Below are 144,179 nucleotides of genomic sequence, written 5' to 3' on the forward strand. Positions count from 1 at the left end.
CTGTCCCAGCGTAGCTCCACTGACGGTAAACTCCATCCCTGTGCCTTCTACTCTTGTCGTATTTCACCAGCTGAGAGAAACTACGATGTGGGTAACCGGGAGCTTCTCGCTGTGAAGCTTGCCTTGGAGGAGTGGCGTCACTGGTTGGAGGGAGTGGAGCAACCGTTTGTGGTCTAGACTGACCACAAGAATCTGTCTTACGTGCAAACGGCTAAACGTCTCAACTCCCGTCAGGCCAGGTGGGCTTTGTTTTTTGGACGCTTCAATTTTTCCCTGACGTTCCGACCTGGATCGAAGAACGGCAAAGCGGACGCGTTGTCCCGGATGTTCTCCAAGACGGATGAGAGTGGGGCCAAGACTGAGACGATTCTTCCCCAGAACCTTGTCGTGGCAGCCGTTACATGGAGGATTGAGGAGGAGGTGATGGCGGCCCTTCGGACGCAGCCCGGCCCCGGTAACGGTCCACCCGGTCGGTTGTTCGTGCCTGAGTCGGTCCGTTCTGCTGTTCTTCAGTGGTCCCACGCCAGCAAGATAGCTTGTCACCCTGGCGCTGCTCGGACTATGGCGCTACTGCGCAGACGATTTTGGTGGCCTGCCATGGGAAAAGATACCCGGAGGTTTGTTGCCGCATGTCCTGTTTGTGCTCAGAACAAAAGTACCAATCGGCCCAGCTCTGGGCTTCTTCACCCCCTCACCTTTCCTCTGCGACCTTGGTCGCATCTGGCCCTGGATTTTGTCACGGGATTGCCCCCTTCTGTTGGGAACACAGTCAACCTGACCATTGTGGACAGATTCAGCAAGTTTGCTCATTTTGTCCCTCTCTCCAAGCTTCCATCTGCCACGGAGACGTCCGAGATCCTGGTTAGGGAGGTTTCAGGGTCCACGGATTGCCCAGTGACATTGTTTCTGACCATGGTCCTCAGTTTACCTCTGCTGTCTGGAGATCCTCCTGTTTGGCCATTGGAGCTACAGTCAGTCTCACTTCTGGATTTCACCCATAATCTAATGGTCCAGCGGTATTGAGCCAACCAGAAGATGGAGTCCACGCTGCGTTGTCTTGTCTCCTCTGATCCCACCTCTTGGTCATCTCAATTACCCTGGGTCGAGTATGCCCATAATACCCTTCCTTCATCTGCCACTGGGATGTCCCCCTTCCAATGCCTGTACGGATACCAACCTCCCTTGTTTCCTTCTCAGGAGAGGGATCTTTCGGTTCCTTCTGTCCAGGCCCACATTCGTCGTTGCCACCGGACCTGGCATCGGGCCAGGAAGGTCCTCCTTAGAGTTTCTGACCGGTATCAGATCCAGGCGAATCGTCGCCGTATTCCTGCTCCCGCTTATACCATCGGAGATAAGGTTTGGTTGGCTACACGGGATCTTCCTCTACGGACTGAGTCGAGGAAACTGTCACCAAGGTTCATTGGTCCGTTTGTGGTGGAGAAAATCATTAACCCTGTTGTGGTCCGACTCAAATTGCCGGCAACGCTTCGAGTACACCCCACCTTTCATGTCTCCTGCCTCAAGCCGGTTCTCCTCAGTCCTCTGTTGCCTCCTCGTCCTCCTCCTCCTCGGATGATTGGAGGTGGTCCTGCCTACACGGTGCGCCGCATAATGGATTCCAGACGGCGGGGTCGAGGTTTCCAATATCTAGTGGATTGGGAAGGATATGGTCCAGAGGAGAGGAGTTGGATTCCTCGGCGTTAGATCCTTGATGACGACCTGCTTCGTGACTTCTACCGCCTCCACCCTGACGCTCCAGGTAGTCCGCCCGGTGGCGTTCGTCGGAGTGGGTGTACTGTCACGAATCCCGCTTCCTGAGTCTGTGTTTGCCTGTGTTTCTGTCCTGGAGTGTGTTTCCGGTGTCCTGGAACGCACCATGTCTGGTTGCCGGGCAAATTAGCTTGTTGGGAGATCGATGTTCACCCGCACCTGTATCCCATCAGTAATCTGCACACCTGTCCTGATCATCACCTCTCCCCTTCAAAAGCTCTGACCTGACATCCATTCCCTGCCGGATCGTTAGCCATGAACAGTATGTTGTGCCCACGAACCAGCCTCCAGTTTATAGAGTTTGTTTTGTTTTATTGTTTTATTGTTTTGTACGTCTTGCTTGACTTTAACTTACCGCCGTTTGTTTTGTCTACAGCCATTCACCCGGAACCCATACCCCATCCCTGTCTGCTCGTCACCAGTGAGTTGTTATCCATTGGATCTGCCTATCCACTCCCATCAACCCACCTCCGCTGCCCGCTCCTCCACCCGGAACTATCTACCTCCACGTTCTCATTGATTAATAAATACTCACCATCTTTATACTCACCTTGTCCTGGTCTGCTTCTGGGTCCAATTCTGGTAAACCCTGACACTATGATGGGAAATGAATTACAATATAGCAATTAAACACTGGAATGGTAGGATGTGCAGAAGATGAATGTGCAAGTTGAGATACTGGGGTGCAAAGGAGCAAGATAAATAAATAAATACAGTATGGGGATGAGGTAGATTGGATGAGCTATTTACAGATGAGCTATGTACAGGTGCAGTGATCTGTGAGCTGCTCTGACAGCTGGTGCTTAAAGCTATTGAGGGAGGTAAGAGTCTCCGGCTTCAGAGGTTTTTGCAGTTCGTTCCAGTCATTGGCAGCAGAGAACAGGAAGGAGAGGCGGCCAGAGGATGAATTGGCTTTGGGGGTGACCAGGGAGATATACCTGCTGGAGCGCGTGCTGTTTGGTGCTAACTGCACATTGTTTTTCTGTTAGGGAATGGTTTTATACATTTCTTTATTTAACCAGGTAGGCCAGTTTCAAACAAGTTCTCATTTACAACTGCGACCTGGACAACATAAAGCAGTGTGACAAAAACAACACAGAGTTACATATAAACAAACGTACAGTAAATAACACAATAGAAAAATCTATGTACAGTGTGTGCAAATGTAGAAGAGTAGGGAGGTAGGCGAAATAATTACAACTTAGCATTAACACTGGAGTGATGTGCAGATGACAGTGTGCAAGTAGAGATACTGGGGTGCAAAAGAGCAAGAGGATAAATAACAATATGTGGATGAGGTAGTTGAGTGTGCTATTTTCAGATTGGCTGTGTACTGGTACAGCTACTCAGACTGCGGATGCTTAAAGTTAGAGAGGGAGGTATAAGACTCCAGCTTCAGTCATTTTTGCAATTTGTTCCAGTCATTGGGAGCAGAGAACTGGACGGAAAGGCTGGCCAAAGGAAGTGTTGGCTTTGGGGTTGACCAGTAAAATATACCTGCTGGAGCGTGTGCTATGGGTGGGTGTTGCTGTAGTGAGCTGAGATAAGGCGGGGCTTTACCTAGCAAGAACTTATAGATGTCCTGGAGCTAGTGGGTTTGTCAAATAATATGTAGTGAGGGCCAGCCAACAAGAGCATACAGGTCGCAGTGGTGGGTAGTATATGGGGCTTTGGTGACAAAACGGATGGCACTGTGATAGACTGCATCCAATTTGTTGAGTAGAGTGTTGGAGGCTATTTTGTAAATGACATCGCCGAAGTCGAGGATCGGTAGGATGGTCAGTTTTACGAGGGTATGTTTGGCAGCATGAGTGAAGGAGGCTTTGTTGTGAAATAGGAAGCCAATTCTAGATTTAATCTTGGGATTGGAGATTTTTTATGTGAGTCTGGAAGGAGAGTTTACAGTCTAACCAGACACCTAGGTATTTGTAGTTGTCCTCATATTCAAGTCAGAACCGTGCAGAGTAGTGATGCTGGACGGGCGGGCAGGTACGGACAGTGATCGGTTGAAGAGCATGCATTTAGTTTTACTAGCATTTAAGAGCAGTTGGAGGCCACTGAAGGAGAGTTGTATGGCATTGAAGCTCATCTGGTGGTTAGTTAACACAGTGTCCAACGAAGGGCCAGAAGTATACAGAATGATGTCGTCTGCGTAGAGGTGGATCACAGAATCACCAGCAGCAAGAGCGACATCATTGATGTATACAGAGAAGAGAGTAGGCCCGAGAATTGAACCCTGTGGCACCCCCATAGAGACTTCCAGAGGACCGGACAACAGGCCCTCCGATTTAACACACTGAACTGTATCTGAGAGGTAGTTGGTGAACCAAACGAGGCAATCGTTTGAGAAACCAAGGCTGTTGAGTCTGCCAATAAGAATGTTGTGTTTGATAGAGTTGAAAGCCTTAGCCAGGTCAATGAATATGGCTGCACAGTAATGTCTCTTATCGATGGCGGTTATGATTTTGTTTAGGACCTTGAGCGTGGCTGAGGTGCACCCATGACCAGCTCTGAAACCAGATTGCATAGCGAAGAAGGTACGGTGGTATTCAAAATGGTTGGTAATCTATTTGTTAACTCTGCTTTCAAAGACCTTAAAAAGGCAGGGTAGAATAGATATAGGTCTGTAGCAGTTTGGGTCTAGAGTGTCTCCCCCTTTGAAGAGGGGGATGACTGCTGCAGCTTTCCAATCTATGGGAATCTCAGACAATACAAAAGAAAGGTTGAACAGGCTAGTAATAGGGGTTGCAAACATTTTGACAGATAATTTTAGAAAGAGAGGGTCCAGATTGTCTAGCCCGGCTGATTTGTAGGGGTTCAGATTTTGCAGCTCTTTCAGAACATCAGCTATCTGGATTTGGATGAAGGAGAAGTGGGGGAGGTTTAGGTGAGTTACTGTGGGGAGTGCAGGGCTGTTGACCAGGGTAGGGTTAGCCAGGTGGAAAGCATGGCCAGCCGTAGAAAAATGCTTCTTGAAATTCTCAATTATTGTGGATTTATTGGTAGTGACAGTGTTTCCTAGCCTCAGTGCAGTTGGGAGGAGTTGCTCTTATTCTCCATGGACTTTACTTACTAAACTTGATTACACACAGGTGGATTGTATTTATCATCATTAGTCATTTAGGTCAACATTGGATCATTCAGAGATCCTCACTGAACTTCTGGAGAGAGTTTGCTGCACTGAAAGTAAAGGGGCTGAATAATTTTGCACGCCCAATTTTTCAGTTTTTGATTTGTTAAAAAAGTTTGAAAAATCCAATAAATGTCGTTCCACTTCATGATTGTGTCCCACTTGTTGATTCTTCACAAAAAAATACAGTTTTATATCTTTATGTTTGAAGCCTGAAATGTGGCAAAAGTTCGCAAAGTTCAAGGGGGCCGAATACTTTCGCAAGGCACTGTATATTCCCCCACAAGCAGACACATAGATGGCTCTGAACAAACTTTATTTGACTCTTTGCAAACTGGAATCCATACATCCTGAGGCTGCATTCATTGTAGCTGGGGATTTTAACAAGGCTAATCTGAAAACAAGACTCCCTAAATTGTATCAGCATATCGATTGCGCAACCAGGGCTGGCAAAACCTTGGATCATTGCTATTCTAACTTCTGCGACGCATATAAGGCCCTGCCCCGCCCTCCTTTCAGAAAAGCTGACCACGACTCCATTTTGTTGATCCCTGCCTGCAGACAGAAACTAAAACAAGAAGCTCCCACACTGAGGTCTGTCCAATGCTGGTGTGACCAATCTGATTCCACACTCCAAGACTGCTTCCATCACGTGGACTGGGATATGTTTCGTATTGCCTCAGACAACAACATTGACGATTACGCTGATTCGGTGTGCGAGTTCATTAGAACATGTGTTGAAGATGTCGTTCCCATAGCAACGATTAAAACATTCCCAAACCAGAAACTGTGGATTGATGGCAGCATTCGCGTGAAACTGAAAGCGCGAACCACTGCTTTTCATCAGGGCAAGGTGACCGGAAACATGACCGAATACAAACATTGCAGCTATTCCCTCCGCAAGGCAATCAAACAAGCTAAGTGTCAGTATAGAGACAAAGTAGAATCTCAATTCAACGGCTCAGACACAAGAGGTATGTGGCAGGGTCTACAGTCCATCACGGATTACAAAAAGAAAACCAGCCCAGTCACGGACCAGGATGTCTTGCTCCCAGGCAGACTAAAAAACTTTTTTGCCCGCTTTGAGGACAATACAGTGCCACTGACACGGCCTGCAACGAAAACATGCGGACTCTCCTTCACTGCAGCCAAGGTGAGTAAAACATTTAAACGTGTTAACCCTCACAAGGCTGCAGGCCCAGACGGCATCCCCAGTCGCGCCCTCAGAGCATGCGCAGACCAGCTGGCTGGTGTGTTTACGGACATATTCAATCAATCCCTATACCAGTCTGCTGTTCCCACATGCTTCAAGGGGGCCACCATTGTTCCTGTTCCCAAGAAAGCTAAGGTAACTGAGCTAAACGACTACCGCCCCGTAGCACTCACTTCCTTCATCATGAAGTGCTTTGAGAGACTAGTCAAGGACCATATCACCTCTACCCTACCTGACACCCTAGACCCACTCCAATTTGCTTACCGCCCAAATAGGTCCACAGACGATTCAATCTCAACCACACTGCACACTGCCCTAACCCATCTGGACAAGAGGAATACCTATGTGAGAATGCTGTTCATCGACTACAGTTCGGCATTTAACACCATAGTACCCTCCAAGCTCGTCATCAAGCTCGAGACCTTGGGTCTCGACCCCGCCCTGTGCAACTGGGTACTGGACTTCCTGACGGGCCGCCCCCAGGTGGTGAGGGTAGGCAACAACATCTCCACCCCGCTGATCCTCAACACTGGGGCCCCACAAGTGTGCGTTCTGAGCCCTCTCCTGTACTCCCTGTTCACCCACAACTGCGTGGCCACGCATGCCTCCAACTCAATCATCAAGTTTGCGGACGACACTACAGTGGTAGGCTTGATTACCAACAACGACGAGACGGCCTACAGGGAGGAGGTGAGGGCCCTCAGAGTGTGGTGTCAGGAAAATAACCTCACAATCAACGTCAACAAAACTAAGGAGATGATTGTGGACATCAGGAAACAGCAGAGGGAACACCCCCCTATCCACATCGTAGTGGAGAGGGTAGTAAGTTTTAAGTTCCTCGGCATACACATCACAGACAAACTGAATTGGTCCACCCACACAGACAACATCGTGAAGAAGGCGCAGCAGCGCCTCTTCAACCTCAGGAGGCTGAAGAAATTCAGCTTGTCACCAAAAGCACTCACAAACTTCTACAGATGCACAATCGAGAGCATCCTGGCGGGCTGTATCACCGCCTGGTACGGCAACTGCTCCGCCCACAACTGTAAGGCTCTCCAGAGGGTAGTGAGGTCTGCACAACGCATCACCGGGGACAAACTACCTGCCCTCCAGGACACCTACACCACCCGATGTTACAGGAAGGCCATAAAGATCATCAAGGACAACAATCACCCGAGCCACTGCCTGTTTACCCCACTATCATGGGGAGACTGAAAAACAGCTTCTATCTCAAGGCCATCAGACTGTTAAACAGCCACCACTAACATTGAGTGGCTGCTGCCAACACACTGACACTGACTCAACTCCAGCCACTTTAATAATGGGAATTGATGGGAAATTATGTAAAATATATCACTAGCCAGTTTATGTTGAAGCATTTCACTTGTTTCAAGCTTTTTGTCCTTAATTATCTTAATAAGATAATATGACTTGTTACTGAGATTGTATTGCTGGTTCTGAGTAACTTTATGCTCGAAACTAGAATTACCAGAATTATACAGCTGTTTGATCAACACTGACAAGTACAAAACTGCTTTGTCAAAGGGAGCATTTCTTATTTCAAGCATCTTATCCTTTTCAGCTCTTCACATAGTAAATGGAATCCACTGTATTATCTTACACACAGCACAGCAATCATGTAGACGAAATACAGGTCGGAACAAAGACAGTACACTTTTCATATCTGGGGAACACTCTGAGTCATTTGAACTGTTGTACAATTCTATTACATCCCCAAGATGGTATTTTACTTGGACATAAGTTTGGCACTTGTGGCTAATTATATAATAAGAGGTAAAAATCAACCAGCTTTTCAGCATCCACGAGCTTGGAAGCCCATTGTTTAAAGAAACAATGTTTAGACTACACACTGACTCAACTCCAGCCACTTCAATAATGGGAATTGATGGGAAATGATGTAAATATATCACTAGCCACTTTAAACAATGCTACCTAATATAATGTTTTCATACCCTACATTATTCATCTCATATGTATACGTATATACTGTACTCTATATCATCTACCACATCTTTATGTAATACATGTATCACTAGCCACTTTAACTATGCCACTTTGTTTAATACTCATCTCATATGTATATACTGTACTCGAGACCATCTACTGTATCTTGCCTATGCTGCTCTGTACCATCACTCATACATATATCTTTATGTACATATTCTTTATCCCCTTACACTGTGTATAAGACAGTAGTTTAGGAATTGTTAGTTAGATTACTTGTTGGTTATTACTGCATTGTCGGAACTAGAAGCACAAGCATTTCGCTACACTCGCATTAACATCTGCTAACCATGTGTATGTGACAAATACAATTTGATTTGATTTGATTTGTTTGACAGTGATGAGGGGTGGTCGTTTGACCGCAGACCCATTACGGATGCAGGCAATGAGGCAGTGATTGCTGAGATCTTGGTTGAAAACAGTAGAGGTGTATTTGGAGGGCGAGTTATTTAGGATGATATCTATTACAGATTTGGGGTTGTACCTGGTAGGTTCATTGATCATTTGTGTGAGATAGAGGGCATCAAGCTTGAATTGTAGAATGGCCGGTGTGTTAAGCATGTCCCAGTTTAGATCACCTAGCAGCATGAGTTCAGAAGATAGATGGGGGCAATCAATTCACATATGGTGTCCAGGGCACAGCTGAGGGCAGAGGGTGGTCTATAGCAAGCGGCGATGGTGAGAGACTTGTTTCTGGAAAGGTGAATTTTTCGAAGTAGAAGCTCGAATTGTTTTGGTACGGACCTGGATAGTAAGACAGAACTCTGCAGGCTATCTCTGCAGTAGATTGCAACACCGCCCTCTTTGGCAGTTCTATCTTGGTGGAAAATGTTAGGGATGGAAATTTCATGGTTTTTGGTGGTTTCCCTAAGCCAGGATTCAGACACGGCTAAGACATCCGGGTTGGCAGAATGTGCTAAAGCAGTGAATAAAGCAAACTTAGGGAGTAGACTTCTAATGTTAACATGCATGAAACCAAGGCTTTTACGGTTACAGAAGTCAACACTGCAGGTCCTGGATTAACCTCTACATCACCAGAGGAACAGAGGAGAAGTAGGATAAGGGTACGGCTAAAGGCTATAAGAACTGGCCGTCTAGCACGTTAGGAACAGAGAGTAAAGGGAGCTGGTTTCTGGGCACGATAGCATAGATTCAAGGCTTAATGTACAGACAAAGGTATGGTAGGAAGAGAGTACATTGGAGGTAAACCTAGGCATTGAGTAATGAAGAGAGATATAGTGTCTAGAAACGTTTAAACCAGGTGATGTCATTGCATATGTGGGAGGTGGAACAACATGGTTGGTTAAGGCATATTGAGCAGGGCTAGAGGCTCTACAGTGAAATAAGACAATAATCACTAACCAGGACAGTAATGGACAAGGCATATTGATATTAGGGAGAGGCATGTGTAGCCAAGTGATCATATGGGTCCAGTGAGTGGTTTGGCTGGCTGGGGACACGGCGATTCAGACAGTTAGCAGGCTAACAAGCTAACAGCTCCCTCGCTCCCTCCCTCCCAGAACAGCGTTTTGTGATCTCTCCCTCCCTCCCTCCCTCCCTCCCTGGGGACACGGCGATTCAGACAGTTAGCAGGCCGGGATAGCAAGCTAGCAGTTAGCAGGCTGGTTCTAGCAAGCTAACATAAGGGCCTTAGTGGGACGTCACGATGGGGGAAAATATGTTTTTGCCTCCTCGTGCGGTGACGTCGATAGACCAGTCGTGGAATTAGTAGGGATCCAAGTAGCAGAGGGGTCCAAGTCCAATTGGCAAAATAGGTATAGTGGTCCAAGAAACTGGCCGATGGATCAGCTAACAGTCCAATATGCTCTAGATAGCTATAGATATTACATGTCAAGACTCAGAAGTTACTGCGCTCTCACAAATACACCACATCTCCACATAGATTTCTCCTCACACACCAAAAAAACTTAATCTCGCAAACTTCAATCTACAACTATAATTTTATTAAAGGTGAAAATTCGAGCCAACGAATATGGTCGTCAGTAGTTAACACAGCCACAAAGTCATAATTATTATGTCTAAACCCTGTCTATTTCTACCATTTATCTGATTAAAATCAGATTTTAAACCTCACCCTAACCTTAACCACACTGCTGACCTTATGCCTAACCCTAACCTTAAATCATGTTTTCATTCATTTTTATGATACAACCGATTTTGACTGGATGTGGATGTTATCTAGTGGAAAACAGATTTTAACGGTGAAGTAGGGACGATGGCCAGGGATAAAAAGGTAAGCTCTATAGTTTTTCAGGAAGAACCTAACCTACCAACTAATCAACTATGATTTCAAAACTGAAATTGAAGTAGGTAGTTATTTGGTATTCTGTTATTAGAGCTGGCCATTGATTAGCCATTAACCACATATAAAAGTTACCAGTATCTTTGGTTTAACCAAGAGCATTGTAGCTAGCTAGCTAAGTTAACGACCTACTGTGCACACTGGTTGAAACAATGTTGTTTCCAAATCAAACCAACGTGGAATAGATGTTGAATTGATGTCTGTGCCCAGTGGGGGAGGGTTAGTAGAGAAGGAGGAGTTGAAAGACCAGCATGACTGGGAGGGAATGAAGGAGGAGGGAGAGTAGCAGGGTAGCCTAGTGGTTAGAGCATTGGACTAGTAACCGGAAGGTTGCGAGTTCAAACCCCCGAGCTGACAAGGTACAAATCTGTCGTTCTGCCCCTGAACAGGCAGTTACCCCACTGTTCCTGCCTGGTTAAATAAAGGTAAAATTAAAAGAGAAGGCCCTCACTGGGGAAGAGGCCCTTGATTAGATGAGGGGGGCCAAGAGAGATTAAACTCAGAACTAAATAGACAATATTGTAAACCTCTAACTGCATGCCTTTAGATACAGTCTATTTGAAATACATATTTGATTACTTTAACTCTGGCAGTTTTTGTGCAGTTACAATAACAGAGAATGACCTCTAACCGTTTCTCTCTCTCTGTCCCTCTCTTCATGCAGGCCGACTTTCACTATGTGGTAGGGAAGTTGTTCTCTGCTTAGCTGACAGAGATAGGAGATACAGGAGTCCACTCTGTTCCAAGTACCTTGGTCCTCCTCTATTCAAAGCACTCTGGGAACTTCCTGCAGGTAACCATGACTTTTGTCAAACACCCCAGTGGTACTGAGAGCTCCTCTAATTGCTTTGACACTGTATCGAAGCGTTGTTATTAGGACATTTGTCACGTAGAGAGGATGACTTGTTATTGACTGTGACTAACTGCTATTTATTTGGTTAGAAAGGTGCTTCTATGTAGAGGATGGTTCTATACAGAATGTGTAGGTTAGGTAAGGGATGAAGTGAAAACCTATAGGAGGATAGCTCTCTCTAAAACCAATTTCCTGACATCCTATATTTACTCTGCAGTTGTTCTCATGAGACGGGTGAAGGGAACATATGTCTGACAAAGTCAGGCTTCCACTTCATCATCCTGGACCACTACACCTACGAGGCTGAGGACACTGAGTTTGGACCTGTGAGTCACCTTTGACCTTGACATAACTCTCTTCTAAGCCTTTTGGAGTCATGGGTGTTCCCTAACTTATCTTGTGCCTTACACAACTCAGCACATTCACTGAGTGTACAAAACATTAAGAACACTGACACTAATACTAATATTGAGTTGGACCCCCTTTTTCCCTCAGAACAGCCTCAAAAGGTGTCAAAAACGTTCCACAGAGATGCTGGCCCATGTTGACTCCAATACTTCCCAAAGTTGTGTCAAGTTAGCTGGACGTTGCATGGTGGATCATTCTTGATACACAAACCAGTGTGTCTGGCACCTACTACCATACCTCGTTCACAGGCACTTAAATCTTTTGTCTTGCCCATTCACCCTCTGAATGGCACAAATACTCAATCCATGTCTCAAGGCTTAAAACTCCTTCTTTAACCTGTTTCATCCCATTCATCCACACTGATTGAAGTGGATTTAACAAGTGACAACAATAAGGGATCATAGCTTTCACCTGGATTCACCTGGTCAGTCTATGTCATGGAAAGAGAAGGTGACCTTAATGTTTTGTACACTCAGTATACATATCCCTCCACCTTCCTCAGTGGAGTTCTGGCGAGGTTATCAAACTCCAATGTATGTTGTGTTGGTAAAGTTACTGGACCAGTGGGAGGTGTTGATGACAGTGATGCATCCCAGTGTGATCTAAACAAACAACTGTTGTGTCAACACTATTCCTGATGACGACAACCAGATGACATTCTTCCACCCCGGTAAATACACACTTAGTCAACCTCCTGGTGTATGTTTGCTCTGCTTGAGAGGGTGAGTAATGAGTCTACATATGCAAGTGTGTGTGTTGTGTAGGATATGCGTTTTGTGTATATGTAATCGACCACCTTGATTGGGTCTTATGTAGCAAAATTTGAAAATGTGTTTTTTTACTTTGGATAAAAGTAGAGACTCAGGGCTAGACAATGGTATATCATACACTTCAGTTAAGATACAATTTTTAAAGTAATTCTGCTTTGAAAGTTGATACACTTTTGAGGAAATGGGCCATGCATGTTTTGAGAAACTTACTGGAGAGCTATTCTTTGTCTACAACCATTCAGCATGGTTCACACTCTCTTAAGCCTTAGCCACACCCATCTCTTTTAAGGATTCACATGTGAGGCCATGTGCTAAGCAGTGAGTATGGTAGTGTACAACCAAAGATTGGGTCATACTACTTCTATCGACATGTCTATATACAGTTATCGCAGTGACAATTGTATACAGACGTTCTCGTTATGAAAAAGTATAAACACAAAAATGACAGGCTGAATGATATCATCAGCCTGGGTATCCAAAATAGCATAACTGGTGCATTTTAATACCAATAAATCCATCAGTTTAAACATTTATTTAGTGTTTGTCAATCTAGCAAACAAGCCAACTAAAAGCAACTTTCTAAACAATGTTTTTGGTTCATTTCTAGCTTATTAGGTGTAAACGGTAGTGTGAAATTGTTACTTGCATAGTGGAGTCTTTTGTTTAGACATACACGTAACGTTAGCTAGCCAGTTTGTGTTTGTATACAGAGGCTCCTCAGAGGAGGAATGGGAGGACCATGAATTTCATAAAAATTAAATAGTGAAACATTAAAAAAGTGATCCTTTAAGGATAAAACTATAGGATAAAACTATATTAAATATATTCACGTCACATTATAACTGATTAAAACACACTGTTTTCCAATGTAGGGTAGCACCTTGGTGTATCCTGGGCACAGATAGTTTCCGTCCTCCTCTGGGTACATTGACTTCAATTCAAAACCTGGGATTCTTATGGTTCTCACCCCTTTTCATTGACTTACACAGTAAAAGTCCATGTCCTCCAACCTATCAGAACTCTTGCAGCGTGAACTGACATTTTATCCACCCAATCAGAAGATCAGAGAATGAATCTAGTACTGAAAGCATAAGCTTCAGCTAGCTAGCACTGCAATGTATAAAATGTGGCGAGTAGTTGACTCAAAGAGAGAGAAAGACAACGATTGAACAGTTTTTAACAAATGTATTTCTAAAAAAATGAAGGAGAAGCAAGAGATAGAGAGGTATAGTTGTATTTCCTTTACTTTCACGTAGCTAGTGAATGCAGCATGCTAGTTTAGCCTACTCAAACACCCAGCTCAAACAGAGAGGGATGCTATGTTAGCTAGCTGTCTATGGCTGTCCAACACTGGAACTCTTCCAAGTCATTGGTTTTACTAATGTATTGCCACCAGGGCCTGCCGGTGTAACTGCTAAACTGCTTGTGATTGTACACTGCACTGCATGACTGTAGCTGATTTACTTGTGCGTTAGTTCTAGTATCTATGTTGACTATGAAGTTACTAACGTCTTAAGCTAATATGGGGACAGCAATGTAGGCTGTGTGTAGCGGTTAGCAGTTATAATATGAAGGTTTGACTTGGAAAAGTTTTTTCGCCTGGTCACAGACAGCTGATGTGTTGTGCTGAAGTCCACAAGTGAAGGGAAAAGGTGAGAGGGGAAAGCAGATAGCTAAAGGTAGATGTGAGAAGACATTATACAACAAGCAAAATGTTCATGCTGTTTGTATGTGGCTGCTATGAAAGCGAACTATGTTTATGTGTCATGTATTCATTCTGATGATTCTGTTGAAAAAAAAAAGTTTCTTAAAACGGAAGCAAATGGAATGAAACGAGGATAAACATACCTGAATTTTTACAATAGAAACACTCGTTTGCAACAGTTGGACTAAATGATTAAATCCCTAGATCAGCTAGATGCAGGCAAGAGTGTGAAAGAAGGTATCGTCACTGTCTGTCACCTTGAATATAAAAAATTGTCTCTCGACCTGTGCACCTACTTTGTAAACTTTCATTCATAGGCCAGGTTGTAGCAACCTTATGTTGGTTAGAGGGAAAATGTTTGCATCATGTAGTAGCCTAAACCTATCGATGTTACATTGAGCTGGGTGAATGGAATATGAATGACAGTCATCCATTATGCTGTAATAGAAATAAGGCCAAGCTCATAATAAAAGAAAATAAATCCTCCCTCATCTTAAACATCACTGACTGCCACTGGTATACACCCTGTATGACATGCCTGTGCTTTGTTTGCACTCACTTTTCTTGTCTTCTTTATTGCAGTGTTTGGTTTTGTGATCCCTCCCTCCCTCCCTCCCTCCCTCCCTCCCTCCCTCCCTCCCTCCCCCTCCCTCCCTCCCTCCCTCCCTCCCTCCCTCCCTCCCTCCCTCCCTCCCTCCCTCCCTCCCCCCCCCAGAACAGTGTTTTGTGATCTCCCTCCCTCCCTCCATCCCCCAGAACAGTGTTTTGTTTTGTGATCTCTCTCCCCCTCCCTACCTCCCAATAAAACATGTTTTTCTCAGTTAAATGTTTGGTGGATGCATGGTGTTGCTTTGTCCTCAGTCCTCCTTTGAATGCTGTGTGTAACATGATGGCATGTTAACCTGAGTTTAGCTGGTTAATCATATTAATGTCAGATTACATTCTATTATTTGGCACTGGCTATGTACTGTTAGTGTAGCAGGTTCTTCCTTTCATGTGTCCCTCCTGTTCACCCATGACTGCGTGGCCAAGCACATTAACTATCCGAGCCACTGCCTGTTCACCCCGTTATCATCCACTAGATGTTCAGGAGTCATATGGCTTGGGGGTGGAAGCTGTTTAGAAGCCTTTTGGACCTAGACTTGGAGCTCCGGTACTGCTTGCCATGTGGTAGGAGGGAGAACAGTCTATGACTAGGGTGGCTGGAGTCTTTGACAATTTTATAGAGGTCGTGGATGGCAGGAAGTTTGGCCCCAGTGATGTACTGGGCCGTTCGCACTACCCTCTATAGTGCCTTGCGGTCGGAGGCCTAGAAGTTGCCATAACAGACAGTGATGCAACCAGTCAAGATGCTCTCGATGGTACAGCTGTAGAACCTTTTTGAGGATCTGAGGACCCATGCCAAATCTTTTCAGTCTCCTGAGGGGGAATAGGTTTTGTCCGCTTCACGACTGTCATAGTGTGCCTGGACCATGTTAGTTTGTTGGTGATGTGGACACCAAGGAACTTGAAACTCTCAACCTGCTCCACTGCAGCACCGTCGATGAGAATGGGGGAGTGCTTGGTCCTCTTTTTCCTGTAGTCCACAATCATCTATTTTGTTTTGATCATGTTGAGGGAGAGGTTGTTGTCCTGGCACCACACGGCCAGGTCTCTGACCTCCTACCTGTAGGCTGTCTTGTTGTTGTCGGTGATCAGGCCTACCTGTCACGCCCTGACTTAGAGAGCTTTTTATGTCTCTATTTTGGTTTGGTCAGGGTGTGATTTTGGTGGGCATTCTATGTTCAGTTTTCTATGTTTTGTATTTCTTTGTTTTGGCTGGGTATGGTTCTCAATCAGGAATAGCTGTCTATCATTGTCTCTGATTGGGAACCATACTTAGACAGCCTTTTCCCCACCTGTGTTTTGTATTTTTTGGGTAATTGTTTTCTGTTTAGTGTTCTGCACCTGACAGGACTGTTTCGGTTTTGTTTCTCACTTTGTTCTAGTGTTCAGTGTTAATAAAAATCTGCTGCTTTGGTCCGATCCTTCATGCAACGACGAACGTTACACTGTTGTGTCATCGGCAAATTTAATTATGGTTTTGGAGTCGTGCCTGGCTGTGCAGTCATGAGTGAACAGGGAGTACAGGAGGAGGCTGAGCACATACCCCTAAGGGGCCTCTGTGTTGAGGATCAGCGTGGCGGATGTGTTACCTACAGTTGAAGTCAGAAGTTTACATTCTGTCACGGCCGTCAAAAGAAGTGGACCAAAGTGCGGCGTGGTGAAGTTGGTGAATATTCCTTTTATTTTAGAAAATGACGCCAACAAAACAACAAACGAAGAAAACAACCGTGAAGCTTACAGGACTAAGTGCCACTAACAAAGATAACTTCCCACAAATGACAAAAGGGGAAAAGGCTGAACCATACCATGCCAAAACATAGAAATACAACAGAACATAGAATGCCAACCCAAATCACACCCTGACCAAACCAAATAGAGACAATAAAAGGCTCACTAAAGGTCAGGGCGTGACACATACACCTTAGCCAAATACATTTAAACTCAGTTTTTCACAATTCCTGACATTAAATCCTAGTAAAACATTCCCTGTCTTAGGTCAGTTAGGATCACCACTTTATTTTAAGAGTGTGAAATGTCAGAATAATAGTAGAGAGAATGATTTATTTAATATTTTATTTCTTTCATCACATTCCCAGTGGATCAGAAGTTTACATACACTCAATTAGTATTTGGTAGCATTGCCTTTAAATTGTTTAACTTGGGTCAAACGTTTTTCGGGTAGCATTCCACAAGCTTCCCACAATAAATTGGGTGAATTTTGGCCCATTCCTCCTGACAGAGCTGGTGTAACTGAGTCAGGTTTGTAGTCCTCCCTGCTCGAAAACGCTTTTTCAGTTCGCCCCAAACATTTTCTATAGGTTTGAGGTCAGGGCTTTGTGATGGCCACTCCAATACCTTTGTTGTCCTTAAGCCATTTTGTCACAACTTTGGAAGTATGCTTGGAAGACCCATTTGCGACCAAGCTTTAACTTCCTGACTGATGTCTTGAGATGTTGTGTCAATACATTCACATAATTTTCCCTTCTCATGATGCCATCTATTTTGTGAATTGCACCAATCCCTCTTGCAGCAAAGCACCCCACAACATGATGCTGCCACCCCCGTGCTTCACGGTTGGGATGGGTGATCTTCGGCTTGCAAGCCTCCCCCTTTTTCCTTCATACCTCCCCCTTTTTCCTTCATACCTCCCCCTTTTTCCTTCATACCTCCCCCTTTTCCCTCCAGATGGTTGTTATGGCCAAACAGTTCTATTTTTGTTTCATCAGACCAGAGGATATTTCTCCAAAAAGTATGATCTTTGTCCTCATGTGTAGTTGCAAACTGTAGTCTGGCTTTTTTATGGCATTTTTTTAATGGTATCTTCTTTCTTGCGGAGTGGCCTATCAGGTTATGTCGATATAGGACTCGTTTTACTGTGGATATAGATACTTTGCACCTGTTTCCTCCAGCATCTTCACAAGGTCCTTTGCTGTTGTTCTGGGATTGATTTGCACTTTTCGCATCAAAGTACGTTCAACTCTAGGAGACAGAACGCGTTTCCTTCCTGAGCAGTAGGATGGCTGCGTGGTACCATGGTGTTTATACTTGCGTAATATTGTTTGTACAGATGAACGTGGTACCTTCAGGCATTTGGAAATTGCTCCCAAGGATGAACCAGACTTGTGGAGGTCTACAATTAATTTTCTGAGGTCTTGGCTGATTTCTTTTGATTTTCCCATGATGTCAAGCAAAGAGGCACTGAGTTTGAAGGTAGGCCTTGAAATACATCCACAGGTACACCTCCAATTGACTCAAATTATGTAAATTAGCCTATCAGAAGCTTCTAAAGCCATGACATCATTTTCTGGAATTTCCAAGCTGTTTATAGTCACAGTCAACATAGTGCATGTAAGCTTCTGACCCACTAGAATTGTGATACAGTGAATTAAGTGAAATAATCTGTCTGTAAACAATTGTTGGAAAAATGACTTGTCATGCACAAAGTAGATGTCCTAACCGACTTGCCAAAACTATAGTTTGTTAACAAGAAATTTGTGGAGTGGTTGAAAAACAAGTTTTAATGACTCCAACCTAAGTGTATGTAAACTTCCGACCTCAACCGTACCCTTACATACACTTACCACCTCGGGGCGGCCCGTCAGGATGTCCAGGATCCAGTTGCAGAGGGAGGCGTTTAGTCCCAGGGTCCTTAGCTTATTGATGAGCTTTGAGGGCACTATGGTGATGAACGCTGAGCTGTAGTCAATGAACAGTATTCTCACATAGGTGTTCATTTTGTCCATGTGGGAAAGGGCAGTGTGGAGTGCAAGAGATTGCATCATCTGTGGATCTGTTGGGGCGGTATGGAAATTGAAGTGGGTCTAGGGTTTCTGAGATAATGGTGTTGATTAGCATTTGTTAATTCGTCCATCACTCCAGTGAATGTGACCAATCTAAGGTTTCTAGACACACATCTGCCTCTGCAGCGATGATGTTCTGCTCGCCCAACGTCACAATTGCAAGCTCTCAAGTTTGGCCTGTCTGCTCGCGGGACCCATCCTATGCGCTCTCAACTCAGTGTTTGCTTTCTCAATTATGTTTCATCTTGCTGACCAGACCACTCGCGAGCATTTGTCCGTGTGCCCCACCTGTTGATTTTTGTCCCCCCATACCAGACATGATCAGGACACCCAATTTGAAGTATCAAAACAAACTCTGAACCAACTATATTAATTTGGGGACAGATCAAAAAGCAATACACATCTATGGAAATTTAGCTAGCTAGCTTGCTGTTGCTAGCTAATTTGTCCTATTTAACTAGCTATCTAGCTAATTTGTCCTGGGATATAAACGTTGTGTTATTTTACCTGAAAAGCAAAAGGTCCTCTACTCTGACAATTAATCCACAGAAAAAAGTGTAAATGTAGTTCATTTTTAGTAATCTCTCCTCCTTCAGGCTTCTTCTTTGGACTTTATATGGCGGTTGGCAACCAACTTTAAGGCGCATTATTACCACCAACTGGACTGGAGTACGGACTGGACTGGAGTACGGAATCAACTGGACTGGAGTATGGAATCACCCACGTGGGTAAATTCTCCTAAAAACCAATGAGGAGATGGGAAAGGCGGGACTTGCAGCGCATCAAGCGTCACAAATAGAACACGAGTGGTGTGGTTACCCTCTCTGTTGAGGGATGACAGTGCAGTAAAACAGGACATTTAATTCCTATTGATGCATTCCAAACCATGACACATTAAAAAACATTTCCATTTTATTTTTTGGGGACAAAAATTGCCTATGAAGTCCTACATGCAGAAGATCAACGACATGTCAAACACATTCTAGTCACATTTATAGTCACGGCTGAGATGGTAAAGAACAAGTAGAAACACTTCGCTCAAAGACCTACGACCAGATGTAGGCAGACTAAAGACATTTACATAAAGGCCCCAGTGATTAAATAAATAACTACTTAAACTGGCGGTTAAGCATTACACTTTGGACCTCGGAAGTGTTCTTTTTCATTCGTCCATTCAACATTTTCTCTGTATTTGGAATGTCTTGCTGAGGAGCAAATGTAAGTAACGTTTTTGTGGAGAAACAACAATAGCATTACATCCTCACATTCAAAGAAAACCCTTGATTACATCCATTTCGGCAACCAATACGTTTTTAATTACATGAAAGTATCCTAAAGGGATGATAGTTGTATCTCAATGTGTAGTCCTTCATTTTGTATCATTAAATTAAATAACACTGCTCCCCCAAAGTCAACAGCTCTTTCATTACAATCCTGTGATTGTAAGACAGTTAAACCCCCCCCCCCCCAAAATGCTGCCCCAGCACATTACAATCCACTTTCATGTCTCCACCATCAAAGTCAAACTCCAGTCATAGATCATTTGATGTAACCCAGTATGTTTGAGACTGACAGGAGACTTATTGTAAAGATGACACATTCCTTTTTTCCCCCCACTGACAAATCAATCAATCTACCATCCGAATTCTATTTTACATGGAGGCTCATCATAATGTGCTGGCATAATCGGACTGGTAGAGCTGCTGAGATGAAAGCTTTGAGGACTTGTCATCTTTTCTTTAAGTTAAAACTACACCACAGAACACAGTTTCACAAGTCATGCAATATACCGTACAGTAACTAGAATTAGAAAAAGAAACCTCGCAACAATAATGTAAACGTAAAAAAATGTCACCATGAATAAAATGACAAAATAAATGATTAGCTGGTTAAAAACACAGTGTATTCTTTAAAATTGTAATTACATATCAAAGAATAAGTGTAAACATATTATCCACCTTGCTGGCTGACCCCTCACCCAATAAATAAAAACGTCATTTTGGTGATCAGCTGCACATCATTTGTAAAAAGACATAGAAAGAGAGAGAGAGAGAGTCTTGGAGATAATCGTTTCCAATACGTAGCACATTCCATATAGGCAGACGCTGTATATGTTTCCTTGGGATTCATTTTCCAGTTCGCCGAAGGTGCCGTATTTTCGAAAAAAGCAAAAAGTAAACAAACGGGAATAAAAAAACAACTAAACAAAAATGCTGATATAAGGTTAAGCGACGAGCGGCATGGTCGACGGTTCCTCATACCAGTATGTGGCTGGAAAATGTAAAAAATAGCGCTGCAATATACGCTACATATCCACCAGAGAAACAGAAAAGTAAGGTCCCTGAAATAAATATCCTCATTCTTCTATATTTTTGGAAGAATAAAATAATAAAATGACAAATCTTTACATAAAAAAAATTGCGTTCCACGTTGTAAGAAAAAAATATTTAAAAACACGAGCTATACCATCCTGGAGTTAGTGTCTGATGAGAAGTGTCCGAGGTTTTGCTTTTGTCGGCGGCCCCTGTTGTTTTTCGGGCATTTCCTGTAAGTACAAAAAAGGAAATTAGTTTTGAGCCTCAGATTCTAAGTCGGTGCTTAAAACTAAGCTATGAGAGATTTATGTGGTTTTGTTAAATGATGGATGGTTTGTTTAACTGTCGGCTCGGGAAGATTAACTTTCCCCACACACATTAATATTGTATTCTCTTCTAAGCACTGAATAACTTAATAAAACTGGACAGAAAGTTAATTGATTGCTTTTGATCCAGATGTTATTTCTTAGCATCCATACGCCTACTCCACGGAATTCCTATCATGTGATGAGTAACCTTGCCTAAGATTGGAACAGCTAGGCTTTAGCTCAGCGGACTAACAGTCCTGTGCCACACCGGAGACCTAGGTTTAAACCCTCGTCAGTCACACATACGGTTGGCTTCCTTGGCTGTAAGCCGTACACACCTCACGCCGAGGGTTATTTTCAATCCTCTCAGTCACTGAACTTGACGACAACGTGGAAGACCGAAACGTCACACCCTCCGTGAGAGTTGTGACACCTAGCCGCTTACCTCATGATGCACATCACCACGGCAACGATGACGGCGATCTGTACGGCGCCAATGATGGCGGCGATGAGGACGTAGTGGAGCTTCTGGCCGCTGGGGACAACATACAGGACGTTGAAGTCCTGGGGCTCCTCGCATTGTGCCCCCTTGTAGCCCGAGTCACACCTGTTGGCGCCATCGCAAGGAGACAGAGCCACGATGGAGAAAAAAAAATGACATTAAGATCAGCTGTACAATGTCACAATGCTCCATTTCTATTATGAACAAAATGTTCCGACCCTTCCATTTATGACAGACACATGACATACAGATTATCAGACCGCTTCATGCTCTATCCAAACAGTGGGGCGTCTGTCAGTGATCGGGACGGAAGAAAGGAAAGGAGGAGCCGCGACAGATGTGAGACAGACCTGCAGGTGGCCATGTTGTACTTGATCTCGCATTTCCCGTGCGCACAGAAGCCAGCGTAGCTCTCCGCACAGGGGATGTGCATCCCGGCGTAGAAGCCATCCCCTGGGGCTGCGGTGTCTGAGAAATGGAATTTTAGAAGAAAAGACATAACCCAAGCAACTTTCGCAAACTATTCCTAACAATCGCCAGATCCCTAATTATTTATAGACTTCTTTTGAGCACAACTGTTTATTTATTTCGAGCCACGTGAACTACTGTGTCTACAGCAATATAGCTGTCAGCTGCGAATGTGTACATCAAAATCAAATAAACTGCTAAATCGTAAAAATGAAAACAAACATTCCCAACAAATAAGGAGAGATTTGCGGTAATGATATGTGACGACATCACATGTCCGTTTTGATTTGATTCCCTCTCGTTAGGAACAGTTGCATGTCATGTGTATGGCATTGTTATGGTAACCTTTTGTCAGTAACATTTGATTGCACAGTATAATGATTGCACAGTATAATGAATGATTAATTAATTAATGAATGAATGAAAGTATCGGCACTGAAGCCATTGATTCAAAATGCTCAGACGTGTGTGGGAATGACGAGAGATTGAGTTGATTGTAATAGCAATGAAAAGATGGAAAATACTGCCCTCTGTTCTTCTTTTGATCTGCTTCTATGCTACAGTACTTTATGGTGGGATTATGACTTCAATGCCATTACATAAATCAACAATTGCAACGCAACGACAGGTAGATTAAATAGAGTCAAGTGAAAAAATGCTTGCCTAAAAGATTGTAGGAACTGCCATCCTCTTTCTTCCCCATTTTCTCTTTATCTGCTGGTAGAAATAAGAGAAGATGAGTTGAAGCTCTCTCTCACACACACACATTCATATATGCATATAATACACATGTGTATATAGTATGTGTGTGAAATAGGACAGACATAAGCACCCACCAAATGATAATGAATAATATGATCACACACACACACACACACACACACACACACACACACACACACACACACACACACACACACACACACACACACACACACACACACACACACACACACACACACACACACACGTAGGCTTTAGATACACATTCCTCCTGAGGTCTTTGTAAGAGTTGGTAAATGTAGCCTATGGTAAATGTAGCCTATGGTAAATGTAGCCTATGCTGCTGTTCGGTCTGTGCTGGTGCCTACCTCCTGATCTGATCAGGATTGGTATGCTGGATGGCCTCTGTCTGTTTAGTCCTCTCAGATCCACGAGGGGGGACTAATGGCTTTGGGATTGGGCCCTATGTCTGCCTGTGAGGACTTGGAGTTCTGTCTGTCTTTTCTGTGTCTGCCCGTCAGTCAGCCTGCCTGTCTCTGCCTGCCTGTTCATCTTGTCTGCATGTCTGTCAGTCTGTCTACACGAGAGACCGCTGGACGCAGGTCCTGTCCATCTGTCTGGCTACAGATCGGTCTCAAACAAACAAACTGGCTGAGAATGTTTCTCTTCATGGATGTTTGGAGGATAACTATTTCCCAGGGTTTGGAAGGAAGTGGGGGATGTTTGCTCTCTGTCTGAAGAGGGATATCTATCTGTCAGAGCGGAGGCGTAAAGAGGTCTATCTATGTGTTTACGGGCCTTTCGATGTGAGGTGAGTCCGGTATGTAACAAGTGCAGGGAGTTGTGCCAGTGCCTGTTGCTGTGACAGTGTGCGTGATTGTGGTGTGTCTGTGTGTCAATCTGTGTTTGTAGTCTCCCTATCATACAAAACAGTCGACAGCTAACGCTGGCTTGACACAACGCCGCTCTCGTCTTGTTGCGACGGCTCGTGGACGAGAGCGGTTGGTGGGGTGCATGTTAAACAGGAAGATGAGAGGAAAAGAGGAATAGAGTGAGGCTGTGAATAAGTAAACACAGCAGCACATACTCATCCATTTTTTAGATTCTATCCTTCCTCTAGAAATATTGACAGTGCTTCTTTCCTTTGTGTTTGTTTTTTATGTTGCACTATGTAGTGGCTCACAATGCAGCCACAGTAGGAAGTCAGTGATTGTAGACAATTCTAGAGGAATAATCCTGGTTGTTTTAACCTAAAAAAGTGTGCCTGATTATGAGAGAATTGCTGCGAGATGTAGGATTACTGAGATAGCTACAGATTTACCTTGCTGTTGCTTTGATGTGCAAAAATCACGCAACAGTGGTTAAATATGTAGTGCCACCTGCAAACAAATGCTTGGGCTTTATTTTGAAGCTGTCGAGTTTACTAACCCTTGAGTTAGTGCACAACCTAAAGGAATTTAAATATGATCAAATATGTATCGACTCTAATCAATGACACTGTGGTTGAACGAATGAATCTGCTCAAATAAAATCATGGGGAAAGTATTCATTGAAACTGCGATAACATTTGGCATATGGGCTTTCGAGCGTCACAAAACATCTTAATCCCGGTTTGTGTCAAGGAAACCGGTGCGATCCGGCCAGTTGGTCTGCTGCTCTACATACTGAGGCAGGTGCTCCTCCTCCCAGATCCTGCAAGGCACAATGTCGCTTAGACTTCTCTCCCACAGAGGCAGTCAATAGCTTTGTCATAGCCGCTCCTGGCAAACCAGGTTCCAAATAATATTATGCTTTCATTCAAATAAGTGACCTGGGATTGATTGAGCATATCTGGCACAAAAGAACCAATGGAATGCAAACCCCTCCCACCTGGCAATACAGACAGGCTCAATCAGATGCTCAAAGTATTTGAAAGAAAACAAATATTACTTGATCCCAAGTCTGGACATTTGCCTGCCGTAAACAACCAACAAGAAATCCATAAGAGGTCCTGCATTTCTTCTATTTGGACCTGTGGGAACACTCGTTTTAGGCTATCGGCCAAGTTTTGTGTAAAAAATCAGTAGGGGAGGGGGGTTATTGAGTAAATCAAGTCTAAGAAGATATACTCTGAGGATGGTTTTCTGAAATAGCTTGGGGTGTTGGCACTGTCAACTCCAGAGTCTGGAAACATCAGACAACAACACAGGACTACAAATGAGCCCCTCTCCACTACTCCCCCCCCCCAAAAGTCATCCAGCATTGGCTAGATCAAAACTTCTCGTACTGTGACCTGGGATAACAGAACTAATTTGAGCTTTTTCCCTCAAAAGATGCCTCTGAAACACATAAGGCGTAGCGAGCTTCAATCACGGCTGAGTAAATTGAATTCTGGGAAGGTTTCGACGTGACAGGGGTTTGGAATGGTGGCGGGGGAGTATAAATAAATGTTATTCCTTTTGAGGCGCTGGTCAGGGCTTGTGTGCTTGTTTACAGACTTCTGAGGCTTTGATACGCTTGCCTAGTGCTCATTGATTTTAGTGACTGATCGATCGGCTCAGTGCTGACGACAGGTGTCTGCTTGGTGAGGCTTATCTGGCTGCGAGCAGCTTCAGTCAGAAGGACTCTACGAGTGGAAACGGGGCCTAGCATTACCACAGCTTTGTGTCAAGTGTGACTTTGTATAACTTGTGCGATGAGGCTACAATGGGACGATAGCTTTTGGGGTAAGATAGCATATGGTTAGCTAGCATTTGTAGTAGCATAGGGTTGGCGTAAGAAAGTATCCAGGTGAGATGAGTGAAGCTAACAGTATTGTTCCTGTAATTACACTTCCGAGAGACTCAAAACGGTTGACTAAAATGTGAACATACTGCTTAAAGTGAGGCATTGGCCTAGCCTTAATATGGCTAGCTTCCTATGGCATCTACCATAATTATGGAGGCTAGCTGTATACTGTAGGTTTGGCCCAAATAGACTGGGGCCAGTTCCCAGTTTGTTTCCAGTGTAAGTAAGACACTGACACTAGAATAATGCTAACCCCCCCCCCCCCGCCAATCCAATTAGTGACAACAATTAAAAACAAGTTCAAAAGGGACACGTTTCAGTAGATGACTACGTCAAAATGGGAAAATCCCACAATCTGGTCTTGCTGGGCTTTGAAAAGCTGCGCCATAACCTTTGCGAATTACAAAAGTACACCAATTCAACCCAGTTGTTTACAGTAGGTTGTGAGTTTGTGTGCCCAAATGAGAAAAAAATGCAATAAAAAAACAAACATTTTACAAGCAGTAAATCAGTTTTACTAGTTGCAGAGAGCGTAGTGCTCAGTCTCACCTGGGCATCTCCCAAGATGCTTGACGTCGATCTGCTCCTGCTTCATGCACGAGGCCTCTCGGACCAGACAGGGGTTGTTGTAGGAGTTTCCGTCCGTGGCGCACACAGGGTTCTCATTGTGTCCACTGCAGTCAATGTTACATATGCACCTGACAGAAAAAGAGGAACTTGTTTAACCCTTACTGTTTCACTCCAAACTCCTGGTCTACTTCCATCAGCGTCGAGTATATTAGGAAGATCTCTTGGACGTGTACGTTATGTAGGATTATACTCCGTGATACTAATACTGTATATTGATGCAGTATGATATAGTATTGAAATGTAAAATGTATTTTAGATTCTAATGACAATGTGTTTAATATTGTTGGTCCTACAATGAGGCCAGAGACAACTCATCAACGCTTCAGTTCAATATTCTATGACCCTTTTTTATGATATGAAAAAGATAGTTACTATTTTACAGACACTCACCAGACGTCCTCAGAGTCCTCGTCGCATTCCGCTCCATACTTGCACGTGCCGCACTTAGTGAACTTCTTCCCTGCGTCTGTGCCTGAGCCTTCGTATTCTGGGAGAGCAGGGTGGACAACATCCAAACCACTGTTACCAGCTATTTTGGGTTTCTCTTGCTCAGACAATGGCTCAGTATAGGAGAAACCCCAAGCCCCTTGTCACTTTATGTAGAACCAAGATAACTAGGCGTGGTAGTAGCTTCACCTTGCCTTCTGATAGGCAAGTAGGATGTTTTGCCATATTCCTAATCAAATCTTTTCAGCGCCTAAGGGTTAAGGCCTAAGGGTTAAGGCTTAAGGGTTAAGGCCTAGGGGTTTTTCATGACTATCATTCACTAGGTTTCAAATCAATTGGCGACACACACCATATCATTGTGACTCCAGGTTGACTTCCATATGATGGTGAATATATCCTATATTTGCGCATAAAGGCGTTTCCACTGCCATCTCTCGCATAATACTTTTTACCGACAAAAAAAAGATCCCACCATGTCGAACGAACACATGATCTGCCGTCATTTATTTATACAATTGTACCGAAACGTTTCCATCACTCTCATTTACAGGAGGCGTATAGGGGGGGAAAAGACAGTGACTCACACATCCTATTACGCCAGGTTGGATTTATATAATGACAGTGAAAAGAATTATAGCGATGCATTACTATTATCTGGCAGTGGAGTGGTGATTTTTCAGTGGAGCAGAGCATTCACTACGGACAAGGCAATAACACCCAAACAACACCCAAATGCAGATATCAACGAGGTGAGGTATTATTATCATCTGTGTGCAGATGATTGGGGCTGTATTCATCGAGGGCCGTTTAGGGATTCGTCCGGTGTAATTTCCTAATGTAAAACACGCCCACCACTGTCAAAGCGGATTACAATTAACCCATATTTGATCAAACGCAATAAACCAGGGCGGCCGTCGTGGGGGGCAATATGGGTTATCGCCGCTGTACTGACAGATTGGCCTGCTGCATATACTTGTATTGCCTGTGGTGCTCAGTTGTGTTTAGTCGGGACGACACAGGATCAATAGATAAAGATCTGCTAAGGCTTCGTTGTCACTGCTAGGCTGACCTGTATCACCAGATGTTGTCAGAATTACCCAAGAAACTGTATGTACCACATTAAAAGCTCATGAGGCATTTATACGTTATATTCTCCAAGAATAAATGGCTTTAGATACAGTCACATCCCAGATTATTTCCCCTTAAATTGTAGCACGTTATTACAGATTCGATTGATATACATTACTTGTGTGATAAAACAGAGACGTGAATATTATTTGTATCTGTAAGGGTTTTCCTCCTCCTCTTCGTCTGAGGAGGAGAAGCGACAAGGATCGGAGGACCAATGCGCAGCGTGGTAGGTGTCCATGGTTCTTTAATAACAGAAACTCAACATGAACACACTACAAAACAATAAACGTGGCAAAACCCAAAAACAGTCCTATCTGATGCAGAGAACACAGAGACAGGAAACAACCACCCACAAACCAAACACAAAACAAGCTACCTAAATATGGTTCCCAATCAAAGACAATGACCAACACCTGCCTCTGATTGAGAACCATATCAGGTCAAACATAGAAATAAACAAACTAGACACACAACATAGAATGCCCACCCAGCTCACGTCCTGACCAACACTAAATCAAGGAAAACACTATGGTCAGAACGTGACAGTATCCTTTTATCAAATGGGTTTAGCGGATGTGAGCCCACCTCCAGCAGTCCGCCCAAACTAACAGCAATTCTCCATTCTCTAGATAGAATGTATTAGCTTTACGACACTCAGTCAGCCAGTCCTTGTTTTGATTACATTTGCTTTGCTTTGCCAAAGCAGGATATTATGCACCTGAAGTGAACACAACCCTTCCACCCCACAACAACCCTTTCACATTGCTAGCAACCGACCACTCCATGGAAACGGCTATACAGTACCTCACTGTGCATCCCCACTCAATCAATGCCGGTGTACGTGTTACCTTCTATCCATCTTTTTACATTATTACAACATGCCTACGCCTGGGCGCAAACACACAACAGCCACATCCACAGAGGCACACACAAAGGCTGAGTGTACCAAACAAACATTCTGTTCTCAGTTCTCCCTCGCTTTCTCTCTCCATCTCACACACACACACACACACACACAAAGGCTGAGTGTACCAAACAAACATTCTGTTCTCAGTTCTCCCTCTCTCCATCACACACACACACACAAAGGCTGAGTGTACCAAACAAACATTCTGTTCTCAGTTCTCCCTCTCTCTCTCCATCACACACACACACACACACACACACACACACACACACACACACACACACACACACACACACACACACACACACACACACACACACACACACACACACACACACACACACACACACACACACCACAGGAATGCTGGTCTGGGGAGGATGGCTCACAACAATGGCTGGAATGGAGTAAATGGATTGGTATCAAACACAAAGTTCCATTCCATAATTCCGTACCAGCCATTACCATGAGCCTGTCCTCCCATCCAACCACCTCTGATACACAACATATTAGGTACACACACCAGACAATCCTCAAAACACACCCGACACAGCAATCACACACACACAATCCCTACAGTGAACCACTGGGAACACCCAACAGTGTTCAAAGGGGACAGCAAAACACATCCAAAGCACACAGACAGATATACAAGCATCAGAGCTCAATTGCACTTTAATAATTTATATCATAAACAGCTCAGCCAATCGCCTGTAGGGGATTATGCACGTCTATCCAGTCCTGTGCAGATGGTAGAGATATTGGGTCCCCAGTCACTGCTTTCCAATTAAAACCACATTAAACAACAAACGCTGCGGTCGCCACATGCAGATGGTCACAAAATGTCTCGATGGGCTTGGCATTTGTGCAAGTGAGAGAATACACTGTTCAAATATTACTGACAGGCTACAGATATGCTGTTGAAAATGGTGCTAATAGTCTACAGATGGTTTGTTGCGCATCTATAGCTTGTTGAAAATGACGATATATACTGTTGAGATGCTAAAGACATGCAAGTGAAATGTTACCGATAGTCTGTAGATGGACTATCCAAATAGTGTTACTGAAATATCAATGCCTCCATCAGGAGAAGTTACTGGGACGAACGAACGGCCATTTTCTCTCGGGACCATTATCAGGGACTTAATATTCCAGCTTGCTTACAGACTGTGTACAAAGCTAGGCGGTTCACTGGCTTGTGTAACCCCCATTCACAAATAATCCAAAAAGCCAGGTGATCATTAAAGGAATTTGTTGTGTATTGTCTGAAATGTATTCCGAGACAAACTCAAGAGTTGGAAGCTTTCAGAAGTAGTGAATAAGCAGGGGGATGTAAAGTTAAACTGCAATCTAAATAGGCATTTCCATGTCCGACACACCAATTGTCACAGTCAAGGGACTGCATTAGCATTCAGCATGAACAGAATAGGAAATAAGTGCTTGGTGTATCAAGCCTGTGTACTTCCTAGGACTTGGTACACCATTCCATGTCGCAAGAGGAAAAATCTTCAAAAAGGGTTAAAAGTTAGAGGCAGTACGGAGGTTTATTTGCTAATAATGTTTACCTCACATTTGACCTAAATGGTTCACATACGACCGTCATTCTTAACTTGTGAAACCGCACAATCCGTGGTTTCAGGTGTGCCTCTTTCTTGTCCAATGTAGTCATTTTGGGGCCTTTGTGGGTATGTAAGTATGTTTCACTGATATATCTGCCTAAGTCACAGAACAAATGACTGTAAGTGCAGATTATTTCAATGCTTTATCATCTAGTACATGTGTAGTTCAAAAACCATATCAGCTGTATATGCCTAACACCGGATTAACCATAGAGTTTACCACGTACCTCCGTCTCCAGAGCCGGAGCCAGTATCTGTGAAGACAGGAAAGACGTTGTCACAATGGTGCCCTTCAAAAACACTGCTTCCCTATATTGCTTGGCATAGTATTGTTGCATTAAGAAACACAAATCTTGGCACAGCGTGCTTGAATTAAGAAATGGACACATGCTTCCAAGATTTTGGCATGGTATTGTTGCATTAGGAGATGAATATTGGCTGCATCGTTTAATTAAAGTTCCCCACAGCTTTCTTTTACAGCACCTCTATCCAAATTCATAGTTCACGGAAACTTTTAACAGAGGGACCAGACGTAAAATCTCTAGAAACTACCAAAGATCAGCTTTAAGGTTTACTCAACCCAAAACCACAGCCCAGTCTTGACTGCAAAAACATTGACTGTAGTTCAATCTACCTCAATTGGGCCGACCAACCAGTGCTCCCGCACATTGGCTCACCGGGCTATCTGCATTGTGTCCCGCCACCCCTCTTTTACGCTACTGCTACTACTCTCTGTTCATCATATATGCGTAGTTACTTTAACCATATCTACATGAACATACTACCTCAAATCAGCCTGTCTATCCCGTGTCTGTATGTAGCCTCGCTACTGTTATAGCCTCACTGTTATCTTATTTCTTTACTTACCTATTGTTCACCTAATAACTTTTTTCACTATTGGAAGGAGCCTGTTGTATTCGGCGCACGTGACAAATAAACTTTGATTTGATCAAATCCATACTGCAGAAAAATGACTGTTCCGCTGTAGGTAGCTAACATTTACAGAGTGAAAAACTTGATCCTAAGTAACATTGACACACTTCTCGGTGTGGGTTTGATAATGTTTTTAAACAACTCTTATACCGAATGCTAATTCTATTATGTAACCCAAACAATACGTTTTTCCTATCAGAATTCTGACACACCCTTGACTCTGACCAATTTTGTTACCAATTTTGACCCCCTGATCCCAGCAAATGCTGATCATAAACAATGTATGATGTCTCCTCTCTCCCATGCACCTTCTAATGTGTTCTTGGACAGTGGAGGGCATCCACCTACAACCTTTTCCCTTTATAGAGCACTACTTCTGACCAGGGCCCATAGTGCACTAAACAGTGAATAGGGTGCTCTTATCAGGGTCCTTAGTATTCATGGTGTTGCCTCGGCAGTCGGCTCATAGCCGCCAAACGCTTCAATGACAGAAAGCGTAAATATAGACAAGAGGAAATGGGACTAAGCAAGGAGAGAGGGGAAGGAAGCAGAGGGCATATTGCGGCGCAAGAACGCTCGGGTAAGTCGTAAAAAGAGTGCACTGCTGTGATGCGTCACCAGGGAATTCAGGCCACCGCCCCGAGAGATTGGTTTCACGACACGAGCTGGAAACTGTTGCTCAAAGTTTCTCACACGTTTGCTATGTGTTATGACAATGTGACCCCTGGGATGTCTGTGATACTCGAAGAGAAAACCTGTCTGTCTTAGTGTAGGCACAGGTGAACAAGTGATGCGAGTGTGTGTTTGTGTGTCTGTGGGAAATCTGTGCAGGGCTTTTGTTTCTGCCTCAGAATTGGCTTCTGGGTTAGACCTGGTAAACCAGTCCGATATTTCCTATTCAAAGCCATACCCTGATGAATTACAAGCAAATAACTAACACTTCCAAATACAACCTATTCTGAAATTGTGATTTTGACAACAGGTATCCCCAACAGAGCCAGCTGCTTTCCATCTTTTTCTTTAATTGCTAATTGATGTAGACCTAAGAAACGAGGTGAGCGGAATCTCAAACCAATCAGTGTAATCAATAAAGTATTGAGGAGAGTAGAAACCCTGTAGACACGCCAGCCCTTGAGGACTGGGATTGAGAGAACCTGGTGCTGCGTTCTAATTCCCACACTTCTCCCTGAAGTATGGACTTGCTCACTCCCCTACATGGACGTCAAAGCTCATTGGATTGGCATCAGCTAGAAGTAGTGCTGAAAGAGTTTCTCTTCCTCTGTTCCCTTTAAATCCACCAGGGCAGTGAAGGAGTACAGACATAGGGACAAAGGAGTATAAACATAGGGACAAACAGACTGCAGCCCTGAACAAGTCTAGATCCATTGAACGTTATTGTAATAATATAAATACAATTATTTGAACAGACATTTCCATTCAAGTGAATGTTCTGTTCTGGGCTGTGATGGGTTGTGGACATATGAGTCAAATTGCTGTGGTCTGAGGGAATTTCGAATTTCTTTTTTCCTTTAAGAAATTATATTTCTCTGATTGTAACGTAGAAGTGGAAACACTCACCTGCAGAGCATGGCCCATCAGATGAGCGTGATATGAGCCTCTGCTGTTTGCAGGAGGCCTGTCTTCGGTAGCATTCATTCTGGTAGGTATCGCCATTGGAGCCACACACAGGGATGTAGTTTTTGTGGCACTGAAATTAAAAGCAGAAAACAAAAAAAACAAAATAGTGAGTGCGTCTACATAATGCAAAGAGGCAATATACAACCTCAGAAGGTTGATGAAATGTGGCTTGTCACCAAAAGCACTCAAACTTTTACAGGTGCACAATCACCGCCTGGTACGGCAACTGCTCCGCCCACAACCATAAGGCTCTCCAGATGCTAGTGAGGTCTGCACAACGCATCACCGGGGGCAAACTACCTGCCCTCCAGGACACCTACACCACCCGATGTCACAGGAAGGCCATAAAGATCATCAAGGACAACAACCACCCGAGCCACTGCCTGTTCACCCCACTATCATCCAGAAGGTGAGGTCAGTACAGGTGCATCAAAGCTGGGACCGAGAGACTGAAAAACAGCTTCTATCTCAAGGCCATCAGACTGTTAAACAGCAACCACTAACATTGAGTGGCTGCTGCCAACATACTGACTCAACTCCAGCCACTTTAATAATGGAAAAATGGATGTAAAAAATGTATCACTAGCCACTTCATAAAATGTTTACATTACTCTACATTACTCATCTCATAAGTATATACTGTACTCTATACCATCTACTGCATCTTGCCATCTTTATGTAATACATGTATCACTAGCCACTTTAAACAATGCCATTTTTATATGTCTACATACCCTACATTACTCATCTCTTATGTATATACTGTACTCTATACCATCTACTGCATCTTGCCTATGCCTTTCTGTACCATCACTCATCTATATATTTTTATGTACATATTCTTATTCATTCCTTTACACTGTGTATACAAGGTAGTTGTGGAATTGTTAGGTTAGATTAAATCAAATCAAATGTATTTATATAGCCCTTCGTACATCAGCTGATATCTCAAAGTGCTGTACAGAAACCCAGCCTAAAACCTCAAACAGCAAGCAATGCAGGTGTAGAAGCACGGTGGTTAGAAAAAACTCCCTAGAAAGGCCAAAACCTAGGAAGAAACCTAGAGAGGTTTGTTGGTTATTACTGCATTGTCGGAACTAGAAGCACAAGCATTTCGCTACACTCGCATTAACATCTGCTAACCATGTGCATGTGACAAGTAAAATTTTATTTAATTTTGATTTGAGAGTGCAGATACTTTCACAACAAGAAAATGTGAAATAGTAGTAAGCTAGCTAATGCACAAGCTGTCATTGAGTAGCCAAAGCCATAATTTAAATATGCAGTGCCTTCGGAATGTATTCAGACCCCTTCCCCTTTCCATATTTTGTTACGTTAGCACCTTATAAAATAAAAAACAGATATCTTATTTACATAAGTATTCAGCCCATTTGCTATGAGACTTGAAATTGAGCTCAGGTGCATCCTGTTTCCATTGATCATTCTTGAGATGTTTCACCTGTGGTAAATTCAATTGATTGGACATGATTTGGAAAAGCACACACCTGTCTACATAATGTCCCACAGGTGATAGTCAGTGCAAAACAACCATCTCTGCAGATGTCATGGCTCTCGTGGGTTGAAGGAGACCAAGGTGCAGCGTGGTAGGCGTTCATGATATTTATTAAACTGAACACCGCAACAAAATAACAAAGTAGAGAAACAAAAGCGCAGAGTTCTGTCAGGCAAATAAACAGCTAAACAGAAAATAACTACCCACAAAACACAGGTGGGGAAAAGGCTGCCTAAGTATGGTTCCCAATCAGAGACAACGATAGTCAGCTGTCCCTGATTGAGAACCATACCCGGCCAAAACATAGAAACAGTAAACATAGAAATAAAGAAACTAGAATGCCCACCCTAGTCACACCCTGGCCTAACCAAAATAGAGAATAAAATCATCTCTATGGCCAGGGTGTGACAGCAGCACTCCACCAATCAGGCCTTTATGGTAGAGTGGCCAGACGGAAGTAACTCCTCAGTAAAAGGCACATGACAGCCCGCTTGGAGTTTGACAAAAGGCACATAAAGGATCATGAGAAACAAGATTCTTTGGTCTGATGAAACCAAGATTGAACTCTTTCACGTCTGGAGGAATCCTGGCCCCATCCCTACGGCAAAGCATAGTGGTGGCAGGGACTGGGAGACTAGTCATGATTGAGGGAAGCCCGGACTTGAACCCGATCGAACATCTCTGGAGAGACCTGAACATTTCTGTGCAGCAACGCTCCCCATCCAACCTGACAGAGCTTGAGAGGATCTGCAGAGAAGAAATGGGAGAAACTCCACAAATACATGTGTGCCACGCTTGTAGCGTCATATACTAGACTCGAGGCAGTAATCGTTGCCAAAGGTGCTTCAACAAAGTACTGAGTAAAGGGTCTGAAAACGTATGTAAATGTGATAGCAGTTTTGTTATACATTTCTAAAAAACTGTTTTTACTTTGTCATTATGGGGTATTGTGTCAAGATTGATGAGGGGAATAAACAATTTAATCAATTTTCTATGTAACAAAATGTGGGAAAAGTCAAGGGGTCTGAATACTTCCCCTAATGCACTGTACATTCTAGTCACCTATCGTTCATTATGAGGGAATGTCATGAATGGTTATAACCTATGCCATGTTGCATCTAGGAAGCTTCATAAAGGCTTTGCAGGCAAGGACTGATTGAAGACATACTGTAGGTTATTGCTCAGTCTCCCCATTAAACTATGTCTCTAAGCTATTCTGGTTTCTTCACACACACACCTGTCCTCCTTCTGTTGCAATTACAGTCACATTAGAGAGAAATATGGTGGCCTTCTCATTCAGCACCTCAGACTACAAAAAGCAATCCGGACTAGAGGGCGAAAACAACAGCACTCCTCTCCGAAGCTATACCAAGCACCGGGGGTGGGTAGTAAACGCACAACAAGTAACGCTTTACATGTACTTAAGTCTGTTTGTGGAAGATCTAGTACTTTTCTAGTTACTCTCTGTGGGCTGTACTTGTACTCTTACTCAAGTATTTTCTGAAGAAAGAAACTTACCTTTTACTCTGTTACATTTGACCAAATCACTTCAGTTACATAGATTTATTTTACTCTATTGTTGCTGTCAGATGAAAACCTAGTGACTGTTTATTTATTTTACTCTGTGATTATACATTTATTGGCTCTCGGTTGTCCATCAAACCCTGTATCTCCACCACAGCTCTTGAAGTGAAGCACATGTCTTCACTCCTAAGGATATTTTTTTGGCGTTGACGTTGAGACTAGTGTTTTGCGGGTACTATTTATTGAAGCTGCCAGTTGAGGACTTGTGAGGTGTCTGTTTCTCAAAGTAGACACTAATGTACTTGTCCTCTTGCTCAGTTGTGCACCGGGGCCTCCCACTCCTCTTTCTATTCTGCTTAGAGCCAGTTTGCGCTGTTCTGTGAAGGGAGTAACTATGCTGGAGGACATCTGCAAGATGGTGCTAGCAGGCTTAAATAACGCATTTCAAATCAATTGCACTAAGTTGTTGTTATCTTTGTTTGCTGTCACATTTTACCATATGGTGTAAAAAATTAACAAACTAAATGTGTAACTAGTATTTAAGTCGTTTTCTGACCGGATCCTTTTTACTCGTACTTGAGTAGTTTCTTAAGAGGGCTACTTTTACATTTACTTGAGTAAATTACAATCTAAGTAACAATACCTTCACTTAAATCCAGATTTTCAGTTCTCAACCCACCTCTGCCAAGCATATCATTAATAATTCTTTCAACATAAAAATACACACACTGCAGGCTCGTGTTTTCCTACCTTGTCAGGACATTCTGAACCTGATAACGTAGGTAAACATGTACACACACAAAATCTGGTAGAAACTACACCACATACCTGAAACTGGCACACACACTTCAGCGTGGCTCCGTCATCCCTGCAGACACCTCCAAAACGGCAGCTGGAGTCGTCACACACTCGTAGGTCGCTCTTCTTCTCCGACAGATCTAGTAAGACAAAGAAAAAAAGAGGTCATTCATTAATTTTGAATGTAGGCTACACATCTTCGCCCGTTCCAAATGGCACTCTAATCCCTATTTAGTGCACTACTTTGACCAAGTCCCATCTATTCAAAAAATGCTGCATTAAAAACAACCCAATTTGGGATTATTTGGTAACCCAGCCCTGGGTAAATACTGGACAGAACACATGTTGGGTTATTTGGTAACCCAGCCCTGGGTAAATACTGGACAGAACACATGTTGGGTTATTTGGTAACCCAGCCCTGGGTAAATACTGGACAGAACACATGTTGGGTTATTTGGTAACCCAGCCCTGGGTAAATACTGGACAGAACACATGTTGGGTTATTTGGTAACCCAGCCCTGGGTAAATACTGGACAGAACACATGTAGGGTTATTTGGTAACCCAGCCCTGGGTAAATACTGGACACAACACATGTTGGGTTATTTGGTAACCCAGCCCTGGGTAAATACTGGACAGAACACATGTTGGGTTATTTGGTAACCCAGCCCTGGGTAAATACTGGACAGAACACATGTACGGTTATTTGGTAACCCAGCCCTGGATAAATACTGGACAGAACACATGTTGGGTTATTTTGACCCAGTCAGTTGGGCTGCGTAAATAACCCAACATGTGTCCACTACTACCCAACATGTGTCCACTACTACCCAACATGTGTCCACCACTACCCAACATGTGTCCACCACTACCCAACATGTGTCCACCACTACCCAACATGTGTCCACCACTACCCAACATGTGTCCACCACTACCCAACATGTGTCCACCACTACCCAACATGTGTCCACCACTACCCAACATGTGTCCACCACTACCCAACATGTGCCCACCACTACCCAACATGTGTCCACCACTACCCAACATGTGTTCACCACTACCCAACATGTGTCCACCACTACCCAACATGTGTCCACCACTACCCAACATGTGTCCACCACTACCCAACATGTAGTGAATCTTTGTTTTCATTTCAACAATTTACTATCTGTGATGTTCTAGATGCTTTGCTTAAGATTGACGTGAAAAGAAATCCACTGGGGCTGATATGCTTGATCCACTTTTACTGCAGCTCTCTGCCACCCTGACAGCTGAATCCTTTTACCTGATGATTAAATCGGATCCCTAAGGTTTGGAAGGCGGCCCATGTACTCCCCCTTCACAAAGGTGGTGACTCTTGTGACCTAAATAATTATCGCCCTATTTCATCATAGAAATGTATTATAAATGTAAATCAGTCGTGTTTTAGACCAGGTCATAGCACTATCTCTGTTGCATCTTACATTAGTTATAAATGATGTCGTTTCCTGTATGAATCTTCATTGACCCGTCAAAGGCTTTCGATACTGTTGATTACTCACCCCTAATTCAGAGGCGTTGTCATAGACCAGGCTGCATGTAATTAATTGACAGATACAACTCAATGTGTATCTGCTGACGCGGTTAAATAAGATTTCCTGGATATTACGAAAGGTGTCCCACACGGGTGGATTCTGGGTCCTGTAGTTGTTACGGTTCACATTAACAATACCACAGCCACTTCAAAGCAACACAGTAACACATGGTAAGCCAAGTACTGGTAAGGAGTTCATTTGTCCCTTGGACTCCCTTCCCAGGTCTATACAGGTGTAATGGAGGGTATATGCAGGCATACGCGGTATACCCACGTATTTTTCAGTGAGCATTGTGTTTACTCACTTCGTAATCCCCAGGATGTGTAGCAAATTAGTGAAGTGGAAGTATACGCTGTTTCAATGAATAAGGCTGATTGAACAGATCAGTATGTTTCGCTTAAAATGTTGATAAACTATTATTTCTTCACATTTTAGCACAGCAATGTGGCCAAGAATGGTGCGAATGTTAAACATTTTGTGGGAAAACACTGTTCTAAAATTCACCCCGCATCTGTAAGGGGTTTCATTGACAGAGATGGAAGTATTTATTTGAAATTTAGAGAGAGAAGGGAGATCTAAAGATGCAACAATTACCATTGCTAATATGACTGGGATAATGACTTTGGCTGCTAGACAATGAAAGAAAGCTGAAAGAATACCAATAGAACAGGAGAACACATACAAAGTCTTTATAAAATAATTGCCTCCATATTTCTATGGTGGGAATTTGGCTCTAGGCTACTTTGAAACAAGGTACGAAATGATTCATAATATCAAGTAAATGTCCAGGTTTCAAACAATTAAGGAACAGGGAAAATATAGTGAGGTTAATTATGGTGATGCTAATGATAACTGTCTTCTGGCAGATGGAAAGGCTTTCCCAGAAACCTTCTCAATTAAATGTTAACTAGTTACAAAGTAGCATTTGCCTACCTAGCAGAATGGTATCATGATTATTTGCATCAATCCAGTGGCCATTTGTTTTGCAAACTCCATCTCATGTGACACAGAAACACCACTAACCAAACAACCGTGCTAGGTGCATGGGGGCCTCATTTATAAACCGTATGTACGTATAACATATACCCCAAAATGTGTGTGCACCAGTTCACGCAAAAGTTTTTATTTTTATTTTTAACTTGACGTGAGAATGGACTAACCTCCCCGCAAACGTTATACCATGCGGACACACATCTGCTAGTGGTTGAAATATTGTATTGCAAGCTGGCAAGTATTTTGTACAAATCGGGGATATGATGAAAATCTTATTCATAAAAAACTAAAAAACATACTAACAATAATGTAGCCATTTGCCATTACTGGGAAGAGTGAAAATATGTTTATTAGAATAGTATTTTCCTTGAAATAAGCATCTTAAAATTAGACATAGGAATTTGTTTTCTATTTATTTTATTTTCATAACCATTGCAGAATATATTCCTCACTTTTTTCTGGCTGTGATGGGTTCATTTTCCCGAAGGAGCCATACAACAAATGACCATGTGCATCTCTCAGCCTAGTGGCCTAGCAAATAGGCCATATGTATCTCTGGTTTTGCAAGATCATTAGCAGCATGGTTTATAATACAGTCGAATTTAACAGCTTATCTTTGACATTGATGTCGGCCTATGCATCAAGTTTTAAGTATTTATTGTCACGTGCACAAGTACAGTGAAACGCCTTTCTTGCTTGCTCTTTCCCAACATTGCAGTAATGAACATCAGTAGTACTATAAAAAAATGTAGAAAAAAACCTCTTAGTAGAACAAAAAACACACATACTGTAATTGGATTTCATTTAGTAGCCTGCTCTACAATGTTACAGAATTCACGGGTTCCATCATATTTCGGTTGGTGGAAAAGGTTCTGCTGACAGGTCCACGACAATTTGACATTGTTTTCTCGTTCAGTAACGGACAGTCCTTTTCCAGATACAGCATAAATTACTGCTAAAGATGTAAACATTCTGCCAACAGTATGGGTAGGTTAAAGTATTGCTGTGCCATAGGAGTGCGACATCATTGCCCATTTAATCTCAGAACCTAGGGACGACATACACTACATTACCGGAAGAATGTGGACACCTCGTTCCAAAATCATGGGCATTAATATGGAGTTTGTATAACAGCCTCCACTTTTCTGGGAAGGCTTTCCACTAGATGTTGGAACATTGCTGTGGGGACTTGCTTCCATTCAGCCACAAGAGCATTAGTGAGGTCGAGCACTGACGTTGGGCGATTAGGCCTGGCTCACAGTCGCCATTTCAATTCATCCAAAAGATGTTCGATTGGGGTTGCGGTCAAGGCTGTGTGGAGGCAGATCCAGTTCTTCCACACCGATCTCAACAAACCATTTCTGTATGGACCTCACTTTGTGCACGTGGGCATTGTCAGGGTGAAACAGGAAAGGGCCATCCGTCAATCTGTTGCCACAATGTTGGAAGCACAGAATTGTCTACAATGTCGCTGTATGCTGTAGCATTAAGATTTCCCTTCACTGGAACTAAGGGGCCTAACCCGAACCATGAAAAACAGCTCCAACCATTATTCCTCCACCACCACACATTTCAGTTGGCACTATGCATTGGGGCAGGTACCGTTTTCCTGGCATCTGCCAAACCTGGATTCATCTGTCGGACTGCCAGATGGCGAAGCATGATTCATCACTTCAGAGAAAGCGTTTCCACTGCTCCAGAGTCCAATGGCGGCTAGTTTTACACCACTGCAGCCGACGCCTGGCATTGCGAATGGTGATCTTAGGCTTGTGTGCAGCTGCTCGGCCATGGAAAACCATTCCATGAAGTTCCCGACGAACAGTTATTGTGCTGACATTGCTTCCAGAGGCTGTTTGGAACTTGGTAGTGAGTGTTGCAATCGAGGACAGACAAGTTTTATTCGCTATGCACTTCAGCACTTGGTGGTCCCTTTCTGTGAGCTTGTGTGGCCTTTTGGCCGTTGTCACTCCTAGATGCTTCCACTTCACAATAACAGCACTTACAGTTGACCAGGGCAGCTCTAGCAGGGAAAAATTTGACGAATTGACTTGTTGAAAAGGTGGCATCATATGACGGTGTTTGTCTATGGCTAATGTGCTGGATTTTATACACCTGTCAGCAACGGGTGTGGCTGAAATAGCTGAATCCACTAATTTAAAGAGGTGTCCACATACTTTTGTATAGCGGCAGGGTAGCCTAGTGGTTAGAGCGTTGGATTAGTAACCGAAAGGTTGCAAGTTCGAATCCCCGAGCTGACAAGGTACAAATCTGTCGTTCTGCCCCTGAACAGGTAGTTAACCCACTGTTCCTAGGCTGTCATTGAAAATAAGAATTTGTTCTTAACTGACTTGCCTAGTAAAATAAAATAAATATATAGTGTATAAACCCAATTATCTATTGATGTTGGGGTGGCAGGGTAGCCTAGTGGTTAGAGAAATTTTTTTTTGTTGTTGACTTAGAAAAACAATAGAATTGGATGTTCTATTTCAAAGTGTGACTTAAAAAGGGAAAATCTGAAACCTGTGAATTTCTGACTGTTTGACAGCCTAATTTATCTGTTTAAATAGTAGGCCTACTATTATCCTACTTGCACAGTACAGCTTGACTGTAAAAGACTCAATATGGGATTCATCATTTTAGGTCATTTAAGAGTGTGTCACAAGCTAGGTATCCATGCAATCATGCGAATATTCAAAAATCAGCATGACAAAAATATGCTCAGTTTCCCACCAGCGGTGTCTCCACCAAATGGACTTCTTGTGGTTAAAAATCAGTGCGTGATGACGTAGTGCACACAAAATGTACTTTTTCGCTTAACTTTTCATGTACTGAATAAAACTCTAAAGTTCAATTGTCACGAACCGGCTCAAAGCCCACAACAAAAGGGAGACAACGTGGAGATAAGGAGTAACAAAATATATATTTATTAAATAAAGTAAACTAAATACGAAATACAATGGTGTGTGTAATCAGTAGTGTAAGTGAGTGTTTTGCATGCATGAATGTGATAATGCAGGGTGTTGAAAGGTGCCAAAACAAACAACCAAAAACCACCAAGATACACAACAAAATCTATAAAGGTGTCTGCATGGAGAGAGTCTCCTCCATGTATGGGGAAGTGGTGTATTTATCCTGGGACACACTGGGCCCAGGTGTTTCCCATGTAGCTGACGACCCTCCCAACTCCGCCCACTGGCATCCTAATAAGGAAACAAGAACAAAGAGAGAATACGGCAGACAGAGTGGGAGGGGCGTCACACAATGTGTTTGTGTCGCATTTTCAACTCTACCGATAGTTTTGTCTGTGTTGCATTAAATAGCATGTGTGCCGACTCTAGTCTTGGCATTTGCGCTCTAGCCAACAGCTCGCAGATACAGTGCAGGCAGGCTCTGCTGGTAAACTTGTCTACATAGTGAGAATATTATGGAAAAGTCCGAATATTTGTATTTGTCAAACAGCAGTTAATTATCAATCATCATGTCACCAGAATAAGACCCTCAATATTTTTTGGGAAAGGAGCATCAATCGCTCTTTCACCACCCTGTGAAGTTCATCATCATTTATTTCATCTGTAGCCTAATAAACTGCATGGTTTCCAGAGTCATAATAAGAGGCCCACACACCTTATCACCGCGTGACTCCAAATTTACTTGGACATGATGGTTATTATATCAATATTTGTGCATAAAGATATTTCCACCACCATTTCTCACTGAATTAATTTTACAGACACCAAAAGACCCCACCATGTCGAAAGAACAAATATCTGTCTGCATTTATAAAATTGTACCAGAAGAAACAACCGGTTTCCATCATAGCTTTCATGCTTAAAAAAATATATATGGTATGACCTTACACGCATAAAAACTGTGGATGTAAAAGTAGTTTGTGTTTCTCATAGAATTTCCTTTAGAAGGCGGGGCGTTTGTGAAATGTCAATAGGAGAGGATACCCACTTCTCCAGGCACCACTACTTCTATAGTAATGATAGGGCTGCTGACTACCAAAATGTGCAGAGTACCTAAATTAGCGACATTTAGCAACAGACTCAGCAGAGATCAAAGGGAGGAAATCTGCACAAAATGATGTAGCGGTAGCAGCGTATTACTCAGTCATGCCTCTGTATGTGTCACACACCATGCCTGAGTGGGCTTTGAAGAGCTGCGTTATGGTCTGTAATTACCACTTTTGGACCAGCCTAGACTAGCTAACGACTATCTGCACTAACCAGACCAGGCTTTCAATGTTGCTCCCAGAACGAGACACAAAAACACAGTGCTACTGTGTTCGTGAGTAAGACTACACCATAGCCACTCATGTAGATCTACAATTATTTGATACGTTTATTAAGCGATATTTGCATCACCTTGCCCATAATCTCTGGGACAGACGCACGTAATATAAATGGTATCGTAGCATCTGTCAACAGACTGTGGGATGCGGCGGCTAACAATGAACTTTGTTCCTGTGCCCTGATTTCTTGTCAATGATCATTTGGAGAGAAAAACAATTGCAATTTCACATGTGCTTGCATCTTTCAAATGTAGCCAAAAGACTTTCCCGAAACCTGGAAAGAGAAGGGAGTGGAGCCACCCAGCGTCCGTAGTGTCTTTTCTAACATCTCCCACACAACGTAATTGAGCATCTGACACAATTACACAAGATTTTACTTATGGGTTTCCAAGATGACCTTTGCCCTAGACTGGGTGGAATGTTTTCCCTTATTGCTTATACCTATCCAATTGTTTGAAATCTACAGGAGGGCCTAGGTACACTCTTAGAAGAAAAGGTTCTATCTAGAACCTAAAAGGGATATTATTCTGCTGTGCACATAAGGGAACCCTTTGAATAACCGTTTTTGGAACTAGGTAGAACCTTTTTGGGGTTCCATGTAGAACCCTTTCCACAGAGGTTTTCTACCTGGAACCAAAAAGGGTTCTCCTATGGGTACAGCCAAATAATTATTTTGGAACCCTTTTTATAAGAGTGTAGTAGGGGCTTGGGGTTGATTTAGAAATCAGAATGACGACAGCCTTAGATGTGCAAAGTAAACTCCGCTTTCCAGGAACTACAAGCTGGTGTGTAAGTAAACTGGTGTATATGTAATGCACACGTAATGTAAAACCTGTCGCCATTGTATTTGTTAATCTCGCAGAGTCTAACGCTTCATCTCAAATAGCAAACCTTTTCCCAACATATTGCAGTACTTTTGACCAGAAACGTATTTGCCCTGGTCAAACGTATTGCACTTTATAGGGAATAGGGTGCCATTTGGGATGAGTCCTAAGTTGGAGAAGCTGCTCTCTGGGCTTACCGACCACTTGGACAGAGAACCATGTAAGCTATTCCAATGTTAAACCCATTGGAATGGATAACGCCTTGCATATATTGTACAAATGTCTTGTTCCAGAACTTTAGATGTTTGCATATCTAAATTGTTTATCTTCGTCTCAGCGTTGCAGCTCCTGAACAAACCGTTGCACCTTCGACCTACTACTTAAATATTTTATCTTTCCCATTCACCCTCTGAATGGCACATATACAATCCATGTCTCCAGGCTTAAAAATCCTTACTTAACCTGTCTCCTCCCCTTTGTCTACACTGATTGAAGTGACATCAACAAGAGATCATAGCTTTCACCTGGATTCACCTGGTCAGTCTGTCAATGTTTTGAACACTCAGTGTATAGGCCTTGTCTCCTGTACTATAAATATTGTTACTTAGCCACACTTATCTTTCCAGAATGAGCCATATTAGACAATTTCATAGAGCATCAAAGAGATACAATGTTGCTTAAGCGAATCTCTCCCGACCAGCACAAAATTGGCTGATTTGTATCTTTTCTCATTTGACTAGGCGATGTTCCTTCTGACTGGCTGTCGACATCATAGCAGAGCAGAGGAGCAGAGAGAGGAGTGTGTTGAGGTGGTCAGAACCCTGAACCGTCTGTGTAGTTTAATGTGTTCTGGGGAGGGGCTGTCAACAACAGCTGTTTACGGCAGCTGTCCACTGCTGGCTGGCTTCAATCTCTCATTGTTTCCTTCCTTCCGCTGGCTAGTGTGCCTTTCATGGCTAATTAAGCCAAGCCATTGCCCCATCCATCAGGGTACGGTTGTGCCTGGTGCGGTTGAGGATGAAGCATGTGTGTCTGAGTTTGAGTGTATTTGGGAGTAAACATTTCAGTTGCAGGCATTTCTGTGCTTAACTTAATATACATAGACGCCAAATGTATCTATTAACAGAGATTTCTGTGTATATCTGTGTGGGTGCTTGTTTACAACAGAGCACTGTCTATCTATTTTATATGTTCCCTGGAATATAGGCTATATATTCCAACAAACTCACCAGCAATGTGATTTTTTTTATATACAGTTATATATATCACAATATTATTTTTGGACGATATTATATCTATATTTGACTCCAAGTATCGATTTGTACCTGCGCCAAACTTCTGTATTTTATATATAGCTTGTCCTCCATCTTTAAAAAAAATAATTTTAAATAGTGTTTGACAGCACTTTCATTTCTCTGACTGATCAAAACTCGTTCTCACGTTCGATCGTATTTCTGCAGAAGAAATATAGTGATCGATTTGTTTGGAGTATCAAATCGCAATACAATTGCAGAATCTAATCATATTACATATAGAATCGTTCAATTTTTTAAATTGTGAGAATCGCAATGCATATTGTATTGGCACCTAAGTATAATGATAATATCGTACAATGAGGTCCCTGGTAATTCCCAGCCAGACTAGAAATGCAACATAAATCCTTATTCAGCCAGAACTGGTGAGAACTCAGTGGTCCGTGGCTGTCTGGGCCAAGCGCAGATCAACCTCTGTCTCAAATCCCCCCCGCTTGCCTGAGTCGTCATGCCCACCTAGCGGTCTGTCTCCTGGGTCGTTATCTATGCCGGGCTCCCGTGACTCCAGGCTAGTAGACGTCAATACTTCAACTCCTGTCTGGTAGACTGGGGTCTACACTTCACTGGTTTTCCTCGGCTCAGACAGAAAGGGTCTTTTAGCTTTTAACCCTTTCAGCTTGAAACTGTTTTCGGCCAGGATTAAAAGGTTTGATTCCAGCTGTGGCCACCCATATGAAAATGTATGCACAGAAGTTGTTTAGGATAAAAGCGTCTTCTTAATGGAACATATGATATTGAATTGAGAACATTCTTATTCATCGCCATCCATAGTTGGACATAAATATGTTTTGAATGTATATTTAGACTTTGCTCAAGGATGGCTCAAAGTGTCTATGGATTCCTCCCTGTTGTGTTGAACATTGTCAGATCAAATGGAATATTGTGTAGCGAGCCTCGCCTCTTCTCTTTACAGTTTCATCATGGACAAACCTCCATTCCCTTTCACTCCTCGCAAGCCAACACATTTCAAAGGAGAACCTTGGATGTTTGACATTGTACACAACTTGACAGTTGAGTAGCATTCTTACTTGTGAAAAAGAGATATGTGCTGCCCTCAACTACAAACAATCACGTGAGCATGTACACATAGAAACACACAAACACACACACAACACAGAACTCATGGCAGAAGTCAAACGTTTTCATTTCATAGCAAAACAACCTTTTCAAGGACGATTGTATCATATTGATATTGTCTAAACGCAACGAGAGACTGTAGGGAGCGTCTGCGATGTCATTCTCCGAAAAGAAACATGAGAGGGGGGCGCTGAGCAATTCATGTAAAATGTCACCATCAGAAATACATTATAGGGACTTAATACCCAAACAGCTATTGATTTTATAAATAATAAATATACACGACAGGTCAAGTTATAGAACACCCCATTCAGGGGTTTTTCATTATTTGTATCATTTATGCATTGTAGAATAATAGTGAAGACATCAAAACTATGAAATCACCCATATTGAATCATGTATTAACCCAAAAAATTATTTAAATATATTTTATATATGGGATTCTTCAAGTAGCCACCCTTTGCCGTGGTGACAGGACCGCAACAGGATAGGAAGACTCAGAGTTACCTCTGCTGCAGAGGATAAGTTCATTAGAGTTACCAGCCTCAGAAATTAAAGCCCCAAAAAATGCTTCAGAGTTCAAGTAACAGACACATCTCAACATCAACTGTTCAGAGGAGACTGCGTGAATCAGGCCTTCATGATTGAATTGCAGCAAAGAAAACACTACTAAAAGGACACCAATTGTAAGAAGAGACTTGCTTGGGCCAAGAAACACGAGCAATGGACATTAGACCGGTAGATATTTGTCCTTTGGTCTAGAGTCCAAATTGGAGATGTTTGGTTCTAACCGCCGTGTCTTTGTGAGACGCCGTGTGGGTGAACAGATGACCTCCGCACATGTATTTCCCACTGTAAAGCATGGAGGAGGAGGTGTTATGGTGTGGGGGTGCTTTGCTGGTGACACTGTCTGTGATTTATTTAGAATTCAAGGCACACAGCATTCTGCAGCGATACACCATCCCATCTGGTTTGGGCTTAGTGGGATTAACATTTGTTTTTCAACAGGACAATGACCCAACACACCTCCAGACTGTGTAAGGGCTATTTGACCAAAGAGAGTGATGGAGTGCTGCATCAGATCTGGCTTTCACAATCCCCCGACCTCAACCAAATTGAGATGGTTTGGGATGAGTCGGACCGCAGAGTGAAGGAAAAGCAGCCAGCAAGTGCTCAGCATATGTGAGAATTCCTTCAAGACTGTTGGAAAAGCATTCCAGGTGAAGCTGGTTGAGAGAATGCCAAGAGTGTGCAAAGCTGTCATCAAGGCCAAGGGTGGCTATTTGAAGAATCTGAAATATAAACTATATTTAGATAATTGTTTTGGTTAATACATGATTCCATGTGTTAGTTTATCATGTTGATATATATAATGGTTTTGTTATATTATTTTTTGTGAAACACAGCAAAAAGAGGCTTTCCCAATCACATAATTAGTAGAACCACTTTAAACTGCTATCCTACTATGGTCTTTCACTATTTAAATGTAAGTGCAGCAGGACGACTGATGGGTTTGTCTAATTACTTCATTTGAATAACAGGCTCGGAAGCACATCCTCCACCTGCCACCCGGGTGGCTGAGTGATCGCCGGTCTCTTTTCAGACCCTTAACCCAAGATTTATAGAGGGACACATCTCATCTCCCATCCCCCACTAACACACACGAACATGTAAAACAGACACGCACACGCTCACATGCAGTGTGTAGATGCAAACACAAAGCACACCCACCATGCAGAGTGCAGACAGACACCCACACAATCTTTCATTGCTATTCACTGCTGGGTTGATTAGTTGACTTCCTGGATGACTACCTTGAGGGCTTAAACCCACTTCATCTCCTCCACGCACGCACGCACGCCCTTTGCAAATGCTTTGGTCTGCTGAGGTCTTGAGCAAGGAAGTCCACATAGAGTAGTTGTTTTAAGGTGTAAACACTAGTGTAGAACACAGGTATGTTGTAATTAAGCCTCAATAACTAAGATTGTTATACTCGAAGTGTAGACTCACAAAACCTTTATTTCTACCTCCATGGTCAACGACAGACATTGACTCACTTTCAGGGGTGGGAATATTTACAAGGACTTTAGATCTTCCTCTGCAAAACATGCCACCCCCCCCCCCCCAAAAAAAATATGTTGATATGAGGAAACCGTTGTCTTTAACCAAATCAAGACAATGCCACCTTAGAGAAGCTGCTTTGCAAATTGATGAACAATGAGGAGTGAAATGTGATTGTCCATTGCTGTTTTTTGAGACCAAAAAAGCTTGACCTCAAAAGAAAGATTAGTTAGCACCTTTTTATTTTTATCTTTTACAATTCTCTAAAAAGCCTTTAACTGTTCTCTTCACACCACGAGCAAAAGTGCCTGCTTTTGGTTTTTGAATAAAACATGATATTTTAAATTTTTCACAGTGCCCATTTGCTACAGGCAACACAGAAAAATGCACCAACTATGATTTTTTTTAAAATTGATTTGGGCAATTTTATATGGTAAAATTAGACTCGTATTGTCTGTAGCCTTTTTTTCTCTAGTATCTGTGTGACAAATCATAATCTTGGAGACTTAAATAGGTACTACAATAGGTACTACAAATATTGTGTTATAATGCTTCCAAGAGCTTTACATAGTACTTTGGCTGGATAAGAACATTTACGGCATCAGTGTATTACAATGTGCTGTAGTCATGCACTCTGAAATGTCTACAATCACCCTCGGACAATTAGTGTAATATGAATTTACCTATTCATAAATGTTTAATATCATACAGTGTTGGCATATGGTAAATCAACATTTTATGCCATGTAATTTCAAGGAATAGGAATAGAGCAAAGCAATAGATTCATCCACCTTGGAATTCATTAGGCTAGATGAATAAATATTGAACAAATCCAAGATGGCTCCCTCAGGAAGAACCCCCCTCTCCTGCAGACAGAAGGCGTTGCTTATTACAGTGCGGGCCTGTTTGCCAAGTCATCCCAGTGATCCGCGACTCCTGCGGAGGTGTCTAAATGAGTGTCTCTTTCTATACTAAGTGTGCAAACAGCACAGGTGTAGGAGAATGTGTCTGGCTTTCAATGAGGTGAGCACAAATGTGGGATGCTAGTAGATTGGCTTGTGTGGCACAGACTTCTCGTACTGCGTTTGAAATCGGTCGAATCAACGTCAAATACCAAGAAAACAATACTCTTTCAGTCAAAACAGCTTTGAAATGTCAAATGCCCAATTTAAAGCAACACACTATAAGATGCAGCCTACATGCCATCAAAGACCATCAATACATTGTTTTTTTACAAACAACCATGCAAATCCATTCCAAAAAGTGTTCACATTCAAATAGCACTTGATTTCTAAGATATATCTGGAGTGCTCAAGGAATGACGTTCCATGAGCAATATTACTTGATTTGAAGCAATACATACTTTGTTTACAGTCTCATAACATGACAGTTGCCTAAATAACACAACATGAAACCACGGGCATCAGAAACCTAAGCCTAAAGACAATGCAATGGAACTTTAGTTTGGGCACAGTCAAATAAGTTTAGCTTCAGCTTCAAACACCAAAGCCAGGGTGGTGCCTCTGTCAAAACAAATCCAAATTCCTAACCCACCGCCTTGTTTTTCAACTAAAAAGCCCGACCAAATGACTTTTGCTATGTCAACTGAAGGCGTATGCAACCTGAGAGAATACAGTGCAGATACGGTAAATGTTACAATTCCCTGCTTACCAAAGGTGGATCTATTTTCTATTTTGAAACAAATATAATTTAAATATAATGCCAGCGAGTAACTAGAGGACACAAAGGTAAGAGAAACTGTATATGCTCGCAATATAAATTGGAAACTAAACTTTTGTAATGACTAGGAAGTCATTATTAATTTGATGAGTGCATGTTCATAGTTTGGGTCAAAATAGCAGAGCCTTTTTAACCTTCCAACCTTAACCTACTGTACCTAACTTAACCCTCATCCAAAGTTGACATTTCTAAACTTTAAAGGAGAACTCACCAGGCCGATTGTCGTTCTGTACACTAGGGGGCTGTTGGTCCGCTTGCTGTCGGCGCGGTGTGTTATAGGGACCACTGGGCGACTGACGGATGTCATTGTCGCCCGTTTCTACATGTAGAATCGGTTTGCACTCGGTTTAGAGGTGCTAAGTACTCTCAGCCTGCAATTCTACTGGTCTGTCCGTGCAGTAAATAAACGTAGTGCACTCCAGCCGTAAGAATTCAACATTCAGAAAACATTCCAAATAGAAAACTGACATTGCAATCTGTGTTTCACACTAAACTACAGTATACTTTCTTCCTTTGGTGGACAGCAAACTCCACACTCCTGAAGGGAAAAACTATATTGTGGTTGTGTCCTCTTGCTTCAAAGAGGCATGTATATCTATCCCAGCACATGGTTACAAAGGAGGAGGGGACAGAAATCTTACAAGAAGAGGGATGAAATAACTCACTAAAACCACAGAGAAAGAGCAGGAGCTTCTCAGCAGGTGGCGAAGGAACAGAGGGATGAAGAGCCTGGCGCGATGAAAGATTTAAGTGCTGGGGGAATTCAAAGGCTGAGTGACCCCAGGCCTTTCAGCCTGTAAGCTGCACGCAGGCGCTTTTGGTGTGAGTGTGAGAGAGAAGAGAAGAGAGAGAGAAAGAGGGAGGGGTGAGACAGGGGGGGTAGAGGGAGTGCAAGAGAGATGGAAAGAGACGTAGATGTAGAGAGAGTCAGAGTGAAACACGACTTTCGACGCCAATTGACTCAACAAATAAAATCTAATCACTTCAGGACTAAAATGTTTTCTTTTCCAGTCCTCAAATAGACAAACATTTGAAACAGCCACCATCCCCCACAAACCCTTAGAGGAGAAGACAGAGCGAAAGAGAGCGATGCCTGCAGTGCCCTCAATGGGTCTTCTTTCCAGAGGTTTGCATCTGTCTGTGTAAACAAGACTAAAGACCCAGTGGCCTTTTCAGAAGCACAACAAGACCTCTAGAGGAGGACCATCTGCCTCCTCAGGGTTTGGGATGGATGGACGAGGCCCTCAACCAGGGAGAGCCAACCAAAGATCCACTCCATACCGCGATTCCCCTTCATTCTGACAATGTTTGTCTCCTCACACAATCAACAGAAGTAATACACTGTGTTCAGTCTTTGCTTCACTTTCCAGTCCACCGACCCCCTGCCATGTTCCGGCAAACCTCTGACCCCAGCTAGTGCAGATAACCTTAGTGATGGTGATGGTAGAATAGGTCTACATTGAAAACGAAAGGCAATAGCAAAAAAAATGGTGTGTCCCCCAGGGTCGGTCCTAGGCCCCCTAGTTTTCCTGGGTGACTACCGGCTAATGTACTGTATACGTCCGATCCTAAAAGGCAACACAAGTATTGTTGAGATCATTTGTATCTTCAAATGGTCCAGTTCCCTGACATTGTTCAGACTGTCCAAGTTTTGTCCATTATTCAGGTATTTGAGATGCTTTCAGATCTTTGAGGCGTTCATACATGCAGTTTAGATTGAATTTCTTCCCACAGTCCAAAACTGGTTGAATCAACATTGTTTCAACATAATTTGTCAACACATTGTCATCAGTCATCAATGTAAACTGTCTTTTTGAGTGGATGTATTGGTTGTAATCTTATTGATCAACATCTCAAACGAATATTACCCAATTGTCCATGCCGAAATGGCATGGGGTGTCCAGTGGGTTGAAATCACACTGAAATTGCTCCATACGATCATAGCTATTTTTTGTTTTCTAGATTCAGTGACGTTTGCTGCCTCGTGTTAGATTCTCCATTTCAGTTGCAACACATCGAACAAGAGAGTTAATAGAATGATTACTGAAACTACCTAGTATTCACACCCTCTCAGCCCTGGATCCATCTGCCAGAAACAGCAGACCTAAATGTAGGGAACAGCCAAGCAAAACCACTCTGATATCCCATGTCCTTATTTATCCATTAATCTGATGGATTTCACCTCCTCCCTACCTGGATGTGTCTGCTGGTTCCGCTCCTGATGAAATGAGACCTACTGGCAGAGACTCCCAAACCTCTCCCTATGGACCGGCCAACATGGCCAACATCCTCTAATGCAGCCTGCCCTGCCTCCCTTTCTCCGCCTCCTTTGTCTCCCTGCCAGACATGCAAACACTGAAACGTTGACTTTGACAGTTATACAAAAACTAAAAAAACATAACATAGAGATGGACAAACATATGACAAACACATTTGTTCTTGCTCTATCTCACAGACACACACCCTTGCTCTCTCGCCCCCTCTCTCTCACACACACGCACACCCTAAAGACAGGGTAAGAAAGCCTCCGCCTCCAGAGGCATCAGCCTTGGCAGTGTAGCCGGGAGTGCAGCTGGGAGGCCAATACAACTGGCAAATGGCGTGGCCACAGATTGGACACCAACCAGCCTACTATCAATCTCCAGCCCCATGTCAACAACCCCATGTCAACATCCATAATCCCTTCCCCCTGCCACTGGTGTAACTATATGCATAATTACTGTACTACAATTCAATACAGTTTCTTTGGTCTACCAATGATATCTTACATTCAGCCACTGAGTGAACACTGCAATCTATATGTTGCACTGCCTTCCTAGTTGCCATAAGACATGACAGATCTTCACAAAACTGTCCTTCCTTATAGTGGTTCGTTCTGGAAGTGGCTTTTGTCTTAAAAGTGGGGCATGGAGCTCAAAGAGGCTTCATAAATGTCTGTTTTGAAAGTCAATGGAAAGGGCTTTTGTCTTCTCTCAGGCAGTTCTCACAGTCCCTCATGAAGAGTGTTAATATCCTCTCTGCATGTTCTTATTGTTTATGGGAGCCTTACGGGAGAGACTGGAAGGGAGCACAGCAATCACCACTAACATGCAGAATGCCGGAGATGAAATGACAAGCAATGCAGATTTTGCCACACATCCTCTAACCCTAGTGAATAGTCTCTAACTCTAGTAGATTGTCTTCATACTCATTTCATTTGCCTGTGTCTGTCCTCAAATGTAACTAGTTATCACAGTCTGTACATCCCTCCACCTTCATCTTACTGCAGTCTTGAGCGCGCCTTCTCCCGATCCATGCAATCGCATAAATCTCAAAGTGAGCGTGTTACGGAGGAGGGAAATTCTCGCCCAGTATTGATTTAAAAGCAGAGACCCAACCGATTCAAGTGCTGTTCGATTTGATTTGACTACTTCTTGTGACAAGCGACATCACTCTCTTCTGTAACACTAAACAGATTTAGCGGTGAGTATCGCCCCTCCACAGATCCACAAGACTGCACAATTTGCTGCTGCAGTGGGGGCCGGAAAAGCAGAACAAGAAAGGCAGCATCTGCGAGTGAGTTACAGTGATAAACAACAATGAAGTAGGTGATGTAAAACTCAATTCTAAAAGGTACATAAATTTCTGCGATGCAGTGATGTAGGCCGACCACTGAATCACAAATACATCCATAAAACAAATCAGGATTTATTGTAAGGCCTGTACGACCAACGTTCCTATTTAGCAGATTCTCTTATTCAGAGCAACTTACAGGGGTAATTAAGGTTAGGCGCCTTGCTCAAGAGCAAATCAACAGATTTTTCACCAAGTCGGTTAAGGGATTCAAACCAGCAACCTTTCGGTTACTGGACTAATGCTCTTAACCGCTAGGCTACACCACACGATTATCACAATCAGAAAAAAATACAATAATATATAATGATAATATGGTCAGAATGTTTGCGCAATATGTGATATTTTCTACCTGTCTATAGCATGAGACACTTTTTGAGGCAAACCCCTTTCTGCTCTGCTGGTGCATGGAATGGTGTTGAATGAATTTGGACAAGGACTCAGTGATACGAGAATAATCAGGCCCTCATTACAATTCTGGGCACACACACAAGAGGATGCCCAACGTGATGCATTCTACTTAACATAGGCCCATTCTATCGAGCATATTCTAAATTCTGCTTCCTTTATCTGTGTAAGAGGAGATGGCAGATCCTACTGCTGCTGTTCAAGGCATCCTTCTTGTGCTTCTTTTGTCTATCCACAATCAATGGGAAGGAAAGCTAACCCCTACCCAATGCCTCAAATGACTGCATAACAGACCCTACAGCCAATATGAGCTGCTTTGGACAGTTCAATATTAGAGAGGAAAGAAACAAAAGCCTGCCCTAGATCAGGGGTTACAAAACCTTTTGGGTACGGGGACCTCTTTTGTGATAGCAAATTCATCAGGGGCCCTTCAAAATCAAAATACAACTCGACTTTAGAATGCGCTAAAAAAAGCTGCAGCACCTGGCTGGACTAACCAGGGGCTCTATTCAATCTATTCAACCGTTAAACGCTGCACGAGGTGTCCATTCCCTTTAAAATGTCAGTAACGCTGGACTTCCGCAATACGGACTGAATAGAGCCCCAAGTCCCAGGCCCTGGGAGACAACATCTTAAAGGCCCCCCCCATCTTCAAATTGGAGAGACTATTTTGCAGTTTTAAAGTCATCTCCTGTAAGTAATTCAACACATTTTCCCTTGTGGCAGGGAATCAATTAACTTTTTTAAAGCTTACAATTACAGTGCCGTGATGTAAACATTTTAAGGTATACTAGAAGTAATGAGTTGTACACTGTATCATTGATTGAGTACTGTGGATCCCTGTGAGCCTCCCAGGCCCTGTGTGCACATAAGAGTAGCCTATATTGTAGATTAATGTTACATTGTATTGTATAGCAACGTCTAAACTAAATTCTACAGACCCCTTGGTCAAACCAAGCATATAAATGCATACCAATAAGGTTTGCTATCAATAAGAAATATGTGAATATATGGAATCAAAATACGAAACACGTCTCATTGAAAATATCACCTTGTCAGGTATAAATGAATGTATAATAGTTATTTTGCTATCAAAAAGCACATCAATACATGCAGTATCTCGAGCTAGACCGTACCCTCGGTTTAACAAACCGGATGCATAGACAAAAAGACAGGATGCCATCTTCCACAAATGTGCCCATTCTTTTGACATATGTAAATTTTGTGCACTGGCCTCAATGCAGCCTTGTCGTCTTGTTGACACTGGAAGTGCTCTCGTCACGAAACATGGTTTTGGGAAAGCCTCCACAAAAACGGAATGGCGCAATTGCGAACTAACATGCATGCTTAATATCAAAATTAGCATAGCTAAACAAGCGTTCGCCATTTTTGTGTCTACAAGAGAAGAAAAACAAAGGAGAGGAGAGCGCTTCAAATTCAATGCAGACACAACATTCGGCAAACGGGGGCCGGCCCTGGCACGGAAAGTCTTATGTTGCTGTGACGTAGAAGTCCGTCACTGGCCGCGGGCAGCATTTGGTTCTTTAACGCACACACATTCATCACTCCTCCCTGCACCATTATAAGATAAGTTAACAATGTGGGTCGACACACAAATTAACTTCTGTCTTGGTGCATGCATTTCACACTTGTCAATGTTCATATTTGAGAGATACAATAATTATTATACTTGTCAATGTTGTGGATGAGCGCATTGTTTGTTTGTTCTGTTCCTCTCTCTCCATCTCTGTAGCTTCCGGGTATGCTGGAAAAGGACCCGAGCTAAGGGAATTGGGTTGGCTTTATAGTGCCTGTCCCAAATGGCTCATTAATGCATATGGGCATATTGAAAGATATTGTCAGTAGTGATGTAATGTTGTAAATGTTATGTTGTGATATTGTTTAAAACCGTGTTGCAATGTATATCCTTTAGTATGTTTAGTTCATGGAAAATGTAGGTTTCTATTGTTAATTGATTAATTAATTAGGGTTAATTGTTCTGAGGGGAGGGGCTAGCCCTACAAAAGGAGCCTCTCCTCCAGTCTCTAAAGAGGCAGTTTTGGATTGAGCTGTGGATGGGGCAGCATTGTTTTTAAGCTGTCCCATAAGGTAGACGTTGATGGCAGTACTGTTGTTTTTTTGTTCCGGAATTCACTTGTAAATAAACACCTTTGCACAGAAGAACTTTTGTGGTTCCGCCATCTTTTTATTTTGATAGAGGTTAGGTTATCCAGTTAAGCCTTCTGGCCTACTCTACGTGACAGTTGCCATGGCTTTGGCACAAAGCAGTGCTTCGCATAAAGAATGTGTACATGAAAGTAACGGACTTGGTTATGAAAAGCCAACTGACATTTAGTCCTGAGGTGCTGACATATTGAACCCTCCATAACCACTGTGATTTATGAACATTTGAACATCTTGAAGAACGATCGGGCCTTAATGGCCATGTACTCTTATAATCTCCACTCTAGGTTTCTTCCTAGGTTCCTGCCTTTCTAGGGAGTTTTTCCTAGCCACTATACTTCTACATCATCATTGCTTGCTCTTTGGGGTTTTAGGCTGGGTATCTCTATAAGCACTTTGTGACAACTGCTGATGTCAAACGGGCTTCATAAAATACATGTCATTGAATTTGATTGACTTGGTCTTACTAAATAAATCCTGATAGACCATAACTTCCTTGTTATTCATCTGTATCTTGAAGCCGAGGAACAAAGACAAGATGCAGTGTGAACAAATTAGAAGGGATACCCGAGTCAGTTGCACAACTGAAAGCATTCAACCGAAATGTGTCTTCCGCATTTAACCCAACCCCTCTGAATCCACGTCATTGGTGCCCGGGGAGCAGTTGTTGTTGGGGTTAACTGCCTTGCTCAATGGGTCACTATTTCAAATTCATTTTTTTATTGAGTCCCATAAAATTCAATGTCCAAATGCAGTGAGGGGAGACTTGTTGACAGTCTTTCTACAATTTTATTTTACCTTTATTTAACCAGGCAAGTCAGTTAAGAACAAATTCTTATTTTCAATGACGGCCTAGGAACAGTGGGTTAACTGCCTGTTCAGGGGCAGAACGACAGATTTGTACCTTGTCAGCCCGGGGATTTGAACTTGCAACCTTTCGGTTACTAGTCCAACACTCTAACCACTAGGCTACCCTGCCGCCCCAAGGAAAAGTCGTTAAAACAAGGCAGCAAGGTGTCATGCACCCACTCACACTAGCCTCTTAGATGTAAACAATTCCCTGTTTAAGGAACCTGCATGGTTCTGGTACAGGTTCGAACCAACATAACCAACGCTTATAAAGCGATCTGTGAACACTGTAGATCGAAATGGCTTGCATTGAGCGATAGCCCTGGTTCCCACAGACACATTCAACGCCAGTGTGACGTAGATTGTGAAACCTGAAACCACTTGAAGCTGGAATGTTCCTCCTACCATTTAATTCGCTCTTCTGACTGTCCATCTCCTGGCTGAACCATACATCACAGCCACTGACAAAGCAGATGCCTGCAATCCTTACTGAAATGTATTCAGTCAATAACGAGTCAATCACTTTGTTATTGTAGGCCTAAATATCTTACTGTATTGGTTAAAATAAAATGATGAATTATACTTTGGATGGTGTATCAGTACCAGGGGTTGGGAACCAAAATTATTTTCCAATCGTTTCATTGAGAACGGAACCACAATTTTTGTTTTGTTCCACTGTTCCGATCAGCAAGTAACAGTGTATATAGTTCCTTGTTGTTATTTTTTAACCTGTGAAAGCAACATCTTTTTTTTTACATTTAGCTCATTAAATTACTTCTACAAATTAGTGTGGATAGAGCAATCAAGCTAGTTGTTTACATGTTTGATGGACAGACAGGTGTTGGGGAGGCAGGTTAAGAGCATTGGGCCAGATACCGAAAAGTCAGTGAAAATGTGCCCTTAAGCAAGGCACTTATCCACAGCGACATACAGGCGCAATTATGGTTAAGAGTGTCTACTAAAATGAAAATGTAGCCTACGGCGCAAGATACGACTGACATTTTGCGGGTGGGGAGAGAGGGTTGAAAAGGCTGGAAGAGCTAGGCATCTTTTGACATGCATTATCTGAATTAGATCCACAGAATTAAACCTAGGAGGATTCCGCTAGGTTTCTATGGAGGAACTTTGAAAGTCCTTTGAGCCAAACTCCCCTTTTCAGGACCCTGTCTTTCAAATACAATTGGTCAAAATCCAAATAACTTCACAGATCTTCATTGTAAAGGCTTTAAACAGTGTTTTCCATGGATGTTCAATGAACCATAAACAATTCATGAACATGCACCTGTGGAACGGTCGTTAAGACACTAACAGCTTACAGACGGTAGACAATTAAAGACACAGTTATAAAAACTTAGGACACTAAAGAGACCTTTCTACTGACTCTGAAAAACACCAAAAGAAAGATGTCCGGGGTCCCTGCTCATCTGCGTGAACGTGCCTTATGCATGCTGCAAGGAGGCATGAGGACTGCAAATGTGGCCATGGCAATAAATTACAATGTCCGTATTGTGATACACCTAAGACAGAGCAACAGGGAGACAGGACGGACAGCTGATCGTCCTCGCTGTGGCAGACCACGTGTAACAACACCTGCACAGAATCGGTACATCCGAACACCATACCTGCGGGACAGGTACAGGATGGCAACAAGAACTGCCCGAGTTACACCAGGAATCCCTCCATCAGTGCTCAGACTGTCCGCAATAGGCTGAGAGAGACTGGACTGAGGGCTTGTAGGCCTGTTGTAAGGCAGGTCCTCACCAAACATCACCAGCAACAACGTTGCCTACCCCCACTGTCGCTGGACCAGACAGGACTGGCAAAAAGTGCTCTTCACTGACGAGTCGCGTAGTTTTGTGCAGAGTTGAGCCAGAATTAAAAACCCATCTTACCTTTTTGTAGCTAATAAATCCAACGTGAAACCTAGACCTATAGTATCCTTAACTAGTATTGAAAAGGTTTATCCATTATTCTCTTGCTAATAAAGAAATCCCTTTCCCCATCTTCTGAATCAAGCTTGCAACGCACCGTAGCCTATGCTTCAAATAAAATCAAATTTATTTGTCACATACACATACACATGGTTTTGTGCTTCTAGTTCCGACAATGCAGTAATAACCAACGAGTAGTCTAACCTAACAATTCCAAAACTACTACCTTATACACACAGTGTAAAGGGATAAAGAATATGTACATAAAGATATATGAATGAGTGATGGTACTGAACGGCATAGGCAAGATGCAGTAGATGGTATCGAGTACAGTATATACATATGAGATGAGTAATGTAGGGTAAGTAAACAAAGTGGCATAGTTTAAAGTGGCTAGTGATACATGTATTACATAAAGATGCAGTAGATGATAGAGTACAGTATATACATATACATATGAGATGAGTAATGTAGGGTATGTAAACATTATATTAAGTAGCATTGTTTAAAGCGGCTAGTGATATATTTTACATCAATTTCCATCAATTCCGATTATTAAAGTGACTGGAGTTGAGTCAGTGTGTTGGCAGCAGCCACTCAATGTCAGTGGAGGCTGTTTAACAGTCTGATGGCCTTGAGATAGAAGCTGTTTTTCAGTCTCTCGGTCCCTGCTTTGATGCACCTGTACTGACCTCGCCTTCTGGATGATAGTGGGGTAAACAGGCAGTGGCTCGGGTGGTTGTTGTCCTTGATGAACTTTATGGCCTTCCTGTGACATCGGGTGGTGTAGGTGTCCTGGAGGGCAGGTAGTTTGCCCCCGGTGATGCGTTGTGCAGACTTCACCACCCTCTGGAGAGCCGTACGGTTGTGGGCGGAGCAGTTGCCATACCAGGCGGTGATACAGCCCAACAGGATGCTCTCGATTGTGCATCTGTAGAAGTTTGCGAGTGCTTTTGTTGACAAGCCGAATTTCTTCAGCCTCCTGGGGTTGAAGAGGCGCTGCTGCGCCTTCTTCACGACGCTGTCTGTGTGGGTGGACCAATTCAGTTTGTCCGTGATGTGTACGCCGAGGAACTTATAACTTACTACCCTCTCCACTACTGTCCCATTGATGTGGATAGGGGGGTGTTATCTCTGCTGTTTTCTGAAGTCCACAATCATCTGCTTTGTTTTGTTGACGTTGAGTGTGAGGTTATTTTCCTGACACCACACTCCGAGGGCCCTCACCTCCTCCCTGTAGGCCGTCTCGTCGTTGTTGGTAATCAAGCCTACCACTGTAGTGTCGTCCACACTCTTGATGATTGAGTTGGAGGGGTGTGTGGCCACGCAGTCGTGGGTGAACAGGGAGTACAGGAGAGAGCTCAGAACGCACCCTTGTGGGGCCCCAGTGTTGAGGATCAGCGGGGTGGAGATGTTGTTACCTACCCTCACCACCTGGGGGCGGCCCGTCAGGAAGTCCAGTACCCAGTTGCACAGGGTGGGGTCCAGACCTAGGGTCTCGAGTATGATGACGAGTTTGGAGGGTACTATGGTGTTAAATGCTGAGCTGTAGTCGATGAACAGCATTCTCACATAGGTATTCCTCTTGTCCAGATGGGACAGGGCAGTGTGCAGTGTGGTTGAGTTTGCATTGTCTGTGTACCTATTTGGGCGGTAAGCAAATTGGAGTGGGTCTAGGGTGTCAGGTAGGGTGGAGGTGATATGGTCCTTGACTAGTCTCTCAAAGCACTTCATGATGACGGAAGTGAGTGCTACGGGGCGGTAGTCGTTTAGCTCAGTTACCTTAGCTTTCTTGGGAACAGGGAAAATGGTGGCCCTCTTGAAGCATGTGGGAACAGCAGACTGGGATAAGGTTTGATTGAATATGTCCGTAAACACACCAGCCAGCTGGTCTACGCATGCTCTGAGGACGCGGCTGGGGATGCCGCCTGGGCCTGCAGCCTTGTGAGGGTTAACACGTTTAAATGTTTTACTCACGTCGGCTGCAGTGAAGGAGAGTCCTCAGGTTTTGGTTGCATGTGGCACTGTATTGTCCTCAAAGCGGGCAAAAAAGTTATTTAGTCTGCCTGGGAGCAAGACATCCTGGTCCGTGACAGGGCAGGTTTTCTTTTTGTAATCCGTGATTGACTGTAGACCCTGCCACATACCTCTTTTGTCTGAGCCATTGAATTGTGACTCTACTTTGTCTCTATACTGACACTTAGCTTGTTTGATTGCCTTGCGGAGGGAATAGCTACACTGTTTGTATTCGGTCATGTTTCCGGTCACCTATCCCTGGTTAAAAGCAGTGGTTCGTGCTTTCAGTTTCACGCAAATGCTGCCATCAATCCACGGTTTCTGGTTTGGGAATGTTTTATTTGTTGCTATGGGAACAACATCGTCAATGCAGTTTCTAATGAACTCACTCACCGAATCAGCGTATTCGTCAATGTTGTTGTTGGAAGCAATGCGGAACATATCCCAGTCCACGTGACCGAAGCAGTCTTGAAGCGTGGAATCAGATTGGTCGGACCAGCGTTGAACAGACCTGAGTGCAGGAGCTTCTTGTTTTAGTTTCTGTCTGTCGGCCACGATGCGTGAAGAAACCAGCTGGCTGCACCGATTCCGTTAGCGTCTCTCGAGTGAGCCATGTTTCCGTGAAGCAAAGAACGTTACAGTCTCTGTCTCTCTTGAATGCTACCCTTGCTCGGATTTCATCCACCTTGTTGTCAAGAGACTGGACATCGGTGAGTAGTATGCTAGGGAGTGGTGCGCGGTGTGCCCGTCTAAGAAATAACACTTAAAAAAAATATACTGCATAGTTTCCTAGGAACGCGAAGCGAGGCGGCCATCTCAGATGGCGCCGAAAGTAGGTGGGAGGGGCAGTAGCCTAAACACGCAAGCATAGGCAAAGATTTTCAGCTTGCACGTTGACAGAGTGAGGGTTTTGGATAAGAGCTTTGTTGTTTTTCGATGTGGGACTAGAAAAAAAATGTCTGGAACGTAAAATAAGGTATTGACCGGTTGGTTCCCATGCTTCTAAAATAACGGTTCTGTTCCGGAACAGAATGGATCAATTTCATTCCAGGTTCCGTTTCTGTTCCTTGAAAATGTTTGTTATTTTCCTGTTTTCTGTTCCCTGAACCGGTTCCAACCCCTCATCAATACACCAAGTCACTACAAAGATACAGGCCTCCTTCCCAACTCAGTTGACAGAGGAAGGAAACCTCTCAGGGATTTCACCATGAGGCCAATGGTGATTTTATACCAGTTACAGAGTTAAATGGCTGTGACAGGACAAAAATGAGGATGGATCAACAACATTGTAGTTGCTCCACAATACTAACCTAAATGACGGAGTGAAAAGAAGGAAGCCTGTACAGAATACAAATATTAGTGGCAAATAGATTAACTTTTTGTCCTGAATACAAAAAGGAATATGTTTGGGGCAAATCCACACATCACTGAGTACCACACTTCATATTTTCAAGCATGTTATGGGTATGTTTGACATCGGAAAGGACTGGGGAGTTTTTTTTATATAAAAAAAGGAATAGATCTAAGCATAGGCAAATTCCTATAGGAAAATATGGTTCAGTCTGCTTTCCAACAGATACTGGGAGTCAAATCCACCTTTCAGCAGGACAATCACATAAAATGCAAGGCCAAATATATACTGGAGGTACTTACCAAGACAACATTGAATGTTCACTAGTGGGCTAGTTAAAGTTTTGATATAAATCGGCTCGAAAAACTGCGGAAATACTTTTAAGAATGGGCAAATACTGTACAATCCAGGTTTGCAAAGTTCTTAGAGACTTATCCAGAAAGACACATAGCTGTAATCACTGCCAAAGGTGATTCTACAAAGTATTGACTCAGTGGGTTGAATACTTATCTAATCAAAATATATCTGTGTTTTATTTTCCATTAATATATATACTTTTAAACACTATACAACAATGCATGAACTCTAATCCCTCAAACAGATTTGAGCTTGTCTAGTTCATATTTGAATGTACATTTTCTTAGTGCTGGAGCAATGGCCCTCTTTAAAAGCAGCTGTTTCATTTCTTATTCAGAATCTCAGTGCAAGGCATTTTTCACAAACGGCGTTCATTGCATTCCCTAAAGCGAGGGCCTGTATTGGTTGAAACCCTTTACTCTCAGCGTGGGCATTGGACCACAGTTTATAGTGTGTATCCTTTGGCTGTTATGAGAAAATATCAACACTGTTCTGTTTGGCTTCAAGGACATCTGTAACAGAATCATACCAGGAGCATTAGTCATCTCCATTTCCTCCAGCTGTTATTGTCCAAACGCACCCTACTGCTACAGGGCTCCTTCATAGTAGACACCAGCACAACACACACTACTATTGCACAAACCGACCAGAAGAAAGTACAGAAAATCCACAACCATATGCCAAGTCAAAGGAAAAGCAACAATGATCTAACTGTGATATGTGGTTGTTCCCCCTAGCTATCTGGAGATGAATGCACTAACTGTGATATGTGGTTGTTCCACCTAGCTATCTGGAGATGAATGCCCTAACTGTGATATGTGGTTGTTCCACCTAGCTATCTGGAGATGAATGCCCTAACTGTGATATGTGGTTGTTCCACCCAGCCTTCTTACGATGAATGCCCTAACTGTGATATGTGGTTGTTCCACCCAGCCTTCTTACGATGAATGCACTAACTGTGATATGTGGTTGTGCCCCCTAGCTATCTGGAGATGAATGCCCTAACTGTGATTGTGGTTGTTCCACCTAGCTATCTGGAGATGAATGCACTAACTGTGATATGTGGTTGTTCCCCCTAGCTATCTTACGATGAATGCACTAACTGTGATATGTGGTTGTTCCCCCTAGCTATCTGGAGATGAATGCCCTAACTGTGATATGTGGTTGTTCCCCCTAGCTATCTGGAGATGAATGCACTAACTGTTAGTCGCTCTGAATAAGAGCGTCTGCTAAATTACTGAAATGTAAATGTAAAATGTAATGCTGTGTCTTGCAATTTCTTGGTATGCAATGTCTCATTGGGCCTATCATCAATAGGTTAGGAAATTCTACACTCAACAGACCGAAGACTGAGCACACACTTGAATCCTTAACGAAGACAGAGGAAGAGGTGAAGCGAGAGATTTCACTCTCACCAAAATCTGTCCATAAGCCCAATGCGTTGTTATGGGCTTAATTTGGACCTAAGCTTGTAGCTTGCCTTCCCGCCTTTGGGACGAGGACTCGCATTATTAAGGCGGAGACATGAGGATCTCAGATCTCTAGTGAAGAGCAAGAGCAGGCGAGCCAGCACGAGGGAGAGAGAGAGGGGGCAGTCAGATATAATGTCTGGGTAATAAGTGGGTCTGATACAGATCACAATGTCTCGTCTTGCATGCCACGCAAATTCACCAGAGTAACCTAAAGTTCACCTCCTTCTCTCTATTTTTATAGCCTACTGTCTGGCTAGGTTATAACAAGCAAAATAATATGTTTTGTGCTAACTGCACATTGCTTTTCTGTTAGGGAATGTTTTTTTTATTTTTTTATTTCACCTTTATTTAACCAGGTAGGCCAGTTGAGAACAAGTTCTCATTTACAACTGCGACCTGGCCAAGATAAAGCAAAGCAGTGCGACAAAAACAACACAGAGTGACACATAAACAAACGTACAGTAAATAACACAATAGAAAAATCTATGTACAGTGTGTGCAAATGTAGAAGTAGGGAGGAAGGACAAAAAAAAATAGGCCATAGAGGCGAAATAATTACAACTTAGCATTAACACTGGAGTGATAGATGTGCAGATGACGATGTGCAAGTAGAGATACCGGGGTGCAAAAGAGCAAGAGGATAAATAACAATATGGCGATGAGGTAGTTGGGTGTGCTATTTACAGATTGGCTGTGTACAGGTGCAGCTGCTCAGACCGCTGATGCTTAAAGTTAGAGATATAAGACTCCAGCTTCAGTAATTTTGCAATTTGTTCCAGTCATTGGGAGCAGAGAACTGGAAGGAAAGGCAGGCCAAAGGAAGTGTTGGCTTTGGGGATGATCAGTGAAATATAACTGCTGGAGCGTGTGCTACAGGTGGGTGTTGCTATGGTGACGTGAGCTGAGATAAGGCAGGGCTTTACCTAGCAAAGACTTATAGATGACCTGGAGCTAGTGGGTTTGGCGACGAATATGTAGTGAAGGCCGGTCAACGAGAGCATACAGGTCGCAGTGGTGGGTAGTATATGGGGCTTTGGTGACAAAACGGATGGCACTGTGATAGAGTAGAGTGTTGGAGGCTATTTTGTAAATTTCATCGCCAAAGTCAAGGATCAGTAGGATAGTCAGTTTTACGGGGGTATGTTTGGCAGCATGAGTGAAGGATGCTTTGTTTGCGAAATTGGAAGCCAAATATTCTTAATGTGAAGGATCCCAACTACGTTTAAACGCTTTAACATTTAAACGTTCACACCCCTAGGGTAGAGATAGAGCTATTGGAGACTCCCCAAGTGTGCAGGTCAAATATGAAAGTGTCAAGTGATCAGACGAGAAGAAACCTTGAGGATAGAAGACTGCAAGTGGCAGACATTCCAAACAGAGGTATGTCCACAGATGAGTTGTCTACTCTAAAAGGTGATCATTACTGAAAAGCTGAACGAAGGCCTAGTGAATCAGGAGAGCACATTCAGATAGCTGGAGCGCACACAGAAAGTTCAATGTTATCAGTCACAACTGAACCTCAAGACGTCGAAGGAATGCACGAGTGGTGGAGAAGAGCGAGCTCTTTCTGAGTAATTAGTTTTGGGAAACTGAATCTATCGGTTATTCACATGGAAGGAGGAAGAAAAGCAAAGCACAAGACAGTTGAATCAAGACACACTGCAGAGAATGTGAAGTACATTGACGGGATATATGAAGTAAGGCTTCAATGGAGAGAAGAGCAGGTGAATCTATATTCCAGTTATGTAAATGGTAGAAAATGGATTTCACAGTCTGATAAGAAAGTTCAGTAACAGCCTCCCGAGCGGCGCAGCGGTCTAAGGCACTGAATCACAGTGCTATAGGCGTCACTACAGACCCGTGTTTGATCCCGGGCTGTGTCGCAGTCGGCCACGACCGGGAGACACATGAGGCGTCGCACAATTGGCCCAGCGTCATCCGGGTTAGGGGAGGGTTTGACTGTACGGGATGTCCTTGTCCCATCGCGCTCTAGCGACTTCAGTGGTGGGCCGGGTGCATGTACGCTGACAGGGACGCCAGTTGTACGGTGTTTCCGCCGACACATTAGTGTAGCTACAGGGTGAAGCTTGTGTCAAGAAGCAGTGCACCTTGGCAGGGTCGTGTTTCGGAGGACACATGGCTCTCGACCTTCACCTATCCCGAATCCATACGGGAGTCGCAGCGATGGGACAAGACTAACTAACAATTGGATATCACCAAATTGGGGAGAAAAAAGGGCTAAAAAGTACAAAAGAATATGATAATAGTAATAATAATAAGTTCAGAAACAATGTTTCTCTGCATGACAAATACAACGACGTCATTCAAGATTATCTAAGCTAAGGTATGGTAGAGCAGCTGCTTGGTGAGCATTCAGATAACCCTGTATACTACTACATTAAACCCCTACAACTCATCCAGAACGCCGCAGCCCGTCTGGTGTTCAACCTTCCCAAGTTCTCTCACGTCACCCCACTCCTCCGCTCTCTCCACTGGCTTCCAGTTGAAGCTCGCATCCGCTACAAGACCATGGTGCTTGCCTACGGAGCTGTGAGGGGAACGGCACCGCAGTACCTCCAGGCTCTGATCAGGCCCTACACCCAAACAAGGGCACTGCGTTCATCCACCTCTGGCCTGCTCGCCTCCCTACCACTGAGGAAGTACAGTTCCCGCTCAGCCCAGTCAAAACTGTTCGCTGCTCTGGCCCCCAATGGTGGAACAAACTCCCTCACGACGCCAGGACAGCAGAGTCAATCACCACCTTCCGGAGACACCTGAAACCCCACCTCTTCAAGGAATACCTAGGATAGGATAAAGTAATCCTTCTCACCCCCCCTTAAATGATTTAGATGCACTATTGTAAAGTGGCTGTTCCACTGGATGTCAGAAGGTGAATTCACCAATTTGTAAGTCGCTCTGGATAAGAGCGTCTGCTAAATGACTTAAATGTAATGTAAATGTAAATGTACTACTTACCGGATCACACAGAGATCAAGGAGGAGAGGACAACTATCAAGCTCAGAGTAGTGTTTGATGAATCCTTTCTTGAGAGAGATAGTTGTTCATTAAATGACTGCTTACTAACAGGACCGAACCTGTTGAGTATTCTGATTAAGTGCAGTCAGCACAGAGTAGCGTTAAAGGCAGACATCACAAAAGCATTTCCGCAAACCTCACTAAACGAAATGGACAGAGATGTATTGAGATTCTTATGAACAAGTGACATCCCTAAATGAAGATATCAAGATGTGCCTTTGGAAAGTATTCAGATCCCATGACTTTTTTTTAATTTTTACGTTACAGCCGAATTCTAAAATGTATTAAATAAATAAAAATCCTCAACAATCTACAAACAATACCCATAATGACTAAGCGAAAACAGTTTATACATTTTAGCAAATTTATTAAATGTAAAAAACTAAAATACCTTATTTACATAAGTATTCAGACCCTTTGCTATGGGACTTGAAATTGAGCCCAGGTGCATCCTGTTTCCACTGATCATCTTTGAGATATGTCTACAACTTGATAGGAGTCCACCTGTGGTAAATTTAATTGATTGGCCATGATTTGGAAAGGCACACACCTGTCTATATAAAGGTCCCACAGTTGAAAGTGCATGTCAGAGCAAAAACCAAGCCATGAGGTTGAATTAATTATCTGTAGAGCTCTGAGACAGGATTGTGTCGAGGCACATATCTTGGGAAGGGTGCCAAAACATTTCTGCAGCACTGACCAATCGGAATCCACGCTTCAAGATTGTTTTGATCACGCGGACTGGGATATGTTCAGAGTAGCTTGCCGTCCCCTTGTCCAATAATCACTGACGCATGTGACTCACCGAGTCCGGAGCGAACGGAGCTAATGGAATGGCATCAGACACCTGGAAACCATGTCAGACACCATCAGACACCTGGGGTGGCAGTGTAGCCTAGTGGTTAGAGCTGACAAGGTACAAAATCTGTCGTTCTGCCCCTGAACAGGCAGTTAACCCACTGTTCCTAGGTCGTCATTGAAATTAAGAATTTGTTCTTAACTGACTTGCCTAGTAAAATAAAAATGTGGTTGATGTATTTGATACCATTATCTCCGTTCCGGCCATTATCATGAGCCATTCTCCCTTTTGCACTATAACTACTTTAAAGATTTTTGAATTGACAAGATTAGCAAATTTAGGCATGACATGCCAGCAGCATTTGTAAAGATGTGATCAATACACGTTGATGATTTCATTCCTGTGATGTTTGTAACTCGTAGGTTGACTGATAACCAGGTTGCAGGCACTGGTTACAGTTTGAAACTTTTTCTTGAGTGGGCAGCTTGATGAAAGCCAGACAATATTTAAAATCCCCCGGAAAATATACTTCTCTGTTGATATCACATACATTATCAAGCATTTCACACATATTATCCAGATACTGACTTAGCACTTGGTGGTCTATAGGAGCTTCCCACAATAATGGTCTTTAGGTGAGGCAGATGAACCTGTAGCTATATTACTTCAACAGTATTTAACATGAGATCCTCTCTCAGCTTTACAGGAATGTCTTTCTGAATATAGACCACCACACATTGGCATTTCTGTCTTTTCTGTAGATGTTATAACCATGTATTGCCACCACTGTATTATCAAAGGCATTATCTAAGAGAGTTTCAGAGATGGTAGGATTATGAGTGTCATCTGTTACTAGCAAGTTAAGGATTTCATGAACATTGTTTCTTAGGCTACATATGTTAATGTGGACTATTTCTAGCACTTTTCTGGGATGCTCGATTGTTTTTACTGCTTTACAGGAAAGCTTATCGGAAGTTATTGTTATGATATTTATGTTTGCGCTGATTCAGGAACACAATGGTAGGAATTAACGGAGCAGGGCTTGAGTCATTGATAAGTCATTGTCTCAATACAGCCCTGAAATGCGTGGACTGAGTCCAGGAGCCAAGATGATTTGGATGGACTCCATCATTCCTGTAGAGCATCTTTTGTTTCCAGAAGGTGTTAAAGTTCTCTATAAAAGTGATTCCAACAGAGCTACAGTAATCTTTTAGCCAGGTGTGTAATGCCAGTAGCCTGCTGAATTTTTCACACCGCGGCCCAACGATGGTACCGGATCTGAAATAATTGGCGCATTTTGGAATCTTTCAGTGCTAGAATCTGTTCTTTGAAATACATTTTCTGAAGTGCCGAGCTAGCCCTCCTAATTTCGTTTGACCCCACATGGACTACAACAGCGTCAGCTCCCATCAGCTGTCGTAGAATGGTCGGAAGCAGCCTTGTAATGTCCTGTACTCATGCTCCAGAATAGCACAGGGTTTTTTACCCGGGAACCAGATGTTTCTTACCATAGAACTGCCGATGACAACAGCTGGTGCAATGGCTGAGGAGGTCCAGCTGTTCTTTCGCCTGTAGAGGAAATGTAATTACCTACTATGTTGTTTAATTAGACAGACATACTATGCTGTTTTTACTGAGAGAAGTGTCCATTGATATGTTAGCATTTTGCTGACACAGGCTTGTCTTGTGTGACTTAGTCAAAAGTCTGGGCGTACAGATAAGAGCTGTTTGGGTCCGACTGCAATATGTGACATATTGTTTTTACAATCTACAGGAACTTAGATGTGTGGAAACACGCAGGAAGGAACAGACAATGGTGGCAACGTCAGCTATCTTAATCTGCACAGACAAGCTAAAATCAGCTTTTACACACCATGTTCCATCCCTGTTTCCACCCATCTGATAAAATGCCACAGACAAAATATGTTGTACATTTTCTACAAGACGAGAGAGACAACTCTGTTCGTTGGGCTTTCCTAACGATGCACTGTTGAGTGGTTGTTATTGATTGCTTCATTTTTGCAAATCTTATAATAAAGTTGTTTTGAAGAATAGTCTCTACTTTTGTTAGAATTACCACAACATTGCTCGAGTGGTTTCGCAAACCGATGGACCCTAGCCAGCTGTAGTATCAACCATGGATGATAAATGGGCCGGAGTTTCAGACAGCCTCACGGTCGGATGAGGGTGGGAGGTCTGAGGATCTGAACCTGAGGTAGAAGCCACCAGAGAGGGAGACAGAACCGAGGACGAAGGCGCAGGTACCTCCGGATCCGATCTCGAATCGGAAACCCCCAGAGATGAAGGCTCCAGAACTTCTGGATCCAGGGCTAGTCTGTGTCCGGTCCAGGCTTAACATCACAAAGGAGGACACTGTTTTTGAGTGCCACAGCGAGTGACATATCTCCATGGCTGGTTGGAAGGATCAAGAACATCCACCAAGTCATCCAGGACCTACTAACACCTTTCTCCTTTTAGGATCCCTGCAGAGTACCGGCCAGTCAGATGTGGAGAGCCAACACAGAGGCGACACTTCCACCGGGCCAGAGTGGCGTCCGGCCACTGGGGTAGAAGAGAAAGAAAATGTAGGCAGGCATGGATTACCCTTAGCTTGTGTACGTTGGCTACTTGTTTGCTAAGAGTAGCCACTGTAGTCCTCTGCAAGAAAACAGTTGCTACGTTGAAAGTCCGGGCGGTCCACATTGTCCCGGAATTAAGCAAAATAAACAGCTCCTGCAGTGTTGGAAGCATTTGTTAATGTCCACGGAGGCCAACCGGGCCTCCGAGTCTCTCCTCTTTACATGGAACTCACAACTTGTCCTAGAGATAACCACACGGCTATTAAAAACACGAGGCCAAGGTCAGCCTACACCAAAAACACACAATTAATTTGAATTTTTGTTAAATTCACAATGTGAAAAATGAATGGAGGTGTAGAGTATTATAACTCAGGCATGTAAAACACACTTTACACACACCTGGGAAGTAAGACTATTGGGCTACAGAAATGCTTGATGACCGACAAGGCGAGTGAATACCATTATGATTTTGTTCCCATTTCCATTTCAAAGTTTTAGAATTTAAAAAATATATAAATTTTTTTGTGCTTAATAAGTCACATAATAAATTGCATGGACTACCACTACTAAAACAGTTACTGAGTTTAATGGCTGTGATAGGAGAAAACTGAGGATGGATCAATAACACTGTAGGTACCCAGCAATACTAACCTAATTGACAGAGTGAAAATAAAGCCTGTGCAGAATTTTTAAAATGATTCCAAAACATGCACCCTGTTTGCACAAGACACTAAAGTAGTACTGCAAAAAATGTGTCAAAGCTATTCACTTTTTTGGTCTTGAATACAAAGTGTCATGTTTGGGGCAAATCCAATACAAAGCATTACTGAGTACCACTCTCCATATTTTCAAGCATAGTGGTGGCTGCATCATGTTATGGGTATGCTTTTAATCGTTAAGGACTGGGGAGTTTTTCAGGATAAAAAAAAACAGAATGGGGCTAAGCACCGGCAAAATCCTAGAGGAAACCCTGGTTCAGTATGCTATCCAACAGACACTGGGAGATGAATTCATCTTTCAGCAGGACAAAAACCTAAAAAAAAGGCCAACTCTATACTGGAGTTGTTTACCAAGAAGACAGTGAAAGTCCCTGAGTGGCCGAGTTACAGTTTTGACTTAAATCTACTTGAACATCTATGGCAAGACTTGAAAACAGTTGTCTAGCAATGATCAAAAACCAATTTGACAGAATACTTTTTTAAAGAATAATGGGCAAATATTGTACAATCTAGGTGTGCCAAAGCTCTGAGACTTACCCAGAAAGACTCACGGCTGTTATTACTGTGAAAGGTACCCTTTGCCTTAATGGCAGCTTTGCACACTATTGGCATTCTCTCAACCAGCTTCATGAGGTAGTCACCTGGAATGTACTTCAATTAGCAAGTGTGCCTTGTTAAAAGTTAATTTGTGACATTTCTTTCCTCAATGTGTTTGAAACAGTCAATTGTGTTGTAACAAGGTAGGGGTGGTATACAGAAGACAGCCTTATTTGGTAAAAGACCAAGTTAATGCTTCAGAGTTCAAGGAACAGACACATTTCAACATCAACTGTCGAGAGGACACTGCATGAATCAGGCCTTCGTGGTCGAAAGAAACGTCTACTAAAGGACACTAATAAGAAGAATACTTTTTTGGTCCAAGAAACACGAGCAATGGACATTAGACCTGTGGAAATCTGTCCTTTGTCTGAAACTCAAACAGGATGTACCAGTGACGAGAAACATTCAACTGTGGTCTGACCAATTGGAAGCCACGCTTCAAGATTGTTTTGATCACGTAGACTGGAAAATGTTCCGATCAGCCTCAGAGAACAACATCGACCTATACGCTGACTCGGTGAGTGTTTATAAAGAAGTGCATTGGAGAGGTTGTACACACGGTGACTATTATAACCTACCCTAACCAGAAACCGTGGATAGATGGCGGAATTTGCGCTAAACTGAAAGCACGATTCACCGCATTTAACCATGGAAAGAGTTCTGGGAATATGACTGAATATAATGCAATGCAATCAATAAAACAAGCGAAATGCCAGTACAGGGACATGGTGTAGTTGCAATTCAATGGCTCAGACACAACCCTTGCAAGGCTGCTGGCCCAGACGGCATCTCTAGCCGCGTCCTTAGAGCATGCGCAGACCTGCTAGCTGGTGTGTTTACAGACAAATTCAATCGCTCCCTATCCCAGTCTGTTGTCCCCACATGCTTCAAGATGGCTACCATTGTTCCTGTACCCAAGAAGGCAAAGATAACTGAACTAAATGACTACCACCCGTATCACTCACTTCTGTCATCATGAAGTGCTTTAAGAGACTAGTCAAGGATAATATCACCTCCACCTTACCGACCACCCTAGACCCACTTCCATTTGCATACCGTCACAACAGGTCCACAAACGAAGCAATCGCCATCACACTGCACTAGCCCAACCTCGCCAAACGGGGCATGATTTACCAAAAGCGCATTTGCGGAAAAAAAGTTGCAAGAATGTACCTAACCATAAACATCAATGCCTTTATGTTAGCAGGCAATATTATCTAGGCAAATTGTGTCACTTCTCTTGCTTTCATTGCACACAGAGTCAGGGTATATGCAACAGATTGGGCCGCCTGGCTCGTTGAGAAACTAATTTGCCAGAATTTTACATAATTATGACAAAACATTGAAGGTTGTGCAATGTAACAGAAATATTTAAACTTATGGATGCCACTTGTTAGATAAAATACGGAACGGTTCCGTATTTCACTGAAACAATAAACGTTTCGTTTTTTAAATTATTGTCATGTCTTGTTATGTCTGTTCCTGTCCTTTCTCTTCACTCTGTCTCTCTCTGCTGGTCTTTTTAGGTTACCTTCTCTGTCTCTCATTCTTCAGCTGTTCTACATCTCCCCTAACTAGCTCATTCACTCTTTCTCACCTGTTCTCTCTTCCCCCTCTGATTAGGTCTCTATTTCTCTCTCTGTTCCTGCTACTTTCAGTGTCTGATTCTTGTTTGTGTTTTTGATGCCAGAAGCAAGCTGTCGTCTCGTTTGCTTCCACCTTGTCCTATCCTGTCGGAGTCTGCCTGGCAGGTGCATCCTGCACTATACTACGTTCTTTTTGTTCCATTGTCAACGTTGGAAGAGGATTTATGCCATTCCTGTTTTTCATTAAAGAACTCTGTTTTCTGTTAAAACCGCTTTTGGGTCTTCACTCAAGTACATAACAGAAGAATCAGACCAAGAATGGACCCAGCGGCTCCGGACCCTTTTCACTCCGCCGTCGAGATCCAGGGAGCGATGCTAGGCAGACACGAGGAGGAATTGTCTGCTGCTCGACATGCCGTTGAGACCCTGGCCGTCCAAGTCTCCGACCTCACAAGACGGGTTCACCAACTCCACCTCGATCCACCGCCCACTTCCAGGGTTTCCGAGTCTCCGGAGCCCAGGATCAACAACCCGCCGTGTTACTCTGGGAGCCCACTGAGTGCCGCTCATTCCTCACTCAGTGTGACGTGGTGTTCTCTCTCCAGCCCAACACTTACTCCAGGAGCGCAGCCCGCATCGCCTACGTCATTTCTCTCCTTACCGGACGGGCGCGTGAGTGGGGCACGGCAATCTGGGAGGCGAGGGCTGAGTGTATTAACCAGTATCAGGACTTTAAGGAGGAGATGATACGGGTTTTTGACCGTTCTGTTTTTGGGGAGGAGGCTTCCAGGGCCCTGTCTTCCCTATGTCAGGGGAATCGATCCATAACGGATTATTCTATTGAGTTTCGCACTCTCGCTGCCTCTAGTGACTGGAACAGCCGGCTTTGCTCGCTCGTTTTCTGGAGGGTCTCCTCGTCGAGGTTAAGGATGAGATCCTCTCCCGGGAGGTTCCTTCCAGTCTGGACTCCTTAATAGCTCTCGCTATTCGCATAGAGCGACGGTTTGATCTTCGTCGCCGAGCACGTGGAAAGGAGTTCGCGTTCTCCGTTGCTCCCCTCTCCACATCACTGCCACCTGCCGCATCACTGCCACCCTCCTCCGCCGGCTCGGATGCTGAGCCTATGCAGCTGGGGGTATCCGCATCTCGGCCAAGGAGAAGGAACGGAGAATCACCAATCGCCTCTGTCTCTACTGCGGCTCCGCTGGTCATTTTGTCACCTCATGTCCAGTAAAAGCCAGAGCTCATCAGTAAGAGGAGGGCTACTGGTGAGCGCAACTACTCAGGCCTCTCCTTCTGGATCACGCACTACCTTTCCGGTCCATCTCCGCTGGCCCGGTTCATCTGCTTCCTGCAGTGCCTTGATAGACTCTGGGGCGGAGGGCTGTTTTATGGACGAGACCTGGGCTCGGGAACATGACATTCCTCTCAGACAGTTAGGGAGCCCACGGCCTTGTTCGCTTTAGATGGTAGTTCTCTCCCCAAGATTCAGCGTGAGACGCTGCCTTTAACCCTCACTGTCTCTGGTAATCATAGCGAAACCATTTCTTTTTTAATTTTTCGTTCACCTTTTACACCTGTTGTTTTGGGTCATCCCTGGCTAGTGCGCCATAACCCTTCTATTAATTGGTCTAGTAATACTATCCTATCCTGGAATGTTTCTTGTCATGTGACCTGTTTAATGTCTGCTATCCCTCCTGTTTCCTCTGTCCCTTCTTCACAGGAGGAGCCTGGCGATTTGACAGGGGTGCCGGAGGAGTATCACGATCTGCGCACGGTGTTCAGTCGTTCCAAGGCCACTTCTCTCCCTCCACACCGGTCGTATGACTGTAGTATTGATCTCCTTCCGGGAACTACTCCCCCGGGGTAGATTATACTCTCTGTCGGCTCCCGAACGTAAGGCTCTCGGATTATTTGTCAGTTTCGCTCGACGCCGGTACCATAGTCTCCTCCTCCTCTCCCGCCGGAGCGGGGTTTTGTTTTGTTCAGAAGAAGGACGGGTCCCTGCGCCCATGCGTGGATTATCGAGGGCTGAATGACATAACAGTTAAGAATCATTATCCGCTTCCTCTTATGTCTTCAGCCTTCGAGATCCTGCAGGGAGCCAGGTTTTTCACCAAATTGGACCTTCGTAACGCCTACCATCTCGTGCGCATCAGGGAGGGGGACGAGTGGAAGACGGCGTTTAACACTCCGTTAGGGCACTTTGAATACCGGGTTCTTCCTTTCGGCCTCGTTAACGCTCCAGCTGTCTTTCAGGCACTAGTTAACGACGTCCTGAGAGACATGCTGAACATTTTTGTTTTCGTTTACATGGACGATATCCTGATTTTTTTCACCGTCTCTCCCGATTCATGTTCAGCACGTGCGGCGCGTCCTCCAGCGCCTTTTGGAGAACTGTCTTTATGTGAAGGCTGAGAAGTGCACTTTTCATGCCGCCTCTGTCCCTTTTCTCGGTTCCGTTATTTCCGCTGAAGGCATTAAGATGGATCCCGCTAAGGTCCAGGCTGTCATTGATTGGCCCGTTCCTAAGTCACGCGTCGAGCTGCAGCGCTTTCTGGGCTTCGCTAATTTCTATCGTCGTTTCATCCGTAATTTCGGTCAGGTGGCAGCTCCCCTCACAGCCCTTACTTCTGTTAAGACGTGCTTTAAGTGGTCCGTTTCCGCCCAGGGAGCTTTTGATCTTCTTAAGAATCGTTTTACATCCGCACCTATTCTTGTTACACCTGACATCTCTAGACAGTTTGTTGTTGAGGTTGACGCGTCAGAGGTGGGCGTGGGAGCCATTCTTTCTCAGCGCTCTCTCTCTGACGGCAAGGTCCATCCTTGCGCGTTTTTCTCTCATCGCTTATCGCCGTCAGAACGTAACTATGATGTTGGTAATCGCGAACTGCTCGCCATCCGCTTAGCCCTAGGCGAATGGCGACAGTGGTGGTTGGGGGCGACCGTTCCTTTTGTCGTTTGGACTGACCATAGGAACCTTGAGTACATCCGTTCAGCCAAACGACTTAATGCGCGTCAGGCTCGTTGGGCTCTGTTTTTCGCTCGTTTCGAGTTTGTTATTTCTTATCGTCCGGGCTCAAAAAACACCAAGCCTGATGCTTTATCTCGTCTCTTCAGTTCTTCTGAGGTCTCCACCGACCCCGAGGGGATTCTCCCTGGGGGCGTGTTGTCGGGTTGACTGTCTGGGGAATTGAGAGGCAGGTAAAGCAAGCACTCGCTCACACTCCGTCGCCGCGAGCTTGTCCTAGGAACCTTCTGTTCGTTCCCGTTCCTACTCGTCCGGCCGTTCTTCAGTGGGCCCACTCTGCCAAGTTAGCCGGCCACCCCGGCATTCGGGGTACGCTCGCTTCCATTCGCCAGCGTTTCTGGTGGCCCACTCGGGAACGTGACGCGCGTCGATTTGTCGCCGCTTGTTCGGTCTGCGCGCAGACTAAATCTGGGAACTCTCCTCCTGCCGGCCGTCTCAGACCGCTTCCCATTCCCTCTCGACCGTGGTCTCACATCGCTTTAGATTTTATCACCGGACTGCCTTCATCAGCGGGGAAGACAGATATTCTTACGGTTGTCGATAGATTCTCTAAGGCGGCTCATTTCATTCCTCTCGCTAAGCTCCCTTCTGCTAAGGAGACGGCTCAGATCATTATCGAGAATGTTTTCCGAATTCATGGCCTTCCGTCTGACGTCGTTTCCGACAGAGGCCCGCAGTTCACGTCTCAATTTTGGAGGGAGTTTTGCCGTTTGATTGGGGCTTCCGTCAGTCTCTCGTCCGGCTTTCATCCCCAGTCTAACGGTCAAGCCGAACGGGCCAATCAGACTGTTGGTCGCATTTTACGCAGTCTTTCTTTTCGTAACCCTGCGTCTTGGTCAGAACAGCTCCCTGGGCAGAGTACGCCCACAACTCGCTTCCTTCGTCTGCTACCGGTCTATCTCCTTTTCAGAGTAGCCTCGGGTACCAGCCTCCGCTGTTCTCATCTCAGCTCGCCGAGTCCTGCGTCCCCTCCGCTCAGGCTTTTGTCCAGCGTTGCGAGCGCACCTGGAAGGGGGTCAGGTCGGCACTTTGCCGTAATAGGGCGCAGACTGTGAGGGCCGCTAATAGCGTAGGACCAAGAGTCCTAGATATTGTTGCGGTCAGAGAGTATGGCTCTCCACTCAGAACCTTCCCCTTAAGACAGCTTCTCGCAAGTTGGCCCCGCGGTTCATTGGTCCGTTCCGTATTTCTCAGGTCATTAATCCTGTCGCAGTGCGACTTCTTCTCCGCGCTATCTTCGTCGCGTTCACCCGGTCTTCCATGTCTCCTGTGTTAAGCCCGTTCTTCGCGCCCCCGCTCGTCCCTCCCCCCATCCTTGTCGAGGGCGCACCCATCTACAGGGTTCGTAAGATTTTGGACATGCGCCCTCGGGGCCGTGGTCATCAGTACCTAGTGGATTGGGAGGGGTACGGTCCTGAGGAGAGGAGTTGGGTTCCCTCTCGGGACGTGCTGGACCGTTCGCTGATCGATGATTTCCTCCGTTGCCGCCAGGTTTCCTCCTCGAGTGCGCCAGGAGGCGCTCGGTGAGTGGGGGGTACTGTCATGTCTTGTTATGTCTGTTCCTGTCCTTTCTCTTCACTCTGTCTCTCTCTGCTGGTCTTTTTAGGTTACCTTCTCTGTCTCTCATTCTTCAGCTGTTCTACATCTCCCCTAACTAGCTCATTCACTCTTTCCCACCTGTTCTCTCTTCCCCCTCTGATTAGGTCTCTATTTCTCTCTCTGTTCCTGCTACTTTCAGTGTCTGATTCTTGTTTGTGTTTTTCATGCCAGAAGCAAGCTGTCGTCTCGTTTGCTTCCACCTTGTCCTATCCTGTCGGAGTCTGCCTGGCAGGTGCATCCTGCATTATACTACGTTCTTTTTGTTCCATTGACAACGTTGGAAGAGGATTTATGCCATTCCTGTTTTTTCATTAAAGAACTCTGTTTTCTGTTAAAACCGCTTTTGGGTCTTCACTCAAGTACATAACAGTATCAGCACCTAAGTATCGTTATAATATCATGAGGTCCCTAGCAATTCCCAGCCCTAATGTGGTCCACAAGTTCCTTCTGAGCCCTGGCAGTGCCATGACAGACATCATTTTGCAAACAAAAGCGGAGGTGTTTTTGCCTCCCAGGCCATATAAGATAGTATTCTAGAGGTTTTAACAGATCATTCTAAAGGCTCATAAAATATAAAATATGCATTCTTCAAGGACTGAAATCAGTGCTCACTGTCTAGTACCTGAAATGTGACAGTACTATGAAAGCTTGCTGATGAGACTATGTTGGCGAGCAAATAAACCGCCTCTACCCTCCGCACTGTTGGCAAAAGTAGTCACCAGAGAACAAACTGGATGAGCTCCGTTTGAGACTATCCTATCAAACCTAAAGAACTGTAATGTTCTGTTTCACGGAGTCATGGCTGAACTAGGACATGGATAATATACATCTCACTGGCTTTTCCATGCACCGGCAAGACCGGTCAGCAGCCTCAGGTAAGATGGGGGTGGGTCTCTGTTAACAACAGCTGGAAGTCTCGAGGTTTAACTCACCTGAGTTAGAATACCCCATGATAAGCTGCAGACCATACTACTTCCCAAGAGTGTTTTCATCTATATTTTCCATAGCTGTCTATTTACCACCACAAACCGATGCTGGCACAAAGACTGCAGTCAACGAGCTGTATAAGGACCTAAGCAAACGAGAAGAGGCACACCCAGAAGTGGCACTTCTCGTGGCAGGTGATTTAAATACAGGGAAACTGAAATCTGTTTTACCTCATTTTTACCAGCATGTCACCTGCGCAACAAGAGGCAACAAACTTCTATATCATCTTTACTCCATAAACAAAAATGCAGCTTAGGCTCTCCCTCCTTCTGACAAATGTGACCATAACTCTATCCTCCTGATTCCTGCTTACAATCAAAAACTCAAACATGAAGTATCAGTGACGCTCAATGACGGAAGTGGTCCGATTAACTGTTTCACTAGCACAGACTGGAATATGTTTCAGAATTCATCCAAGTTTACCACATCAGTCACCAACTTCATTAATAAGTTAATTGACGACATCACCCCCAGTGACCTTATGTACATATCTAAACCAAAAGCTATGGATTACAGGCAACATCCGCACTGAGCCAAAGGCTAAAGCTGCTGCTTTCAAGAAGCGGGACACTAATCCGGACGCTTATAAGAAATCCCACTATGACTTCAGACAAGGCATCAAACAGGCAAAGCTTCAATAAAGGACCAAGATCTAATCCTACTATGCCGGCTCTGATGCTCATCAGATGTGATAGGGGTTGCAAACTATCACAGATTACAAAGGGAAACCCAACCACGAACTGCCCAGTGAGGGGAGCCTACCAGACGAGCTAAATGCCATCTATGCTCGCTTTGAGGAAAGCAACACTGAACCATGCATGAGAGCACCAGCTGTTCCGGACGACTGTGTGATCTCCGTCTCCGAAGCCGATGCGAGTTAGACCTTTAAACAGGTTAACATTTACAAGGCCACAGGGCCAGACGGATTACCAGGACGCGTACTTAGAGCTTGCGCTGACCAGCCGGCAAGTGTCTTCCCTGACATTTTCAACCTCTCTGCGACCCAGTCTGTAATACCTACATGTTTTAAGCAGACCAACATAATCCCTGTGCCTAAGAACGCCAAGGTAACCTGTCTAAATGGCTATCTTAGCCATGAAATGCTTTGAAAGACAGGTCATGAATCACACCAACACCATCATGCCAGACACCCTGGACCAATTCCATTTCGCATTCTGCCCCAACAGATCCACAGATGATGCAATCTCTATTGCACTCCACACTGCCCTCCCACCTGGACAAGAGGAACACCTATGTGAGAATGCTGTTCATCGACTACAGCTCAGCATTCAATACCATAGTGCCTTCCAAGCTCGTCCTTAAGCTCAAAATCCTGGGACTAAACCTCTCTCTGCAACTGGATCCTGGACCTCCCGATGGGCCCCTCTCAGGTGAGTTTCAAGTTCCTTGGTCCATATCACTAAAGAATTCATATGGTCCACAAACCACACACACCAACACAATCGTAAAGGCACGACAACGCCTCTTCCCCTCAGGACGCTGAAAAGATTTGTCATGGGCCCTCAGATCCTCAAACAGTTCTACAGCTGCACCATTGAGAGCATCTTGACTGGCTGCATCACCGCTTGATATGCCAACAACTTGGCATCCGACTGCAAGGCGCTACATAGAGTAGTGTGTATGGCCCTGTACATCACTGGGGCCGAGCTCCCTACCATCTAGGACCTCTATACCAGGCGGTGTCAGAGGAAGGCCTGAAGGATTGTCAAAGACACTAGCCACCCAAGTCATGGACTGTTTTCTCTGCTACCGCAAAGCAAGCAGCACTGATGCACCAATTCTGGAACCAACAGGACCCTGAACAGCTTCTACCCCAAAGCCATAAGACTCCATAATAGTTAAACAAATAGCTATATGCATTCACCCTTTTTGCATTAACTCTTTTGACTCATTACATACACTGCTGCTACAGTTTATTAACTATCCTGTTGCCTTGTCACTTTACCCCTACCTATATGTACATACAGTATGTTTAGCCTTACTTGAAAAAGAAAGATCAGGCGTTAAGTAAATGTTAAGGTTTCCCTTTACTGGGAGTAAAGGGCCTAACCCGAACCATGAAAAACATCCACAGACCACTATTCCTAATCCACCAAACTTTACAGTTGGTACTATGCATTTGGGCAGATAGCGTTCTCCTGGCATCCGCCAAACCAGACTTGTCCGTCGGACTACCAGATGGAGAAGCATAATTCATCACTGCAGAAGACGCATTTCCTCTGCTCCAGAGTCCAATGGGGGTGAGCTTTACACCACTCCAGCCAACGCTTGGCATTACGCATGGCAATCTTAGCTTTGTGTGAGGCTGCATGGCCATGGAAACCCATTTCATGAAGCGCCCAATGAACAGTTACTTCCAGAGGCAGTTTGGAACTCGGTAACGAGTGTTGCAATTGAGGACAGACGATTTCTACGTGCTATGTACTTCAGCACTTGGCGGTCCGGGTCTGAGAGCTTGTGTGGCCTACCATTTTGCGGCTGAGAGGCTGTTGCTCATAGACGTTTCCACTTCACAATAACAGCACTCGCAGTTGACCGGGGCAGCTCTAGCAGGGAAGAAATTTGACGAACTGGCTTTTTGGAAAGGTGCCACCCTATGACGGTGCCACGTTGAAAGTCAATGAGCTCTTCAGTAAGGCCATTCTACTGCCAATGTTTGTCGATTTTTTTCACCAGTCAGCAATGGATGTGGCTGAAATAGCCACATCCGATCATTTGAAGGGGTATCCACATACTTTTGTATATTTAGTGTATCAATGCAGGCTCAGCTTTGCTTTTCCCTTTAACTGTGACAATAAATGCAATAACAGAAGTTCTTGAGTCTTCCTTCTTCATTAAAGAGTGAAATGTGATCACTCAGTAAAAGGCCTTTCCACAAAAACTTTCAATTGCCTAATATAAAAATATCAAAATTCCACTGTTTATGCTCGATTACCAAGAATACCATTCTTGTTAAAAAGGTCCAATTAAGTACTTTGATTTCTTTTTGACAATTTGTATTGAAAACAGAAGAAAATCAAAGCTTCTTAGCAATTTCTCAAGCAATAATTTTGCTAGGACTGTCTGGGAGTGGTCTATGTGGAGAATGGAAAACTGAAAATGAGTTGTTATTGGCAGAGAGGTTTGGAACTCTTTGTTATTGGTCTATTAACTCATTTATTGCCTGTGACCAGGGTGGAAATGCAAATAAATGCTAAATGATTGAGCAGTTGTTGACTGCACTGGGCCTTTAACCATATAAACCAGACAGTGTTTTAAAATTCTAAATCTCCTTCACTTTGTATTGTGGAGATTGAATAGGTGACTTCTCAATTAGAATTGTGTATGTGTCTGGGGGTTTTAGAATTGTCATTCATGTCGTAGCTGAATTTCACACTGAGGCAATTCAAGCTAAGTGTGCTGTTGCCCAAGGGCACAACAAGAGCATGCCCCATTTAAGATTAGGACCTGCTATGCATACTAGCCTATTTTGTGAAATACTGCCATTACAGGACTTGACGCTGATTCTAGACCAGCCTGGAAGGCAAGCTTGAACCCACATGGAATTAGAACTTGTAAACTATACAAGTATAAGCTATCAGTGGATTCCAAACAAGTCTAATAACGATTTCAGCAAAAACAATTGTAAATGTAACGAGACACAAATGACAATAAATATTCATATTCATCCATCAAAGCTGTTGGAGCTCCTGTTCAAATCTATCAGATTCACCAGTGTGACAGGACCACTTCTACAAATATCATAAAGACATGTGAAACTCGCTCAATCAGGAGGTGATGAAGCCGTGATGCTCCATCAATGACAGTCGAATTAAGATTCAAACTTGAGACTTTGAAACAACTCCCGATGTATGTTCTCAGTCGGTGTGTACCACAGTGCATGTGTTCCGCATGTGTGATATAATATATATATACATACACACATACACAAAAGGTATGTGGACACCCCTTCAAAATAGTGGATTTGGCCATTTCAGCCACACCCGCTGCTGACAGGTGTATTTAAATTATATAAAAAATTTAAATAAATTAGCACACAGCCATGCAATCTCCATAGTCAAACATTGGCCACAGAATGGCCTTACTGGTGTATAGCTCGCCACCATAGGACTCTGGAGCATTGGAAATGCGCTTTCAGGAGTGATGAATCACGCTTCACCATCTGGCAGTCCGGCAGACTGGGTTTGGAGGATGACAGGAAAACGCTACCTGCCCCAATGCATAGTGCCAACTGTAAAGTTTGGTGAGGAGGAATAATGGTCTGGGGCTATTTTTCATGGTTCGGGCTACAGCATACAATGACATTCTAGACGATTATGTGCTTCCAACTTTGTGGCAACCGTTTGGGAATGGCCCTTTCTTGCTTCAGTATGACAATGCCCTGGTGCTTAAGGCGAGGTCCAGACAGAAATGGTTTGTTGAGAGCGGTGTGGGAGAACTTGACTGGCCTGCAATCGGTATGGATGTCCCTCCAGCCACCTCTCCCTGTCCAGGTCAATCAATTGCCTGGTCACAGCCGGACCACCGTGGCCCCCCTCTGCTGGGCCGTGCTCTCTGGATCAGAGTAATGTCCCTTTGGTTGTTGTGGCATCAGAGTAATGTCCCTTTGGTTGTTGTGGCCTGCACGCAGTCAGCGTTTAAGCAGCTGTCTTCTCAGGTGAGATCTGTGGCTCTGGCCTCCAATTCAGCTTCGAGACACGACAGAGACATAATAATTCGAGCCCTTGTGATCGGGAGTTCGATGGTGCGGCAAATATCTGTACCTGGGGCAAGGACTGTGTTTTCCTGGGGCAAAAGTTTAGGCTATCACCAGGTTGCTTCCTGAGGCTGCGCGTCAGTCACCGGGGGCTGAAACTGTTATAGTTCATGTGGGGTCGAATGACATTATGAAGGGCAGCTCAGAACAGCTGTAGACGGATTGTAAAGAACTGATTGTTCACTACAAACGCCCCATAATATCTGGCACTCTGCATTCCATAAATCGTGACATTTAACAGTTCAACAGACTTTTGGCTCTCCATAACTGTCTACGAGACTATTCATAGCATTGTTGAGACAATGACTTATCAATGACCCAAGCCCAACTCAGTTAATCTCTACCATTGAATGCCTCAGCTGATCCTACAGCTATCATATGCAGTAATCATGTGCCTATGAACCAGAGTTATACTGTTAGCACTGAGGGGGTGTGTCCTAGAAGGATGTCCACTGTGTGTAGCTCACCCTGCACTAACATAAAAAAACCTGAGCATGTCGACCTTTGCTAAGCTTCCCAGTAAAGCAAGAACAACAATCAAGCATCCCACATATGAAGCTTAAGAAACAAGGTTAATGAAATCAATAATTTGCTAGTAACAGATGACATTCATATACTGACTCTCTCTGAAACTCATTTAGATAATACATTTGATGCAATAGTGGTAGCAATACATGGTTATAAAATGTATAGAAACTACAGAAATGTGGCTGTTTATATTCATAACCACATTCCTGTAAAGCTTAAAAAGGATATAATTTTAAATACTGTTGAAGTAATGTGGCTACAGGTTCACCTGCCTCACCTAAAGCCCATTCTGGTGGGAAGCTGCTATAGACCACCAAGTGCTAACAGTCAGCATCTGGATAATATGTGTGAAATGCTTGATAATGTATGTGATATCAACAGAGAGGTATATTTTCTGGGTGATTTAAATATTGACTGGCTTTCATCAGGCTGCCCACTCAAGAGAAAGGTTCAAACTGTGTACCTGCGACCTGGTTATCAGTCAACCTACCAGGGTTACAAACAGTACAGGAATGAAATCATCAACAGGTATTGATCACATCTTTACTAATGCTGCAGAACTCTGCTTTAAAGCAGTATCCAGATCCATAGGATGTACTGATCACAACATAGTAGCCATATCTAGGAAAATCACAGTTCCAAAATCTGGGCCTAATCTAGTGTATAAGAGGCAATTTTGTAGTGAATCCTATGTTGTTGATGTAAAGAATATTTGCTGATCTGTGGTGTGTAATGAGGAGCAACCAGGCACTGCACTTGACACATTTAAATTGCTTATCCCAGTTACTAATAAGAATGCACCCATTAAGAAAATGACTGTAAAAACTGGAATTTAAAAATTGTATGGTTGAGGGGGATGAGACAAAAATAAATGACAAATACGTTTGGCTGTACAACGGTTTGACAAACGCACTGCAAATTGAGACATCATGTGACTAAACTGAATAAAAAGGAGATGAAATGACACTATGAAACAAAGACAAATGACAGAAAGACTCATAGTAAAAAGCTTTGGAGCTTAAATTCAAAAAGGCTCTGCTCCATCATTCATAGAATCAGATGTCTCATTCATCACAAAACCCACTGATATTGCCAATTACTTCATAGATTTTTTTAAATGGCAAGATTAGCACATTTAGGCATGGCATGCCAGCAACAAATGCTGACACTACACATCCAAGTATATCTGACCAAATAATGAAAGACAAACATTGTCATTTTTTATTCTGTAAAGTGAGTGTGGAAGAGGTGAAAAAGTTTATGTTGTCTATCAACAATGACAAGCCACTGGGGTCTGATAACTTGGATGGAAAATTATTGAGGATGATAGTGGACAATATTGCCACTCTTACTTGCCATATCTTCAATTTAAGCCTGCTAGAAAGTGTGTGCCCTCAGGCCTGGTGCAATAGATGGTATGAATACAGTATATACATGTGATATGAGTAAAGTAAGATATGTAAACATTATTAAAGTGGCATTGTATAAAGTGACTAGTGATCCATTTATTACAGTGGCCAGTGATTGGGTCTCAATGTTGGCGGCAGCCTCTCTGAGTTAGTGATTGCTATTTAGCAGTCTGATGACTTTGAGATAGAAGCTGTTTTTCTCGGTCACAGCTTTGACGCACCTGTACTGACCTCGCCTTTTGGATGGTAGCAGTGTGAACAGGCAGTGGCTCGGGTGGTTGATGTCCTTGATGATCTTTATGGCCTTACCGTAACATAGGGTGGTGTAGGTGTCCTGGAGGGGAGGTAGTTTGCCCCCGGTGATGCGTTGTGCAGACCTCACTACCCTCTGGAGAGCCTTACGGTTGAGGGCGGAGCAGTTGCTGTACCAAGCAGTGATACAGCCCGACAGGATGGTCTCGATTGTGCATCTCTAAATGTTTGTCAGGGTTTTGACAAGCCACATTTCTTCAGCCTCCTGAGGTTGAAGAAGCGCTGCTGTGCCTTCTTCACCACACTGTCTGTGTGGGTGGACCATTTCCGTTTGTCTGTGATGTGTACGCCTAGGAACTTCAAACTTTCCACCTTCTCCACTCCTGTCCCTTCGATGTGGATAGGGGGGTGCTCCCTCTGCTGTTTCCTGAAGACTACAATCATCTCCTTAGTTTTGTTGACGTTGAGTGAGAGGTTGTTTTCATGACACCACACTCCGAGTGCCCTCATCGCCTCCCTGTTGGCTGTCTCATCATTGTTGGTAATCAAGCCCACTACTGTTGTGTCGTCTGCAAACTTGATGATTGAGTTGGATGCGTACATGGCCACGCAGTCGTGGGTGAACAGGGAGTACTGGAGTGGGCTGAGCACTCACCCTTGTGGGGCCCCAGTGTTGAGGGTCAGTGTTTAACAGGCATACTGCCAGCTGACTGGTCGAGTCACCTCTTCTGCCAGGACGCCTTTCATAAGGATTAGTGACACGTCCAATACGTTGCCAACCAGACTGACAGGAACCTCTGACTGGATGGAATACAGCCACCATCCGCTGGGGTTTTGTGCTGTATCACCACATCTCTCTACAACACACACACTCAGTAAATTCAGCCATTTTTGGGAGTTCCAAACTTTTCCCTCCTGGCAGTGACGTAACAATGCCAATATGGTGATTTACAGTTAGCTGGAGTCCTAAATCCTAGTGATTCCATTCCTCTTTAACAGCATTCTCAACAAGACAGGTCCTACAGGCCCTATTATTGTCACACCTGGACTACTGTTCAGACATGGTGTCAGGTGCCACAAAGAGGGGCTTAGCAAAATTACAATCATTGCTCCGATTCCAACTTACGTCCGTTGGCGTGGCTTAGCGGGTTGACGGAGCAAGCAGTCTGGATAGCCAGGCAACTGATTCCATCCACCACAACCTCAAACTGTTAGTGGTGGAGACTTGGGTTACGTCCCAACTGACACCCTATTCCCTATCTAGTGCACTACTTTTGCCTAACCCTATGGACCCTGTTCAAAAGAAGTGCACTACATAGGGAATACAGTGCCATTTTAGATGCAGCCTCTGAGAGGGTTTCATTATGGAGGGAATGAAGCGGACACTCCCACTGCAAAATCTTCTTTTGTTTCAGTGAACATATGTCACTAATAAGAAGCCCTGTAAACCCTACAATTACACAATCCTGCTCTGAACTGGTTTACAAGATCAGCACCCTTAAAAAACTGAGCTGGGCAGATGGACTTGAACACACACACACACACACACACACACACAGATGCTCGCATATACAGTGCCTTCAGAAAGAATTCACACCCCTTGACTTTTTAAAAATGTTGTTGTGTTACAGCCTACATTTTTTTATGAATTAAAAAGAGGTTTCGTGTCAAGGATTCAAACCCTTTGTTATGGCAAGCCTAAATAAATTCAGGAGTAAATATTTGCTTAAAAAGGCAAATAATAAGTTGCATGGACTCACTCTGTGTGCAATAATTGTCTTTAACATGATATTTGAACAAATAATTTGTCCCTGTACAACACACATACACTGTATTCAGACCCCTCATCAATCTACACACAATAACCCGTAATGATCATGTGAAAACAGGTTGAAATTTTTTTGCAAATGTATAAAAAAAAACATACCTTATTTACATAAGTATTCAGACCCTTTGCTGTGAGACTCAAAAGTTCAGGTGCATCCTGTTTCCATTGATCATCCTTGAGATGTTTCTACATTTTGATTGGAGTCCACCTATGGTCCACCTGTGGTCAATTCAATTGATTGGACATGATTTAGAAAGGCACACACCTGTCTATATAAGGTCCCACAGTTGATAGTGCATGTAAGAGCAAAAACCAAGCCATGAGGTCAAAGGAATTGTCCGTAGCGCTCCAACACAGGATTATGTCGGGGCACAGATCTGGGGAAGGGTAAAAAAAAACACCAAACTCAGGGAGGTGAGCAAGAAGCCAATGGTCACTCTGACAGAGCTCCAGCGTTCCTCTGTGGAGATGGAAGAACCTTCCAGAAGGACAACCATCTGTGCAGCACTCCACCAATCAGGCCTTTATGGTAGAATGGCCAGACGGAAGCCACTCTTTAGTAAAAGACAACACGCTTGGAGTTTGACAAAAGGCAAATAATCAAGATTCTCTGATCTGAAGAAAACAGGATTGACCTCTGAAACATGACCCGCCTAACCGCGCTCCTTAACACTCGCCACCTAAACACGTAAGCCAGCCGCACGAATGTGTCGGAGGAAACGCCCTCGGAGTGTGGTGTCAGGAAAATAACCTCACACTCAACGTCAACAAAACTAAGGAGATGATTGTGGACTTCAGGAAACAGCAGAGGGAACACCCCCCTATCCACATCGATGGAACCGTAGTGGAGAGGGTAGCAAGTTTTAAGTTCCTCGGCATACACATCACAGACAAACTGAATTGGTCCACTCACACAGACAGCATCGTGAAGAAGGCGCAGCAGCGCCTCTTCAACCTCAGGAGGCTGAAGAAATTCGGCATGTCACCAAAAGCACTCACAAACTTCTACAGATGCACAATCGAGAGCATCCTGGCGGGCTGTATCACCGCCTGGTAAGGCAACTGCTCCGCCCTCAACCGTAAGGCTCTCCAGAGGGTAGTGAGGTCTGCACAACGCATCACCGAGGGCAAACTACCTGCCCTCCAGGACACCTACACCACCCTATGTTACAGGAAGGCCATAAAGATCATCAAGGACATCAACCACCCGAGCCACTGCCTGTTCACCCCGCTATCATCCAGAAGGCGAGATCAGTACAGGTGCATCAAAGCTGGGACCGAGAGACTGAAAAACAGCTTCTATCTCAAGGCCATCAGACTGTTAAACAGCCACCACTAACATTGAGTGGCTGCTGCCAACACACTGACACTGACTCAACTCCAGCCACTTTAATAATGGGAATTGATGGGAAATGTAAATATATCACTAGCCACTTTAAACAATGCTACCTTATATAATGTTACTTACCCTACATTATTCATCTCATATGCATACGTATATACTGTACTCTATATCATCGACTGCATCCTTATGTAATACATGTATCACTAGCCACTTTAACTATGCCACTTTGTTTACATACTCATCTCATATGTATATACTGTACTCAATATCATCTACTGTATCTTGCCTATGCTGCTCTGTACCATCACTCATTCATATATCCTTATGTACATATTCTTTATCCCCTTACACTGTGTATAAGACAGTAGTTTAGGAATTGTTAGTTAGATTACTTGTTGGTTATTACTGCATTGTCGGAACTAGAAGCACAAGCATTTCGCTACACTCGCATTAACATCTGCTAACCATGTGTATGTGGTTAGCAGATGTTCAACTGGCGACCATTTTCAGCCTGCAGGCACCCTGCCTCCCACAAGGTGTCACGACAGTGCAGTGAGTAAAGCCCCACCGGCCAAACCCTCCCCATAACCCAGATGATGCTGGGCCAATTGTGCGCCGTCCTATGGGACTCCCGGGCCACGGGCGGTTGTGGCACAGCCCAGGAATGAACGTGCCTTAAACCGCTGTGCCACTCGGTAGGCCCATGGATTCATTGTTTCATTGTGTGAATTGTTTGCCCTTAGATTTTTTATTTTGGTCAATCCCCCATTAGATATGTCACCAGAAGTAAATGTACCGTTAATCCCCGTCATATGGTTACATACATTTCTGTTAATGCATGTATTAATTAGTAATTGACCATTCTCAGAGAAACGTTGTTTGCAGAGTTCCGTACCTGCTACACTTGTGAGAAACAAGTTTGCCTAAGCAGAGAAATAGATGCACTTCCTCAATCAAGAAAGCAAAATCTAGCTACTTTATATCTTAGACTCTGCTGGAGATCCTTCAATTTTGGAAAACAGTTAATGCACTGAAGTGTGAAAATTCCTCTCCTTCCCTGCGTAAGCAAGTTGTCAGAATCTGGTATCATTAATGAGAAAAATTATTTTTTTTATTTGAAAGAAATGGTGGTTGAACTGACCCTGGTCAGCTAATCGACTGCCTGTGTATTTGAGTCTGTGTACATTTTTAAAACAAACCTATACTTTCCAATTGTATTTCCAACTGTATTAAAATGTTCAACAACTTGTCTTTTCAAATCAAATATGATCGGAATACTTACTTTGAATATATGTGATAACAATTGAGATATTTGAAATACTATTTGAACCCAGGTCTGTTTTACATACGTACATTGGATGGTGCCCTTAGTGATCGTGTCCTTGCTAGATTGACAAAAAACTATTTAAAAAAACATTTTGATGAGTTAATAAATAATTAAAATGGGCTTCTTCTGTAGAAACAGGTCTGTATCGATCCCTGTGGGACACCCTTTGTTATGTCCAGAAATCCTGATTTAACACCAGCAGTAAACAACACTTGTAACACTGTGTTCCGTCCTTTAAATCATTTTGAAACCAGCTACACGCAGCCTGGTCCAGGACAATTGATGAAAGCCTCTGAATAAGTAATGAGTGATCCACAGTGTCAATAAAAAGGACCGGACAGTGTTTCTTCTTATCCAAACAATTAAGAACATCATTTAAAACCAAAGAAGTAGCAGAGATGGTGTTATGACCTGGTCTGAAACCTGACTGGTGTACATTTAGAATACAATTCGTAGTTAAAAGGGATCTAAGTTGAGTATTTACCAATGATTCTAGAATATTTGCTCGGTAAGAGAGCTTGGGAATGAGGCAATCATTATTTAGGTAACATGGGTCACAAATATTCACTAGAAGTTGACTGAATTTCCATTGAGCCAAATGGAGGCTGGGAGAGGAAAGAGCAGTCAACTCAATGACTAGGGTCAATTAAACCACCATTTCTTTCAAATAAAAAGCCTACAGAGCTAAATGCTAATTAAAAGCATCACTTATCAATTTTTTCTCAGTAATGATGCCAGAGACTGAGACAACTTGCTTAGGCAGGGAAGTATAGGAATTTCCACACTTCAGTGCATTAACTTTCCCAAATGTTGACGGATCACCAGCAGAGTCTGAGATAGAACTAGAAAGTAGCTTGATTTAGCTTTCTTAATTGAGGAAGTACATCTATTTCTCAATTGCCTGAAATGCTGCCACTCAGCAATCAGCACCAGCAGTCCATTTTCCTCATAATTCCCTTTACTTGTGTACTTACTAACAATAAACATCCTGAAATACATTCTGTGGCACAAACTACAAAATATTAAACTCTTCCATTAATAGCACGAGTTCCTCCAGAGCTTTCTTCCTACTTTTTCTGGCCAATTCCCATTATAATGTTGGTCTATAAGCCACTGCTTTGCTCTCAGATGATTGCTTGGGCTAAAACCTCTGTTAATACTCTGTTGTAATGAAATTCTACCACTAATACAAATATAGTTTTGAAACAAATGTAATTGATTTGGACACGAGGCCTAGGGTGTTAGCTGGGAGTGTATTACTATGCATAGGCTAGCTGCAACTGCATTATGTGCAGCAATGAATAAGTTGTTTAGTTTGGGTAGTGAAATAGAACATCTCATTTGCCTTTACTGATATGGCATTTTGTTCCATTTATGTGTGGTCGCTTGGAAAGAGTGAAGAATTAGGTTCACAGTGCATCGGTCTATGATGAAAATGCTTAATGTTTAATGTGATGGGAAAAGGCAATTCTGAGGTTCATGAATAAAACATGTATACCAGGTTATTCTAACACTCTCCAGTGAGTTAGCTACAGTAGAGTCCTCTTTAAATCTCCATGCACGAGAAGAAAAAGACAATCTTCCTCTTAAAGTGTTAATATATAACAGAACGGATGTTCCAGCTAACGGCAAGAGCTGCTGTGCATTTTTTTTTCTACATGAAAAGGTTGACAGAATTGAGATAGAGGGACACAAGCTGGCCAGGGCGGTGTTCCATTCTTCGATTATTTCCAATATGCTACACCTGAGTGCCAGGCATTAGGCTACATATCTGACAGTTGAAATAGGACAGAATCTCCGCGTTTTTAGATGAGCTATTCAATGGCCCATTCCTTGGTATACAGAGAGCAACATTTACTAGCCTACTCGGGGAGCGCATTGAAACTCAAGGTATTTCTTATCCGAGACATGTTTGAATAGGATATTTAAACATTGTGACACCATTCACAACCCGTGCGTAAACATAAGCAAAATATAAGGCAGCATCATATTTTGAACACCCATACCTGTGCAGTCTTTTCCTTTCCCTTTGCATTCGCCACTTTGTAGGTAGGATGCCAATGATCCAGGCAATGAAGCGAAAGCCACGAAGCAGAGGAACGCCAAGGAATAACCAGCCAAAGGTCCGGGCAACCTACCAGGTCGCAAGCTTCCAACCATGATGAAAAGGATGGAGACGATAACCAAACAAGGCTACTGTCACAGAATGTATCCAAAATTAAGTCAGTTCGACAACTTGACGAAAATATTGATGGGTAAATTGTGTTGAATGAAAGAACACAGCATAGAAGCAAGGATGCATGCACGAAGGAACACGCACTATGACAACGGGACGCGATGCAAAAATAATATAGCGGTATTATTAGATGCAGAGCACACAATTCTGAAGGATCTTTACTCCAAATAAACGAGGTGGTCATCTATGAAACCTCGGTGGCTGACGAAATTCCCCAAGACGACAACAGAAGCAGCAACAGCATCCTCGCAGTCCGTCCTTCCAACACGCTCTGGGTCGTTTTATGATTTATCTGACGCCCCGGATTTAACACCGAGGCAAATCCCTCCTTTCAAAACAACACCTCGCTTGAATCTTCCTTTGAATCAATGTAAGTAGTCCTACACTCCCGGTACGTTTCCGTTCATAAAACCAAATCTGGTTTCAATAACCGGGAATTAAAGAGAAAAGGCGCCGGATGCGAAACAGCCACAGCAGCTACAACAAAGAGATTTTGAGAGAATAGTCACGTGAGAGGATGCCCCCCTTCCTAGCCCTTTTGGGTGAACTATCCCTTTAATAGCTCTCCTGGAGTGACTGTCCCTACTCATTGGCAGTGAACAGCTAAAACAGATGTGAAATCTCTACTCTGGGAAGGGATTTTCACTGTTTCGTATTGGGTGCCTGCAGTGAACAACTTGAAGAAAATGATGGGCTGCAAGTCTTATTTTCTTCTGTTTGTTCATGTTGTTCCCACACCACATTTGCAGTGAAGGGTGATTTTCACAGTGTGTTGAAGACAGTCTTGGGTAAGAGTATACTCTTACAGGCTGACTACAAGGTTCACGCCGCGTGCGCGAGCATTGCAAAATAAATTAAGAAATCTATGTTAAACAATTATTGCACCCACACTGCTCGCACACGCCTTCGAGCGTCTGCGTTGCCAAGGTCTAACAGGCTGACCACAACGCTTGCATCGCGTGCGCGAGCGTTGCAAAATAAATGTAGAAATCTATGTTATTCAATTATTGCACCCACACAGCTCGCACGCGCCAACGAGCGTCTGCGTTGCCAAGGGCTAAAATAGAAGTCTGTTCAATTTCTGACGCAGATCACACTGCAAGTCCTGCCTCTCCCATCTCCTCATTGGTTTATAGAAGCAGGTACCCACGTACCATCTTCTCATTGGTTATACCCACGTGGGTGACCTTAAGACAAACGAGGTCAGTGGCGGTAATGCACCTAATTTATGAAAGTTGCCAATCGAAATATAAAGTCAAGAGAAGATAAAGCTTGGAAGGAAGAGAGATGACTAGAAACGATTCGGTTGACTGTTTTATGTGTGGATTAATTGGAGGAGTAGAGGACCTTGTGCATTTCAGGTAAAATAACAACTCAATGTTTATATCCCAGGACAAATTAGCTAGCAACAGCAAGGTAGCTAAATAGGACAAATTAGCTAGCAAGTGCAAGCTAACTAGCTAAATTGCCATGCATTTTTTTATGCTTTTCGGCCTGTCCCCAAATTAATATAATTGGTTCAGAGTTTGTTTTGATATTTTAACCTGCGTGTCGTGATCGTGTTTGGTTTCGGGGGACAAAATAGATTTATGCGCGATGGTGCACACGCCCAGCCGGTTTGGGTTCCATGTTAGGAAAAAAGGTGCAATCTATGTCACGCCCTGATCTGTTTCACCTGTGATTGTCTCCACCCCCTCTAGATGTCGCTTACTATCCCCGGTGTATTTATGCCTGTGTTTCCTGTCTCTCTGTGCCAGTTCGTCTTGTTTGTCAAGTCAACCAGCGTTTTTGTGTCTCAGCGCCTGCTTTTCCCAGTCTCTCTTTTCTCACCCTCCTGGTTTTGACCCTTGCCTGTCCTGACTCTGAGCCCGCCTGCCTGAGCACTCTGTCTGCCCCTGACCTCGAGCTGGCCTATCGTCCTGTATCGTTTGGACTCTGACCTTGTTTATGAACTCTCGCCTGTACCCGACCTGCCTTTTGCCTACCCATTTTGTTATAATAAATATCGGAGCTCAACCATCTGCCTCCTGTATCTGCATTTGGGTCTCTCCTTGTGCCCTTATAATCTAGAACTTAAAAGGGTTCTTCGGCTGTCCCCATAGGAGAACCCTTTGAAGAATCCTTGTTGGTTCCAGGTAAAACCCTTTTGGTTCCATGTAGAATCCTTTCCACAGATGGTTCTACATTGAACCCAATTTTTTGTTTTACCCAAGACCAAAAATGGTTTACCTACACCCAGAAAGGGTTCTCCTATGGGGGCAGCCGAAAGAACGCTTCGGAATCCTTTTTTCTAACAGTATAATTTCACTGTCTCTCCACCCCTACAGCAGTAAGTGAACTGGTCATGGCTGGTAGGGTTTTTCCCTGAGTTATCACAATTTTTGTTCATCCATTTTTCATCAATTTTCACATTTTTCCACGGTACTTCACTGTTTTCCCCAATTCCTCTCTCCAAATTCAAAAGTGAACACCAATTTATACTATTTTCACATTTCCTTGTCTATTTTCCAGTGTAATAGCTTTAAAGTAATGCTTTTCTCCACATTTCACCATCCCACAACAGTGAGTGGCATTGCCTGCAATCCTTGGGTAGCATTTTACATTTTCAAAGCCTACAGTACAACCCAGTAATAAGCTCCTCGGTACTGCTGCCATTTTCCCCCATCGATTCTCTCTGCCTCAATCCAACCATGCTGAACAGCAGAATCATATATTAGGCTATGCAAACCTCTCAAAGGTATACAGTGTATCCTTGGCGACGGGCATTTATTGTGCTGAGTGTAAAAGGCCATGAATGAAGCGTGGAATCCGCCGATTCTCTGGGTCCCTCTCTGCCCAGGATAACGGTTTTAATGTAGCGTAAGGGGATACTGTGTGGATTGCAGGGGCTAAATGGATAAAGCCAAATCGGCAATGCTAATTCCATTAACATCCAACTAATTGGCTTACTACATTGATGCAGGATTGGCAGGGATGTTGTCTGTCCACAATGTTATTCAGACGTTTTAGGGAAAATCCTATTGAGGTGAGGTTTGTTGGGCTATACAACATGAATGGTAACATGAATGACATGACAAACACCCAACACAATGCTGACGACTCCTAATTATCATATCACAATTCTCAAGCAACATAATTGGTAAATCCCAGCATCAGTGAAATCTCCCCCATTAAAGTACAAGTGCCAGCAACATTAAGTGCTAAAAGACCTATGACAGAGGATACCAGACTCCTGTACACAATGCAGGAATCTTGCTAGGATTCTAGCGACAACGCATTATGGCAGCATACTGTGTAAGACTAGAGGCCCTACTACCGGGCATAGGGAATCTGAAGTGGGCAGTGGGCCTTATCCATCCTAGCGTGCAAGGTCTAATTCACTCCCACCATCTGCACCACCAGTCCTTCCTCTTCCAATCCCAGCAGACCACCAGTGAGCTGGGATAATCCCGAGCCATCATGGAGTACCGGTGGTAGGAGTTTAACCCTCAAGTTAATCAGCCCAAGCCCTTGAAAGGTGTCCCACTGGTGGACCCCCTAATGCTTGTAACATAGGAATCACCCCCTTCAGGCTTCAACTTGAACCATTATGTTAAGACTACTTCAGCTATGCTTATACAGATAACAATGGGAAGATAGCACTAATGCATACTCTATTGCAATTCTGGGGCTATACTTTGCAGTAGAGGAGTTAACCCTAAATCCTTTGGACTATTTGAGAGATGCTAAATCTTAGGTATATTGGTATTTGGTATTTTGTCCCCAGATGAAGTTTTATTAGTCGTATGTATGGGATACGCATGGTAACGTCGTCCAACGAAATGCTTACTTACAGGTTCCTTCGACAATGCAACAATATGAAATAATATAAGATAGGAATATGAACATAAAGTATATAAACATTTTAGCACAAGGATAATACAGGAAGACACCATTTATAGTCCAATATTTACATGTGTATTGGGGAATGGGGGGTGGGGGGGGTAAGTGTATAAATTGAGCAGTATAATAAGAGTCTAGTAGCAGCAGTTGTGATGTGTGTGTGTGTGTGTCTGTGTGTGCATGAGTCTGTGCATACAATCAGAGCACGTGGTCAGGCCAGTTCCAGTGTTCAGCAGTCTGATGGCTTGTAGATAGAAACTTTATCTGAGCCTGTTGGAATCAGATCTCATGCTTCGATACCGTCTGCACAAGGATAGGTCGTTCATGCTGCTGCGTGCCTTCCTCAGGCACCGTTATGAGTAGATGTCCTGGATGGGTGGTAGCACGGTCCTAGTGATGTACTGGGCTGTCTTCACCACCCACTGAAGGGCCTTGCGGTCGTAGCCGGAGCAATTCCCGACCGGGCAGTGATGGTCAGGATGCTCTCGATGGTGCTGTTACATCTGCGCCTGCCAAGCCCTCTACTGTTCATTCTGTTTCCCTAACCTGCTGCCACTCCCCTGGTGCTCATTCCCTGTGTGTGTGTGTGTGTGTGTGTGTGTGTGTGTGTGTGTGTGTGTGTGTGTGTGTGTGTGTGTGTGTGTGTGTGTGTGTGTGTGTGTGTGTGTGTGTGTGTGTGTGTGTGTGTGTGTGTGAGTGAGTGAGTGAGTGAGTGAGTGAGTGAGTGAGTGAGTGAGTGAGTGAGTGAGTGAGTGAGTGAGTGAGTGAGTGAGTGCGTGACTGTGTGTGTGATTGTGTGGGTGGAGAGAGGTGTGCTGGAGTCAGATCAGATCCCCATGAGCTGCAACCTGTTCCATAATCAAGAACTCTACAAATTGTTATCCCAGCTACTTCCACACTTCCCCCCTACCTCTTGCTTGGATTCCTCTCCAGACCTGCCTACCCAGGCTCCAACTCCCCTCGCTCCAGCCTCAGCACCTGGCTCCCTGCAACCCGCCCGAGCTTTCCTTGGCCAGCACTCCATTTTCCCCATTTTTAAATAAATACCTTGCTTACCTTATCCCAGTCTCCTCGTATGAGTCTGCTCTTGGGTTAACCTGCTCCGCGTAACAGTACGATCTGGCCAAAGATATGAACCCAGCAGACTCAGATCCTTGCCACCAAACCCTCGCCGGCTGAGGCGCCTAGCTCGAGGAACATGACCAAGCCCTGAAAACCCTTCTGGCGCACTTCAAGGACATTTCTTTCAGACCTGCAGCACCGAACCTTTGCACAGAGCTCTCAACCAACCCAGAGTCCCTCTCCACTGCCCTGTGAGTCGTTTGTTCTGGCCCCCGAGCATTACAATGGCCACCTCGGAGCTTGCAAAGCCTTTGTGGTACAATGCTCACTAGTATACGAGCAACAGCCCTACGCTTATGCTAGAGAATGGGCCAAGATTTCCTTCCTGATCGGCAGCCTCCATGGAGCAGCACTTTCCTGGGCCATGGTGGTGTGGGAGAGACAGTCCCCCATCTGCTCCTCCTACTCCAGCTTCACAGATGAGATGAAGAGAGTCTTCAACCACCCTGTCTGCGGTAAGGATGCTGCTAAGCGACTCCTGTTCCTCCGTCAAGGCTCCTATAGTGTCGCTGAGATGACGATCGAGTTTCGCACCCTTGCCACTGAGAGGCTGGAATGAGGAGGCCCATCAGGGAGCATTCCTGCAAGATCTCACTGTATCCAGGGATGAGACTGATGGACTAGAGGAGCTTATCTCTCTTGCCATCCGCATCGACAACCAACTCCGTGAGTGTCGGAGGGAGAGGGCAGGTGGGGTTACATGCCCCATCACTACAACTGCTTCTTTGCTTGGTTCTCCTCCTCCGACTGCCTCCCTTCCCAAGTCTCTTCCAGAACCTGCGGCGGCGAATCAGCACTAGGAGCAGTTGTGGCTGATATACTGTTGTGCCAAATCGCCGGCCCATCTCCCCCCAGACCCTTGCTAGACGGCAACCTTGTGTCTAGGCTTTTCCTCTGCTTGCCCTCATTGACTCGGGCGACGAGAGTTTCCTGGACCGAGGTGCCGTTATCCAGTTGGGCCTGGACACTGTTCCACTCGATTCACCCCTCGATGCCAATACTCTCAACGGACAACTCCTCGCCCGTGTCTGTAAGACAACTGACCCTGTCATCCCGCATCTTTCTGGGAATCAGCCGGAAAGAATCAGTCACCATTTAAATTGACTGCCCTCACTCACCCCTGGTTCACGGCCAACCTTGGTTAAAGCTGCACAATCCACAGATCAACTGGACCACCGGAAAGGTGGATTCCCTGGCTGCAGGACATATCAGCCCTTCTTCCTCTCCGGTAGGTGCTGGATTTTATTTGTAAAGAAAAAGGATGGGTTGATGAGGCCGTGCATAGATATAGGTAGGCTGAATAACATCACTGTGAAGAACAAGTATACCTTGCCACTCATCATTTCTGCTTTTTCCCCCCTCCATGGTGCCACAGTGTTCACCAAACTTGACCTCCGGAATACCTACCACCTTGTCCGAATCAGAGAGGGGGACGAGTGGAAGACAGAGTTTAACACACCACCTTGAGTATTTGGTCATGCCTTTTGGTCTCACTAAAACCCCTGCTGTTTTCCAGAGCCTAGTCAATGATGTACTGAGGGATGTGATTGGACGCTTCATTTTTCTATGTGGATGACATTCAGACTTTTTTCTGAGGCTTATCAGCAACACGTTCGCCAAGTTCTCCAACGGCAGATGGAGAATAAGCTTTTTGTTAAAGCTGAAAAATGTGAGTTCCCTGCTTACTCTGTGTCTTTCCTGGGTTATATTATTGCACAGGGACGGTTACTTATGGCTCCCGCCAAAGTCAGAGCAATCACAGAGTGGCCTGCGCCCTCAAACCTGAAGCAGCTCCAGCGTTTCCTGGGGTTTGCACATTTTTACAGACGTTTCATCCGCAACTACAGCTGTCTGGCAGCACCTCTCACCACTCTCACCTCCACCTCCACTCCATTCCACTGGACCCCTGAGGCAGAGGCAGCTTTCCTGTGACTCAAGCGCCACTTCACTTCCACTCCGATCCTTACCCAGCCAGACCCAGAACTCCATTTCATCGTGGAGGTGCTGTTCTGTCTCAACGTTCCCCCTCTGATCAGAAGCTCCACCCATGTGCATTCTTTTCCCGTAAGCGCTCACCTGCAGAGAGAAATTTTGACATCGGTAACCGGGAACTCCTGGCAGTGAAGCTAGCTCTTGAGGAATTGTGTCACTAGCTGGAGGGTTCTATTTTCCCCTTCATCGTGTGGAGGGACCACAACAACCTGTGCTACATCCAGACCGCCAAGCGTCTGAATTCCCGGCAAGCCAGGTGGAGATTGTTCTTCGGCAGATTCAACTTCACACTCACTTATCGTCCCGGTTCTAGGAATACCAAGCCTGACGCCCTCTCCCACCAGTTCACCGCCAACAACCATTGTGCTATCCAGCTGCATCATTGTCACCGTCTCCTGGGAGATCGAGTCCTGTATTCACCAGGCTCAGCAGAACCAGCCTGACCCAGGTAACGGTCCTAGAAATGCTCTGTTTTTCCAGATTCAGTTCGCTTTGATGTTATTCAGTGGGCCCATTCTACTCGCCTCACCTGTCACCCGGGTATAAACCGGACCCTCGCCTTCCTGCGTCAGCGCTTTAGGGGTCCACCATGGAGAGAGATGTCTGGGAGTTTGTCTCAGCCTTCCAGGTCTGTGTCTGGAATAAGATCTCCACTAAACTCACTTCCGGCCTGCTTCGCCCTCTTCCCATACCCAGTCGCCCCTGGTCACACATAGCTCTGGACTTCGTCACTAGCCTTCCCCATCTAACGGTAACTCCGACATCCTCACCATAATTAACAGATTTTCCAAAGCGGCTCACTTCATTCCTCTCTCCAAGCTTCCGTCCTCCAGTGAGACTGCGGCCCTGCTGGTGTCCCATGTGTCTCGTCTGCGTGGCATTCCTACTGACATTCCAGGTATGGAGATCCTTCTGTTCATCACTAGGAATCAATGTCATTCTTTCATCTGGATAGCACCCCCAGACCAACGGCCAGACAGAACGGGCCAACCAAGAGATGGAGACTGCCCTATGCTGTGTGACTTCGCCTAACCCTTCCTCCTGGAGTACTCAGCTACCCTGGGTGGAATATGCCCCCAACACCCTCACCAATGCCTCGTCAGGTATGTTACCCTTCGAGTTTGCTCTGGGTTATCAACCCCCCTTGTTCCCCGCCCAAGAGGTCGAGGTGGTGGTTCCCTCAGTCCATGACCATCTGCGCCGTTGTCATCGCACCTGGAGGAAGGCCCAGGCTGCCCTTCTTCGTGCCTCCATCAGGACCCAGTCCCAATCCAACCGTCACCGTGCCTCAGCTCCAGTCTACACTCCAGGCTAAAAGTTATGGCTCTCATTGAAGGACCTGTCATTGAAGGTGGCTTCTAAGAAACTTTCTCCCCGATTCATTAGTCCCTTTGAAATTGATCATTAACCCCTCTGCTCAAGATTCACCCTACCTTCCATGTATCCCTGATCAAACCTGTCAGTTCCAGTCCCCTGTCTCCTCCTGCAGCAGCTCCTCCACCCCCTCAGCTCATTGATGACCATCCTGCCTATATTGTCCGGCCGCTTCTGGACATGTGAGCGTTGGGGTCGCGGCTGGCAGTACTTGGTGGACTGGGAGGGATACGAGCCTGAGGAGCACTGCTGGTTTCCCGCCGTCATATTCTGGACTCCTCACACCCAGATAAGCCTGGTCAGGGGGGTACTGTTACATCTGCGCCTGCCACACTCTCTACTGCTCATCCTGTGTTTCCCTAACCTGCCGCCACTCCCGCAGTGCTGTCTCCCTTTTTCTCTGTGTGTGATTGTGTGGGTGGAGACAAGGTGTGCTGGAGGCAGAGCAGATCCCCATCAGCTGCAACCTGTTCCATAATCAAGGCCTCTACAAATACTCAGCCCTGCCACTTCCACGCTGCCAGATCGTAACCTCTGCTCAGTCAGTCTGCGTTTTTAGCCATGTGTTCCTGCATAGATCCTATTTTCGTGTTGTGCCTGTTTTCCCTTCCCTGGCACTGTTTTCCTCTCCGCTACAGTTCTGTCCGCTCTGACTCTGGTCCCTGTCTCCAGTCCCATGTCTCATCAGTCCTGCTACCCTGTCCTGGACCTCCCATTCTACTGCTTCCTTGGATTCCTCTCCAGACCTGCTTACCCAGTCTAACTCCCCACGCTCCAGCCTTAGCCTCAATACCTGGCTCCCTGGTGTTCAATAAATACATTGGTTACCTTATCCCAGTCTCCTCATCTGAGTCTGCTCTTGGGTTCACCTGCTCCGCTCCGCATAACTGGTGCAGGGTTAGTATTTAGAGTGGACCCTGGGCAGTATGCCGAATTTCTTCAGCCACCTTAGGAAGTAGAGATGCTGTTGCGCACTCTTGACAAGAGTGGTGGTGTTGTTGGTCCATGACCAATGTGGACACCGAGGTATTTAAAACTTGTGACTGCAGTCCCATTGATACGGATCGGAGAATGTTCCCTCCTCGGCTTCCTGAAGTCAACAATCAACACCTTTGTTCTGCTGATGTTGAGGGAGAGGTTGTTGTCATGACTCCCAATGCCAGTTCACTGTTACTGTCTCCTTTGTCTATCCTCTTCTGTTATGGCCTGTTCTGTTCTTCTGGTCCTTCTCCATCATATCCTATTCTTCTTTTGCGGTCTATGTGTCTTGTCTGGTGACTCTCCATCACCTATTATTCTGTTGCTGTCTCTTTTTCTTGTCTGGTGTCTCTCTCCATCATATCCTTCTCTTCTGTTGCTTCTGTTGCTGGCTCTGTGTCGTGTCTGGTGTCTCTCTCCATCATCTACTCTTCTGTTGCTTTCTGTGTCTTTTCTCGTGTGTGTCTTTAGTTTTACAATCCAAAATGGTCAAGGGGATACTGGTGGAGCTAAACTTGTTTTGAGCCTGTGTCTGGGAAACTTAAATCATCTTCTTTCTACCATTTGCCCTAGCTGCTGCTGTTCTAAGTGCTCCACTGGCCTGCTGTTCTCATCGGTCCTCCTCCTTGGCTAATCTGAAAGGTATAGCAAGGTAGAGGTGCAACATGTCATTAGTTTGTTTTAAAGGGCGACTGTACTTCCTGCTTTGGCCTCATTTTAGATCTGGTTAATTAAGAAATGTGTCACCCTGACCTGTTTCACCTGTCTTTGCGATTGTTTCCACCCCCCTCCAGGTGTCACCTATCTTCCCCATTATCCCCTGTGTATTTATACCTTTGTTCTCTGTTTGTCTGTTGCCAGTTCGTCTTGTCAGGTCTTACCAGCGTGCTTTCCCGTCTTCTTGCTTTCTCAAGTGTCTGTTTCCTAGTTTCCCCGGTTCGGATGATTCTGCCTGCTCTGATCCTGAGCCTGCCTGCCATTCTGTACTTGCCTGACTATGACACGATTACGAACCTCTGCCTGCCCTGACCCCGAGCCTGCCTGCTGTTCTGTACCTTATTGACTCTGCCCTGGATTACCTACCTCTGCCTACCCTTGACCTGTCTTTTGCCTGCCCCCTGATTTGGTCAATAAACATCTGTGATTCTAGCTGTCGGCATCTGGGTCTTTTCCTGAGTTCTGATAAAATGCTAGCGGCCATGACTGAATTCTGGTGTGGCTTGATGTCGGTATCTTGTGTGTGTTCCCATGTGGGACGAGTTAGCCAAATTATTTCGCCAATTGGCTTCAGCCGGTTGGTGTGCGACCTGACTGACTTTGGATAGCCTATCTCCGGGGCTAGTTAGGGACCATCAACTGTAAATGAGACAATTTTTTTCACGTAGCAGACATTTTAGTTCTCATTAAATGCTTTAAATATTTGTATATGCATTTCTACAATTTTGTTAGTTTGAGGTTTTTAAGTCAGTGAAATTTGGAGCTATTGGGATGTTAACATATTGTCCCATGTACAGTGCCTTGCGAAAGTATTCGGCCCCCTTGAACTTTGCGACCTTTTGCCACATTTCAGGCTTCAAACATAACTGCTGAAAACTGCTGTTCACAAATGCTCTCCATCCAACCTAACTGAGCTCGAGCTGTTGTGCAAGGAAAAATGGGGAAAAAAATGTCAGTCTCTCGATGTGCAAAACTGATAGAGAAATACCCCAAGTGACTTACAGCTGTAATCGCAGCAAAAGGTGGCGCTACAAAGTATTAACTTAAGGGGGCTGAATAATTTTGCACGCCCAATTTTTCAGTTTTTGATTTGTTAAAAAAGTTTGAAATATCCAATAAATGTCGTTCCACTTCATGATTGTGTCCCACTTGTTGTTGATTCTTCGCAAAAAAATACAGTTTTATATCTTTATGTTTGAAGCCTGAAATGTGGCAAAAGGTCGCAAAGTTCATGGGCACCGAATACTTTCGCAAGGCACTGTACACTGTGTAGTTTACTACTGATGGTCCCTAAGTAACCACATTGGGAAAGCCAAAGTCAACCCAAATTAAAATCTGGTCTCTTGAAGCTGAACTCCAAATTTATGATTACTTGTGTGCTGCCAGCTGTGGACATAATTTAAACAAACCCAAACTTAATTTACGTTGTGATGCAGTTACAACCACAAAAAAAAACTGTTTGGACAAGACTGACTTTATGATCAAAATGATCCTATTTACACTTTGTAGTCAATTTTGACACAATAATAAATGTTTGACTCAGGTCAATGCCACATAGCCTGTCTTCTCAAAATGAGAAGTTTTTTTAAAGGGGTAGTTGCTCTTTAAAGTTACTGTATACTCGACCAGGGCAACTCAACTGTAAAGAAAAATTCAAGTGCCTGCATAACAGCGCAATACAACCCCAAACATGACAGATAAGAAACTACATGGCCCCTAGGCTACGTGAATATAAAGAGACATGATGTCTCGGCCGTCATAAGGAGGAGACCAAGGCGCAGCGTGGTATGCGTACATTCTCTTTAATTAGACGAATGAACACTGAACAAAAACAACAAAACGAACCGTGAAGCTATATAAACGAGTGCTGACAGGCAACTACACATAGACAAGAACCCACGAAACCAAAAGGGTAAATGGCAACCTAAATAGGATACCCAATCAGAGACAACGATAAACAGCTGCCTCTGATTGGGAACGAATTCAGGCCACCATAGACATACAATTACCTAGACTTACAAAAACCTAGATATACAAAAACACTAGACAAGACAAAACAAGCATACCCACTCTCGTCACACCCTGACCTAACCAAAATAATAACGAAAACAGAGATAACTAAGGTCAGGCCATGACAATACCCCGTCCCCCCCGTCCCCCGTCCCAAAGGTGCGGACTCCCGACCGCAAACCTGAACTCATAAGGGAGGTTCCGGGAGGGCATCTACCCTCGGTGGCGGCTCTGGATCTGGACGCCGCCCCCCCTTCTTTACACTGGTCCCTCAGCCTTTGTAGAGCTGAACCGTGGCTCATCACCGGAGGCTCATCGTCGGAGACCTTGGGCTGGGGGACCGTCGTCGGAGGCTCCGGACTGTGGCCCGTCGCCGGAGGCTCCGGACTGTGGCCCGTCGCCGGAGGCTCCGGACTGTGGCCCGTCGCCGGAGGCTCCGGACTGTGGCCCGTCGCCGGAGGCTCCGGACTGTGGCCCGTCGCCGGAGGCTCCGGAATGTGGCCCGTCGCCGGAAGCTCCGGACTGTGGCCCGTCGCCGGAAGCTCCGGACTGTGGCCCGTCGCCGAAGCTCCGGACTGTGGCCCGTCGCCGAAGCTCCGGACTGTGGCCCGTCGCCGGAAGCTCCGGACTGTGGCCCGTCGCCGGAAGCTCTGGACTGTGGCCCGTCGCCGGAAGCTCTGGACTGTGGCCCGTTGCCGGAAGCTCCGGACTGAGCTCGAGGAGTTGGCTCAGTTCTCCAACCTGACTCAGCCAATCTCCTCGTGTGCCACCCCCTTTTTTATTGGGGCTGCCTCTCGTGCTTCCGTGCTAGCCGTGTCCTCATATCGTCGCCGTTCCTACTGCGCTGTTTCCACCTGCTTCCATCGCAGTCTCGTCCCCTCTACTTCTCCTCGTGGTATCGCTGTTCCGCTTTCGCTGCCTCTATCTCCTCCTTAGGACAGCGATACTCTCCAGGCTGCGTCCATGGTCCTGCTCCCTCCAGTATTTCTTCCCATGTCCATACTGTCTGCTCCTCCTGAACACGCTGCTTGGTCTTTTTATGGTGGGTTCTTCTGTCACGGCCGTCGTAAGGAGGAGACCAAGGCGCAGCGTGGTATGCGTACATTCTCTTTAATTAGACGAATGAACACTAAACAAACTAACCAAAACAAACCATGAAGCTATATAAATGAGTGCTAACAGGCAACTACACATAGACAAGAACCCACGAAACCAAAAGGGAAAATGGCAACCGAAATAGGATCCCCAATCAGAGACAAGGATAAACAGCTGCCTCTGATTGGGAACGAATTTAGGCCACCATAGACATACAATTACCTAGACTTACAAAAAACCCTAGATATGCAAAAACCTAACCAAAATGATGTGAAAATATTGATATAATAACCATCATATTGAAGTAAACCTGGAGTCACACAATATGTTGACGCAACAGTTTTTGTGACAAAACCCATCAGTAGAGTTGGAAATGCGATGGAAAGCCATTTAACTTGTATTTTTCATTCGGCACATAGGAATTTAACGGCAAAAGTTATTTTTATGGGCATTATGTCACCACGCACAGCCTTTTATCAACAAAAGGTTAGTTTGATGGAAACACATCTCTGGTGGGAAAATACGCATGTTGTTTTATGCAGATTTTAGAATATTCACATGAAAATCTGAAGTAAATTGGATGGAAACCTAGTTATTGATCAAAATCAAATCCAATTTTATTGGTTACATACACATATTTAGCAGATGTTATTGGGGGCGTAGCTAAATGCTTGTGTTCCTAGCTCCAACAGTGCAGTAGTTTCTAACAATTCATAACAATACACACAAATCCAAAAGTAAAGAAAGGAATTAAGAAATATCAATATTAGGATGAGCAATGTCAGAGTGGCATTGACTAAAATACAGTAGAATAGAATACAGTATATACATATGAGATGAGTAAAGCAGTATGAAAACATTAGTTGGAAAGACTGACTAAATGAAATAATGTGAGATTTTTAGATGACATAACATTTGAGGACACAACTTAAGGGCCAATGTATTTTCAATGTTTTGTTCACCTACACAAAGCTGGCCAACTTTTTCCCTCTCTTTCTGGCTGCCCTCCCACTTCCCTTCTAAGTTCAAGTTTGTTTATTTGTCATATACACATAATTTACATGGAGGACACAGTGCAATTAAATGCTTACTTGAAGATTAACCTCTCGACAATGCAACAGAAATAGAAAAAGTAAGAAGCCAAGTGAATAAAAACAAAAGCTCAATGGGTCGTTTTGTTATTCTTTTTTATTTATTTTTACAAATAGTTACATAGCCTATATGGAAATAACATACAGGTGTCAAACATATTTTCCCTGCAGAATGGAATAGGCTATAAGACCTTAAAGCAGCAATCAGCAGTAGGAACAATAACAAAGCAGCCACCCCACCCCTGGTTCTGTAAAAAGCTGAGGGGTGGCTTTGGAGAAATGTATTCACTCTCAAATTCATAGACTGGGCTATGGATACAAGGATTGACCATCCATGATATCAACACTATAGTTTAACCATGTTTTGAGGCTATAGTGTTTGTTTACATTTTCTTTGTTACAAACATTGGAGGAACACATGCTTATATTTTGGGTTCTGATGGGGTACGACTGTTGAAATAACCTCATGAGGCATTTATAAGTAATATTCTATAAGAATCAATGGTTACATATCATTACTTTATACTTACTGTAAGTCTAAAAATGGATGTAGCAACTGCTGATAGTCCCTTTAATTTTAAACAGGGTTCAATATAGTATTGGAGTAAAATTCAGCTTCAGTCCACTGGGTGTCACTGGGTTACTGATAATGATAATGCTTCAGTCAGAATACCGTTCTCTCCTTTCTTTGGTCTCAGTTAGCTAGCCAGCCAGTAGCTACCGAAGAGGCTAGCCAACCAGTAGCTATCGAAGAGGCTAGCCAACCAGTAGCTACCGAAGAGGCTAGCCAGCCAGTAGCTACCGAAGAGGCTAGCCAGCCAGTAGCTACCGAAGAGGCGAGCCAGCCAGTAGCTACCGAAGAGGCGAGCCAGCCAGTAGCTACCGAAGAGGCGAGCCAGCCAGTAGCTACCGAAGAGGCGAGCCAGCCAGTAGCTACCGAAGAGGCTAGCCAACCAGTAGCTACCGAAGAGGCTAGCCAACCAGTAGCTACCGAAGAGGCTAGCCAACCAGTAGCTACCGAAGAGGCTAGCCAGCCAGTAGCTACCGAAGAGGCTAGCCAGCCAGTAGCTACCGAAGAGGCTAGCCAGCCAGTAGCTACCGAAGAGGCTAGCCAACCAGTAGCTACCGAAGAGGCTAGCCAGCCAGTAGCTACCGAAGAGGCTAGCCAACCAGTAGCTACCGAAGAGGCTAGCCAGCCAGTAGCTACCGAAGAGGCTAGCCAGCCAGTAGCTACCGAAGAGGCTAGCCAGCCAGTAGCTACCGAAGAGGCGAGCCAGCCAGTAGCTACCGAAGAGGCGAGCCAGCCAAGCTAGCTACAGAAATGAAACCCATCAAATACACTCGCTGGAAATCAACACTTCCTAATATCATGGCTTAAATTAACATCCTTAAGCTTGTCCATTCCCTAACTATACTGTTAAATTACTCTGACTGACACCCAATAGTTTAAGGACGCTGAACACTAACGCTAGCTTATTAGCATTAGCCAACCCTTATACTGATGGGAGACTAGCTTGTTTGCCAACACCAACCCTGCACAAACCTATGGCTAACTCTGCTGCACTTTGACTTTCTGGCTGTTCTGTCCTCTCCACCTCATTCACTGCTTCCTCAACCTGGTCACCTTTCTGTGCCACTCTTTTGGAAGAAGTTCCCAATATCCAGACAATGACTGTGTGACAGGCGTTTTGCTGAGTGATGACATTGTAGGGGTGGGAGAGGGGATAAGAGACGTGCATTGTGAAATCCAGACCAATCACAGCAGGCACTGTCGCTCCAGGGGCTTCTTGCAGTGCCTGCTTGTGCCTAGCACAGTATAATGTATTGTTTATTAATGTCATAACAAAATGTCAGTAAAGAAATACATAAATACTGCATAGTGCAAATGATGGGCGTTTATGGAAACTCTTATCAGACTGAAATGTTAAAAATAAATAAAAAACGTGGCCTAACGATGCCACAGGTAGATATGATTTCAAGATTCAAGGCAGTTTTGCTAGATTCATAACAGTTTTATGAGTCATTATGTGTTGGCCATGAGAGGAAAAGGAAGAGCAACATTTACAAACCCTCAAGTTCCGATTACATGCATGTTTGATTACTGAAATTAATTAAATTGAGACTAAGCGTTCATGATGTTTAGCCTCACACTCTTAGTAGTTGTGGAAGTTGGCCCGATACTGCTGTTAAGTTTTTGCATCACTGACTAACTGTAATGACCCAACCATGTTTTAATAAGTCAATAACAGCCCCAAACATAAAATGAAATGTAACTATAAAATTATGTGCAAGTTCATAAACTATAACAAAACATAAAATATTGAAGACCTACATAAATTATTAATGAATCCATTTAATCTGCCCATCAAAATCTTTGGCACATAAATGTGTCATAGGCTAAATTACCTAGATACGACATTGGCACTGAAATATATTGTACAAGGTAAGAAAATTATGACATTATGGCTACTAGGGTAAAAGTAGGACAAGTTACCAATGTCTGTACAAAGTGTTAATTGTGTTACATTAAATATTTCACATTCTAAAATATGCAGAGTGGTCACTGGCTTGCACAGCCACAAAGTCATAAATCTGATTTTAAACCTAACTCTAACCTTAACCCTAACCTTAACCACACTGCTAACCCTAACCTTAAATTAACATCAAAAAGCTAATTTTAGATTTCATGAATTTTTACAATACAGCCAATTTTGACTTTGCAACTGCCCATCTAGCGGATATCACTCAGTTCTGCCTTCAGGGAATGATTTACGACAATAAACGTCAACCTGCCTCCCATCACCCCGACAAAGAAAATAACTTAGGTAATTGAACGCAAGAAAATAAAATAAAACACATTTTAATGTAACCCCAGACAGCTGGTTGCCAGTTTTGATTGAACATATCCCCTGTCTCTCTATTGTGACTGGCAAAGGTGACCGTTGCTCATCGTAACAGACTTTAGGTAAAACCCAGTGTGGCTAAGCCCCTGTCTGCATGTTTGCCTTGTATTACCCACAGATGGATTCATCCAGCATGACCAGTCATTCAATATCTCATCGCAAAAAAAGATCAAATCAATGACCCGCTTTGGGGTATCAGGTAAACAAGAAGGAAATTGAAAGTGCGAGACACACTAGTGGAGATAACAGATATTTGGCATGGGATGTCATATTGATGTCATTTCTGGTTGAAATCTGAGAAATGTTTTATATAGTGTTATCAGTGAGGGATGTTAATGAATTGATGTAGCACTTGTCTACCAACTCAAAGCACTTTAAATAGTGGGGGAAACTCACCTCATTCACCAATGTGTGGCACCTGGGTAATGCACGGCAACCATCTTTGTGCCAGAACACTCACCACACATAAACTATCAAGTGGAATATGCCAATTAGGTGGCCATGATGGAATGGGGCCAGGGTGGGAATTTAACACCCCTACTCTTTTTTTTTGTGTGGGGGGTTGGGGGGTATATCAGCTTTAATATTGCAGATAGATCAATGTAATTGTTGTAATTGTCTGCATCATTTCCAATCCCACAAATATACAGTACCAGTCAAAAGTTTGGACACACCTTCTCATTCAAGCGTTTTTCTTTATTTGTATTATTTTCTACATTGTGGAAACTATAAAATAACACATATGGAATCATGTAGTAACCAAAAAAGTGTTAAACATATCAAAATATATTTTAGATTCTTCAAAGTAACCACCCTTTGCCTTGATGACAGTTTTGCACACCCTTGGCATTCTCTCAACCAGCTTCACCTGGAATGCCTTTCTTGAAGAAGTTTCCACATATGCTGAGCACTTGTTGGCTGCTTTTTCTTCACTCTGCTATTCCAAACCATCTCAATTGGGTTGAGGTCAGGTGATTGTGGAGGCCAGATCATCTGAATGCAGCACTCATCACTCTGAATGCAGCACCCACACACCATTACACCTCCTCCTCCATCCCTTATGTGGGAACCAAACATGCAGAGATCATCCGTTCACCTACTCTGCAGTCCCATAAATATCAAATTTGGACTCATCAGACCAAAGGACAAATTTCCACCGGTCTAATGTCCATTGCTCTTGTTTCTTGGCCCAAACAAGTCTTATTAGTTCTTACAAGTTCTTATTATTGGTGTCCTTTAGTAGGGGTTTCTTTGCCTGATTCACAGTCTCCTCTGAACAGTTGATGTTGAGCTTACTACGGTACATGATTCCATATGTATTATGTCATAGTTTGGATGTCCTCACTATTATTTTACAATGTATTTGTCATAACTCTCCTGTGAAGATCTTAAGGATCAGGTTACAGTGGATCCGCACTACAGCTCCCTCTCTCTCAAGCAGAGGTGGAGGGCTGCTTTATGGCGGTCATAAAATACTCTGCTACTGGGCTCTGTAATATTTGAGATTGGAATGTGACTGCGGAACACAGAGAGACACTTGGACATCAAAGGTTGAATAATTGAACAGCATTTCTGTATTCCAAGCAATTGGAGAGGTCTGTGGACACATAAGGAACAGTCATGTCGAGTTTGGTAACCTCATGAAGGGCAGGGGACACACATTACTGTTTCGTTGTTTGTATACACTTCTCAAATTATGGGGTTTGCATCTGAATGTTGTATAAAATAAATGATTAAGTATAAGAATACTTTTGGAAAGATAACAATGTGATCTTAGTCTTCTAAATGAGAATAGTTTTTCATAGTAACTTAAGATAAGTCAGTGGCCACGTCTCCGTGATAGATTATAACAAGATATAACTACGAAAGACTTTGATCTCTGTTGGACAACCAAAGACTTTCTGTCGGCAATCTATCCAGCAGACGGACCGGCGATTGTAGAGAGGGACAACAAAGGCATTAACTCGTAAATATGTAAATTGCAATTTCATTTTGAATGTGCGGTTGTTCATGTTCAAAGTATTAGCATTCCCATGAGTGTAGCATTTGACTGTATGTACAGAGGTCCACTGAGTTTCCCGCTCTTGAGCTGGCCCCACCCCTTTCCTTTGTCAACCAAGCGTTCATATCGGCTTTGGCCACTAGGGACTTTCAGTGTATCATGTCATTAACGAATGTATAACTATTGTGTGTGTGTTTATGCAATTCTGTGATTGATGAGTTAGTTAGAAAATAAATAATTAAGCCAATTTGTATATTGCTGATTCATGATTTATGATGCTAGGGTTCGTGCAGATATCCAAAGGTTTGCAACGTTCAGGAACGAGACTGATGAGGTAATACTACATTAATATAAGACTGTAATCGATAAGATAATAAAATATCTGAAGAGTTATATTAGGGAAATTGCAACTCTATAAACAGAATTTTCCCGTGGTGCCTCGACTTCCTATTGATTACTCTTCCGTGATTCATTTAATTCCAGAATAATTACACATAGGGAATTGATTTGATAATATAACAGTCTTCACATTTAAAGACAGCATACGCTATGACAAATTAAATAGTAAAACTAAAGAAAAACCCTTGAATGAGTAGTTGTGTCCAAACATTTGACTGGTACTGTGTATAAAATACAGTGCCTTGCGAAAGTATTCGGCCCCCTTGAACTTTGCGACCTTTTGCCACATTTCAGGCTTCAAACATAAATATATAAAACTGTATTTTTTTGTGAAGAATCAACAACAAGTGGGACACAATCATGAAGTGGAACGACATTTATTGGATTTTTCAAACTTTTTTAACAAATCAAAAACTGAAAAATTGGGCGCGCAAAATTATTCAGCCCCTTTACTTTCAGTGCAACAAACTCTCTCCAGAAGTTCAGTGAGGATCTCTGAATGATCCAATGTTGACCTAAATGACTAATGATGATAAATACAATCCACCTGTGTGTAATCAAGTCTCCGTATAAATGCACCTGCACTGTGATAGTCTCAGAGGTCCGTTAAAAGCGCAGAGAGCATCATGAAGAACAAGGAACACACCAGGCAGGTCCGAGATACTGTTGTGAAGAAGTTTAAAGCCGGATTTGGATACAAAAAGATTTCCCAAGCTTTAAACATCCCAAGGAGCACTGTGCAAGCGATAATATTGAAATGGAAGGAGTATCAGACCACTGCAAATCTACCAAGACCTGGCCGTCCCTCTAACCTTTCAGCTCATACTGTCACGAATCCCGTTTCCTGAGTCTGTTTTTTGCCTGTGTTCTGTCCTGGAGTGTATTTTCCGGCGTCCTGGAACGCAGCCTGTCTGGTTGCTGGGCAAGGTAGCCAGTTGGGAGTTCTGATTACCTGCACCTGTATCCCATCAGCTATCTGCACACCTGGTCCTGATCATCATCTCTCCTCTTCATAAGCCATGAACAGTATGTTGTGCCATAGTATCAGCCTCAAGTTGGATAGAATTTGTTTTGTTGTTTTTTACGTATTGCTTGCCTTAGAACAAACGGAGGTAAGTTTGTCTTCAGTTACTCACCCGGATCATTTACCCCATTCCCGCCTGGTCGTCGGAGGATTCCGCTACCCCATTGGATCCACCAATTTACTCCCATCAACTCACCACCGCTGCCCGCTACGCCACCTGGATATATTTACCCATTCACATTCACTTGTAAGTAAATACTCACCTTCTTCCTAATCTACTTGTCTTGGTCTGCTTCTGGGTTCAATTTTGAAGAAACGTGACACATACAATGAGAAGACTGATCAGAGATGCAGCCAAGAGGCCCATGATCACTCTGGATGAACTGCAGAGATCTACAGCTGAGGTGGGAGACTCTGTCCATAAGACAACAATCAGTAGTATATTGCACAAATCTGGCCTTTATGGAAGAGTGGCAAGAAGAAAGCCATTTCTTAAAGATATCCATAAAAAGTGTTGTTTAAAGTTTGCCACAAGCCACCTGGGAGACACACCAAACATGTGGAAGAAGGTGCTCTGGTCAGATGAAACCAAAATTGAACTTTTTGGCAACAATGCAAAACGTTATGTTTGGCGTAAAAGCAACACAGCTCATCACCCTGAAGACACCATACCCACTGTCAAACATGGTGGTGGCAGCATCATGGTTTGGGCCTGCTTTTCCTCAGCAGGGACAGGGAAGATGGCTAAAATTGATGGGAAGATGGATGGAGCCAAATACAGGACCATTCTGGAAGAGAACCTGATGGAGTCTGCAAAAGACCTGAGACTGGGACGGAGATTTGTCTTCCAACAAGACAATGATCCAAAACATAAAGCAAAATCTACAATGGAATGGTTCAAAAATAAACATATCCAGGTGTTAGAATGGCCAAGTCAAAGTCCAGACCTGAATCCAATCGAGAATCTGTGGAAAGAACTGAAAACTGCTGTTCACAAATGCTCTCCATCCAACCTCACTGAGCTCGAGCTGTTTTGCAAGGAGGATTGGGAAAAAATTTCAGTCTCTTGATGTGCAAAACTGATAGACATACCTCAAGCGACTTACAGCTGTAATCGCAGCAAAAGGTGGCGCTACAAAGTATTAACTTAAGGGTGCTGAATAATTTTGACCCAATTTCAGTTTTTGATTTGTTAAAAAAGTTTGAAATATCCAATAAATGTCGTTCCACTTCATGATTGTGTCCCACTTGTTGTTGATTCTTCACAAAAAAATACAGTTTTATATCTTTGTTTGAAGCCTGAAATGTGGCAAAAGGTCGCAAAGTTCAAGGGGGCCGAATACTTTTGCAATGCACTGTATATAGATTTTTAAATATATTTTCCTTTATTATTTTCCCCCAACCCCACCACCCCTGGCAATTTTAGCATGTACATCTTGGTGGGGGGGGAAAAATCAGGAGGGATGCATGCCAGAAAAGCCACTACACAACACATTAATTGCACTATAACGGTGACAAACGGTGCCCACAAATGGCCTACATAAAGCTGTCCCAACAGCAGTCCGAACACCTTACCACTGCTACATCTGGCTATCAGAGGAGCCTTGTCTGGCAGCGAAACAGTTCATTCAGCTTCTTTTACTGCCTGTAAAAAAAAACATAGCTGATATGTTAACTAGCTTAAACAAATGTGGTTTCTAATGACAATTGAGATGTACAAACTATGGCATAAGGGCACAACAAGCAGATAAGAGGTAATGAGCGAGCTAGGAAGGGCGTAGTCAATAAATCTAACTTTGTTTAGCACTTTTGAAATGTACAACAGGCCGTTCTTACAGTGTTCTCCCTGTACACCAAGTCAGAACCGTAGGATAAATAAAGGGGATATATAAGCAGACAATAAAGCTCTTACATTCAATGATCACATTTCCCTAAAACAGGTTCTAGGCTACATGTGCACCACCAAGTCAGAACGGTAGGCAAAATTAAGAGGGGTAAATAGACCAAATTATTGGGGTGAGACACATGGGCTACTAACATCTTACTACACAACATCTTACTACACAACATACACTTAGTATTACTTTATAAGCTACATTATACATATCTCCCTGTTATATTACATAATTTATGCCACAGCATACAATACATTTTTGGACTCACCTTGTTGTGCTGTGCTCACTTGAACAGGAAGGTGGCACAGCGGTCCTTCGGGGGCAAATGTTATCATCAAAGTCAAGCATTCTCTGGATTTATGGTGCCTTCCCCAGGTCTGTGCCTCGACACAATCCTGTCTATGAGCTCTACAGACAATTCCTTCAACCTCGTGGCTTGGCTTTTGCTCTGACATGCACTGTCAACTGTGGGATCTTATATAGACAGGTGTATGGTTTTCCAAATCATGTCCAATCAGTAGAATTTACCACAGGTGAACTCCAATCAAGTTAAGTCCATAAGGGTGATAGTTTGTTGTGTGATTTTCTTTACGGTCTATTGAAGTATTTAAAACAGTATTATAATCTCTCACCATAATAAGAGAGTCTTGGATTGCTTGTAAACTTGATAGATTATTTTATATGTTTTCAAAGAAGTGTGGATCATCATTATTTGGACCGTATAGATTAATGAGCCAAATCTGTTTGTGGTCTAACATATTTAAAATAATCCACCTTGAGGAGCTGTTTGAACAATTGGCACATTCAGATCAAAATTGTTAATTAACATCACCCCTTTTGAGTTTCTTTGCCCATGGGAGAATTATATTTCCTCCCCAGTCCTTTTTCCACTAAAATGAATTTAAAATTGTTGAATGAGTTTCCTGTAAACAAAATATATTCTATTCCTTCTCTTTTAGCCAGGTAAATACTAATGGTCTATTATTTGTATCTGCTAAGCCTTTAGAATTATAACCCTACAATAAGTGCCATGGGTATTTAATTACCACAAAGAGTCAAGACACATATTTAACATCCTTTCTGAAAGATAGCACCCTGCAATGTCCTCTTCCCTATCCTGGGGTATTGGTTCCTTAGACCAGAGGGAAGAGTGCATTCTACTGGTGATACAACACCACTTCTAGCATTATCTGGCTTCCCATCCAGGACCAACTCTGCTTAGCTTCAGAAACAAGCCAGCGGAGGTATGCAGGGTGGTATGCTGCTGGTAAGAGGTTACTAGGGTAGCATCCATTCTGATCATATTACAGAGAGAGGTAGACCTCTGCCCAGAACAATTGTTTTATATATTTTAATCACATTCTTCAAATAGACTATTCTACTTCCACCTCAAGGCAATGCAATGAGTTCATTTCACGTTCATCAATTCTGAACGCAACAAAGGGTGGCATCCATTCTGATCAAATTACAGAAAGAGGTAGACCTCTGCCCCCCAAAATTGTTTTATATTTTTTAATCGAATATTTCAAACGGACTATTCTAGAGATCTGCATCTGCGCCCAGGTGGTTAGGAGACTGTAGTGCTCAAGAAACTTGTGAGAAAATCATCCCCCACTTCAAACACTGAATAAATGTTTGGATTTTGACATTCCCTCAATCAAGCAGTCAATCAATCAATGAAGTAGACCCGCCAAAGGACGATGGACTACACCTCTCCATACAGCGTGACAATATCGACATGATCTACTACCACAGCCTGGTTTTTTTCACCGGATTCCCATCCCCGCTAAATCCCCTCTCACAATGACAATTTAAGTCAATCTGGAGTTAACCTATGAGAAACAAGTAGTGCAAAATAGTAATCGTGGATCAAGGCAAAATACTAGTCTTGTAACATGGTGGATGCCAGTATCATATAACATCAGAGCCCAACCTGTATTGGTGAGAATTGTATATCAATCCATTCCTGGTGCACCTCCAGGGGATGCACATTTCTCTTCTATCTCAGCACTAACATGGCTGATTCAACTGAAAATGGGCTTGGTGATTAGTTGAATCATGAAGTTAGTGCTGGATGCTAGTGCTGGTCCCCACACTAGGTGCAAGTTGGAACCAAATAAGGTTCTTGAGAACGATGCTATAGGGGAACCATTTTAGTGTCTCTGAAGAACCACACATGGGATGGTTCTTTGAAGAACCACAAAATAACAATGCACATGACTGCATTTGCTAGTGATAGAGCCATGGTCGTTGCATTCATACATTTTCAGTCCTGTGGCCCCAACCAAGTGAGAGGGTAGATATGTTGTCATTAAAATTAAATTCATTAGACAATACAATATACACTGCTCAAAAAAATAAAGGAAACACTTAAACAACACAATGTAACTCCAAGTCTACAACCCACACAAGTGGCTCAGGTAGTGCAGCTCATCCAGGATGGCACATCTATGCGAGCTGTGGCAAGAAGGTTTGCTGTGTCTGTCAGCGTAGTGTCCAGAGCATGAGGCGCTACCAGGAGACAGGCCAGTACATCAGGAGATGTGGAGGAGGCCGTAGGAGGGCAAAAACCCAGCAGCAGGACCGCTACCTCCGCCTTTGTGCAAGGAGGAGCAGGAGGAGCACTGCCAGAGCCCTGCAAAATGACCTCCAGCATGCCACAAATGTGCATGTGTCTGCTCAAACGGTCAGAAACCGACTCCATGAGGGTGGTAAGAGGGCCCGACGTCCACAGGTGGGGTTTGTGCTTACTACAGCCCAACACCGTGCAGGACGTTTGGCATTTGCCAGAGAACACCAAGATTGGCAAATTCTGGCGCCCTGTGCTCTTCACAGATGAAAGCAGGTTCACACTGAGCACATGTGACAGACGTGACAGAGTCTGGAGACACTGTGGAGAATGTTCTGCTGCCTGCAACAGAGGTAGCCTGACTGCCATTAGGTACCGAGATGAGATCCTCAGACCCCTTGTGAGACCATATGCTGGTGAGGTTGGCCCTGGGTTCCTCCTAAAGCAAGACAATGCTAGACCTCATGTGGCTGGAGTGTGTCAGCAGTTCCACCAACGCCACGTTGCACCACAGACTGTCCAGGAGTTGTCAGATGCTTTAGTCCAGGTCTGGGAGGAGATCCCTCAGGAGACCATCTGCCACCTCATCAGGAGCATGCCCAGGCGTTGTAGGGAGGTCATACAGGCACGTGGAGGCCACACACACTACTGAGCCTCATTTTGACTTGTTTTAAGGACATTACATCAAAGCTGGATCAGCCTGTAGTGTGGTTTTCCACGTTAATTTTGAGTGTGACTCCAAATCCAGACCTCCATGGGTTGATAAATTTGATTTCCATTGATCCTTTTTGTGTGATTTTGTTGTCAGCACATTCAACTATGTAAAGAAAAAAGTATGTAATAAGAATATTTCATTCATTCAGATCTAGGATGTGTTATTTTAGTGTTCCCTTTATTTTTTTTGAGCAGTGTATATTTCATAAGGCTTTATTTTTAGAGCCTAGTTGTACAGGCCACATTATTATGCTGGTTTGTGTGATGTGTAATTCCCATTGGAATCCAGAAAGAATGGGTATTTCCAACATTTAGATTTTTTTATTCACCCACAACTTGCATTCAGAATGACTGCCAGGGTTGGGAAGACTAAGATAAGAGAATACCTTAAATATCTGAACTTGAACAACCATTTCAGTAATGGATATAATAAATCCAAGCTACAGTCTTACAGAATCCCCCTGCCAAGGGAGCTGTGTGACAAATTTCCAGTGGTGTGTGTTGTTGTGAGGGTTATCATCACCTCCAGCTTGTAGCTTCAGCCAATCAGACTGTCCCCATGCACCCCACACTTTGCCCATGCACTGACACCGCATCAAATGATTGGTCAGATGATCATAGCTAGCCCAGCACTGGCCAATTGGGCCGTTTGCATGCTCTTTCAAGTGTATAAATATACTCTTGAACTTGACGTGTTATTGTGGGTGGAGTTATGTGCGTGGGATACGTGAACACAAAGTAAGTTGTTGCTGTTCAAAGCCTATTTGTCACATGCACCGAGTACAACAGAGGTCTAGACCTTTCCGTGAAATGCTTACTTAGAAGCCCTTAGCCAACAATGCAGTTCAATAAATAGAGTCATGACAATATTTACTAAATAAACCAAAGTAAATAATGTAATAAAAAGTAACACAATAAACAAAACAATACTGAGGCTATATACAAGGGGTACCGGTATTGAGTCAATGTGCAAGGGTTCGTTGAGGTAATTTGTACATGTAGGTAGGGGTGAATTGACTATGCATAGAATATAAACAGTGAGTAGCTGCAGTGTAAAACCAAAAGGGGGTGTCAATGTAAATAGTTTGGGTGGCCATTTTATTAATTGTTCAGCAGTATGTTAAGAAGCTGTTAAGGAGCCTTTTAGACCTACAGTAGACTTGGCGCTCCGGTACCACTTGAAGTGCGGTAGCAGAGAGAACAGTCTATGAATTGAGTGACCGTAGTCTTTGACCATTTTTTGGGCCTTCCTCTGACACAGCCAAGTATATAGATCCTGGATGGCAGGAATCTTGGACCCAGTGATGTACTTGGCTGTACTCACTACCCTCTGTAGTGCCTTGCGGTCGGAGGCCACATTGCCATAACGCTGTTTATATAATAGCCTCAGATATGAGGTTTACATCTAATAGTTGTAAGAGATGAATGAGTGAGTATGATACTGTTTGTAAAATTGTGTGATGTGATTTTGGACTGTTTAATGAAGGAAACTCCAATTCCCTTTTGAGTTTAACTAAATCAGCAGTTAGGGTCAGGCATCCTGGGACAGCCCTTTTCTGCAATTTTGAATAAAACCCAACTTTGAGATATTATCACCAGACCATGTTTTCCTCCATTAGGAGGGTACAAAGGTTGCAGACCATTGCTGAATCTTTTAACCATACCACGTGGTTATACCACGTGGTCTAACTCTTAGACTATCGATACCGACAGAATAAGAACAAGTCTTTGATATTAATTACTAGTCTGCAGCTAGGAATTCGGTATCATTGAACGCGAAGAACGACAACCGCCGAAACATCCATGGTATAACAAATGAATGAATGTCACTCTGAACAATCCACTCTAACCACAACAGAGAGAGAGAGAGAGAGGGAGAGAGACGGACAATTCTACAAAAGAAACTCACTTTTCACCAGCGATCAAGACGACACACTGAGCGTAAATATATATATTGATTGCAATTGTTCCCGAATGTGTGAGCGTTCATGTGCAAAGGATTAACATTTAATTTGTTTTAATTATCAACTCTGTAGTGACTTCTCAGCTGACCCCCACTCCCCATTTTGTCCACCAAGCTGTGATGCCGGTTTAGCCCACTAGGGCACATTCCCTTATCATTTCTTGTAACCATATTGACTTTGTTTGTTTGTTAATGCATTTCTGTGAATTACTTAGTTAGTAATAAATAAATTATTTAAGACAATTGATGTATGGATGACTCATAGTGAAGACTGGGTTCGTGCAGATAACCAACAATTTACGACGTTTGGAATGAGACTAACGTGAGGTAAAATAAATAATTCATTAATTCGAAGACGAATTGATCAGATATAAAATATCTGAAAAGTTATTTTAGGAAATTATAACTTTGTAATCTGAATATTTTCCTTGGTGCCCCAACTTCCTAGTTAATTACAGTTTCATGATTAATCGTTTGATCGTGTAATACTAATTACAGAGAATCTTTGATAAAAACTAAGTCTTCAATTTAATGATAGTAAAGACACGACATTGGTAATAAGTCAGTCTAAGTCGGTCTCGTCCAAAACAGAGATTTTTAAAGATAGGAAAAAATAGCATGTCACGGAATGAAGGGTACCGTAACAGCATTCCTTGGGTTGGGTTCATTTTATTCCTTCCCACATGCCCACAGCCGGCAGCACCCAAGTAATCATCAATTCGGAGCGCAGATGCAAGCGACTCAATCGTATTGCCCATTGTCAATACGGTTTGACATTCTACATCCCTATGAAGCTAGTTAGGAACATCAGTAGTAAATTACACAATGTACATGGGACAACGTTTTAAAGGATAATAGCTCCAAATTTCAATTACTTAAAAACCTCAAACCAACTACAAATTGTAGAAATTCCCATACAAATATTGAAATTTATTGACGGCCCCTACTATCCCCAGAGATAGGCTATCCGAAGTCAAACCAAATGTTCCAGTCAACCTTTAAATCAAATCAAGTGCACACACAGAAAACATTTGAAAGTGAAAAATCTAACAGCTTTGTAGTTCTTGACACAATCAAACCAGTGCGTCTGGCACCTCCTACCGAACCCCATTCAAAGGCACTTAAATATTTTGCCTTGCCCTCTGAACTTCACACGTACACAAAACATGTCTCAACTGTCTCAAGGCTTAAAAATCCTTCTTTAATCTGTATCCACCCGTTCATCTACACTGATTGAAGTGGATTTAACAGGTGACATCAATAAGGGATCAAAGCCTTCACCTAGATTCACCTGGTCAGTCTATGTCATGGAAAGAGCAGGTGTTCCTAGTGTTTTGTACACTCAGCGTATATAAAAGGAGTACCGGGGCCAAGTCAACGTGCATGGGTACGAGGAGGTTGAGGTAATTGCGGTGATATGTACACTACCGTTCAAAGGTTTGGGGTCACTTAGAAAGGTCCTTGTTTTTGAAAGTAAAGCCATTAAAATAACATACAATTGATCAGAAATACAGTGTAGACATTGTTTATGTTGTAAATGAATATCGTAGCTGGAAACAGCTGGTTTTTATTGGAGCATCTACATTGGCAGCGTACAGAGGCCCATTATCAGCAACCATCACTCCTGTGTTCCAATGGCATGTTGTGTTAGCTAATCTAAGTTGATCTTTTAAAAAAGGCTCATTGATCATTAGAAACCCTTTTGCAATTATGTTAGCATAGCTGAAAACTGTAGTTCTGATTAAAGAAGCAATAAAACTGGCCTTCTTTAGACTAGTTTGATATCTGGAGCATCAGTGGGTTTGATTACAGACTCAAAATGGCCAGAAACAAAGACTTTTCTTCTGAAACTCATCAGTCTTGTCTGAGAAATGAAGGCTATTCCATGCGAGAAATTGTCAAGAAACTGAAGATCTCGTACAACACTGTGTACTACTCCCTTCACAGAACAGTGCAAACTGGCTCTAAACAGAATGGAAAGAGGAGTAGGAGGCCCCAGGGCACAAATGAGCAAGAGGACAAGTACATTAGACTATTTTAGTCTATTAGTCTATTTTAGTCGATTAGTCTATTTTGAGAAACAGACACCTCACAAGTCCTCAAATGGCAGCTTCATTCAATAGTACCCGCAAAACACCAGTCTCAAAGTCAACAGTGAAAAGGCAACTCCAGGATGCTGTCCTAGGCAGAGTTGCAAAGAAAAGCCATATCTCAGACTGGCCAATAAAAAGAAAAGATTAAGATGGGCAAAAGAACAGACACTGGACAGAGGAACTCTGCCTAGAAGGCCAACATCCTGGAGTAGCCTCTTCACTTTTGATGTTGAGACTGGTGTTTTGCGGGTACTATTTAATGAAGCTTCCAGTTGAGGACTTGTGAGGCGTCTGTTTCTCAAACTAGACACGATAATTTACTTGTCCTCTTGCTCAGTTGTGCCCTGGGGCCTCCAACTCCTCTTTCTATTCTGGTTAGAGCCTGTTTGCGCTTTTCTGTGAAGGGAGTAGTACACAGCGTTGTACGAGATCTTCAGTTTCTTGGCAATTTCTTGCATTTTCTCGTCTTCATTTCTCAGAACAAGAATAGACTGACGAGTTTCAGAAGAAAGATCTTTATTTCTGGCCATTTTGAGCCTGTAATCGAACCCACAAATGCTGATGCTCCAGATACTCAACTAGTCTAAGGAATAGTTTTCAGCTGTGCTAACATAATTGCAAAAGGGTGTTCTAATGATCAATTAGCCTTTTAAAATGATAAACTGGGATTAGCTAACGCAACATGCCATTGGAACACAGTAGTGATGGTTGCTGATAACGGGCCTCTGTATGCCTATTGTAAGGGATTTCCTCCTCTTCGTCTGAGGAGCAGTAAGAATCGGACCAAAACGCAGTGAGATAAGTGTCCATATTGATTTATTCAAAACCACAACTGAACACTGAAATACAAAACAATAAACGATGTGAACAAAACGAATAAAATAACAGAACTATGGTCAGAACGTGACACCTACAGTGCCTTGCGAAAGTATTCGGCCCCCTTGAACTTTGCGACCTTTTGACACATTTCAGGCTTCAAACATAAAGATATAAAACTGTATTTTTTTGTGAAGAATCAACAACAAGTGGGACACAATCATGAAGTGGAACGACATTTATTGGATATTTCAAACTTTTTTAACAAATCAAAAACTGAAAAATTGGGCGTGCAAAATTATTCAGCCCCCTTAAGTTAATACTTTGTAGCGCCACCTTTTGCTGCGATTACAGCTGTAAGTCGCTTGGGGTATGTCTCTATCTAAAACAGCTCGAGCTCAGTGAGGTTGGATGGAGAGCATTTGTGAACAGCAGTTTTCAGTTCTTTCCACAGATTCTCGATTGGATTCAGGTCTGGACTTTGACTTGGCCATTCTAACACCTGGATATGTTTATTTTTGAACCATTCCATTGTAGATTTTGCTTTATGTTTTGGATCATTGTCTTGTTGGAAGACAAATCTCCGTCCCAGTCTCAGGTCTTTTGCAGACTCCATCAGGTTTTCTTCCAGAATGGTCCTGTATTTGGCTCCATCCATCTTCCCATCAATTTTAGCCATCTTCCCTGTTTCATCTGACCAGAGCACCTTCTTCCACATGTTTGGTGTGTCTCCCAGGTGGCTTGTGGCAAACTTTAAACGACACTTTTTATGGATATCTTTAAGAAATGTCTTTCTTCTTGCCACTCTTCCATAAAGACCAGATTTGTGCAATATACGACTGATTGTTGTCCTATGGACAGAGTCTCCCACCTCAGCTGTAGATCTCTGCAGTTCATCCAGAGTGATTATGGGCCTATTGGCTGCATCTCTGATCAGTCTTCTCCTTGTATGAGCTGAAAGTTTAGAGGGACGGCCAGGTCTTGGTAGATTTGCAGTGGTCTGATACTCCTTCCATTTCAATATTATCGCTTGCACAGTGCTCCTTGGGATGTTTAAAGCTTGGGAAATCTTTTTGTATCCAAATCCAGCTTTAAACTTCTTCACAACAGTATCTTGGACCTGCCTGGTGTGTTCCTTGTTCTTCATGATGCTCTCTGCGCTTTTAACGGACCTCTGAAACTATCACAGTGCAGGTGCATTTATACGGAGACTTGATTACACACAGGTGGATTGTATTTATCATCATTAGTAATTTAGGTCAACATTAGATCATTCAGAGATCCTCACTGAACCTCTGGAGAGAATTTGCTGAATAATTTTGCACGCCTAATTTTTCAGTTTTTGATTTGTTAAAAAAGTTTGAAATATCCAATAAATGTCGTTCCACTTCATGATTGTGTCCCACTTGTTGTTGATTCTTCACAAAAAAATACAGTTTTATATCTTTATGTTTGAAGCCTGAAATGTGTCAAAAGGTCGCAAAGTTCAAGGGGGCCGAATACTTTCGCAAGGCACTGTATGTAGATATTCCATTAACAAAATCAGCTGTTTCCAGCTACAATAGTCATTTACAACATGTCTACACTGTATTTCTGATGAATTTGATGTTATTTTAATGAACAAACCTTTTAACGTTAGTGTACATGTAGGTAGGGGTAGAAGTGACTCGTCAATCAGGATAGATAATAAACAGAATAGCAGCAGCGTATTTGAAGAGTGTGAAATTGTGTCTGTGTGTCTTTTTAACGTTAGTGTACATGTAGGTAGGGGTAGAAGTGACTCGTCAATCAGGATAGATAATAAACAGAATAGCAGCAGCGTATTTGAAGAGTGTGAAAGTGTGTCTGTGTGTCTTTTTAACGTTAGTGTACATGTAGGTAGGGGTAGAAGTGACTCGTCAATCAGGATAGATAATAAACAGAATAGCAGCAGCCTATTTGAAGAGTGTGAAAGTGTGTCTGTGTGTTTTGCCTGTGTGAGCGTATGTAGTCTATGTGTGTTGGAGTGTCAGTGTTGTATGTGTGAGTGTGTGGGTAGACTCCAGTGAGTTTGCATTGAGCCGGAGAGAGAGTGCAAATAAAAAGGGGTTCAATGCAAATAGTCAGTGTAGACATTTCATTATTGTTTCAGCAGCCTTATGCCTTGGAGGTAGAAGCTGTTCAAGAGCCTTTTGGTTTGGTCCCAGACTTGGACCTGTGGTACCGCTTGCCGTGCGGTAGGATAGAGAAGAGTCTATGATTGGATGGCTGATGTCTTTGACAGTTCTTAGGGCCTTCCTCTGACATATTTGTATCTGTATTTATTATGAATCCCATTAGCTGCTGCCAAGACAGCAGATACTCTTCCTGGAGTCCAGTAAAATTAAGGCAGTTATACAATTTTACATTCAATACATTCACAACACATTTCACAACACACTAATTGTGTACCCTCAGGCCCCTACTCCACTACCACATATCTACAACACAAAATCTGTGTGTACGTGTGTATAGTGCATATTTTATCATGTGTGTCTATGCATGTGCCTATGTTTGTGTTACATCACAATCCCCGCTGTTTCCTTAAGCTGTATTTTTATCTGTTTTTTAAAATGAAATTGTGCTGCTTGCATGAGTTACCTGATGTGGATTAGAGTACCAGGTGTTCATGCCTCTATGTAGTACAAAAAAGCATGCTCAAGTGGCAGAGTCAATATCCGCGCTTATAAAACCAGGGTCGTTACACTGCTCCCTCCTTTCAAAGATCACGTCCTCGCGCTAGCTTGCGACTGAATAGTTATATTTCATTTTTAATTATAATTTTCATTCAATTTTAAAGTAAAACTTCTTCAGTGCTCTTCTATATCACGCCTCATCCTCAGCAATGCTGTTCACAGCCAAGTCCTTCCAGGCATCAGAGGACACAGCTTGGTGATGATGTCCATCTTCTTGGACTCTTATAGCCCTATTGCTTATTTAGATTGCATGGACAGACATTGACAGGAATGAAACCTAGTATTGACGTGGTTGTACAGTCATAATGCACCCTCACATGGCAACTTTGATCCCCATAGATACTTTAATCATCTAGGCCGCAGGGATTGATGGAAGTTATTTTGGCAAAACAGTTTTTTCCCACATTCATGTAATGATGGCACTGAAGCAGGCACATTGAGCACACATTTGGCATGCCAAAGGTTGTTGTGCTAATAACATATGCCACTAACAAAGGTGATGGATACAATTTTGGATTTGAACTTTCCTGACTGGAGACAGTCACTCAATACTGGAATATAAAAGAAAACCAGAAACCCTGGACATGTGAGTAGATATATTATTAATGAGGCATTAATTCTGTGTGTGTCCTCAACTGGAAAACGAGGGTGACAATTTAGTATGGGGTGCACGCCTAACTGACTGCCAGCTGGCTAGAAATCGTGTGTGTGTGTAATGTTACTGATTCAAATAACCCATGGAATGTCAGAATAAAATTATAGGGATTATATTAATTATACGGACAATAGATTTAAGCTAGTATAAATTGCTGCCTCTTATGGGAGCAGGTAGCACAAATCTATTGCTTCATGCTAATGCTAGCTAGGTAGGTTTTAACAGTTTGGTAGGGGTGCATTAGTTCTAGCTGGGTGGCTGTCACTGGCTAGAAATTGTGTGTGTGTGGTGTACTGATTCAAAGAAACCATCTGATGAAATTTCAGAATATAATTAATTATAGGGCTAATAGATTGAAGTTCGTATCAATCTCCTCTTATGGGAGCCGGTAGCAGTGCTTTTAGCTAGCTAGTTAATTAAATATGTTTTCAGATCTACTTAGCTAGGTAGTTCTTACCAGTGTCTGGGTGTCGGCGTTTCAGAGCAAGTTCAATAACAATAACAATAATTTCCACCCAGGAATACTTATTTTCCACCATAATTTGCAAATAAATAATTCAAAATCATACAATGTGATTTTCTGGATTTTTTTTCCCTCATTTGTCTGTCATAGTTGAAGGGTACCTATGGTGAAAATTACAGGCCTCTCATCTTTTTAAGTGGGAGAACTTGCACAATTGGTGGCTGACTAAATACTTTTTTGCCCCACTGTATCTAGGTTGCTGGATATACAATACTTGTTATTTACATCTGTTTGGGATCCTATCTTGCATCATGCCTATCATTTTGTGAGATTGAAAGCCATAACCATAACCAACGTCAACCCTCATCAAGTATGTTCCATAGCTAGCAAGTAAAATGATTTACAGTTGCTGATACACACGTTTGCTAACAAGTTACAAATGTGAGGTGTGGCGCATAACAACATACAGTGGCAAAAAGAGTATGTGAACCCTTTGGAAATACCTGGATTTCTGCATAAATTGGTCATAAAATTTAATTTGATCTTCATCTAGGTCACAACAATAGACAAACACAGTCTGCTTAAACTAATAACACAAACAATTGTACATTTTCATGTCTTTATTGAACACACCGTGTAAACATTCACAGTACAGGGTGGGAAAAGTATGTTAACCCTTGGATTTAATAAATGGTTGACCCTCCTTTGGCAGCAAAAACCTCAACCAAACGTTTTATGTAGTTGCAGATCAGACCTGCACAACGGTCAGGAGGAATTTTGGACCATTCCTCTTTACAAAACTGTTTCAGTTCAGCAATATTCTTGGGATGTCTGGTGTGAACTGCTCTCTTGAGGTCATGCCACAGCATCTCAATCGGGCTGAGGTCAGGACTCTGAAGGACTGAAATTATTTGGCATAGGTCCTCAGATCCTCAAAAGGTTCTCCAGCTGTACCATCGAGAGCAGCCCTGACTGGTTGCATCACTGCCTGGTATGGCAACTGCTCGGCCTCCGACCGCAAGGCACTACAGAGGGTAGCACGTATGGCCCAGTACATTAACGGGGCCAAGCATCCTGCCATCCAGGACCTTTATACCAGGCTGTGTCATAGGAAGGCCCTAAAAATTGTCAAAGACTCCAGCCACCCTAGTCATAGACTGTTCTCTCTGCTACCACACGGCAAGCAGTACTGGAGTGCCAAGTCTAGGTTCAAGAGACTTCAAAACAGCTTCTACCCCCAAGCCATAAGAGTCCTGAACAGCTAATCAAATGGCTACCAAGACTATTTGCATTGCCCCCCACGCTGCTGCTACTCTGTGTTGTTACTTATGCATAGCTACTTTAATAATTCTACCTACATATTACCTCGACACCGGTAACCCCCGCACAATGACACATTGACTCTGTACCGGTACCTCCTGTATATAGCCTCGCTATTGTTATTTACTGCTGCACTTTAATTATTTGTCTTACTTTTTTAGGGATTTTCTTAAAACTACATTGTTGTCTAAGGGCTTGTAATTAAGCATTTCACTGTCGCATGTCACAAATAACATTTGATTTGATTTGATAACCTAACATTCTCCCGCAAAATGTCTTGATAAACTTGGGAATACATTTTTCCGTCGATGTAGGCAAGTTGTCCAGGCCCTGAGACAGCAAAGCAGCTCCAAACCTTGATGCTCCCTCCACCATACTTTACAGTCGGGGTGAGGTTCTGATGTTGGTGTGCTGTCCCCTTTTTCTCCACACATAGTGTTGTGTGTTCCTTACAAACAACTCAACTGTATTTTCTTCTGTCCACAGAATATTTTTCAAGTAGCCCTGTGGAACATCCAGGTGCACGTTTGCAAACTTCAGACATGCAATGTTTTTTTGGACAGCAGTGGCTTCTTCCGTGGTGTCATCCCATGAACACCATACTTGTTTAGTGTTTTACGTATTGTAGACTCGTCAACAGAGATGTTAGCATGTTCCAGAGATTTCTGTAAGTCTTTAGCTGACACTTCAGGATTCTTCTTAACCTTATTGAGCATGCTGTGCTGTGCTCTTGCAGTCATCTTTGCAGGATGGCCACTCCTAGGGAGAGTAGCAAGAGTGCTGAACTTTCTCCATTTAAAGACAATTTGTCTTACCATGGACTGATGAATACCAAGGATTTTAGAGATACTTTTGTAACCCTTTCCAGCTTTATGCAAGTCAACAATTCTTAATCTTAGGTCTTCTGAGATCTCTTTTGTTCGAGGCATGGTTCACATCAGGCAATGCTTCTTGTGAATAGCAAACTCCAATTTTGTGAGTGTTTTTATAGGGAAAGGCAGCTCTAATCAACATCTCCAATCTCGTCTCATTGATTGGACTCCAGGTTAGCTGACTCCTGAATCCAATTAGCTTTTGGAGAGGTCATTAGCCTAGGGGTTCACATACCTTTTCCAACGTTTAAATTATGTATTCAATATAGACAATAAAAATACAATAATTTGTGTGTTATCAGTTTAAAAGAAGATCAGATCCAATGTGATGACCAATTTATGCAGAAATCAAGGTAATTCCAAAGGGTTCACATACTTTTTCTTGCCACTGTAGCAGGCGCCAGGCTAACTCCAGTCATGTGCTAAGGTTTGCTGGTAAACCTAGCTTTAGGTAGCTGGTTGTAAAGTTGTATCTTACTGTTTAGTAGCTAGTCATATCTATCACTAAAAACAGAACAGGTTTTACAATCAAGATACAACATATCTCAGATTGTAAAACCTCTTCTATTTTTAGTCATAGATATGGCTACCTGTAGTTGATTAGCTTGCCAGCTAAGTTAGCAAACAGAAAAATAATTTGATTCCCCCCCACTGTAACATAGTAGTATGTTAGCCAGCAATACACAGTATCAGTTTCAGTAGATAAAGTAAAGTTAGCTATCTAGCTAGGTGGCTTGCAGAAAAATGCATTTAATTAGCTAGGCACCATGTTTGTCATCTGCCCTCTTGGTGTTATTAGCTAAACCCAACTTTTTGTTTCGAGTCCTTTGTGCTTTATTCCGGTTAAAACATGTATGGTTAAATGTCACCATGTAGTTGAGAGATGCTCCATCGTCAAATTTGTGTTGATGAGCCATTGCGTCTGGTCAGTTGAATCCGCCGAAGGGAACATTGCTGAAAGACGTCCAATGACTCTATTGAACAAGGACAACCATATCTACACCCACAAAAACGTATAGTGCGATCAATATAACATAGAGCGAAATGCCACAAATCAGGACTACATTTATTCATAGATCTCGCCCCCCTCCGTCATCAATACACCGGAAGCTGTCATAGGGTGTATCATTCAGCGAGCAGCCCTCACCTGCCTTCCTCCTGTGCAATTATGTGTGGAACACATCTCATTCTCCTAGAAATGTCTCAGACATTATGAAAACAAGCCCAGATTCCCCCAGGGTGAAATTCCCCTTTAACATCTCGGGGGAGATGATGATGTCCTGTTGTCCCTTTCCACTGACACTAAGCTCACAGGCAACTGTGGTGCTAAAACAAAGTTGCAGATTAATAACTTTGGCTTCATGTGTGCAGTGGTCGTTTGGTATGACATCTTGTTCGAAAGTTAACATAGCCAGTAAGAGTTCTTCCAAGACTATCGCTCAGATGCAGCTTTCGCAGGCACATTAGCAAGCGTAAAAGAGTTGTCAGAGGAGATGTGGATTGAACCCTGTTTCCCAGCGTAGCTCACGGTTCATCCCAGGAAGAAGAGAAGTCTGTTTGGCTGCGAGGGAGAGGATGAGCCTCTGACTGACACTCTACCCGATCCGCCAATGAACACTTTACACAGGTTGAAGAGCAGAGCAGTGTTTTCAGTATCCTGTACAACATCCCCACTATCAAGGACATGGACGCTGCAGCGCGTACCAGGGACTGTGCAACACTGGAGAGGGCCCTTACGCACAGGGATTCCCGGGACATCGATGCAAAAGAGCTGTGTGATGAGCTCAAAGCCTTGAGCAGGAGACTGGAGAGTGAGGCAAAACCACTCGATGCACTGGAGTACATACCAAGACACCAAATGACCTCCTTGTACCCCAATGCCGTTGTTGCCCTGAGAGTTCTTCTCCCTGTGACAGTTGCCCTGAGAGTTCTTCTCACACTCCCTGTGACAGTTGCCCTGAGAGTTCTTCTCACACTCCCTGTGACAGATGCCCTGAGAGTTCTTCTCCCTGTGACAGTTGCCCTGAGAGTTCTTCTCACACTCCCTGTGACAGATGCCCTGAGAGTTCTTCTCCCTGTGACAGTTGCCCTGAGAGTTCTTCTCACACTCCCTGTGACAGTTGCCCTGAGAGTTCTTCTCACACTCCCTGTGACAGTTGCCCTGAGAGTTCTTCTCACACTCCCTGTGACAGTTGCCCTGAGAGTTCTTCTCACACTCCCTGTGACAGTTGCCCTGAGAGTTCTTCTCCCTGTGACAGTTGCGAGTGGAGAGTGCACCTTCTCCAAGCTCAAATTCATCAAAACTACCTGTGCTGTACTATGAGTCAAGAGAGAGTCAAAGGACTCGCCACCATATCAATTATGAAATTGACTTACAAAATCAACCTCCGAGACGCAGTGCATGCTTTTCATGCTTTTTCTGCGAGGAAGGCCAGGCGAGTAAACTTTGAATAAAAGGCAAGCATTGATCATACCCTTGCATGAATTCTATCGCCGAGTAATTTGTAAGATGAATCAATTATCATCTTTTTACTATGAGTTTACTTAGTTATTCTTAGAGATTAGGATGTAGTCTCACTCTCTCGCTCTCTCTCTCTCTTTCTCTGGACAGCTACTGAGAGAAAGCATCACTGACTGCTATTCAATCAATAAGCGCAATCAATCAACAAGTGCTCTTTCTCTTTCACTGAGACACAGACACACTCGTCACTTCCTGTTGTAAGCGGAATGAGGAAGAACTCGGGTATGTTTGCTTGGAAAGTTTGTTGTTTAAAAGTATGTTGGAAAGTTCTTGGTAGCTACCTAGCTTCTTATGTTGGATCACGCAACGCAGTTGGCATCAGTTGCTGGGACTGCTTGTATCTTTCCAGTGATCCTACCGACCAAGGACAGGTCTGAGTAGCTATTTGGCATCGCAGCTAGCCTAGCTGCTAGCTAGCTGGACATCAAGCTAGCAAGGTGTTCTTGAACGCAGCCCGCGACGAGGTTAGCCATTGTGGCTGGGACCGCAGATTGTCCAGGGTTTGTGGCTGTCTAGATCCCTGCTGTTTGTTGTTTTCAATTTTCCCCATACCCTGCCCTGTCTGGAACTGTGAGGAGTAACAGCCTAACATACGTTGCTAGCTACCATGACAAAGACCAAAGCTGGTGGGAGTACTGTTGAGGACAGTGCCAGTGGTGTCTCTCTATCACACGTGAAGGATCTTTTAAACAAACAAAAAGAGACCTATAAGCAGTTGATACAACAACAAGAAAATAGTTTCAATTGTTTTGTCCAAATACTCATGGATTATTAAGAATGGATGATGACCTGACCAGAGAGGTCCAGGACCTGAAGAACAGTTTGCAGATCTCCCAGGGTCAGCTCAACGACTTGAAACAGGAGAACGGCAAGATGACAGCAATCTGTAAATCATTGAGAGAGGACATCAGTTCTGTGTGTGAATCCATGATAACAATGACAGATAAATCAGATTATCTCGAGGGACAATCAATGCTAAACAACATGGTTGTGGACGGAATTGCAGAATCTCCACATGAGACCTGAATGGAGTCTGAGGACAAAGTGAGGGAAATGATCTCTGAGAAATTGAAGATGGACCACAGGAAGATTGAGGTGGAGCGCGCCCACAGGACTGGAAAACCCACCACCGGCACAGGCCCAGGCCGATAGTGGTCAAGTTCCTGATGTTCAAGGGCAAGGTAGCTGTTCTGGAAAGAGCCAAGAACTTGAGAGGAACGTATATCTTCCTCAACGAGGACTATCCTGAAGCTGTGCGCCAGAAGAGGAAAGAACTGATCCCAGCCATGAAAGCTGCCAGAGTGCCTACATCCGCTACGACAGGCTCATTGTCCACCCTTCCTCCCAGAAGCCTGGAAGGGATGAGAGAGCCAAGCCTTGGATTCGTAGCCTCAACCCCGCAACACACACACACACACACACACACACACACACACACACACACACACACACACACTGGCTTACTTACTGCAAATTGAGAAATTATGTGACTTAACTCGGCAAAAAGAAGAAGAAGAATGATGGAAAAAAACATACATTAAAGAAATTATGGGCAGAAAGACAAATTCGACTCAATCTTTCATCGAATCAGATGGCTTATTCATCACAAAACCATTTGATACTGCCAATTATTTTAATGATTATTTAATTGGCAAAGAGGGAAAACTTAGACAGGAAATGTCCACGACAAACAGTGAGCAATTATACTCACGTATAAAAAAACAAATAATGAAAGAAAAGCAGTGCAAGTTTGAATTTTGTCAAGTTAGTGTGGGAGAGGTGGAAAAATTATTGTTAACGATCAATAATGACAAACCTCCTGGCATTGATCATTTAGATGGAAAGCTACTGAGGATGGTAACTGACTCTATAGCCACGCCTATCTGTCATATTTTTAATCTGAGCCTAGAGGAAGGTTTTTGTCCTCAGGCCTGGAGTGAAGCCAAAGTAATTCCGCTACCCAAGAGTGGTACTGGTTATAACCTCAGACCTATAAGCTTGCTGCCAGCTCTTAGCAAACCGTTGGAAAAAATGGTGTTTGCCTAAATACAATGCTATTTCTCTGTTTACAAATTAACAACAGAATTCCAGCTTGCTTATAGAGAAAGGCACTCAACACATACTGCACTGACACAAATGACTGATGAGTGGTTGAAAGAAATTTATAATAAGAAGAATGTGAGAGCTGTACTGTTGGATTTCAGTGCAGGCTTTGATATTATTGACCATAACCTGTTGTTGAAAAAACTTAAGTGCTATGGCTTTTCAACCTCTGCCATATTGTGGATTCAGAGCTATCTATCTAATAGATCTCAAAGGGTTTTCTTCAATGGAAGCATCTCTAATGTAAAACATGTAAAGTGTGGTGTACCACAGGGCAGCTCTCTAGGCCCTCTACTCTTTTCTATTTTTACCAATGACCTGCCACTGGCATTAAACAAAGCCTGTGTGTCCATGCATGCTGATGATTCGACCATATACACGTCAGCAACCCCAGCTAATGAAGTCACTGAAACCCTTAACAAAGAGTTGCAGTCTGTTTGGAATGGCTGACCAGTAATAAACTGGTCCTGAACATCTCTAAAACTAAGAGTATTGTATTTGGTACAAATCATTCCTTAAGTGCTAAACCTCAGCTGAATCTGGTAATGAATGGTGTGGCTGTTAAACAAGTTGAGGAGACTAAATTACTTGCTGTTACCTTAGATTGTAAACTGTCATGGTCAAAACATATAGATTCAATGGTTGCATAGATGGGGAGAGGTCTAGCGTTACACCACACTCCAAAAAGCACGTTCTGCAGGCTCTAGTTTAGTCTAATCTTGATTATTGTCCAGTCGTGTGGTCCAGTGGGGCAAGGAAAGACCTAGTTAAACTGCAGCTGGCCCAGAACATAGCGACACGTTTTGCTCTGAATTGTAATCAGAGGGCTACTATTAATACTATGCATGCCAATCTCTTGGCTAAGAGTTGAGGAGAGACTGACTGCATCACACCTTTTTATAAGGAACATTAATGTGTTAAAAATCCCAAATTGTTTTCATAGTCAACTTACACAGAGCTCTGACATACACACTTATCCCAACAGACATGCCACCAGGGGTATTTTCATCGTCCCCAAATCCAGAACAAATTCAAGAAAACTTACAGTATTATATAGAGCTTTTTGCATGGAACTTCCTTCCATCTTTGATTCTAAGATGGCTTGCAGTCGGACATATCGTTTTCTTTGCATATATTTAGTATATATTTTTTAATCTCAATTTCCATCTACGATCTGAACATACTCTCCTGCAACTCGCCTCACCCAATGTGGTATGGATCTGCTATTTTTTATACTTTAGAACCGGAACCCCCATCAGCAGCTACCCAGCTAACTAGCTCCTAGCTAGTAGTCAGTTAGCCCCTGCTAGCAGTCATCACCATCAACTCGGATATCAGCCAGCCTCAACCCGGTCAATTCCTGCCAGTCTGCACAGCTCGATATAAACCCAGAGCATATCGGACTGCTCTTTCTCTACCACATCTCCGGATTCCTACCACAAGCTCTGAACCTTTACACTGGATCATCGCAGCTATCTCGCTGCTATCCGAGTTGTTACTCCTGGCTAATGTCTCTGTCCCGACGCAAGCACGAGTTAGCCTGGAGCTGGCCTCAAGCTAGGCCCATCTCCTGGCTAGCCGAAGAGACCCATCAGACAATTCTTGGGCTTCAATACCTCTTTTGCCATTTGGCCTAGACCCTTTGCTGCCGACACGGAGCCCCATCGTGACTGGTCTGCCGACGTAATCGTCCGAGGGGTTTCAACAGACTCTTCCGTTGTGACGTCCCCCTGAGGCCCATCTGCCAGCCTGCTAGCCCCGGCCTGCTAGCTGTATGAATTGCCGTGTCTCCAGCTCGCCTAGATACTCACTGGACCCTATGATCACTCGGCTACACATGCCTCTCCCTAACGTCAATATGCCTTGTTTATTGCTGGTTTGGTCGGTGATTATTGTCTTATTTCACTGTAGAGCCTCCAGACCTGCTCAATATGCCCTTTTGTTCCACCCCCACATATGCGGTGACCTCACCTGGCTTAAATGGTGCCTCTAGAGACAAAACCTCTCTCGTCACTCAATGCCTAAGTTTATCTCCACTGTACTCACATCCTACATCCCTTGTCTGTACATTATGCCTTGAATCTATTCTTCTGTGCCCAGAAATCTGCTCCTTTTATTTTTCATTCTTATAGCCTTTAGCTATACCCTTATCCTACTCCTCCTCTGTTCCTCTGGTGTTGTAGAGGTTAAGCCAGGCCCTGCAGCCCCCAGAATCCCTCCCATTCCCCAGGCGCTCTCATTTGTTGACTTCAGTAACCATAAAAGTCTTGGTTTCATGCATGTTAACATTCTCCCTAAGTTTGTTTTATTCCCTTCTCTAGCATGCTCCACCAACCCGGATGTCCTAACCATGTCGGAATCCTGGCTTAGGAAGCCCACCAAAAATCCTGAACTTTCCATCCCTAACGATAACATTTTCCGACTAGATAGAACTGCCAAAGGGGGCGGAGTTTCAATCTACTGCAGAGATAGCCTGCAGAATTCTGTCATACTATCCAGGTCTGTGCCCAACCAATTCAAGAGTCTACTTTTAAAAATCCACCTTTCCAGAAACAAGTCTCTCACTGTTGTCGCTTGTTGTAGACCCCCGTCATCCCCCAGCTGTGCCTTGAAACCTTGAAATCAGCCCTAGCCTTAACAGGAAGTCAGTGTAGAGAGGAATGCACTGGAGTAATATGATCCCATTTTTTGGTTCTAGTCAAGGTTCTAGCAGCCGTGTTTAGCACTAACTGAAGTTTATTTAGTGCTTTATTCGGGTAACCAGAAAAGTATTCAGAACCACAGCAGTGGAAAGAGGCCACTCTAGTCGGGGCATGAAGTTAAGAACGCTGAAACTGATGTTGGACAATCAAATTTGATATGTAAATAAACAAAATGCATTAAGGCTGCGACATAGAGAGAAAGCTTATTTTACACACCCTCCATGCATTTATGAAAGCACTTGTTTTCAAAGCGTTCTACTGGAATATTCAATTCTATATTAATAAGTTGTGGGGTCATGGCATGTGTGATATACATTGAGTGTACAAAAAATTAGGAACACCTCCATGAATTAGACAGACCAGGTGAAAGCTATGATACCTTATTGAGAGCATCCTGTCGGGCTGTATCACCGCCTGGTACGGCAAATGCACCGCCGGCAACAGCAGGGCACTCCAGAGGGTGGTGTAGTCTGCCCAACGCATCCCCGGAGGCAAGGACAACAACCACCCAGCCACTGACTGTTTACCCCGCTATCATGATTTGATGTCACTTGTAAAGTGCAGTCAATCAGTGTAGATGAAGGGGAGGAGACAGATTAAAGAAGGATGTTTAAGCCTTGAGACAATTGAGACAAGGATTGTGTATGTGTGGCATTCAGAGGGTGAATGGGCAAGACAACATACACTACCGGTCAAAAGTTTTAGAACACCTATTTTTACTATTTTCTACATTGTAGGATAATGGTGAAGACATCAAAACTATGAAATAACACATATGGAAACATGTAGTAACCAAAAAAGTGTTAAACAAAGAGAGGAGTAGGCAAGAGGCAGTTGCAGGTTTAGAATGAATTTATTTATTTAAGTACCTGTCACGCCCTGGTCTTAGTATACCCACCACAACAGGACCAAGCAGCGAGGTGAAGGGCAGCAGGAGCAACAGCAGCAGCAACAGAGGCAGCAGCAGGAGAAGCAACAGAGGCAGCAGCAGCAGTGGGAGAGGCTGCACTATTTGGATAAATGGACTTGGGAGGAGATCCTTGATGGAGAAGGACCCTGGGCACAGCCTGGAGAATATCGCCGCCCCAAAGAAGAACTGGAGGCGGACAAAGCGGAGAGGCGCTGGTATGAGGAGGCAGCACGGCGACGTGGATGGAAGCCCGAGAGTCAGCCCCAAAAATGTCTTGGCGGGGGCACACAGGAAGTGTGGCGAAGCCAGGTAGGAGACCAGCGCCAACTTCCTGTGCTTACCGGGGGGCGAGAGAGACCGGGCAGGCACCGTGTTATGCGGTGGAGCACATGGTGTCCCCAGTGCGGGTGCATAGCCCAGTGCGATACATTCCAGCTCTGCGTATCGGCCGGGCTAGAGTGAGCGTCGAGCCAAGTGCCATGAAGCCGGCTCTACGCATCTGGTCCCCAGTGCGTCTCCTTGGGCCGGCTTACATGGCACCAGCCTTGCGCATGGTGTCCCCGGTTCGCCTGTATAGCAGCACTGGCAGGGCAACCGAGAGTATTCTACCAGGTAAGGTTGGGCAGGCTCGGTGCTCAAGAGCTCCAGTGCGCCTGCACGGTCCGGTCTACTAAGCACCACCTCCACGCACTAGCCCTCCGGTGGCAGCTCCCCGCACCAGGCTTCCTGTGCGTGTCCTCGTCCCAGTACCACCAGTTCCAGCACCACGCATCAGGCCTCCAGTGCGCCTCGCCTCTCCAGCGCTGCCAGAGCCTTCCTCCTCTCCAGCGCTGCCGGAGTCTCCCGCCTGTTCAGCGCAGTCAGAGCCTTCCTCCTCACCAGCGCTGCCAGGGTCTCCCGCCAGTTCAGCGCTGCCAGAGCCTTCCTCCTCTCCAGCGCTGCCGGAGTCTCCCGCCTGTTCATGCGCTGCCAGTCTGCAAGGAGCAGCCAGAGCTGCTAGTCTGCTATGAGCAGCCAGAGCTGCCAGTCTGCAAGGAGCTGCCAGTCTGCAAGGAGCTGCCAGACCTGCCAGTCTGCATGAAGCCGCCAGAGATGCCAGTCTGCATGGAGCAGCCAGAGCTGTCAGTCAGCATGGAGCAGCCAGAGTCGTCAGTCAGCATGGAGCAGCCAGAGCCGTCAGTCAGCATGGAGCAGCCAAAGCCGTCAGTCAGCATGGAGCAGCCAGAGCCGTCAGTCAGCATGGAGCAGCCAGAGCCGCCAGTCAGCATGGAGCAGCCAGAGCCGCCAGTCAGCATGGAGCAGCCAGAGCCGTCAGTCTGCCAGCATCCGCCAGTCAGCCAGGATCTTCCAGAGCCGCCAGTCAGGAAGGATCTTCCAGATCCGCCAGTCAGCCAGGACCCGCCAGTCAGCCAGACTCTTCCAGATCCACCAGTCAGCCAGGATTTTCCAGATCCGCCAGTCAGCCAGGACCCGCCAGTCAGCCAGACTCTTCCAGATCCACCAGTCAGCTAGGATCTGCCAGAACCGCCAGTCAGCCAGGATCTGCCAGAACTGCCAGCCAGCCAGGATCTGCCAGAGCCAACTACCTGCCTGAGCATCCTCTCAGTGCTGAGCTTCCTCTCAGTGCCGAGCTTCCTCTCAGTGCCGAGCTACTCCTCAGTCCCGAGCTACCCCTCAGTCCCGAGCTACCTCAGTCCCGAGCTGCCCCTCAGTCCCGAGCTGCCCCTCAGTCCAGTGGGGCCCTTGGTGAGGGCTACAAGGCCAAGGTCGGCGGCGAGGGTCGCCTATCTAAGGACGCGAGGAAAATGGACTAAGACGTTGTTGGAGTGGGGTCCACGTCCCGCGCCGGAGCCGCCACCGTGGACAGACGCCCACCCGGACCCTCCCCTATGGGTTTAGGTGTGTGGCCGGGAGTCCGCACCCAGCCATATTCTTTGAGTGTTTCGTGGGTATAGGCTGTTTCGGTTTTCGTGTTACGTTTCTTGTTTTGTAGTGTTTGTGTTTAGTTGTTTTCATTAAACATGAATCTCAATAGCCACGCCGCATTTTGGTCCGACTCTCCTTCACATAAAGAAATCCATTACAGCACCATAGATCAAAGCGAAACCAAACGCTGTTTGTGCTCATAATATATCTTCATAAACAAAAAGGCACAGGCGAACCCAAAGTAGAAAATATAAAGTACTCACAAAATGGTAGGCGAGATTCCTCTCAGGAAAACAATTAACATTTACAATGACCTACAATGACAAATGGCAGAGGCAGTATACAGTGCCTTGCGAAAGTATTCGGCCCCCTTGAACTTTGCAACATTTCAGGCTTCAAACATAAAGATATAAAACTGTATTTTTTTGTGAAGAATCAACAACAAGTGGGACACAATCATGAAGTGGAACGACATTTATTGGATATTTCAAACTTTTTTAACAAATCAAAAACGGAAAAATTTGGGCGTGCAAAATTATTCAGCCCTTTTACTTTCAGTGCAGCAAACTCTCTCCAGAAGTTCAGTGAGGATCTCTGAATGATCCAATGTTGACCTAAATGACTAATGATGGTAAATACAATCCACCTGTGTGTAATCAAGTCTCCGTATAAATGCACCTGCACTGTGATAGTCTCAGAGGTCCGTTAAAAGTGCAGAGAGCATCATGAAGAACAAGGAACACACCAGGCAGGTCCGAGATACTGTTGTGAAGAAGTTTAAAGCCGGATTTGGATACAAAAAGATTTCCCAAGCTTTAAACATCCCAAGGAGCACTGTTCAAGCGATAATATTGAAATAGAAGGAGTATCAGACCACTACAAATCTACCAAGACCTGGCCGTACCTCTAAACTTTCAGCTCATACAAGGAGAAGACTGATCAGAGATGCAGCCAAGAGGCCCATGATCACTCTGGATGAACTGCAGAGATCTACAGCTGAGGTGGGAGACTCTGTCCATAGGACAACAATCAGTCGTATATTGCACAAATCTGGCCTTTATGGAAGAGTGGCAAGAAGAAAGCCATTTCTTAAAGATATCCATAAAAAGTGTCGTTTAAAGTTTGCCACAAGCCACCTGGGAGACACACCAAACATGTGGAAGAAGGTGCTCTGGTCAGATGAAACCAAAATTGAACAATGCAAAACATAACGTTTGGCGTAAAAGCAACACAGCTCATCACCCTGAACACACCATACCCACTGTCAAACATGGTGGTGGCAGCATCATGGTTTGGGCCTGCTTTTCTTCAGCAGGGACAGGGAAGATGGTTAAAATTGATGGGAAGATGGATGGAGCCAAATACAGGACCATTCTGGAAGAAAACCTGATGGAGTCTGCAAAAGACCTAAGACTGGGACGGAGATTTGTCTTCCAACAAGACAATGATCCAAAACATAAAGCAAAATCTACCATGGAATGGTTAAAAAATAAACATATCCAGGTGTTAGAATGGCCAAGTCAAAGTCCAGACCTGAATCCAATCGAGAATCTGTGGAAAGAACTGAAAACTGCTGTTCACAAATGCTCTCCATCCAACCTCACTGAGCTCGAGCTGTTTTGCAAGGAGGAATGGGAAAGAATTTCAGTCTCTTGATGTGCAAAACTGATAGAGACATACCTCAAGCGACTTACAGCTGTAATCGCAGCAAAAGGTGGCGCTACAAAGTATTAACTTAAGGGGGCTGAATAATTTTGCACGCCCAATTTTTCAGTTTTTGATTTGTTAAAAAAGTTTGAAATATCCAATAAATGTCGTTCCACTTCATGATTGTGTCCCACTTGTTGTTGATTCTTCACAAAAAAATACAGTTTTATATCTTTATGTTTGAAGCCTGAAATGTGGCAAAAGGTCGCAAAGTTTAAGGGGGCCGAATACTTTCGCAAGGCACTGTATATACAGTGATAGAGTGGGAATTGGAACCAGGTGTGTGGAATGACGACGAGACAAGTCCGGGGTTGATGAGGGAAGGGCGTTTGCCAGCAGTAGGTTCGGCAGCAGCTAGAAGGCCTGCGACACCGAATGCCTGAGCTGGACAGGAGGGGAGCCAAAGCAAAGGCTGGTGTGACAATATTTGAGATTCTTCAAATAGCCACCCTTTGCCTTGATGACAGCTTTGCACACTTTTGGCATTCTCTCAACCAGCTTCATGAGGTAGTCACCTGGAATGCATTTCAATTAACAGTTGTGCCTTCTTAAAAGTGAATTTGTGGAATTTATTTCCTTCTTAATGCAATTGAGCCAATCAGTTGTGTTGTGACAAGGTAGGGGGTCTATACAGAAGAAAGCCCTATTTGGTAAAAGACCAAGTCCGTGTTATGGCAAAAACAAATAAGCAAAGACAAATGACAGCCCATCATTACTTTAAGACATGAAGGTCAGTAAATACAGAAAGTTTCAAGAACTTTTAAAGTTTTTTCAAGTGCAGTCGCAAAAACCATCAAGTACTATGATGAAACTGGCTCTCATGAGGACCACCACAGCAATGGAAGACCCAGAGTCACGTCTGCTGCAGAGGATAAATTCATTAGAGTTACCAGCCTCAGAAATAGCAGCCCATTTTAATGCTTCACAGAGTTCTAGTAACAGGCACATCTCACGATCAACTGTTCAGAGGAGACTGTGTGAATCAGGCCTTTATGGTCGAATTGCTGCAAACAAACCACTACTAAAAGACACCAATAATAAGAAGAGACTTTCTTGGGCTAATAAACATGAGCAATGGACATTAGACAGGTGGAAATTTGTCCTTTGGTTTCAAAATGGAGATTTTTGTTTCCAACCGCCGTGTCTTTGTGAGACGTGGTGTGGGTGAACGGATGCATGTGCATTTCCCACTGTGAAGCATGGAGGAGGAGGTGTTATGGTGTAGGGGTGCTTTGCTGGTGACACTGTCTGTGATTCATTTAGAATTCAAGGCACACTTAACCAGCATGGCTACCACAGCATTCTGCAGCGATACGCCATCCCATCTGTTTTGGGCTTAGTGGGAATATCATTTGATTTTCAACAGGACATTGACACAACACATCTCCAGGCTGTGTAAGGGCTATTTGACCAAGAAGGAGAGTGACTGAGTGCTGCATCAGATGACCTGGCCTCCACACTCCCCCGACCTCAACCAAATTGAGATGGTTTGGGATGTGTCGGACCGCAGAGTGAAGGAAAAGCAGCCAACAAGTGCTCAGCATACAGTTGAAGTCGGAAGTTTACATAAACCTTAGCCAAATACATTTAAACTCAGTTTTTCCCAATTCCTGACATTTAATCTCAGTAAAAATTCCCTGTCTTAGGTCAGTTAGGATCACCACTTTATTTTAAGAACGTGAAATTTCAGAATAATAGTAGACAGAATGATTTATTTCAGCTTTTATTTCTTTCAACACATTCCCAGTGGTTCAGAAGTTTACATACACTCAATTAGTATTTGGGAGAGTGGCCTTTAAATTGTTTGACTTTTTGCCTTCCACAAGCTTGCCGTGATGCCGAGCACTGATCATCTTCATTCATCAGTGAGTCGATGGCTTGAATAGTCTTGCTGGAAATGGAATACAATGGAAAAATGTGCAGCATACAGTAAAGACCTAATTAACATATTCAGGTGGCTTCTATCTTCAGTTTGCTTTGAATGCTTTATTATCAAAATGTTTAAAGTGCGTGTGGGCGACCTCAAAAAACTGCAAAATGTTGGATAAAGCATATACTGTACAGTACTGTCTTTCTTCATCAGCATCTTTATACTTTTGTTAATAAAATAAATTATAAAAATACTCTTTC

General features: G+C 43.8%; 1 protein-coding gene across 2 annotated transcripts; it reads right to left on the reverse strand.

Moving 5' to 3' along the window:
- Positions 1-19,495: 19,495 nt before the first annotated feature.
- Positions 19,496-94,007, reverse strand: tmeff1a (transmembrane protein with EGF-like and two follistatin-like domains 1a). 2 transcript variants are annotated; one of them, XM_064942993.1, is made up of 10 exons: positions 93,288-94,007; positions 36,856-36,965; positions 32,931-33,060; positions 30,647-30,673; positions 26,706-26,802; positions 26,235-26,383; positions 22,860-22,910; positions 22,079-22,196; positions 21,672-21,833; positions 19,496-21,148 (listed from the first exon to the last, which is right to left on the reverse strand). In XM_064942993.1, exons 1-10 carry the CDS (start codon positions 93,439-93,441, stop codon positions 21,064-21,066), a joined length of 1,083 nt encoding a protein of 360 aa, XP_064799065.1. In that variant the 5' UTR covers positions 93,442-94,007; the 3' UTR covers positions 19,496-21,063. The 2 variants fall into 2 exon arrangements, with proteins under 2 accessions (XP_064799065.1, XP_064799056.1); XM_064942984.1 differs by having other exon boundaries at positions 22,860-22,913.
- Between the last annotated feature and the right edge of the window lie 50,172 nt (positions 94,008-144,179).

This window comes from Oncorhynchus masou, chromosome 3, assembly GCF_036934945.1.
Source record: "Oncorhynchus masou masou isolate Uvic2021 chromosome 3, UVic_Omas_1.1, whole genome shotgun sequence".
NCBI classification, from domain to species: Eukaryota; Metazoa; Chordata; class Actinopteri; order Salmoniformes; family Salmonidae; genus Oncorhynchus; species Oncorhynchus masou.

What these genes read in the sequence shown, in the direction of transcription:
- tmeff1a (XM_064942984.1), bottom strand. Translation starts at nt 93,441, where the DNA reads ATGGTTGGAAGCTTGCGACCTGGTAGGTTGCCCGGACCTTTGGCTGGT. An exon ending in TGATGGGCCATGCTCTGCAG is followed by an intron (nt 30,674 to 32,930) that starts GTGAGTGTTTCC and finishes CTGTCTTCACAG; the next exon opens with ATACTGGCTCCGGCTCTGGA. An exon ending in GTGGTGATGTGCATCATGAG is followed by an intron (nt 21,149 to 21,671) that starts GTAAGCGGCTAG and finishes TTGTACTTACAG; the next exon opens with GAAATGCCCGAAAAACAACA.